The sequence below is a fragment of the Melanaphis sacchari genome, unplaced genomic scaffold (assembly GCF_002803265.2).
Source record: "Melanaphis sacchari strain LSU unplaced genomic scaffold, SCAv2.0 Contig0_pilon_pilon, whole genome shotgun sequence".
Taxonomy (NCBI): domain Eukaryota; kingdom Metazoa; phylum Arthropoda; class Insecta; order Hemiptera; family Aphididae; genus Melanaphis; species Melanaphis sacchari.
The window spans coordinates 11,622,200-11,766,378 of record NW_020270366.1 but is presented as its reverse complement, the minus strand read 5'-3'; the positions used below and the strand labels follow the sequence as shown (position 1 = coordinate 11,766,378).

At 29.4% G+C, this 144,179-nt stretch overlaps 2 protein-coding genes across 4 annotated transcripts in view; one reads left to right on the top strand and one right to left on the bottom strand.

Moving 5' to 3' along the window:
- Positions 1–17,884, top strand: part of LOC112593102 (lysyl oxidase homolog 2) — a 26,219-nt gene extending 8,335 nt beyond the window's left edge. The window contains exons 5-8 of the mRNA XM_025337381.1: positions 4,908–5,153; positions 10,751–11,009; positions 16,065–16,317; positions 17,346–17,884. Coding sequence (XP_025193166.1) covers positions 4,908–5,153; positions 10,751–11,009; positions 16,065–16,317; positions 17,346–17,468 — 881 coding nt within the window. The 3' untranslated portion in view covers positions 17,469–17,884. The remainder of the gene's footprint in view (positions 1–4,907; positions 5,154–10,750; positions 11,010–16,064; positions 16,318–17,345) is intronic.
- Positions 17,885–23,707: 5,823 nt separating this feature from the next.
- Positions 23,708–130,891, bottom strand: LOC112593414 (complexin). 3 transcript variants are annotated; one of them, XM_025337806.1, is made up of 4 exons: positions 130,792–130,891; positions 50,641–50,804; positions 27,453–27,585; positions 23,708–23,884 (listed from the first exon to the last, which is right to left on the bottom strand). In XM_025337806.1, exons 1-4 carry the CDS (start codon positions 130,844–130,846, stop codon positions 23,811–23,813), a joined length of 426 nt encoding a protein of 141 aa, XP_025193591.1. In that variant the 5' UTR covers positions 130,847–130,891; the 3' UTR covers positions 23,708–23,810. The 3 variants fall into 3 exon arrangements, with proteins under 3 accessions (XP_025193591.1, XP_025193598.1, XP_025193605.1); XM_025337813.1 differs by lacking the exon at positions 130,792–130,891 and adding an exon at positions 77,377–77,487; XM_025337820.1 differs by lacking the exon at positions 130,792–130,891 and adding an exon at positions 64,254–64,336.
- Between the last annotated feature and the right edge of the window lie 13,288 nt (positions 130,892–144,179).

Genomic DNA, 144,179 nt, shown 5'->3' with positions numbered 1-144,179 from the left:
TATTTATTTGTACAGATCACTTGAATTGATTATTTGATTATTTCTTTTGACACAATCGTTTTTTTATTAGCTTATTCGTATAAAAATCGGACTATTTAACGTACAGACACTATTCTCTTTAATTTTATCTTTAGTAAAGAAATCATAAAATATAAAGTAACTATAAGGTGAAAGTTTTTTTAAATGTATTTTTTACGATGCGTATAAACAATACATTTTTAAAATATCTACATTGTTTTCGACAAATACATCAAATATTCAATGCAATTAAAAAAACCATTAATTTTAAAGTGATATCATAAAATTATCTTTTTTTTTTTTTATTAACAAAATAACATTTACAATCTGTACATAATAAAATACAATAAGCAAATAAGTTAACATTATAATAGTGACTTTGAAAACTTGTGAAGGGAAGCTATCCAGTGATAGGACCCTTTCGAGTTGTGACAGTTAGGACAGGGAGTGGTGTTTCAGTTTAATAGATCGCAACACCAACGTCTTTTGAGGCGACGAGGGGGGTTATCTGGAATTAAGGCTGAGTGTTGGTTTGCAATCAGAGGATTTGAATGATGAAGTAATTTGGAATGAAACTTTTTTAGTAGGTTTTAACTAAGTTTTCAACTGATTCAATGTTTAAGTCTTTGTGAAGGGTGTGGTTAGAAACATACTAAGGAGTTGACGTTATTGTGTGGAGGGTAATGGACTGAAATGCTTCAATTGTTTTAATTTGGGTTGGTTTTGCACAACTCCATATTTGGGCTCCACAAGACCAGATTGGTTTTAACATTGATTTGTAAATAATTATTTTATTATGGATTGGGAGTTTAGATTTCAACATAGGACGTAGTAAATAGGATCTTGAATTAAGAGAAAATTATCTTATTTGACTATCGTGATACATTAAGTATAAATTATTTTGCTAGTTTCAGTATAAATTAGTATACCTTATTGATAACTTATATTGTTTTATCAAAAATCAATAAACATTGCCATCGAGTTTTGAAGATAAAACAATTTCAAAATTACGTTTTTTATTCAATTGAAGTTGAATCTATGAAATTGTATATTGACTGTGAGTTAATTGTATGGAACGCAAAAAAAAATATTATGAAAATAAATCTCAATGGGGTGGTATGAAACAAAAATAAAAGCATCATAACGTTGAAAATTATTTGAAAATAAAGTAGGTAGCTGTTTTAAACACTGGAACAATTAAAAAGCGTTAAGCCTCTGCAACGTGGATATTAGTTAATTAAAAATGAATGTCTATTAAATTCGTTTTGTTTAGCCATAAGCCTAATTATTATCAACAAATGCAATTTGTTCCCTCTCACGACGCTGATTAAGTATTCTTGTCGAACTTCAAGCGTTAACTTAATGAATATAGTAACGTTACAGTGTATAACTATTTATTAAGGCGATACTGTCTCCCAATCTGCTTTCTTCAGTGAACAAATTTACAATACATCGATCATTGTACGGTGGCTTATAAATCTACTGAATTCCGCCTAAATTATCATTACCATAACAAATATCTTAAACGTTTAGCAAATTTTTTGAAAAATTTTATCTACACGTTTGAGATTTAAAAAAATATACTATACTCAACGGAATACGTTAAAATTATACGGAAAATTATATACCTAATAATGAAAATTAAAAGAAAAAAAAAACAAAATTAAATTAAATTAAACAATTAGCTAATAAAAACAATATCAAGTTATAATGTTGATGTTTAAATTCATGCGGAAAACGTTTATTTTGAAATATGTTAGTACGTTATATAATGAATATAATATCACTAAATCAATAATAATGTATTAGTTAATAGGATAAATTAATCATTTGGTCGTAGATGGACATTGAAATTACCACTATACAATGAAACACAATGCAGTAAGGGAATTGCATAATTTAGACTTGCACTGATTTTGTCTAACACGATAATGTTTTCATCATATCAAGTAAACGTGGTTATCCTTTTGCCCCAGCACAGACACTTAGACACAACAAAATTTTTATACAATAATAATAATAATAATAACAATAAATAATAATATACTACTGTGATACATTTAGCCAAAAATTAGGGCTGCATCATATTACAATAATAACAATAATAAATAAAAAGTTTTACCCTGTCACTAAATACCAATCGCTAATGATTTATAATTTAATAATGCACGTACTTCCAATGTTGAACATTTTGATTTACATACGTTCCGTTATTTTTTTTTCTAAAAATGCTACTGGTAGACTTATAAACGCGTATTATATATAATATTCTAGTTTTTACTACACTTAGAACCGATACTTTGGTTATTGATTTTGATTTTAGAAAAATTACTTAATTTATAAGAGTGCTAAAATAAACAACAATTTTGTCGAGTAATTACTTTGGTCGGTGGTGTAAATTTAATATTTTAATAATTTTCTACAATATTTTTTTCTAAAATGTTTAGTACATTTTTATCGAACTCGTGAATATTTATGAGAATAATATGTCATAATTTTTTTTTTTTTTATGAAAAAATAGTTTAAGAAATAAGGTATAAAAAATAAAATAAATCATCAATTTGTATACGTTTATTTAAAACTCCAATTTTTTGGTAGATACACATTAAGTCATTAACTTGAACTGAAATCTGTATTTTTGCAAAAATGTCGAATTCATAATAAGGTTTTGAAATAAATGAAAATATTAAAAAATATATAGTATTTTTTTTTGGTAATAACTATGACTAGTGTACTGCCAACCTTTTTCAAAGCCATAAAAATATGTCAATGTAAAAAACAATCGAAGAAAAAACCAATTTCCAAAAAAAAAAAATACGACTTGGACGTTAAATTTTATTTACAGTCATCTGTGGTGAATGTCTTTGATGTATGATGTTAGGTACCAAAAGTCCGATTTAAAGTAAGATCAATCGATAAACTATAATAAAGCATTGCATTATTGTTTTCCGGGCTCGGTGGATAGCATTTATTTGGTTCCAAATAAATATTATAAACTACAGTTAATTACCTATATTTCTATGAAAAAAATCCCCCCACTTCTTAGTTTCGTAGATAATTGCGAGATAAGTTTAAATACACGAGAAACTGCAAATTAACATTGTTCTCCTCTAATTAAATCACAATATTCATATAGACGGTATTACCGTTGTTATTTAACGCTTGTAATAGTATGATTTTTATTTTACTATACAGCCATAAGTATATTATTTAACAATCCGTGTGCCAAATAAAAATCTGTATTTGACGTGAATCATTTAAAAGTGCTAAGGGCACGGAGACATCAAAATTTATAAATTCAATAATAATATTTATCGAATATGTGTCATGTTGATGGCGGATCCGATGCGTATAATATATCGCTGACTTTTTTATGACTTTGATGATATTATAGATATATGTTGATATACTCACACACGGGTGAGTGGCGGTGTTTCTTGATTGAGTTTTATTTATACTTCGGAACACGCGGCGTCACCATACAAATACTCTTACCGTCATGAGTTTCACAGCTATACATACAGCATATTATACTTTCTCAAAGTTTTCGTTCAATTTGTTCAGGAGAAAAATATCGAAAAAGTACATCGAGTAAACATTATACGCGAGACAAACAAAAGAAATTTGTCAATTGATTTGTACGTAAGTACGTTTAGCTTTACGCTCATATTATATTTGTACGTCTTCTATCGATGATGTTTGATCCAGTCGGTGATAAAAAAATATAGTAAAATATAGTAAAATAAATATATGTATATATATATACAACAAAATATAATATTGTGATATTATAGTGTTATAACAAACGTGGAAAGTTTCATTTCGACGAAAAATACGACGGCAGAGACCGAGTTATCTTAAAAGAGAGAAGGAAAAAAAGTAAAAGAAAAGCTCGGGAAGAGCGCAGGCGGGAATCAGGTTTTTCTCGCGCGAGTTGCGTTGATGGTTTCGGGGCGGTGATGGTGAAGAAAGGAGTCTGTGGGAAAACAATGAGAACATGGAGCGGTGTGTATGTGTGTGCGTATATATTATAGTAGTAAATTCTAAAATGTTTTTCGAGTGTTTGGTCGGGCATGGGCTGAGAGAGGGTCGTTTTTGTTCTTATCGATTTAAAAAAAAAAAAAAAAAAACTTCTAGTTCTATATTTTTACAAAGAGACCACCGCTATACATATATATATTATTGAAATATTAGAATGATAGAATATAGTAAATTATTATATAGGTGTGGGTGTTTTTATACGTATATTTTACATACAGAGTGATTTATTTTACATCTAATACTCACAACTTATGTTGTTTGATTTTTTTTAGTTTTGTCTTCAAAAAACGGTATATTTGAAAATAACTCAATTGACGTTAAAAAAATTAACTGTAGAAAAATAAAATAAATGTTTTGTGGTTTTTTTTTTTATTTAATAATTATTTATAATTCTTACGTATTTCACTATCTGATACAGAACACGTTTATAGTATTTGTAATAAATGTATAAAATGTATTGATATTTAATATCAAATAATATAAATCAAGTTTTTTTCTTTTACATAAATATTTAAAGTTTAAATTAGAGTAATATAATAATTAGTAATGCCCTTTGAAATGTACACTAATTTTATTATCATTAAATTATTTATAATAAGTTGTACATAAATAATTGTTAAATATTCCATATTTTTTGTTCATTGATAATCTTGTAAAAGTATTTTTCTCGATGATTGATATCATGAAAATAACTAACTGTGTTCAAAATTAAAAAATAGATATTGTGTAGTTAAGACTTAAACTTTGATGTTTTGTTCGATGGAAAATCATATATTTTACTAATTGTTTTACTTGATCTTTGATTTAAGCTATAAAAATTGTGTTTTTTAATGTTCACATCACTATAGGTTGGGGCGTGATATGTGGCGACGGGTTCGGAGTGCTGGAAGCGTTGATCGTGTGTCGTTCTATAGGACTTGGGTATGCAGCAGCCGCCTTCCAGACAGACCAGTTCGGTGGGCTGGATCTTCCAGTCGTGTTGTCGGCAGTCGAATGTGCCGGAAATGAGTCGTCGCTTGCTGGCTGCTATCACCAGCATAAGGCCACGTGCTCAACCAAGAAAGAGACGGTAGCCGCAGTCGCGTGTGTACGAGGTGAGTGATTTTCATCATTCATACAAATCGTTTCACCTCAAAAATGTTTTATTGGCAATGATTATAAATTATAAAACATTGTTAAAATACACTCATAGAACATAAAGTGCTGATTATAATATTGAATGATCATCAAGAGTAACGTCAAAATATTACACTTTGCTAGTTTGATGGTGTATATGGTAGGCGGGATTGCATGGAAACAACGTGAACCATTTTTCTATAGGTATATATACCATTTTTGACGATATTATGAAAAACAGGTCGCTTAGGTGATGTATTTTTGACGAGTTCAACTTTACCTTCAGGACGTATTTTAGGTAAAGTTATTTTCCATTCGATGACATTTTTCATTAAAATATTAATAATATTTTATGATATAATAAACAAGAAATTAATATATTTTAGAACATTTTTAAAATTGTTTATTGTTATTCATGATATGAATGCATAACTTTATTGTCTATTAAAGGATCCTATATTAAAATTGCATACTTAAAAAAAAAAAAAAACTGCTATAAAGCATCTTTATTAAATGTATACGTCAAGGAAAAAACAAATAAAATCATAATAAAACGATTGTATATATTATATTATATATTATTATTTATATTAATATAAAATAATATAATATAATATAATATTGTTTATTATTTTTATTTTTATTTATATTATTAATATATTTATTATATATATTGTATATGTCGATTTATACTGTACCCATAATATAGTCATATATTGTTTTAGTCATTAAGTAGTCAGAGGTGATTGCAAGAAATGTATTAAAAATATTATAAACTGTGTTGTATAAATAAAAAGTAGCATCGGACGTATTGTTGAATATTCGAGCGTTGATGATGAACATTTAGAGATAGAGAATTTGTGTTATATAAAATAATCATTTTTGAAAAATTGAAAACATAGTTGTCATGACCTATATTTGTGAAATTAACCTATGGAAATGGTTTTTATAATTTTAGATATTCAGAGTGTACTTTATTTTAATTTAGTTAAAAAATAAATGAATAAATAGATGAATACTTAACATAACCTGTGGTTAGGTACTCGTCAAATTTTAAATTTTATTTTATAACAAAACAATTCACACAAGTATATTTTTAATTATAAAAAAACATATTACTAAAGAAAAAAAATCCAACATGTCGTAAACAACTCTTCATTAAGTGTCATTGAAATAATGCTAAAATTCATTATACATGTATACATACGTGTACAAATATAAATACTCACTATCCCTATATTCTGTGTAATTATAATTGAAATATTTATATATAATTTATTTAATATTTATTAACGTTTTGTTACCAAGAATGGGTAGAAATAATTTATTTGCACTGAAATAAATTGTGTTGTTGTATTTTTTTTTTTTTTTATTGCTTCTCGTCAGAATGCGCAAACTAGTGTGTTTCATAGAATATAAATTTTCAGTAGATTTAAATGTCTCTACCAAAAGTGAAATGATGGGTTATTTTATTTTTTTGAATTGAACATCACTTTTCATGATGTGTGCTGAACGATATTTAGTGTTAAAAACTGTCATTATCCCCGACAGCTAGCTCCCCCTTCCCCATGGGTATTTTTGTTTTTTTTACAATATATTTACGAGCAATTGGATCTGATAATAATTTATATTTCATTTCAACGAAAATATTTAACGTGAAACCTTACAACGTACCAACTAGTAAAACGCGTTTTATTGCGTACTTACTAAGTCAACGACAGAATATACACGTTATTTCTGTTTAAATTTACATTTACAAAATTGTTTCACAGAAATGGTTAAATGTGTACCATATATAGGTCTTACTAAGTATACATTAATGGTCTGTTTAACAAAGTACACGTATTATTACAAAACTATAATATTTTCAAAAATCTAATTTTTATAATTTTATAACATTTAATATTTTTTTAATTTTTAAAAATCATGAATTTTTAATTGCTCACTGTATAGTAAAACTTTTTTAGAGTACTTCGATGTATAAAAATCGAATTTTAGACAAGTCGTTTATGTTTTAGTTTCTAAGTTATAAGTATTTAAAGTTTTAATGTATGGTTAATATTTAAAATCTTGTTTTACTACTATGCTCATCTAAATTTAAAATTTTAAAATTTAATAAACTATTTAACCGAAATTAGATTTATATAATTCAAAATACTCTGTTTTGAAATATGTAACTAAATATTATGTATGTAGTTTAAAAAAAAAAATATTAGTTTTGTAATAATTTAAAATCATAAAAAAATATATTTTAAAAAACGTTAGTGTTTTATTAAAAAATAAATTGTATTTTTAAGTTAAATTGTTAATCCAGTATTAAAGGTTTTTTCAAAGTACTGATAAACCTATTATATTATTATGCTGTAAAACGATATTATATCAGGTAGTTTGTCCAACAATTCAGCAACGGAGTAAGATTATAAATGATATTATGGTAATGTACCTACACATTGAACCATTAATGCGTTTAATTTAATATTTTTATGAGGCGTATATTTTTATAATATAAAAAATGTACTATTATAGTAAATTTAGGTACAACCACTATATAATATTTGTTAACTGTATATATTATACTCTTAATTCCATTAAGTACGAATTTATATCTTCATGTACAATAAAAACATTATAATTTAATATATAATTTGAATAATTATTATAAATATAATTTTTGAGTAGTACGCATGTACTAAACAACAATACAATTCTAGGCATAAAATAATAAATTTGATAACACATTTTAGTGAGATAACGCATATAGTAATGTCATAAAATGTGGTAAGCCATTACATTAAGATCTTGGCTTTTAGCTTTAAATGTTCAAATTAAAAACGGAATTATTAAACATTTCGTATTTTGTGTAATTCTTTTATCAAACAACCCTAATTATTTTGAATCTATTAATGTTTTAAAAAGATTTTTTTTAATATCAATTTCAGTCGAATAAAACGACACTTTTCTTAAAGTTTTTATATTTTATAGTACTTTTAACATTATAATTTCTTAAGTGTTTACTGTTTTTAACGATGAATATATTTTAAATTTTAAATTTGGAAATAGAATATTGTTTGGAGTATTTTGATACATAAAAATCGAAATTTAGACAAGTAATTTATGAGTTATAAGTATAATAGTATATAAATATTTAAAGTTTTGGAAAGCGGAGTAGTGAATCAATAGTCTGTGTGGTATCTCATTACTACACTGCTTAGTTAATCTAAAATTATTTTAACTCAAAAAAAAAAATGACTCGTTACGAATTTAAACTTCTATGTATCGAATACTTTGAAAAATATTTTGCTGTACAATATTAAATTAAAAAAATATGTGGCTATTCAAAAAAGTGAAATAGCTTGAAAAAATATAACAATAAGAATATTAAAAAAAAATAATTTTTTTTATAAAAATGTTGTTTTATTTCCACTGGAAATTATGAAAAAAAAAAACTTTTATAAATATTAATGTTTCAAAATAATTAGTGTTGTTTAAATAAGAAATTCGCTGAGTGTGTGTGTATATGTGTGTTTTTTTTTAAATAGTAGGTTTTAAATAATAATTATTTTTAGTTTTTGGTTTATTATGCTTAATATCTAAATATTTATTTTATAATAATAGCTGTTTCTTAATTTTCAGTAAGTTTGACCGAAAGTCATTAGATTATTCATAAATGGTGTATAATTCTAAATATTTGGAAATATGGTCTTTAAGAAAGAATTAACCATGTATATACTTTAAATGTTTCATTTTATGGGTTTTCAAAACGATGACAGATCGTTGTCGTTTGGATTTTTTATTTATCAAGTACATGGTATCAATTATATTTTATTAACAGCTGTCATTCCGCAAAAAAAAAAATGTATTTCGCGTAATATTCTGATGTAATAATCATATGATTTATCGACGAGACAATGCCGATACGACAAACTTTTGGTGGAGAGGTAGCGATCTGCAGTGGTGGTTTGGCGTTTCGATAAATACGTTATACTGCCGTGACTGACGGACAGTGTATTAAATATGAACGAAATTGGCGACATTAGGGCGGGCCTCATAGTTTTTAAATCAATTATTGACTATCCCCCTAATTTGAAACACCCATAAGTGGCCTATCGGTCAGAATTAAATTTCTTCAAACTCGTTTTTTTTTTATTTTTACGTCAATATAATATATATATATATATATACTCCATATAAGTCATCGACCGAAGTGGTGATGTTTTTGTCGACAAACTTTGTAAAAGAAAGGAGTTTGAAATATTTGACAAATCGCAGCTAAAATCACCCGACCACGCAGCTCATGAACTTGTTAAGTTGATTGCTTTGAACGAGTATCCTTTTTTCTTTTCACCGAAAACATCCCTGAATTGAAAAAGAGTAAACGCTTATCTATATGGGTGACTTAGATAGGTATTCGAGTAGGTTATATCGAGTAGGTATATTATACATAACGAGATAAATTGAAAGTTTTGTCGTCGGAAAAATATTTTGCACAGAAACCCTTTTTTCCCCAAACTTATTTTATAACGAATAGGTATTTTCATGTATACTTGTACTTTGACGCGTTTTTAATATTGGTTTTTTTCTATAAGATTACTGATATTACTATCTCTAGAAATGTTTTTACATCATTTTATTGAGTTTGTCATTATTATCATTAATAAAACAACAAATGTACAATAAATATATATATATATATATATATATGTGTGTGTGTGTGTGTTTAAAATTTAAAAAATGAATATTTTGGTATCAAAACTGAATTAAACTTGTAGAAATTAGTGAGAAAAAATTCAATTCATCATCATCAATTTATTATGTGTGATTATCGTTGAACAATTTTAACAATGATCGAATTATCGGGTACCTATACGTGTTCTCTTTTATTATGTATATAGCTCGAAAAACACATAATACTTAAGTGATTACATTTTTTTTGTGAATATATTTTTAACTATCTTTAAGGTATTTTTTATTTTATTAAGCCATAGGTATAAGGTGTAATTTTAAGTCTGCTTTTTTTTTTTTAAGTGGGAAATGTCTTTATTATGGTATCATTGTATTTTGTTTAAGTGTACAGAAGTGCTTCATAAAATTAATGAAAGTGTTCGAACGATTGGCAAAGGTTGCTAATGATATTTAAAAGCTTTTTACTGGCTCGTTGTTTTCAAAGATCGTCAGCAACAAGAATTTTGTGAAGAAACCAACGTTTTTAATTAAAAACTTTTATGTTGGAATTACCGAAAACGCTTTTATACTAAATTTCAGGATTATTTGTCTACAGGCTACACCTGGTATACTGTGACATCGAATTATATTAGTTTAGGGAATCAATCCATTAATTAATTGTCGATTGTCAAGACAAATTAAAGTTTTGTCTAAGGAAAGGAATAAGTGTCGGAGTAATTATTATTTTAATATGATTTTTCCTCGAGTACTGCATATTATAATAATTATTTAATGTACAGAAAAATCGATATTTTGCAATACGCTTTTCTTTGTCACTGTATAATATTTAAATAATACATGCTTTGGACAGGAAAAAAATAAAAATAAATACGATTGTTTTTGTCTGTCTCAGATATGGCGGATTTGGCGGTGAATGTCGAAGAACTGATCAGATCAGCGTACCTGGAGGACAGGCAGATGTATTTCTTGCAGTGTGCCATGGAGGAGAATTGCCTGGCATCGTCCGCGTACCAGATCCGCCGGGACGAGATCGATTGGCACCTGATTACCCGACGGCTGTTGCGGTTCACAGCAAAAATCACAAACGTCGGCACCGCTCCGTTCCGGCCGGTCGTGCCCAAACATCTGTGGCAGTTTCATCAGTGTCACATGTACGTGTTAGACAGGCCATGAATAAACATGATGAGCAAATTATAATAATATACAATATTATAGTTATTAAAACATGTAAATATTTTAAGTCGACGAAACCGTGTTTTGAGTGTTGTACAGACCGATGTCGAGAACACGCTTGCCTAGTTATAGACATTAAATTATGCGTCTGATTGTTGATTTTTTTTGAATTTTCAAGCAGGCGTCTGTAAATTCGATGACCATACTCTTAAGTGCTCACTGTTATAGATTTTGTACGACGTTTAATAACTGTCCTGTTACGTATTTCGCATTACAAATATATTTTTTCAAACGATTTAAATAAACGGAAACTCGGAAGAATGAAATGTTTAAGAGATAATAATATCGAATCATCATTATTTTATTCACTGTTTTTTTCTCATTATTTCGAGAGTAAGGTCGTGGATATTTGATTCGAGCCTCGAAAAGCATAATCTACACTTAAATCTGGCGTTATTGCTCGAAAAAAATTCACTTTTAAGTTTTTTCATGAGTAATCTATAAACGTAATTCATTTTTTTTTTTTTTTTTGGATTGATTTACTTGTTTGTTACGTGATTGTAGAGTTTTGATTTAAATTTAGTGACTGGTGCTCATTTTAGTATACTTTCTGAAGCGAGAAAATTGTCGTTAAAATAAAACAAAATTATGTGATTAACTGTTTTAAACTAGGCCATTGTTTGGTAGTGGTCGAGAACGAATTCGATTGGTGAAAAATAACGTTCAATCTGTTACAATCTAGACAAATAGCCAGTAGTACTCGTATAGTCGATGAGAAAAATCTGATTTGATACAAATTTGTTTTGCGATGTCAGAATTTAAAATTTAAACATTTTAGTGTAGATTATCACAAATATTTTTAAAATGATTTATTTACTTTCTAGTGATAATATGTAATATATATTATTTTTTTTCACTTAGAAAATATTACTACTACTTAAACTTTTAAATTTTATTTTTTACATAAATAATTTATAACATTTATACATTGCTTATTATCGTTTGATTAAAACTATCATCGATTGACTATACACTAAAGACATGCAATATTTTTTCAAAACGTGCTGTTTACATGTAATTGATTTTTGATTCTGAAGGACAGTAATCTGTCGTTGTGCAAATGTTATGCTGTAGTAGCATAGTTTTCATATTGAGATTTATTCAAAATTCTGATATACGATATTAAATTTGTTGAGCTTTCAAACAGAAATATAGTCTATAGTCCTTTTCCCAAACAGCAATATCATTAAAAATCGAAAAAGATTAATAGGTCACAATGGAAATATTATACTTCTACGTTCTTACTTATCGATGAGTTACGCGTGACCTAGTTTTTAGTTATTATAGTTATTAAAAAAGAGTATAATTTTTTTGGAAATTACAGATATGTATCTGCAGATATTTATGTTAATGTTTTTCACGAAATTTCCATAAATTAAGTATGCATATACAAGTTATTTAATTTATTTTTATATTCTTACTACTTTTAATTTTTGTCTTTGTGATTGTTTCGTTTGATTTAAAATTTTGGTTGATCAAAGACTGTGATACGAACAGATTTACATTACAAACGTTTTTCTTTATTTTTTGATATTTCTTTTATTTTCTCTGATATCATTAAATATTTACCCATTTTATATATAGTAGTTATTTTTTTTTATCTTGAATTAAATATTCCTTTAAGAAAATTATTTTAGTATAAATAAAAATATATTATAACTATTTTATGATATTTTATAAGTTTTGAAAATTTGATATGATGCAAGGAAGTATATTTGACGTATAGGTACATTGTTTATTTAAAATAGACAATTAATATAAAATATGTTAAATTAAAGTATTTATTACACACATTAATTGTTATTGATAATTTTTTATAAAGACATAGTAACAAAATAACATTTGATCAATAAATTGAGAAACAAGAAATTTTATAAGAACATAAAAAATATAGCCAAGTTTAGTACAAGAGGGAGGTAAAATTAATGAGCTACTCGTATATAAGAAAAAAAAACTATACTTATTGTAAAAGCTAAAACGTCAATAAAAATTTAAGTTAAATTAATGACTATAATACAGAGAATCTTAAATAATGATAGTCTTAATCACATTATATTATTATATAAGAAAAATATATTAGTCTCAGCAGAGAATAATTGGATTACTTAAAAACTTTCTGAATATAATTAATAGATGTTTTTAATTGAAAAAACCAGTAAATTCGTAAAATTCATAATTCCATTTTCACCCAATATTATTTAATATCATATTAATTCAAATGAAAAAAAGTTTTAATTGAAAAACATGTTAGTGCTTCCATTAGAATTGTTTTAATAGTATAACATAAAAGTTGTAGTTTTTACAACTACACAATAAAACGATTAATTAAAAAATAAATAAAAATATGTTGTATTAACAGTTATTGTTTCCGAGAAAATTAAATTTTAAAACAATAAAAACTAAACAAATTAGTTCACAGAATTTTAGTCATAGGTCATAGTAATAATTATTTGTGTGTACAAATCACTTTATGCTCATTTACATTCAGTGACGGTATTCAATAAATTTAAAGAAATATATATAGGAATATATTTGAGGGCAATTGAGTAAATTCTAGTAGATCTAAAACGAATGGCAGTCATAAACGTTATTGATTTTCGGTGGTAAACTATATTGGATAAATGAAAAACGAAGAACATAAATATAAAATACAATATTGTTTACGACTCGTCTTCTCTGTGATAAATTACCTACAGCTAAATTACACGTTTTGATGCGTTCATTCCTAGATCAAAATATAATTTGAAACCCTTTTGACGAGTAGTTATGACTTAGGTATGAAGAGGTAGAATGTTGGGCTATCTATTTTCGTATGCGCAGTGGGAGACCAAGACAACAGCTAAAACAAAGGAACGCAGATGTATTGTAATACGAAGAAATGGCGATTGCGTGTGGAATATGGATAAGAAACTCTTGTTCGACGGTTCGTTGCAGGGGAAAAAATGTGATAATATCATCTTAATATTATATAGGAAGCATTATACGCGAGCTCGTTATGTTTTATGATAATACCGATAACAATGATAAAAAAAAAGCCAAATAAAATTCTGTCACGTCCAGGTAATAATAATAATACCATATAATATAATACTCACCTTATATAAATTATTACTATGTTTGAGTGCCGTCCGCTTTTAGTCACAGTTTACAATTTATTTAAATACGGAACGCAAAATAAAGTACTAACCGTGTAAAATATTTTGTCTTGATAAATATAAAAAATGATTTTTTTTTTAATACAAATATTATAACATAATCAAAATAACTCAAAAATAACTTATTAATATCGATTAGAACAAAGATGTAATTCTTAGTTGGTTGATAATATTTGTAAGTTTTTTCTATTATTTCTAGATTTTACGACTCACAGGGTACATGCGTTTCGATCACAATAATTATTATATATATATATTATATAATATAATGACAACACTAATAATTTGTTATGTTTATTATTCTTGTATTTTTCTATCAAAACAACGCGATCGATGGGGTTATCGCAGTGCTTCGTATTTTTTTAGTGTAGCCAACAAGACATTAGTCTATATAGTAGTACAGAAAAAACCATTTTTTTTTTTTTTTTTTTAAGAGAATCCTACTTTAAAATCACGACACAAATAGTTTTAAATATCCAATTTTATGAATTGATACAATATATTGTACAGAAATTGACACGAAAACGCTAAAAATTACCCTAAAAAATCATAATGTGTCATTCAAAATATGTAATTTTGATGAGGACTTACAACACCATGTTTTATATAATTCTCTCGACAAGACTGCGTGCTAAATCAAATTGTACTAACACTAACTATACTATTGGTCGGGGAAAGACACAAAAGTATACTTGTATACTAAATTATTATAGTTCTGTACAAATGGCCAGAGTTTTTTTTTTTAGTCCGAAATATAATATGATTTTTTGAGGATTCTACGTGACTAATACCAGCAAGATTTTTTTTAGTTATATATTTCCCAACCTCCGGGCTCTGACACGGCATACGTAATAATCTACTCTAAGAATATCGAATTAAGAAAACGTAAAATATTTTAATATTACAAGAATTTTTTTGTCATGCCGTTACATATTATAATATCATACAATAGTTATATTAACAATGTGCATGCGTTTTTATTGTTTTGTTTTTGAACACAAATATGTTACAAATATAGAATATGAAATACTATATGAATGCAAACAATGGTTTGAAAGAATATAATATAATATAGGTTAATTTATAATATTATATATAGTAGAAACAGTGCCGGATCTAGGACATTTAATGCCCAGGGCTAATAAAAATGCAGTACCCTCACATGGATAGAGCAACGCGGTGTGCCGAGTGTTAGCATAAGACAAAATGTTAAAACACAAAATAAAAAATATTTATTTTATATAATCTATTAAATCGTACTTTAATTTAAAATTAAAATAATATACGATTCGTCGGGATTGAGTTTTTTCCAAATACAAATACTTATTTAATTATATATAATAATATATGTCAACATGGTACAAAAATTGTTTAATAATAAATACTAATATATTATATTTTTAAGTAACTTATGTGTAATATTATTTATATTTCTTAATGAAAGTTTGGAAATATGTTATAATTTATACATGTTTTTTATATACTCTCTATGTTCATGGATTTTAATTATTTTTCATAAGCTTGAGAGTGCACTTATAGAGCATCTGGGGCAAAGATAATTACTTACTTCCCTCCTAGATTTGGTACTGGGTAGAAATCCTTTATTACCACAATGATTGAAGTTACAATATTTTTAAATAGAAATTTTTTTTTTGAATTTAAAATTCATGTATAAATTAATCTGTGATTAATTTGTAATATATTTCATGACGTTAGAAGATAAGATGAAAATAAATATTTCCTAATTATTCATTTAGAAAAAAAATCTATATCTATAGTACTTATCTGAATAGTCACTATATTTATTTGTTTTTGCAGGCATTATCATAGCATGGAAGTGTTTGCTACTTTTGACGTGCTAGACGAGAATGGGATGAAGGTTGCCGAGGGACACAAGGCGTCGTTTTGTCTGGAAGACAATCAGTGCACAGACGGAGCTAGGCCGTCATTTGCGTGCGCTGATTTCGGTGACCAGGGTATATCAGTCAACTGTTCGGACATTTACCGACACAACATCGACTGTCAGTGGGTGGACGTGACTGACTTGAATCCAGGGCTGTACACACTCAAGGTGAGAATGCGGATAACTATGAATCAGATGGTCGGTTACTAGATCGGTTACAGATGTTTATTAATTTGGTTGTAAAATCGCTGAGTTAACTCGAATTGATATGGTTTTAAAAACACTGATTTTTTTCACGACGTGAATACCCAAAATAAAAAAAAATAATAATAGATTTCCTATGAAATGATGTTGTTATTATTACTTAAATATTTCGATTGTTTTCGAAATTAAAACACTTGAATTTTTATACATTAAATAACTGTTTTATATAGTATTATTAAAAATACTGAAAAGTTAACACCTATAAAATAGTTGTATACGTTTCAAAAATTATTCTCCCTGATAACGTTTTATTTGTTCTCTTTAAAAGCCGATTAATCGATCTCACTGTTATCATAATACGTATTATGCCATGCAGTAACTATAACTGTAAGAAATGGTGTGGCAAGGTAAAATATTATATAGGGAATACTACGATAACTGTTCAGTCATCGACCAACAGTGTAATAAGTATTGTAGACGTGCGACTGAAAATAGTCAAATAATAATTCATTTGTATAGCTTATATTATATATTTCGATAAGTACACACAGATTATCGATTCCGGGAATTTCCCCACCATGTCACTATTTATATTATATCATCAGAATGCTTTCGTCACGATTATCATTATAATTATAGGAGTAGGATGATTTATTAATCGATATTTCTATGAATAAATTATATATATTTCAATAAAGTACACGTCAATATACTTATGTACATTTCTGTTTTCGCCAAACATTCGTAAACGAAAATGTTCACTACTATTGCAAATTTATATAGTAATAATACACTGTCATCGAGAAACAATTTTATTTTCACAAAGCACTTACCTATTCACTGTCTTTCACACTCGTTTGCGGAGTACATATAATTATTATTATTAAATAGTTTCCTGCCTGTGACAACGCAATCCAATTGAATCAAACAAATCCAATCCAATGGCATGTTATACGTTATAACATCATGACACAATGTTTTTGTCGTTACAGGTGTCTGTCAACCCAGAACACAAAATCCCAGAAATGACGTACGCCAACAACGCCGCGGTGTGCTCCATGTTCTATTCCGAGACGTTCGTGAAGATACATAATTGCGTCCTACAAAATCCGTAACGGACAGAAGTTTCATAAACATTACCGTTCACATCAGCTAAGCGTTTATATTATAAATCCTTATCGATGTTCATTCGAGTAAAAAATATATTTACATAATATTATTAACGAATATTACGGTACACCGTATCACGCAAATAATGCCCAATATATAATTCAATAACTGTTAATGGCTCCGTCACAGTCAATAATTTTTTAATTTCGAATTATCCATAATCGCTTATAAGTTTGCACATCTAGTCGTTTGTATAGTATATGTGCGCTAATTTTACATAATTTATATATTATCACGATTTGATGTTTTTTAACAAACTTTATCTGTTAACGAAAACAAATGATTGCATATAGCATAAATAGTCCAATTAATTTTTTTTTAGTTGATTTTTGATATTATCTCAACTATGAGATTATTACAAACGTGCACTTTTTAATGTTATAGACTATAGTTACTCATATCATAGTAGTATTATTGTAAGTTTTAAATTTAATAAAGTTAATTAAAAAAAAAAAAAATTGATTTCAAAGTTTTTACTTTATGTTGACATTAACTAAAAATTATATTGAAATAAAAACTTCTTTTTCCTTTTGTAAATCATGATTAGCTGATGTTTTTGAACTTTTTGTCATTAGGTTAGAATTAATATATTTACCATTTCAATTTCAACAGATTTATCACATTTTTTATTTCATGAAATAAGTAATAAAGTTATTAGAGTTACTAATATTAAAATTTATAGGTGATAAACTTGTTATATAATACAGAAAATGATAATATTTTTATCCATAAAATTAAAAAATAACTTAAAAACAATTATCATTGAAAAAAAAAAATTATAAATCTGATTATTTTATAATAATATATTTATATACTTAGGGTTGTAAGCTTATAATTAATAATAATATGTATACTAATATTTTAAATTCAATGAATTATACATGGAATAATATGAACAAATGCTAAACACTTTTGTATTACATGTCATTGTTTGTAAATAGCTTTTACATTTAATATGTCTCAGATTAACTAAATATTAATTATAGAAAGGAAAAATTTACAACCTTGTAAGTTGTAATGTTTAGTTTTGTGTTAGTTATTATTATGTGTTCTCATTTTTATTAACTGAAATAGTTTATTGATGATGAGAGTGAGAATTCATAAATTTTTCGTAGTATCACTAACAATAAAATTACTATTATTTAATTTTTGTCTTTTGTATAATTTAATGAAATTTCATTTAAAATTTAAAAAGATTAAACAATTAAACATACGTGAAAAGTAGATATAGTAAAAATAACTTACCTTATTATTAAATACCATTATATAAATTAATAACTGTAATAATATATACGCCGTTAAGTCTAACAGGAGAAATAATATAGTGATACATAATGGTAGATACTAAAACAGACAGTTTTCTATGTGAAATATAACTCAAAAGCATAATATAACTTACTTTTTGTTAGCTATGTCACGGGTAGAAGTATCTAGTAGTATAATAAAACCTACACTTTTACAAATTGTTCGGCAAGTCAAACGTAATACATTTTTATTTTTATTACCTTAAACTGACTTCAGACTTATACACTGTATTACGCATAGCACATTAGACCACCTTAAACCTTCCCATTGATTTTGGCTGAGATACAGACTTCCAAAATCAGTTTTTGTCATGTCACTAATAACATTATATTATGTAATAATGACATCTTATTGAAAATTAGTATACGGCAGTAATTATGTAGCTAAATTGCCTATCTAAATCGCCGTGTTACCATGACAATAAAATTCATTACTTAAATATATTTGAAAAATAATACGATATTCTAGTGAATAATTTTTCGGTCGTTGGAGATTTAAATGTTTTGTTGTATGAAATGAGATAATAATATTGAACTTAGCAGTGATCGTTCTGTAAATAAAATACCAATAAAAATAACTTATAATATTATGTAAAAAAATTAGACATCAACATTTTTGAGAAAAAAAAAAACACTAACTGGGTTTTTGTATTTTCTGAGTCGTTGAATAAGTATTATTTGATTTTAATTAGAAGTATATAATAAAGTGCTTTGACTGTTTTCAAACTTAGATCCTTTTACTACACCTCAGGTGATGGATAATTTATATTCCTAGAGATCGTATTTGTGCTTGTGAGTACTGAGTTATGACATTCTTTTAGTAGGTTATTATCATACCAATATGTACATAAAATCAAATAAATAAAATATTACCAAAGATTATAAACAGTGGCGAATCCATAAACTCAATAAAATACAAATACTCTAAATAATATTATTTCAAAGATAAAAAAATTATCATTAACAACTAGGTTACAGTCACTTTGCTGATCACCATTTTTTGTGAATAATTATATTCAGTAAAATTAGTAGAACCTAGGATACCTTAATTGCTTTAGACGTCACATAAAATAGATAATTTGATCGTGTAAGATAATATTATTAATTATATGAATAATTAGTCAAAAAAGAGTAGTCTTATAGCATAGTGATGTAAAAAAAAATTGACCCTGTGTTATGCAAGTGTCAATATGGTCGTTTGTTGATCGAACGGAGTTTGATCAGTAAGACTTTTGAAGATAAAACTTTATTTTTATTTATGAAGTTTTTTGTTTATATATGGCATTGTTCGTTTTTGTAGCACGCATTTGAGAGCTTTTAATCGCATTTAAATTCCGAATTATGGTTTAAGACCAATTGAAACTATTATTATATGTATAATGTATAGGTTATTAAAGACAAATATATTTTTGGTTCCACGTGTGCTTGACGAACCAGACTTCGGCTGGAAAGCTAAGACCGATTTTTGACCTTTCACAAATGGTTAATTTGGTGAATTCAAATTCAACAAATATTAATCGACAGGCGCCCGTTCTGTACATGGTGATAAACACGCATCCTGATATACAATGCAGCGTTTGTATTTATGATCGCCGAAAAGATGCGTTGCGATCTCCTTAGTAAGAAATGTTTGAGTTTTCGGGATGCAGGTTAAGGATAGGTGGCATTAATCGTAAATTTCCTCTGCCTGTCGTATTTTTGGGCTTCAATTAAGCCAAACGAGACTTTGGTACATTAATAAAATATAATGACCACCGAGAAACGGAGGTGTTGTTAGAAATTGTGAATGCTGGCGCCGAGCGCAGTTAAAACAAATTGAAAGTATTTCCGAACGAAATTTGACGTCGATGACGGTTGTCGAACATGGCGGAAGCAGAGGTGTACGAAATATCCACTTTTGGACAGAAAGTGTGATCAAGGGATGGCCAGGCGTTCTTTTTATCACATTAATTCCACTGATGATCGGAGCTAATTTAAAATTATTTTTAACTGAAATAAATTGGTCCGTATATTATTATAATATTATTTTGTACGCACAGTATAATATTATAATAGTGTCTCTTCTTCTGCACCTAGACTTAACGACCCATAAATCTTCGCCGTCGAGTCGGAATTATTTTTATCATCCGTCTCCCAAATGAAAACGTTATATCGTTTATAATAAAAATAATAATATGTAATTTTTTATTCTCTCTCTACCCTTTTGTTTACGTCCTTGTTATTTCAATGAATTCGATGGCACCGTGAAACGTCAGTTTCCGGGACTATGAACTATCTGTACGTATTATTATGATTAAACGTAGTGACTTTTGACTTTTGTGTATTTTTTTTTATAGGTTTTTTTTTTTTTAATCATCATGACCGAAATTCAACAAGTTACAACGGTATACCAAAGATGCTCGTGGTTTTTTTTTCTACGTACGTATATATATTTATATTAGAATCTGTTGAGGATAGTGTGAATGGGAAGATGAAACGTAAAACTCAACAATGGGTTTTTGAACAATCGTATTTTACTGGTTCACATCCATCGAAGTTCTAAAAAAATAAACAACAAATAAATAAAATTACTAACTAAGAATTCGAATCCATTAACACAGACGGAAATCATTGATTCGTACATACGAATATTATATTAAACATCTATAGAATACATTTTATATATAATTTTAATTTAAAGTAATAGAAGTTTTTTTTGTTTTCTAAAATTTCTTACATTGTCTATTCTTTATAAATAAGTTTTTTTTTATTATTATTATTAAATAACACGTGTCTACATATAAAATCCCAATAAATATTTAAAATTGTATAATATATATATATATATATATATTTATATAATACGACTCTAAATAAAAACAATAATAATAATAATAATAAAAAAAAATAACAACTAATATTTTAACACAAAACCGCTATTTACACATTGTATGACTATGGTATATTTTACACTAAAATAAAATTATATAATTTCGCATGTTTGTTATTTAATATTATTGTGGATCGTGCTGACCGGAGTCGTTCGACTGGTACAAACAAAATTTATTTTAGGTTTGTCGTTAAAATTTTATATAAATGTTTAATTTTTATCAATATTACACCTATATAATTCAATATACAATCAGTACAAATAATTTAATCAATATTTTTTTCTAATATTAATTTAGATAATTTTGAGCAGTCTATGAAATTACTTTTTACACATTCGTCGATTGAATGCTGCAAAACAATAAAAACAAAGTTAGATGGCAAATAGCTTATTCGTTTGAGAATATTCACAGCCTGGTTTTTTTTAAACAAATATATATATTATATTTTTTTTTCCAAATTTAAATTTTTGCAACAGAATGAGAGATAGAGAGAGAAAGAATGAGAGACAGTGAGTAACAGTATATACTTTAGTAGAACAGTCTAAGACGGCATATGTTTGAAGTTCGAAACGGTGTCTTAATTTTTAATTGTTTTTTTTTTTTTTTTTTTGTTTTAAAACGTCCACAATAAACAAAGAACCCGTAAAACAAGCGAAACGTAAAAGCTTGGGTCCAGCTGAAATACACAACGCGTAGTGTAATCTAAAAAGTAGAATCTAAAAAAAGTATGTAAATAATATAAGAGATTTAAAACTGTGACGTATAACCAAAAAAATAATAAGTAAGATAAGATATAAAAGTATATCATAACATTATAATAATATCATAACATGTATACTCGTAATTATAATAATAGTAATAATAATAATTTAACGGTATAATAATGCATGTAACGATGACAATTTATTGTGCAGCTGGGAGAACGAAACGAAACGATGAGAAACAGAACGCATTAAACATAATTGACAAAAACGTTGGTCTTTTAACAAAAACCAAACTAAGCTAAAGTAATACAAAAATAATTGTTTACCGAAATAAAATATAATTATAATATTATTTTGTAAACGTTAAATAATTGTTCAGAATGATGGGATACCGTGTTTCAGAGAACGGCTAATAACGAGGCATAAATATTGTGTTTATTTTTATGTTATTTATTTATTTTTATGTTATTTATTTATTTTTATTATTATTGTCGTCCCTCGAAAAAAAAAAATTATAATAAATTCTACAAAGAAAATGATGAAACATTTGATCTCCAAGGTAAAAAAAAAAACATACTAACATAATATTATATAAATGTTTTGTCGAACTATTATTTTTAATTTTTTTTTATTTTTTAGTTTGTTTAAGATGAGTGAAATTACGAAAAACCACGGTTACATCTATTTTACATCATAACCCGTATTTATTATATTAAGACCGTATATGAGTACTCGCTATACCTCAAACTACTATTATACACATCTATATAATATTATATTGTTATATTGAACGAGTGAAAGTCAATAACTTTAAATAAAAATACGTTAGAACGTGAATGTGTAAAATATATATCATATACATGACGTGTCGCGTATGCACGTAAACACGTATATCGAATGTATGTAAATGATAATATATTGTTACGTATTAATATATTTTATAATAATATTATTATTATATAGTAAAGATTCAAAAGACGTGTGCTAATACTTCGATTGCTCTATAAATTTTTAATTTCAAAAAAATTAACAATATATATTTTACTTCGATTTCATTTTAAAAACTGCTGAAATTCTAACTCGACATTTATAAATGTTATACAATAACAACAACAACAATAATTATAATATTTTAAATTCTAATATTTATAATATATATAAATACACGTGCACGTGTCACGTACGCACATATATTTTTGTATCATAATATAATAATGTTCTATAATAATAGTAATATATTATTTTAAATGGGTTTGAATCACAATATTTTTTCTTTTTTTTTTTTTTTTTTTGAAAATTTACGCTGTTTTAGGTTTCTTATAGTTTTTAAATTTTAAATTTGTATTTATTTATTTATTTTTTTTTATTCATTGGGTTATTATTTGTTCCACATCGTTTTTGAACACATCTTATTGAAGACTGCACTTGCTCTCGATTTGAGATTTGAGTTCGTTTACTTGTGTTTCTATGGTATTCTTCAACTCTGTAAACAAAAATAAATATAAATCCAAACAACGGTGGTATATTTATTAGAATAATAATGCGATAAAAAAAAATAAATAAATAAAAAACGCCCATTCATTTTCGGGTGAGTAGTATTATATTAAATTTAGATATAATTATAGTAATAATTATTATGATTTAATCCTCTGGTTGTTGTGTATGATGGCCAAAAGTTTTCGGTACATAGTTATTATCATACCAGAAAATAATATGCGCTTGCGAGCTTCCAATCCGAAACTTGCTTATCTCTCTTATCAGTTTTACACTGCTCTTTGCAGTGTTTTCATTAAAGTGTCATTAATATATTATACTCCTCGAAAATCGTATTATTATTATGATTATTCGTTTACTTTCAGTAATAATATAATAATATACATTATAAGTTGGGGCGAGTGGGAATTATTTTTCATTTGCATATGGCATATATAATATCGCGCTCTGGTGTTTCCCGAATTCGGAAAAAATATAGATATCATTTTAACGCAATACTTCTCAGTGGTGTAGCCCAAATCTGTAATTTAATCTTAAAAAGTTGAATTTTTTTGTACGGTAAGTTTATTTTGGAAACTCTAAGTGTTATTTCACGCAATAGCCTGGAATAAATGTATTGACTTCACCCTATTTCGACATCGATTGAATTTATTTTTTTTTCATTAAATTCGAGCTGATATTATCGCAGTAAAATATTATGTTGTACTGTATTAGAAAAACCACAATTATGTACACTGTCACTGAATATTTCAATGTGGTTAATAAACATATTTGTCAACTTTCACGGCTATTTTCGACGAAACATCTGACCTACTAATGTAGGCGTACACAAAGGTTGTGTCAATAAGCTATTGTCATCCTATAACTATTATTATTACTTATTTTTTATTTTAGTTATTACAACAATACAATATAGCAATGTGTACTCGTACACGAATTTAAATTTCGCAGAGTCGTTGTTTTCGTTTATGCGCAAGCCCAACGGTGGCTCTTTAAAAATCACGAGTACGAATTTATTTTACGATTCGAGTCTGCTCTGATACTGTCTATCCGTCGTAGAAGTTTTAGCATATTAATTCATTATTTCGACTGATGCACTTCATACACGCTGCAACCACATTAAATAGAGTTTATGTTGTATGAACTACGTTTGATAAATTTAATGTAAATGAAGACGAGCCGACCGAGGAAAAAATTAATCAACTACCGCGTTTAGACAAGGCAATTATCACTGTTTGCCAGCGAATGAGCCGTATATAAATTATTATTTCTGAGTTGGACGAAACGAGATTGATTTTGTTTGAAAGGGTTAAAAAACTACCCAGCGTTCGTTTCGGGCATTTAATTCGCGTTCTCAAATCTAATTGGAAATATTAATCAGTTGATCCGATTTGTGAACGCCTCAATAGATCAACGTTAATTTATTTCGTTTGGCGTATAAACAGAAATTCATCGAGTGTAATATGTTTATTAAACTAATCGTTTCAATTTTAATACATATATTTCGCTTAAAATATCTGCTTTAAAGTTTCGGTTTACTTCATGGAACGGATAATACGATCTATTAAATATCGCTGTAAGATACAAGCGCGTTGTTTTTTGAATAACATTTTCGAATTTGTTATTATTTAAAGTACAAAGAACGCAATGTGGATATTATAACTCCTAAAATATATCTTATGATTATCTATAATAAATAATAAATGGATCCATGATCTTAAAAATATTAAAGAACATAATGTTTTTATTATATTAAAATTGTCTTAAAACGACGAAAGAAAATTAAAAACTACCCTAATAATTGTCTCTAGATTTACACTGTGGTTATGTCATCGTAAGTTGCAGATTTTTGTTCCCGTTGAATATTATTAAAGATAAGCTCGTATTATACTCCACAAATATTCTAAGATTATATTATGATATGTAAACGAAAACAGTACTGTGATAGAAAGGTAGTGTTCAGCAACATCATACCCTTAAAATTATTATAACATAAATAATTTTGACCTTATGATACGCTGAAGTTGATATTATTATAAAATACCAGTATAAAATTAAATGTGAAATTATAAGTAGTTTTCGTACCTATATTAAACTAGTATTGGTGTAGGAAAATTGTACGAGGAAATCCGTACGCGTGATATATAAATGGTGGAAATTTGTGCGTAAGAGATTAAATGAAACGATGTAATACCTGCTAAGTAGTAAAGCAGGTCCTCCAAGGTACTGCTTGTATTGTATTATAAATAATACGATTTCAGATAAATCGTAAAACCCAAATGATCAAATTAGATGAGTGGCGAAATATTATACGAAAATGGCATTTTCGAATTTTAATTCTGTTAAATGGGAGAGACCGTTTAATAAAAGGCTTTTTTATGACGTGGAATTTCTAGAGCTCGGACGACGTGTACACGCTAGCAATAATAATAATAATAATAATAAATTAAATCATTTCGAAATGCGAAAAATCATCGTTGCGGTGTTGTATAAGCACCTCAATAATGTTTTATTTATATATATTCTAAAATTAGGTGGTGACAAAGTGCACAAAAATTATCATTGCTATTTGACGAAAGTGTTCTAAATGTCTGTTTAATACTGATGAGGAGACTATAATATACTACTGTTTATCCTGTAAGGTCTAAAGGCGGACGGAAAAGCGATTTTTTTCTCGGACGACTGAACGATAAATAGTGTTCTTTTAAACATTACGGACACCTAACTGTATAATAAATAAATATATGTGTGTGTATGTGTGTGTTTATTTATATTGTAAAGCTAACACTGGACTACGATGAATAAAACAAAAGTAGCAATAAACTTCAACTGTATAAATCACTTTAAAGTGTGTATGTGTGTGTGGTGGGAGGAGAGAAAAGAAATGTTGTCAACTATTACTTCCTGTCTAAAGGAAAAAAAAAAATTCTATATTGGAGAAAAGAATTGCGGACTTTTCAAATTTACGACACTAGAATTTTTTTTTTCATTTCATCTTCTATTTTCTATATTTGTAATCTGTACCTATAAGTTAAAATAAAAAAAAAAAAAATAAATAATGATTTAAAATTGATTCTAACGATTTCACAATAACATTTGTTGTTGTCATTTTTTTTTTTCGATATTTTGTTTGTAAAGCTTATAAAATAAAATTTGTGCCTCTTTATTCTTTATTTGGAGAATAAACAAAACCAACGGTTCCAAAGTGGCCATGGCTCCAACATTTGGTGTAATATATTTTTTTCTTTCGTTGATTGCATCTCGAATATATATATTTATAATACGAGTATGTATACATACAATATATTACAAACGTTAGTTTTACTTAACGGCCGTCGTCCGTAATAAATGTATTTCGGTGTAGTCATGGATGAGCAAATTCGGTGGTGAGACTCGGGTTACAAATAAAATAACCGGAGGACGTTTTAGTACGCTTCGGGTTTCTCGATTCGAGTATATAATATTATAATGCATATATCCACCCACACGCGTATATTTATTGTGCGTTTATTATTTGTGTCCAACAGTGAATAGAAATATATAAGTATTTATCTTACTCGTAAATTCGTCCTCTTCTTCCATTTCTGCCTCTTTGGCCAACTCTTCGGGTGTTTTCTTTTTGCGCATCAACGGATTGGCGGGCTCTTCTTGTACCGGTTCGGGTAATTCTTCTTTCTTCTTAATGTTATACTGCGTCCGAGAAAAACAAACAAAACAAAATACAATTATTATGTTATAATTTTACGACTAACACATCATGTGTATTTTATCGATTTCAACAGTTAAGTAAAAATAAATTATTGTACATAAAAATATATAATGGGTTGAAATCTTATTTCTCCGCAAAGTACAGTCTTAAATATTATTTATCTATATATCATAGGCACAGACAATATATTTAAAACGAATACTTCGAAAATAACAAAATTGTTTATAATACACACACCCGCAGTCAACATTTTTATATCTTTGCGTAGGTACTGTTAATGGCTCATTATTTAAACAGTTAAAAACACACAGGAATATAAATAAAGAATAATAATTAGATTTAGTAATTGACGTTCTTGCAGTTTAATTTAACTTGTAATGGATATAATTGCGTTTCCCTGGCTTAAATTATTATCTCAAATATATACTAGTCGGAGATTACTAAATTTTTTACTTGATCGATTTGGTGAACATTTTTTTTATTATTATTTATTTGTACAATATTTTATTTTATTATTATTATTATTTTTTTTTTTTTTATGTACGCTTAATTAATGATTAATTGCTCGTTTTAGAGGCATGCTGGATTGTGCGGACGGTAGACCGTCGAGCAACTCGGTATTTTATTTTTATTTTTTCGCCGTCCAAATAGTTCTTAATGGGAAAACTAATTACGGACATCATCATCCATTCGTTTGTTAATCATTAAAAGAAGAAAAACAGACTATACACATTGCAGTAGGCTCTCGGACTGGTGCCGTGATGGTGGTGGATGAAGGGATCGCCCTGGCGCGTCTTTCTTTCTCGCAGCCGTTTTTGGTCCGACGCGTTATTTTTACATAATTCTTCCATTCATTACGCACGCGCTACCGTTCCTCAGCTGTTTTCCCATCCGTTCATCACCCACAAAAAAATCAACATAATCCCTAACGCCCCTGCAGACGCCTTCCACGGTACAAAAGTAAATCCTTGTCGATTCGTTCGTTTCAAATCTCAGCTCTTTTGTTTTCTCCCGCCTATTATAATAATCATCTGAATTTCTATATACTTATTAACGCAGCAGTGTTCTCTAGAGAATGATTTTTTTTTAGAACAATACAGTTATTTTTGTGGTAAATTTACTCATTTGAAAAAAGCAAATAATGAAAAAAATTATGCCGATATAAATGTATTATTCAATATTAAAATACTGTCCCATAATTACTAAAATTAATGTGAAAATAAAATATTTAATATTATATATATAATATATATATATATTAAATATGTTTTAATAAGGCATACATTGACTGAGGAAATCAGTACCAGTCACGAAGATTTAACCGAAACGAACGTGATCGGAAATGGGGTTTTTGGTAGGTCGTTGAAGGAGGAGCGATTTAAGCAGTGGGCCTACCGTAAAAGTATTTTTGCGATGCAGGAAATCCGAGAAATGCGCAATGCATAAAGACCACACGGTTCGCAAGATTTATTGTTACACACAAGCTGTAGGTAAATGCTTTTCTACCGAAATCGAACCTAATATATGACCAAAACTATAAATATATATATATATATTATCGTATCACAGCCGGCCGTATGGAACACGCAATAATAATAAATAATATTACACGCAAGTGTCGAGGTAAGCTAGTCTCGTGGAAAAAGGCAAATCTATTATAACAAGACATAAAATAAAATAATATAATATAGTGAATGGTTTGTATAATACTGAGAAAGCAATAGAATATATTATATAGGATGAAATAGGAAATCTTCTTAAATTGTAAATCGGTTTATATTCTTAAGTGCAATGTGACAATAATCGTAACGTAATTTCGATGGTTAGTTTGTATGTAATAAAAATATCTACACAACATGGAAAAAAAATGTAAAAATTATTCAAATTTTGTTCATTACTTTGATGCGTTTGTTGGTTCTTATATATATACGAGTACATTACTTTCCGCGTGATTACTATTCGACCTATTGCTGTTTTTATATACATAGATACCGTGCACATATACATACGAATATACTCCATACTTTATTGTGGAAGAGAATTCAAAATTGTGGTTGTCGTGTATTTTATACACATATGACCCCTATATTATATTTATTAGATATATGGTTTGAAAAGTGCATCAATATTATTCAACTGGGAGATTTTTTCGCTGTGAATGATGGCACAAGTGGTTAACAAAAATTTGACATGTACTCCTCCTATCCGATGTTATCGAGACAATAAATCAACATAGCTTGTCTCTCTGGGCGTATACACTGGCGTCTGGTCTTGATGTGTTCCCGTTTCACGATTAACTTCCCATTCGTGACTTTTGCCCTACCCATTCGACCTAGAACTTTGAAACTTGACCGGCACATAAACCATACAGCAAAAACATTCTGTTCGGTATACTATTATTATTTCACGAACACACACACACATGTATTGAACATATATACACATTTTTGTAACAGTGTTAACGCACAAAAGTTTTGTTAACTTGAGGCAGTTCCCTTCGGAAATTACTATCATTTAGCAATCAATGCTCGCGCGCGGTTTCATTGAAAATTAAAGTATAGGTATATTATATAGTATGGTAGGTATATCTTGAATTTCCCGAAACTTTTTTTTTCTGTATTATCAATTTCTATCTGATATCGGCAAACGTCGATCTTAAGTTTGAAAATCATATTTATTTTTCATATCATTCGCGTTATCCGTAATCAATAGACACGGCACTGTTTTGTTTGAAGTTCGTATACCTATCTAAATGATGTAAAGTCATAGCTAGAATTCGCGAAAAACTTTTTACTTTATATTATCACTCGCTATTCAGTACCGGCAAACGTCAATCTGAATGTTAAAATTGTATTTATTTTGCATCCCGTTCGTGTCATTCAAAACTCTCTCGGCATGATATTGAATTCAATATTTCAATGAGTTGAAAGATTAAAATTTGTTTGTTCAATTCTTTGATTTATGTCAAGAGAAAAAATAAATTTAATATAAAACTATGACGCGTACAACGTAAGTACGTTTCTAGTTAATTCATATAATTTATGCATAAATTCTAAGAATCACATTCATGTATTTATTACGATGACTGATGAGTATAATACTACGGTACATTATATAATATCATAATATATTTATAAAGATAGTACATAGATATACACATTTTGTAATAGTTGAAATAATATTAACTATACTAAAATTATAAAGTATGTGGTAATTCAATTTGGTACATCGTACCGTATGCTGAACATTCCCGAAACCATATTAGTATATTATAGCATAATTTACCTGAGGGAAGATTTTAACAAAGTTTACAACTATGTGCTTTTAAAACATATACATTTATATAAATGTATAATGAAAGATCGAGTGAAACTATTGAAATTTATGAATTGTACAGTCTAAAACATTATTTATACCGTATCAAAATAATTGATAGGAAATGTAGAATATCTATTTTAATTCAAACGAAAAGTAAAAAAGTATCTACACCATTACTTAACACATTATTACTCGGCTAACGATTTTTTTTTTTTACGTGCAATTAAAATATTTAAACCGATAGAGTTTAATTATTATAGCCATTATAAGTATCTATGTGTCAATAACCGATAAGATATTTTTTAAACGTGTAGCAGATGTTATATATTATTACTTTGAAATTTAAAGTGATACACATTTTTCAGACGTGTTTTTAAATAGGTAAACAGAGACGTGAACACCAAAACTACATACATTAATAATTAATACTGAACTGTTTTAAAAAAAAAAAAATTTAACGTTAAGAGTTAACAGCACAAAGGATTTCGTAGAGGAACATTGGATAAAACAAACACGAAAAATTATTCATTTTGTTCACATAAATAGATATTTGTAGAACTGTAATAAAATATCAAAACATTTTTTTCTAAGGTGTTTTTGTGTGTATAGTTATTATTCTTATGTGTTTATGTCCATTATTACTGTATAACTTTATGTTTTAAAATAACAAACAAAATCAATATGTGTAGTAATTTTCATTAGTATTTTTATTTGCAAGTTATGGAGAACAAAATTCTAAAAATAATATATTTTTTTTTGTAAAAAAGCAAAACATTAATACAGTAAATCGCGTTTTAATCCGGATCGTCACTATTCATTTTACATAATTTCAGTGTTTATCAATACGGGTAAGATAGTATGGCGTATAGGAAAAATAAGTTAATATCACTGTGTTGAGCATCAAAAACAGCGCGTATTTTAGTTTTGGATATTACCTAACAGCTTTTTCTACGAATATAAGTAAAATATTGTGACCAAAAAAGAAAAAAAATATGAAACTTAAACGATATATCTAAATTTACATATTTTCATCTATGATGACAATTTTATTATGAAACACTAAACTTAGCATGACAGCACAGTATTATAATGTAATACCATATTACTTATACGTGTTCGGTTTATAAACGACCGTCAGCTTGATGCTACGAATATTACGATTAACACAACATCAGTTTTTTCAGGTTTATATATTATCATGTTAAAAAATAAATATTAATGTACGATGAATATTATTAAAATATTATTTTTATTTTCTTGACGAGGTACCGTATATTATCAATATTTCTCACCTCACACCCATGTAAAATCACACGAGGACAACTTCAGTCGCCCTATACCCCGGCTTATTGCTTATTGCGCTACATGCTGTATAGGTTGGTTAATTCTCTGAATTAAAAAAAAAAAAAAAATTGTTATTTTAAAGATTACGGCACGCACTAATACTTATAACGCTTGGAGTAATGCTCGCGATGTCGTTATACAATACTACGGACTTATAAAACACTTTTCAGGCGTTCATGTCGCAGGAACAACCACGCGCGTCAAAGCAATAATGATATTATATTGGACGAGTAATTATTAATAGACGTTTCGGGACGAGTTTTATTTGCATATATTATAGTATATACGTATATACACGCCGTATAGTTGGCGGAGCGCGTCGAAGAAAACGTCCGTGCCAATCAGCGCAGAAGTTTTGCGCCTCGTGACGGGGGTCGGATTCGGGCGGACGGCGACACTGTGAAATAATATCGTTACGCTACACCGAGACAACAGACGTGCGAATCGCTCAAATTATTAATTTGCATGAACTAAATATACGTATAATGTTATATGTATATAATGCGAGTACGGATCCGGACGATTCGCGTTTAAATAATTCACGCGTGCCGATCGAACGAGCGGGCCGACTACTAATTTGACAGTCGACTGCCGCCGCGCCGAGACTTCAACCGTTTAATGATTCAGAGCGCCGCAGCCGACTCAGATTTCAAGTCGTAAAATTATTAATGCCGAGTCCCGGAAAACCGATTGCGCGACTAGGTAAACTGCAGCTAATTAGTGGCATGCGTAATTGTATAAAAGTCGACGACGAATAGTGGTCGATGGGTGGCGGTGGTGGTTGTGGGGGAAAGACGTTACGTGCTCGGCCCGATGGTAATTTTTTTTATTAAATTTTTTTTTTTCCCGTTAACTCGGTTGCCCGTAATGAATACGTGTAATCGGGTGATCTACCGTTGTATGACGGTCATTATACTATTATCGTAAGCCGGACACAAGTCGCAATTAATAGTTGTGTTCTGTATACTGTATTACCGATATTCATTGAATCAATCATTTTGATAATTACGATTCATATTATTATGGTAATATATTATATTAAATCGAAAAATAAACAATACAATTGTATCGAAAAAACGCACAATAAACTTTTGTTTGTTTGAATGATATTTGTTTTTATGTCAACCAAAACAATTATAAATTATATAAAAGACGATTAGATAAAAAGATGTGTACCATATTATTACATAGGTGTTATGTCGTATTTAGATAATATTTTTGTTTATATTTATGTATATTGATTAAAATACTACATATAGTAATTTATTTACAGTGAATTAAATCTAAATACGTTATAATACAAATACATATTGTCGTAACGCAGAATGACACACAAAAACAAAATGAGTATAATAATAAGTATTATTAATACAATAATACGAGCACCACAATCGAGTTGCGTTCAACGCAGTTATAAAATCAACCGAAAACTGTCGGAAAAAAAAACTTACAATTTATATATATGCTATAAAAATTATTAATAATAATAATAATTGTATTTTATCGTCTCGTCCTGCACTGCGTAGGCACGGTACAGAAACGAAACAAAATCGACGACGGCTGCAGACGACGTGACGATGACTTTCGACGATGATGGCTGCAGCGTTTCAATCTGACCCCATTAGGGAGTCACATTAAATATAAGGACTCCCTACTAGAGTCAATTTGAACCACATAAGCACTACTCAGGACTTGACGACGTGATGGAGATGACGATGATGGACGCCCTCTTGCAGTTAACTGAACGTTGTGTATCGCGTGAACGCACCTCTATAGTCCCTCGTTGATTGTCTCTGCAATGGACTGGTACGGTAGGTAGATGATTCGCGTCCCAATAAATACGAGTATGAGCGCACAAAATATTATTATAATAATAACATATTTTCAATCGATACACATGATTTTCTATTAAACTTTACACATGATATCTTGGTTCGCCTGTGCACTTCGACTTCCGAGTATGGAACGTCCAAAGTCAGTTTAAAGGATATTATCGATCTCGGATCGGATATTTATTGTAAACACATAAATTCACATACCTAAATTATACTTATATACACTAAAACAGGAAATGGCGGGTCAGGTACGGTAGTAGAGTAGAACACTCGGTCGAGCATTCCGTGTATCGTAAATCATTTTTTAGAGTAGACTATAAAAATGTCAAATAGCCCTTGCCCGGGGACCGAATCCAAAAAGTAAACTTGCCGAACAAACGATTCTTCCCCGCCATTACATACGTATATAACTCCGCTCAATTTCCCATCGGCATTGCGCTATTCTACCTCTACTCCGGCATCCCTTGAAAACCACCTACTCCTCGGACGTCAAGGCCCAGCGTTTTTTATTTCCGCTTGTGCCCTAAAGCACAGTCTTTTTTTTTTCCGAATCTCCCTTCGCCAGACAGTATGTTCTTTCCTTGAACACGTCCCTCTTTTCTAAGACCGTCATCATATCAATTTCATCGTCGTACTGCTAAATATATATATATGTATATATAATATACTACATAAGCAACGTAAGTCTGATGTACAATTTATGCCAACGTCTTATGATTTTCTGGTTTCGCGTATAAAATATGCATAACATATAATAACATAACGACATGTGCACAAAAAATAAAATAAAATAGCTCATTATTTATATTTGTGAAATGAAAAAACATTATATATCTTTACCCTCGAGTAAGGTTTTTTTCTATATAATTTGTTTTGTTTTCAATATGAAAGCGATTCGTTTCCTAAGCACAGTTTGCCGTTATGCCAACAACATACCGTAATTTAAATTCTTATTTATAGGTTCGTGCACGTCTTTATTATTAATATTTTCTTTATTGTGCTTCAATATTATCTCTGAAGATTTCGTTTCAGCTTTTTTATTTTAGAATGAAATAAAAAGTATAAATGAAAATTAAACAATATTGATATCTAATTTAAAAGCAAAAAAATTTTCGATTCCCTCACACACGCATACTATGTATAATATAATAACACACAAATTAAAGAGAAATACGTTTTTAACGGTATAATATTCGAACTAATCGATTTAAAAGGCAAATATAATAGCTTCGACCATTTTACTGTTATTGTCATTATTTATTCGGATCATTTTATTGTTGTAAATACATTGTGACCCCATAATAATAATACTATATGATGAAACGTTGTTAATCAAAAAAAATAAATATTTTCACCGACGTTAGTGTAAACAATGATCCGATGTTGCAGTTGTCAGTTAAAAGAATTTATAGATCAATGTATTATTACCGAAATTATCGGTACCCAGGGTCACATTAAATTTCTGGTAAAAGTATTTGTAAAAAACACCGCTGACGACGACAGCGTAAAAAAAAACGAATAGCGAAGTACACGCGCGCGCGTAATATTTTATACATGGATATGCCGGGTAAAACATCCCAAGAGAAATAAACTGTATTATAATAATATAATACAGGTCGTATATATTGTACAATACGATGCGAGAAGTTTTCACGTTTGAAATATTTTCGTCTTCGTTGAAATTTTCATCGTTTCGCTTTTGGCGATCATAACTATAATAATAATAATAATAATAATAGTAATAGAATACTACGTCTATAATAGCATAGTGCCTCGTAAAACTTTAGAATATTATTATTAAACGATACCTACAATTTGTACACGTTTTCTAATTTTGTGTGGTATTTTATTTTTCGTGACGATAATATTATAAATACCGCTTATTATGAAGAGATAAAACGATTATGTGTTCGCGCATTTATATAGATATTGTACATATAATCTTGTACGTTTTATTACACCCACAACAACTTACTTTTTCCTACGAATTCATAATACAACAACTCGACGGAGAGTATAACTCGATAAATACGTATAGAATGTTCATTATAGTAGAATATATGATAATAATATTTATAATTTATATACATATTGGCATAAGCCTAACATAGGTATCATATTATTATCGTATAGGTAGGATGAATGGATCGGAGCTTGTTGAAAAGACATATTAAGTTCTAAAACAATATAAAGAAACAATATACACATTATCACTACGAATATATAATACACGATATTTTAATGTCGTATCCATTACGCGTTTAACGAGCTGAACACTTTGCTTGCGCGTGTATCGTGTCGTCATCGGTACGACAAACTTATTACAACGGTGCGTGTGCATAATACATTATACATGGTAATAATAATAATAATAATAATAATAATAATCACTATCAAACGCACTATGTAATATACCTATTATTATATACCTACCTGATATATAATATTATGTCAATGGTAATACTCGTAGTATGTACATTTCGGTACTTAGTCGTCGACGATTTAGATTTAAATTATTTTTGTATTGTTTTCTTTCTTTTTTTTTTTCACTAAACAACTACCTTAACGTCACGTTAGAAACGTGATTTTGGAGCCAATATAACAGGGGTTTTTTGGACTTTGAACTTTTTGAAACTTTATTTTAGAGATTGGGTTTTTTTGGTCGGTTTTAATCGTTTAGCTCACGATAATATATCTTTTTTTTATTCAAAAAACTACTATCTAACTCGGTGTTGTTAAAAATTAATTTGAAAAAAAAACAAACTATAAAACTAATTAACAACGTCAAGTCGATAATTGTGGCTTTTTTATACACGACTTTTCCTGTATAGCGCATAGCAACGATATGACATACGGGTGATAGATTTCCCACAGAGGTGTCGAAATAATAGATTATCAAAATGTATGTCTGTCTTATTGACTCAGCTGTGGTTCGATTCATCATAATACATTCGTAATATTATTCTATTAAGATATATATGCATCACAATACTACATGGATTAGCGACTATAAAAAAAATTGACTTAATTTTATTCCTCGTATTCTATTGGACCGTAAAATCGACTATGCACAGCTGGCTCGATAGAACATAATATTAAACATGCACGTATTATGCAGAAGTTGTCGCGGTGAACGATCGATATACGTGTAATATATTAATGCATACATGGCGGTCGGCTCATTTTGGATTCCTATGACGCCCGTGTGTAAACAGTACATATAATATAAACACAGTGTAATATTGCATCTCTTGATTTAAGGCGCGTGTACATTTCAACTATAAATCTTCTGTAAAATATTATTAATATAATTATCAACATAACTGAGGAAAATCAGACGCGATGCTGACTATACTCAAGACGACGATACTAATTATTAACAGTATCATATGTACGCCTACAAAAACAGGATTGCTGTAACAGCTGTAGTTTTCCAGGTTCCACTTGAAAAAGTTTCGAGAATTATCACTTTTTTATTCGACTAAAAATAAATGTAATCTACGCCCCATTTCGAAATAAGTTAACAAAAGTCGCGTTCGATCAGGTCCCTAATATAGAAAGGGAGACGAGGGAATTTGACTTAGACAACCCTGACAGGACTGGACAACCTCAAAATCAATTTTTTTTCTTTACTTGAGTATGCTGTGGGTTTTAGATATCCTCTGCGAATCACAACACCAATGAACATTAGTTACTAATGATTGTTACGAAAAATTATAATATTATTATAATTCTTGAACGTCATTAAAATAAAATGTTTATACATTTGATAGGGAAGATATAATTGTATACATTAAAAGTATAATTTGTTTGAATACAAAACTGAATAAGAATTTTTACAGTTACTTTTAAAATAACTCCTAAAACCACTGGTTAATAATAATAATGAAGTTAAAATATATATAATTATTCGAATAAATTAAATTTCTAACGCTTTACATTCAGACTCTTTACCATTTGACCATTTAATAATAAGACTTTGTTGTACGTTTATATTTCGTATATGTGTTATGTTCTGCAGTCCATTTCATGTATATTGGTTGATCGGGTCAATTGTTTGATTTTGTCATACGAAATAAGTACGGAGAGTACTTCATTATCGATGTAAACATTATTATTATCATTTCGATTGAATTTGCACATATATTATAAATATCATACAATTTATTATAGTTTGACGAATATTATATTATACGATATGATATAGAGAGGTATATGCGTTTTAAACGGTCCAATTTCCGGTGAAAACACAAAACCACTCCAACAGCGATTCATATATATATATATACATGAAAATAGTGATGCCGCCAAAGACACTCGTACGAGGGAAAACCTTTATTTTTTTTCTACCCTCTTGTGTATCATCATTGCTACCGTACCACCTGTCATAGCGCGAACAGATACGGCACACCGAGTATTTATTTTTGCTTTTTTCTTTTCCCTCTTTTTTTTCTATCCGTTTTTGTTGATTGCGAATTTAATCTATTGCAAGGACTGAGGCGTGTAGAAACGGGAAATTGCGGTATACTGCCAAATCGAATTGTGAACCCAACGAACCGCACCGGCGACGACGGTAGCGGTGGTGGCGGTGAAAGAGATTGCTACCAAGCGCTGACTGACGCACGTCATGCATTGTACCGCTGCTACCTCTGCAGTACCCCATCGTCGACAAAATCTCATCGTTTTACCTTTCATGCATAATAATATATTTAATTTTGAAATTTTTTTCAAAGTGATGATAATTACCTAGGTTAAAAAAAAATATATTAGCTCATGAGCTACAATACGACGTTGTATGTAATAATATGCAGAAGGTTAGAATAGTATTTCAAGATGCAATTGTATTATAATATCTGCCTCTCGCGTAAATGTGGCAGAGCGATGAAAAATTGTCGAAGGTAATTCGATCCGGAAAGCGTCAGAAAAAACGCGTCCTGGTCTTAATTGGTATTATAACTTTTCATCTCGGAAATACGATATGCTAATATGGAAAAGTCATTTGGAAAAGTGATCTCTAAAAGACCTCCAGGCGTGATGTGTTAATTCGCGTGAGTAGAGCAGAATATTGATTTAACATAATTAGTTGCTAGTAATCTAGAGAGAGTTTCGTCCGACTAGGGTCACGCTTCCGTATGGTGTTCAAATGCATAAGTACGATTTGATAGAAGGATTAGATTAGGAATTCTTCAATTCAAGGGTTTTTTCTTGGAATTTCATTCAGAGTAACTTTTGCCTTCCAGAAAGTGTGTGATATAGAACGTACATTTTTGCTGCAGTTCAAAACAGTGAAGACGATAATGTGGAGTAAATAACGAAAATCTTCTAGGACACGATGTCGGTCGGTCGAGTATAATACTACGTTTCTCGTCTACCGAAGAAAAGTAAAACGGAAAACCTTTTAGGTAAATTAATCTGTCGGAATTGGGCTAGTGCATGAGTAGGGGACGGTCCCGGAGGAGATATCGACATCGGTGGCGTTTTATCCAGCCGCTAAAAGCCCGAAATAGCGTGATAAATGGCACTGATAAATATAAAACGCTTTGTGGAAAGATCGACGGTAACTATACACATACACACACACACCCACACACGTACTCTCTATCCTCACGGTCTCCGAAACACGATTATAGTTCTTGCAAGTATTACACACACACACACACACACACACATACACATATATATTATACATGTTTGATGCTTTTTTTCTCGCTGTGTTATACGTTTATATAAATTGACTCCGGTAACAGACCACTAGCGTAATCCGATATTTTTCTCGTTCACTTTGGCAACTTGGCACTGACGGTGTAGACGGATCGGCTATCGATAAACATTATACATGTAGAGAGTGAAACATCATCGGAGTTTTTATACAGTAGAATATACCTATTATACCTATATATAATAGTATTTTACGAGGACGAAGTGACGAATAACCACCGTCGCCGGTTGATCTGTCGATTGTGATTTTATTATTATTATTATTTTTATTTTATATGTGATACCACAGAGAAAGAAAACATAATTTAAACGAATTGTACAAATCCAACTCATGTACTCGTTTGCTTTGAGATTATCTGACAATTCTATTATTGTAATCGAATGACAACCGTTTCTTTATCTCACTCATATCGTTCTATCTTTATAAAAATGCATTATTGTCGTATTATATGCTCTGTGTAGAAAGAAGCCACACAAAAAACTTCAATAAAACATCATAACTTTACAATACAATACAATACAATTGAGAAAACGCGTAGAAATTACTAAAATAAAAAATAATAAACCTTCATTGTTCATTCCACAGCAGTGGATAATATGCCGGATAAGTTTTTACAAACTGTAACAATAATAAATATTGTGTATAAAAATGAGACAATCGTTTATTTCTATTAAAACCATAACACAAACAGTCTTTTTTACTATTTGGAAAAATAAAAATACAATTTTGAATTATTAAAACTATATAACATGTTTATAGCTTTAAAATTACTTTGGAGAAAAAAATAGAAAATAGGTAAGTGCATCGAAGATATATACGATGTATTTATTTTCCGTATTTTTATTTTAAAGGTTCCAATAGAATGTATATAATAGTTCAAGCATGCGATATATAAGATACGCAGGTATAAACGACTGAGATACATTTTTAATTTTAGAAAAACTTTTTTTTTTTTTTGCAATACTTTTAATAGAAAACAAAAAATATTGGATAAAAAATAAAGGAAAGAAAAAAAAACAAACGTAATTTTTTGGCATCGGATCTGGCTTGGAAATTGCTTTGAGTTACAAAAAACCTTCCACTCGTCGCAACCTATAACTATATCGTAGAAGTTATCTGGACTGAAAAATATGTAGGCTATCCTTGTATATTATATGCGCATATCATTTAAGACGACTGTATAGTATATACCATGGCGTAAACTACGGTGTAAACAATACAACAATCGGCCTAAGACGCCGTGGTCAGTGCCACGGGCACCGAGATTATGATAACACACCCCTGTGTGTCCCTACCCAGGACCACGGGTGTAATAATAATCGGATGGGGAGGTGGTTATTTGACCGACACAAACTTGCTTTACGGCTAAACGGGAATTATCATTTGTCACCCTCTCGCTCTTTGTATCTTTGGTTCAAAATTAAGTTATATTCATATTAAGCGTGTTTGCAAAGTTTAATTTCAATATCATTAAATATTAACTGTGGTTATCCGATTCCTAGCGGCCATAAAGTAGCAACTGTGTATGTTGGACTGCGTCAGTGAACCGACATGTGCGTTATAAATAATATCATAAATCATTATATTATTATAATTTACAATTAGCGTGAAAAACAAGTTTCGCCTAAATAATTTGATGAAATAATACGTACATACTTAATATTTGTGATAGCCGTTTTTCGAAATTGCATAGATTGTTATTAACGTGCGTTAAAATATCCCTCAAAAATATCATTACCGCAGTCCATGTTCATGACCATGTCGTATTTATTTCTATTTGATCACATCCAAACACATATGAACAATAAATAATAAAGAATTGAACACTTTGAAACTCTTTTGAGTCCGCGAGTCGACTCTTTCCATACGATATATAATATAAATATTTATATATATTTCATAACAGCGTAGCAATGTGTAAAAACTTTTTTTATTTGGAAACCTAGATCAATATAGCCGTCGACATTTTAGTTGCCGGATGAACAGTCGCCGAAGAATAAAGTTTTCGTGGGGTTAAACCATATGATATCATCTGCACCACTACAGACGTTCGATGTCTAAGTGAACCAATATCATCGTCGGGCGTAACGGGCAAATGGGTGACTATAGCGGTTTGGGCTGTGGCGAGCGCAATTAAATACCCTTGTTTGTAAATAATGGGATCACGTAATTGGATTTATGCCCGCGGTTATTATACGTCCCAAGACGTGTATTTAGGACTGGATATTTTGAAACGGCCAGATTTTATCTATTTTTATTTTTACGTATTGATATATTGTCTGAAAATCAGCTCCGTCGGTTTTGGTCCCTAAAACAACGTTCTGCCCATTCGTTTTAAACTTCAATTGTTTTCGATTTATAATAACCTAACTTAACTTGTATGTTGTATATTACACCGGCAGTCGGCCGTCAAACGCCTTTGTGCGCGTATTGGGAATTCTCTATGTGTATATCATATAATAAAGGAAAATTTTTTCATCCTTTTAGCGTCGGTGTGACAGCCTAGTACGTGTGTAGTAGTGATTTTTACACTACACGTGCGCAAAATACAAGTACGTCTTAGCCGGCCGATCTACAGAAACGGGACGTCACAAGTCTCGGAGGACATCTCCGTGGCCGTCATTGGATTCCCAACGCGTCGCGTTAAATCTCCAATGGCAAGTCTACCACATATTATATTATTGTATACGCTTCGTATCACATTGGAAGAAGATTTCCATCTTTCAATGTACGTATATCACGATCCGTATAATACTATAATATGTTTGTATTTGTACTCACATTGAATTATTTTTTTTCTCCAACTGTCGCTAAGAAATATTGTTGCAATTCGATAGATAAATAAATTGAGTAGAAGAGAATATTAGACAACACTGATGATACAATCTTTTTGAAGTATAGTACGTCGTCACCGTTGATTACGAAATTCGGGTCAACGAATTATAATACACTGTTATCGCATCTACGTAATCTTGTACCCAAATGGAATTTCCCGTGTAGCACGATCGAGTTTCGGGACAAGAACAGCAAATTTATGACGATTCCCACTCCGAACAAAATCGTATTATCATAATCGGACTAAAACATAAAGAATTTATAGTACCATATTGATATACGTAAAATTATCATAAGTATGTTGAAATTATTATTATAAATGTAGTGATTTATTGTTAGGTGTATAAAATTAACATCGCAACAGATATTTCATGTGAAAATATTTATACAAAAAAAAATCTTAACATTAATAGTGTATTCTTGCAATGCAAATATTCGTTTTATATAGTTGTAATGATATACATAAATATATCGTTCAAAAAATTAAGCAAACTACAACGCAATGTCTATGTATGTAATGATGTAACTAAAATAATTGTAAGTTTATAGCTTATGGTTTTAAAATATTAATGCGAGAAAGAAATTTAAAAGACTCTTTAAATGAGTACATATACGACTGAAAAATGTAAATTTATGATATTTTTAGTATAGAAAAAAGCAACAAGGCTTATAAGTATTCTAAGGTAGGTATAATGACAAAATCATTTATTTTTATGTTCGTGGAAAAGTATGTTTGAAACTAAAATTCATAATTTAACAGTATTAAATGAAATGGAAAGAACGGATACTCTCATTAAATTAAATACATGTACATTTATATAGGTGTATATATTTGAAACGTTCAAAGTTTTAATTTAAAATATAAAAACTTTATTTCGCTCGGGAAACGCATGAACTATGGACGTACAGAATTGTTTATGCAAATTTACATTAAACAATTACTTTGAGAACGGATACGAAGTAATTTGTTTAATTATCCGAGTCGATAGTCGATTAGGTGTACATTTTTCATTTTAGGTTGGTTAAACTCTTATGAAAAAACGATTTTGTAGTGCTATGCGTGTTTTCCCTCAAAAGTGTATAAATTTAAAACAAAAATAAAACTATGAGAGAATTGCAGTAAAGATAACAATAACAAATCTATACATCACTATTGTGCTTTCTAAATCGAAATTCTGTAAGTATAATAATACTTATATATTTAATTTCATTATATATATATATATGTGAATGTATAAACAGAGGATTTTGTCGTTATATTATTTCAAGTTGCTCGCCAAAAGTAGACTGGCGTTTTTGCGTGCATTGGCATCTGGCCATATTGCTATAGACGCGTGTATCCAATGCGGTGCCCCGACTATTCCGAATCCTGACATGATATCATAATGAACATCAGATTTGGGAGGGGGTTCCCTAAATGTTATGGATGGTTTTTAGTGGTTTCTATGGGCTTTGTCGGCTGGCGGTAAAATATTGTATTTGTTATCATGAGTATAATACAGCAGAAGTTTATTTGTATTATAATACATACGTACTATACACGATCTATATCGACGCCGAAATAATCTAATTATCGTACTCAAAGTTCAAAAGACAAACTTTTAAAACACAGCTGTCATATATTTAGCCTACGTGTCACTAAACACATGGTTTTTTTTTTTTCGTGGACCGGAATAGTAATATCTCATACAAATAGACCTGTTCGGCGAGTGGGTCATGTCGGTGGGTCGGCACAACATTGGCGTACTTTAAGAGCGGTCGATTTTATGAATTTATAAATTTTATCTTTAGGTACATAATGATAAAGCTGTGATATTTATTTAGAATAAAATATGATGTTTCAGTTGTAAATATTAATAACATTTAAACAGTATTAATCACTGTTAAGAAAAATAAAAATAAAATGGTTGATGAATGTGGTTTGTAGTTATATAAAGAGAAATTTTCGTACTAAGATAAGTAATTAAAAAAAAAAAAAAATTAACATCTGCCATACCAGCCTACATGAATCAAGCTTCAGAGCGCCACTGAGTTGGGCGATGTGCACAACATCGTTATAAATCTATATGAGACAATGAACACACACGTGCCTGTTATTTGTCGCCTACATGGCTCAGTAAATACGCACATATTGCAATATTATGCAGCCAATGTATATATATAGGTACAATCATGTGTATGGCAACATATTATTATAATATGTGTATATCATCATATAATGCACAGTATAATAATATATTATAACGCTGGAACTCCCAAAATATACATAGCTTTGCAAATTTCGAAAGCCGACGACGAGGAAATGCGCGTGCGTGCATCATCAAGATGTGTTTGTTGTGGGTGTGTGTGTGTGTGTGTGTGTTTATAATATGTGGTGTTTGTTTGTGTACATAGAACGGTACAATTTAGCTCACCAAAAGTTGTTATCTCGTTTACGTATCCCGCGAGGCTGTACACGAGCTGACCCTCGTTTGTTATAACTTATAACTATTTATTATTATTATTATTATTATGACTATTATTGTGATTACTGTATGTATAATACGTAATATTATTGGACTTCGTACTGACGCGTTTAAACAGATTGCGACTACCTCGGCGGGGTGCACAACGGTCCTCTCGAAAGCAATTACTTTCGAGCGTGCACGTAGTCTGTATATATAAATGACATCTCATGTATATAATATAAAGGTAGTCATAAGTCAAACAACACTTGTCAAAATCAAATTTGACAAATAATAATTTATCACCGTCATTGCGTTACTCTGTAAATAGTACATTCAATACTTAGAAACAATATTTTTATTTTATTAACGTATTGATTTTTTAATTTTTTTTTTTTTTCAAATAAATCTATGTTTAAAAATAAAATGCTTTTAAAATATAATAGCATGTTACGATGCAACACAACAAAGTATAGTGAAAACAGTTCTTTTCAGAACCATTAATCAAGCCAATCAGAACAAAGTAGACCCACAGAAGCAAAGCGCAGTCACGTCAAGTGTGCAGGCAAACACGATGCATGCACATGCACAATGTTTGTATGAACAGACTTAACGGGTTATTTAACAATCACCCGTACGTTTGATAAACAAACACATGAGCAAAACTTCCAGAAATCAGAGGCTCCGAGTAAAAAGGTAAAACCACAGCCAACCTCACAGCATACCTAATAATCGGGATATAGAAGAAACATAAAACGCAAGCCTAACGAGTGTGTTACGTTCACTAGTATAGATACGAAACACTATATAAAACAACCAATGCAATTTTACCGAAAAAACATAATTGCGACATAAGTTCTCAAACCTTCAATGGTTCAATCAATACGGCAATACTACAACTGAAAAATCTAAAGATTTAGTTTCCAATACAGACACCCAGACCGCGATCATCGTAAAAGCCACCGGTACGAAGCCGCTCACGAGTGTTAAGCAGCAAAGACTGACAAGCTCATCCTCGTCGACCAATCAAATGCTCCGAATCGGTTAGTCGGTTGACCTGTGTTTTCAGACAACGACAAATATACGAAGAGTAGCGGGGAAGACTGCAACAACGCATTCGAAACGAGTTGCGGTACCAGCTAGAACTTTTCAGTTGACGTAATGACATAGTGCGTTGACCATGTCCGCGACCGCCGTCTTATATTAAATCTTTCCCTATCTTTCCGGAAATATAACGGCTTTCATAAATCACACGCTGGTGGGATGGCGGTTGGCTCCGTCCAATCTTGTGTAGTTAGCGAAACTATTCCAATCAATGTAACGATAGGACCATACGCTTACACCTGGTTGTGTCCAAACACCACCGCCTGTGTTGGCCCGTCTCTTTAAGTCTAGGTGATACAGTATTAATGCTTTACGAAATTTGAGTATAATACAGAATCAGACGTAATACTGAAAATCATTATTCTAGTATTTCAATTACTAAAATTCAAACGTTCGACCAAGGACATACCGTCTCAAGCCAAGTAATTATAGGACGATAAACGTTTATCGACATGTAAAATATTATAAATTGACAGTGTAACGTAATCACATATGATTTTTGTTTATATACATAATGACTGAACTCTATACATAATACATAGTGTGATTGCAACTAGCGTCAGGGAATGAATTTATATAATTAGTGACAGTTGTTAATTTTTTAGGTTTCCTGTTCTGCGAATGCAACAGTCTTTATGAATCTTTGATATTAACTAATAATTGACTATTGTAATAACGTATACGGTTTTTTAGTTTGATTTTTTTTAAATATAAAACTCAAAGTAAAAATAAAATCAAATAATATAATGTATATAGAGTAAATATAACTATGTAATAATATAATAATAGCTCAGCTGATATTTATTTAGACAAGAAGTTTTTATTTTAAGCAGTCTCAACAATGATCGATTATACATATATTTTATTATATAATATTATGGATAATTTATTTAATATTAAGAAATGTTTTATAATATTATATTTTCTTTAAGCAAGATATTAAATATTAAAAATAAAGAACACTGGATCATAACGGTAAGGAACCTGTTAGTTTAGAATAAAACTTTTTACATGATAGTAATATCAAGCAACCTGATATTTTCTTTGGTAACCTTAATCAAATTTTAAGTGTTAGTATTAACTTCACATAAAAATAATAATAAACTAATAACATCATGGTGGGAAAAATAAATTTGAAATTATAAATAACGTATAATAATAAAAAAAAAATAAAAAAAAGATATTCAGTGGTAATTTGCCATGATGAAGTTTAACTTTAAAACAAATTACAATAAATTAGTATAACGATTTGTGTTATTTGTATTGTATATACATAAAAAAAAAAACTTAATCCACCTTAAGTAAAAATAATACTATTAAAAATATTGCATTAATTAATTTCAGTTTTAATTATATTTATCGAATCGAAAAAAAGGAGAAAAATTAATTAAAAAAATATAGTTTAGCTAAAATCAATTAAGTGCAAAAATAAAAATAAAAATAAAATGTCATTTACATTTAATGACAAAATAAAAATGTATTTAATAACGTATTTTTCGTAAAACTTTAGCAAAATAATTTATATTTTACAAAGAAATTTTTTAAAATTTCAAATTACTCTGATGTCTGTAAGAGTTAATTTAAATGAAAACAGATATAAATCATAAATCATTCGGTTGTATGATTATGCATTTAGCCCATTTTTATTGAATTTTCGTTCAAATAATTATAAAAGTTTAAAAAGCAGTATACTTTACAGTTTTAACTCATAATAAAAAGTTAAAAGAAAAAAGTAGAAAAGTAAAATTATATAAACCTACTTTTTAAAGTGCATAAGTTTGTCTCCCCCAAATATTCGATGTGTACAATTTTGGGACAAGACCAGAAAGGAATAATTGCGGAAAGAACGTCTGCGAAAATTGTAGTGAATAATACAGCATCATAATATTTTATGAGAACGAGAATGGCCGACGCAGTTTTATATAACTTTAGGAAAAACGCCAGGGGAGAAAAAGTTTCCTTTTGCACCGCATGCACCTATTGTAGTTATGGACAATAATATCGATGGTTAGCGGGCTGCAAAATAAACTGCGTCATTATATATTAAACGCACAATACAATAATCTAAAGAGCTATAAACAAGTAATGTGACAATTTCGCACAACCAAGACACTCGTTTTTGAGACGAAATATTATCATTCCTATCATTATAATTACCTATTATAACGTTTAATTCTTAAAGCCACTAAGAGATATTATTACAATGAACTTCAGATACCATATTACATTGTTAACGTTACATTGCTTCAGAGCCGGAGGTAGGAAAAGACCATATCGCAAAATTGAACTCCTGAATAGTTGAAACCAAAGTGTGTTAGGCAAAAAATTAAAAATGGTTATACGAATTGGATATTGTCAAGTTATATTATTGTTTAATTATTATGTGCCCAGGATTTATATGAAAGTATTATTTTTGTATACATATTTTATTTGGTATAATTCAAATAAAATAGCTATATATTACCTACATAATGTTGATTTGCTACATAACAAGTAAAAAACATGTTCATCGCATATTTCTGCATAAGAGTTGCATATTTAATACAAGCATTTTTTATAAACATTTTATAAATACATTAAGGACTTTTGCGGAATGTTATAATACTTTGCTCAATTACAACCACAGACTTTTAAATTTGAAAATGTAGATACCCATTATATAAAATCGTATTCGTTGGGTATTAATTTAGAAGTTAGAATAATTGTATTTGTTTTAATATTGTTAAAGCATAGATAGTGAATTATATAATATAAAATTATACTGAATACTTAATAGTTCACATACTTAAACCTTATTGTGAATTAAATGATGTTTTAATAATGATCTTACAGATATAATTGTAAAATAATCAATTTTTCATAACTTATAATGAATCAATTTCTTAAAAATAATACAAGCGTATGATAGAAATTATTTTTGATTTCTACATTTGTATTTTATATTGAATTTTTTTAAGTATCTATTTATTATCGAAATAATATATTTCTGCATTTTTGCAATGTTTTTTGCGTTAATTTCATGTATTTTATGCATAAATATGTGTATATAGCTTGTAATGTTTTTAGCATACGATTTCTGGCCTTAATTATAACAATAGTTGTATTATGTGTAACATAGATATTATGTAATTAAATGTATACTAGTAATGGTGACGGTTGTAAAAATCTCAAAATGTGATGCGACAATCAGTGAACTCTAGTGCACGACAAACTCAATTAAAACTTTGGAGAGTAATAGTTTCGTCGTATATTATTGTATAACGTACAATACACACACACATACACACACACACACACAAACATATAATATATAATATAAAAGTATAAGTATAACGTAATTGGTGCGTTGGGGTGGTATAGAGATAAAACCAAGTTATTCAAATTGTTGGGACAATAAAAGCTCGCTGTGGATTATAATTAGTTTTTTTCCCTCTCCCTTAACCCAAACCTCTAAATCACGAAACGATAAAAAAAAGTTTAAATATATTATATTTATATATAAGGACTCCGAGACGTGAAGTCTGTTTTTGTTTTCAGAGATAAATTCGCACAAAAAATGAACGGCTTAAAAAACGAGTATGTAGAGCGAGTGCGTTTTTTTCGACCCAATGAAAGTTTATTAGGTGTGACACAAATAAAAAAAAATGTTCGTTGAACTTGACGTTTGAGATAAAATCATTTATAATTATTATTTAGATTTTAACAATCGTGATAATCTCATGACGGGATTAGTGGATGAGATTTTATTTTATGTGAGAATGTGTATAATGCAAAAAAATATAACGACCGTCAAATTATAATGTAAACAGAATAATATTGTAAAACGTGTTTATAAGTGTAAACGAATATCTTTAGCGTTTTTTTTAGTTATGTTGCATAAGTTTTGTGAAAAATAATTTATCAAGAATTAAAGATTAAGACGTAAATTGAACGACACTCTTTCAATGAGGCTGTTAAGCTAAATTTGTCATTATCATATCTTATATAAAGTGTGCAGTGCAATATTAAAATAAACAAATTCGCAGTTAATGTATTTTATTTATATTTATATACGTTCTTCACGTTTTCCGAGAAAATTGTATGTGAGTAATCCACATGCGCTTTGATTATCTTAACTCTGTCATAGGGTATTATTTCGGTTATTGTCATCATTGTTGCTGTAGTTGTTATTATTATTATTATATTATTATCTGAATGATACGATGGATAAAATAAAAAAGGAAAAAAAAACTACCTACTGCTGTCAAACCTTCCAAGTTTCATACACCCGCCATAGCGGCGATGGTAGCTCTACAACCAAGCCGCCGTAGGTCAGAGGATAATTTTATTGCAGTATCACTCTCTGGCACCCCACGACCAACCAAACTTAAATATAAATGTATATATATATATATATATATATATACATATATAGATGGTTTAACGTCATTATTTTACCTTATCTCGGATTTCTTGTCTCATTTTCTCCCGTTCTTCTTCCATCTTGCGGTGTTTCTCTTTGCGTCTTTCCTCGGCCTCCCGGATCGCCTCCAACCGTTCCCTCTCTGCTTCTGCGTTTTTCTCTTTGTCCTCGGCTGATTCACCGCCATCGCCCACTGCCCCTACAAAACGAAAAAAAAAAAGAAAAAAATATAAATAGGGTTTTTCGTGATTCCTGGATGTTCACTACAAAAATAAATATACAATAACAATGTTATTACCATACCACGCGATCGGCGACGTCACGGAATATAATAAGACGTGCAATACATTTTATTATACACGATTATACCTATGTTTTTTTTTTTTTGTCCATCTAACGAAAATATAATCAAGTTAACCTTAGCGAATCATTCAATACATTATATACTACGTGATTCCAAATCCTGCTGCGTAGCCACAAATAATGTTGCCAGCTTATTCACAAATCCTTTAATTGCTGACGGTGACTATTGTTTCAAACTATCGTTACGGATATATTGTTAATGAATATAAGTTTATGGGAGCGACTAATAATCAATTTATTTTTATTTTTTTTAATTACTTTATACGAAACATAATACTTTAAGCCTTCGATTCCGGTTTATCGTAGGCGTATATATAAAATGCATAATGAAACAAACGAACCAGAGGAATTTGATTAATTTACTATAATGTTTTGAAAAAGTTTTATGCCGGCGACGTGTACAATATTTTAATTAGTAACTTCGATTCAGAGGCTAAACTCTATTTTATTTTTATTTAAATATAAAAAGCACTTTTAATTTATTTTAAATATACATAAACAATCAAGTGTACATGATATTTTATCATATTATATTATGCTACAAAATATACAGAAAAAATTTACAATGTTTGTTATGGAATCACTCAGATCTCTTACATCATAAACAACTTTTTTGGGTCCAAAAAAAAAGTGGTATTTTGTTTAAGCAGTAAAAAAACTTAATTTAGAATTTTAATATTTGTACAATTCATTACAACATGAAAAAAAGCATGATCACAAAAACCAACAATCTATTTTATCGTCATTTATAATCAAACACTTAATTCCAAGACAATAACATATTTAGGCACACTCAATGCACGTTCTTCATAAATAAGATATATATGTTTGATAAATTTTGGTAGTTAATTAATAATAAAGTGATATGACGTTTAATATTGATAATTTTGTTACACCATTGACTTATAAGCGTTTTCCCTTTATATAATTTACAATCGTAATTAAGTAAGCACTTACATTGTTAGGTACGTTAAAAATTCACATCAATAACTACATGCCAATATTACAACTGAGAGAAGAAAGTTTATTGCAATAATGCTTAGTGGATGTTATAGTTTACAATAACATAACAAATGAATTCAATTTAACCATTCTGCCTCAACTTACGCATGTCGGTATATTTGATCGAACGAATTCTGTACGACAGAACCTAGGTACAATATTTATATACAATTAAATCGGTTAAACGCCTAGGCGGGTTAAATGCCACCGCAGTACTCGCTGTTCAGACGTTTTCTACAAATGTACACTTAAAGTTTATTATTTGATTGATATCAAGAAACGACTACGTCAGCATGTTTCTGTATTTACGGAATTCAATTTACGGTTACGTAATTCGCAGAACCGCTTTAGTGTGTGAACGGTGGTAGTATTGTTGTCATGGAGTGCGCCGCATGTGTATATACGTATTATATAAAAATTAGCGCTCATATCCTAAAACCATAATAATTCATGATTGGTTTCGAGCTTCTGGGATTTATAATAATGATTTTGTATTACGTTTCCGACCAGGATTAAATTTAATACACGTGGTTGCGTACAAGTATGTAACTCGTTTAATATATTATTATGTATACAAAAGTAAGAAAATACGACGTTCTCGAATAGAAATTTGTAAGGCATAAATATATTTTTTTTAAATTTTACCGCAAACTGGTATTTGCTTGACGGTTGAATAAGAAATATAGAAGAAGAAACCAACTGAACCTTAATCGTTACCGAAACAAAAATGACATTGTATGGATGGTTTTATTCGATGTCACTAGTTTTATCATATACATAGTGTGCGTGTCTTACCACGAGACGACTGATTAAATCTCGTATTGTTACGATTTCCGACGTAAATTCTTATTATTTTAATAAATTTGAATATATTTCGATATATTGTGATATTATGGATTATAGAGACATTCGCAAATTATAAAAATTGTGTACATACCACGTATACGCTGATACGCCAAGTATTTTCGAAAAACATAAATCTCAATTTAATTGGGATGTCTCAATCTTACAGCCGTTCACATATATTCTTCGTACATGGGTCGTAGAGATAAGTTGTGTAAATATTAATCCTCGTAAACTTTAGGAGTGTTTACAAAACAAAAATCCAATCATACGAGTATAATTACCAACACAAGACTTAAATGCACTCTGAGAACATTATGAATTACTGAAAATTTCCAAGAAATCACTGGTATTTAGTTTTATTGTTTATTCAGGGAGTCTGCTTTTAAATTTCTCCGTACCAAATTTCCCTGATTAAGTACACATGCGGTGAAAATTAATAACTTTACTAGCTTGCTGTTAATGCTTTGGTGCATATTTTTATTTGAAACTTAACGCTTCTGTGGATAAAATTATTCATTTAATCAGATCATCTATCGTCAAAATGATGTTTAATTCTATCAACGATTGTACGTTGAAAAAAAATACACGCAGCGACAATATTTAAATGTTTACTGAGTATTTTATCGGATTAAAAATGTGTAGGCCGACAACAAAATATTGGTTGTAGAAACATAAACCTATGAATAAAAAATAGCATCGGTCCACTTAATGTAGTAACATGCTAAAGTGGTCTCGGAAAATTTTAATATAATGGTCGACTTGGTTCATGAGGATTGATCACATAGTAATTTGTGTAAGAATTTCACATCACTAATCTCCATTTTCTACGCTATGTATTTAAGGTTTTTATTTGTATTAGTGAACGCTATAGCTGTTGTTGTAGTTACAAATCTCACTCGGTGCAGGCATGTACAAATCAGAGTCGGAAATATTTCGAGTTGGTTTGAAGTTACTTCCGGTGCTTGGCAACGAGGTAATTTATCTCAGGCTTATGTTTATATTACTCAACAGCGATATTGGGTCTGTTACTCAACTTTGCAATTATTTACTTTTCACGGACGACCTTATAAATTATACACAGAAATTTAAGTTATATATAATACTACATAATGATGTTTTAATTTAATTCAATCCGCTTTACATACGCTTTGAAGTAAACAATTCTCAGTACTTAATATATATAGATTTCGAATAATTAATGTAAACATTTTTTTTTAATTGTAATAGATCTGTACGTGATAGTTTTAATTTTAATTGTATTCAAAATGTTTTTTTTTTTTTTTATCACTTAAATTTAAATAATTATAGTAATTCAAAATACAGTCAAAAAATAAAATTAATTTTGGAAATTATAACTGATTAAGTACAAAATGAATGTTAAAAGTTTCGTCAGTTTACTATTTATAAGTAGTTAAATTTATTTGTATCAGTACAATATTTTAAGTAGAATAACTATTTGATTAATTGTAAACAGAATACACGAAGTATAAATTATTGAGAACCACTGATGTACATCTACTAACACAAAGTATTATATTAAATTTATAACTGTTACATAACGAGTTTGTTACATTATTACTAATCGTACTTGAATATGTTAGGTTTTAAATTATTAAGTTTATTCTTAAATCGGTAAAGTCCTATCACATTAAAATATATATAATGATAAAAAAAAAATTGTTTAATGAAAATTAAAATATAAATTTGTCCCTGTCTTCCGTAATATTGGGGCATTGCGAAAATAATCTACATGCAATTTTTCATAAAATGATGAGATTTTTACGTAATTTAGTTTTATTTAGTACAACAAAACTACAATCATATTTATAAAAATACGAAATTCCTTGTATTACAAAATATTTTATGAATCATTTTGTAAATGAGCATGCTCTTTTCTGGTCCGATTCTTTAGAATAATTAATACCTTTTTAAGTAAACTGAACGATTTTTTAATTTAAATTATCTATAAATATATCAAAAAGAATATAAATCAAATTTAAGTGATTGGGGAAAATGTTTTGAAAAAACACATGGATAGTGAGAGAATAACATTTAAATTTATGTTAGTTAATATAATAAAACAATTTTAAAACATGAGACTATCTAAAACTTAAACATTAAAACAACTGTTAAAAAAAAATATTATTTAAAAATATATTAAGTAAGATTGGTTGATGTATTTAAAGATATTATAGTCCTGATCGACCTTTAGACACGCCGCTAGTGCTTCTTTGTCGTATTCATTTAATCACGTCATGTCCTTTTGATAGATAAAAACAATTATAATAATGAGATGAAAAATCGACAAGACTAGTTGGATATAAAAAGTCACGTCTGTACGTGATTATAAAAACTTCGCCGTTGGCTTGGCAATAGGTGTTGTACGATGACGACATTGAAACACTATTTTCAGGACTGACAATGAAATTTAAAAAAAACCGAACGAAGAGAAGGCGTTAAAAAAAACACTATAAATGTATATGACCGTACGAGTAAAAACATCATTAACAACAACAAAGTTTCTCTGATATGGTTTATGTATACTGCGTCGTAGAGAAGGTCGAAAAAATAACTGATCGTTTTGAGGTTTTGTCCAAAATTTTAATGAAGCTAAGGGGTTCGAACACATTCATTATCGAGGTTTGTGATAGGGGTGGGATAGGATTTAGCAAGAATGGGTGGGTATTGAGTGGTTGAAGGACTTTGTTATTTGCACAAATCGAATGAGTAATCTGAACGATATATTTTGCGTAATACCGATCCACATTTTTGCTGGGTTGGCGAAGTATGGTGATGGTGACAGTGGCGGGGGGAGGAGGGTGCTGCTGCTGTCAAATTAAAAACCGTACGGTAAAGCTAAATGTCCATACATCCGTTCACGTCACCATCGAGTCTCGGGCAAAATGCCACTGTTGTCGGATTTGAATGTTTGTTTGCGAATTATTTTTCCATCGCTTTGGCCCTGAGTTTGATTATTTGTGAACACGAATATTACACACATTATTATATCAATATGACCTTTTCAAAACAGCTGTTAAATTATATTAGTGTGCGATGAACGAGAGGTAAAACTATAATTATAAAGTTATTATTTTGTAGCATACAAAAACCATTTCCGAAACGACTTTAAGACATACTCTGCTAATAATAGTTTACTCAAAAAAAAAAAAAAAACAACTCAATATTTTGCATTTTTTCCGCACATTTAGAGTAAATACAGAATCATTCAATCATTAGCAATAAGGGAGAGCGATTATTCGAATATATATTATAATACCTTAATATAAAACGACCTAATCTAACCTAATGATTTATCCTATTTCTATTTTAAACGAATATGATTTTCAGAAATGATTAATAGAAAATGGGTTTTCTTGATCAGTGAGTGTGGTGTTCAAACGACAATATTCCATTTTATAGAACGGAAATGAATTTATTAATAGACTGAAAAGAGGAGATGATGGCTTAGGTAGTTATATATATGATGTATAGTTGAAACGCGTCGTTTCCGCCAACGGCTATACTGATTTTCATACGTCGACCACTGAGAGCCGATCAAAGAGATTTTTTTCTTTTTGTAGTTTTTGCCCAGACTTGATTCCAATTAATATATTATATTATAAATATATGAAATATTTATCATAATAATATTAAATTTGAATAAATATGAATAATTCAAATAAAATAAAACTAATAAATACTTTCCAAAAGCGTTCGGCGTCGAACGATTTATAACGGTCAAAAATCATCTACAATTTTAAATAACGCGTCAATGTAAAATTCTGTATATATTTTGTAGATCACCGTTTTAATATTTTAATTCGTTTAAGGTAAGTTAATGACTAACTCGAAGATCCATTTACAGCACTTTAATTTTTTTTTTTGTATATTTTCATTAGCAGACAACTCGATACGAATAATTGCCAACTCATTTGAGTAAATATTTCCAAAAGAACATTAAATAGGCGAAATTACGTTTTTACGTCTTTCATTTCCTTGGCATTGTGAAATACGAGCAAATAATACGCATTTGTCAATTCTAAAATTGTGAGTTCCAAGCCACCGCACGCCATAGTTTTCGGAGCCATAAAATAAAATCCGTTATTTTCCGTATTTTCTGCAAGGATGTAATAGGCACTGTAGCGCAATTTAATCTTATTTATAGCAATACTTTTTCGTCCCACTAAAACGGCGATGACGTAAAACCAGATCTAAATACTATTAGATTAAATGTGCGATATAAAATAAAATATGTGGGTGCCGATCGAGGAACAAAAATCGTGTCTATTTAAAATAAAATTCTAAAATAAATAGTCTAAATGTATTCCGATATCGTTGAGTACTTTTGTATCGCTGTAAACACCAATATGCATAACCACCAGAATTTGTTATAATACACATAGTCTAGCGTAGTTGCTAAGTTGTTGCATACGAAATATATAACGATACCCGAATATTATGAATAGATATGATCATTCGACGCCTGGTTGATGCTAGAAATAATCACTTCGTTTAATTTATATAATACGAGTGTGTACAATGATGTTATCGAAACGTAACATTCCACCCGATCAGATATTTCAGAGATGGTTTTCGATCGCCAGAAGTATAATTTCGATTTGGAAAACGAGACCAAAACAAAATGTATATGCCCTAAAGCCATTTTCGATTTTTTTTTTCAGACACTAAGCCAATAACGTCCAGATGTTTTCCGTGCCCGTTTAAGTAGCTATATCGAATGTAACGGCTGTTGTTCAGCGGGGCCAACTGTAATATGGGTGTTATAATATACGATGGACGTTAATTTTCCAGCCGTATCAATATTTGGGCGTAAAACTCTGGGCACGTAGAATGACTAAGAGAAAAAAAAACCAAATATAAAGCACCAAAAACATAATATAGACGGGTCGTCCAAATCGTTTTCAACGAAATTGGTTTATAATGTTAATAACATCACACCCATTCACCCACACATACATACACATAATCATATATATGTATAATAGAAACCATTTAATGACAAACAGTTTAGCGACACCCGGTTCAGCTTTCATATTAAAACGACCAATGGCTGTTTGTGTACAGGTTGATTCATTAAAATGTGGGCTGCACAATTAAAAGTCTGCAATATACATTTTTAAAAAATTTAAATTTATTCAAAGTTTTGATTAACCATATACCAACATTGTATAAAAAATGATGTGCATCTCGATTCATAGTGAAAACCATGTTGTATATAAAATACCATAGATTGTATTTAAACACAATACTGATAATCAAAAACCAAAATACTCCAACGAGTTCGTTTTGTGGTGATTTGTTCGGCCGTAAACATAATAATATACAATATATACATTATTATCGATAGGGCATATCCTTTAGCCACAACATTCAACATGATAACAAATCTTCGTCAGTCAGCGTAGACGACGAGGCGTATCAGACACGGATCATTTTCTACAAAACTTTGTTCATTAGATAATATTATAAGGGAATTAGTAACATACACAGCTTTCTCTCACCAACACAACCCACAAGGTAATTATCGGTCTTATTGTACCATATTTATTCACATACAAGCACACACACATGCATAGCGTTTAAACATATTGTAATCATGCTCCAGTGTGCAGTCGAAGTATTTTCAGCAACGCGTTCACAAAAGACGGACTTTTAGCCAAGTTTTCAAAACAATCACTGTCGTAGGTTTAAAGCGCAGTTAATGGCACGCGATCATTGTGAGGTTGGAGTTCAGAGTGTGGGGAGATATGGTTGAGTTGAGTGTAATACATCCGATATGCGCAATATAACGCAATAACAATAATAATAATACGCTTACGATGTTATTTTATTGCGATAACTACCGAAATAAAAATAACACCGACACCCGTTTAACTGCAGCGGTGCAAGAGTGCCGGAAATCGCGTGAAAATGTAGGTACACACCGTCGTCATAGGCTTGTTTTTTTCCGGTGTCTCGTAGAAACGCGTTACTTATATTGTTATTGTTAATGCATTTTTGTGATAGTACTGTAATAGTACGATAAAATCATAGTAACACGGCGTGTTGAATAGGCAATTTAGTTACACCTCTATGGCAATAGGTAAACAACGTGTATCACTCCACATCATTAAATTACGATACGAACGAATGAGCACAAGTAATGTGAAGACGGTATATCAATATTTTACCACATCTGAAATAATGTTTGACTGCTATTTTTTTAATTTTTTTTTTTTTCAGTTAAATATTATAGATATTATTGATTATATTATTATTGTAAGTTATTATAGATATATTTTTATAACTATTCCATTCCATTTAATTAACCAACATGGAACGATTTAATCATAGTATTTAATAAATATTTGAAGTTAATCTAAGAAAAGTTCAATAACCGATTATACCATAAATTGCATATTGTATACCATATCGATTTGATTCTTTAAAACTTTAAATATCTATAATAGTTTACATTAACAGTAAGTGCTTCAAATTATATATATATATAAAAAAAATAAAACTCGAAAACCTACTTAAAAAACAATAGTGTTCCTGGGATAAAAAAAAAAATCACCTCGTTGAAGGATTATTATCATCGTATCGAAAATAAAGACGGTAGTGGTCTTTATCACAATAAGTTGTCATACATAATAATAAAGACGGAGACGACGAAAGATCAGGCGTGAACATAGACATTTTCAGGTGGTCGGATAAGGTTAGAGAATCACAGGTTTTTCGATCGGATCTAGGAAAAACACAACCAAGGACTTAGAGACGTCAGCAAAATTCAAGTAGGTATCTATTGTCGTTGTAAGAGGAGGCTGTGGAAATTTGTATAACGCTCTCGCGTGCATACAGAGAAATATTAATCCCGTATCGCATTATAATATTGTAATACGACGTGTCCTTATATCGATATTGATTGAAAAACAAATAATTACGGTTGAATAACAGTTTGGCTTCAATTATAAATACATTATTATTCGTACATGTCCGTAAACGTTTGATTTGATGATAATAACATTTGTATCCCGGGTGGTGACGAAAGAGGGCGTGCCCAAATTCGATTGTTACTCGAGTTTGTGTCTTAAATGTTTAATAATATTTGAAATATTTTTTTTTCCTTATGAAGAGCGAATTAAAAGTAGGTACATTGGAATTTTGGAGAAGACTGAAAATCCTCGAAGCAGTCGTCATCCTACTGTAAAATTGATCTCGTTTATCACAGCGTTAAGTATGGTTAAAATCATATACTGCTGACAGGAGCGTGAGAAATTCATAAAAAACCATCATATTAATAATGGTAACAACAATAATGCGCAATGTCTCATATATCATAATATTATATAATAATATTATAATTTATAGTGTTGTGTTGTGTATACAAACAGTGGTTCAACGTGGTATGTACGGCAATAATGCACCGGATGCATTTTCCGGAAATGTTTGGTCGTGCTTATTATTATTATTATTATTATTATTATAATCATCATCATCATCGTCGCATTCCGACGCATATAACTGCAAACGCGAACGGCGAATAAAATACTTGCACGAACAATTTATGCGGTGAACTACTGTGGCTGCGGTAGAGCATAAATATATACATGTACAATGTCGTCTGAATAAAATACGTATATACCACCACAGCCTCGAACGACAAACTCGAGCGAGATCTCGCCCAACATGTTCCATACTACACTCGAAGAATTCCGTTAGTCTTTTTTCCCACTCGATGTATATTAAATTTTCCATGTCAAACTCGATAAAATTCTCGTAGAATGGGTGATTCGCATAATTTAATGATGACGATGCTGATGCAAATAATAATAATAATAATTATTATTATTATTTTTATTATTATTAATATTATTCCTCGCTTCTCCGAACCACGCAACACACTTCACGTCAGACACAGATGTGCCCAAGACCTTTTCAAACAATTATTACGGGAACGTGGAGATAATGATTATATGCCTATAATAGGTAACGGACAATACAACTAAAATTTAATTAAAACCGACCGCCGAGTCTTCACAAACATTTTGAGGCAAATCTCAAAGCACATTTGAGCCAGGAACGTTTGTTAATAGAGCCTGAAAATAAAATGAGATGAACAATACTGATCTGGGCAGTAAAAAAAAAATATTTTTTTGCATTAAAAATTCCTGTACAAAAATTTTCCGTTTTTTAAATAACGGTTTCAATCTTTTTTTTTACGAGTTATTTTGTCTTCCTAATAAGAGAGGGAAGGTAACCTGAGGTATATTTTTTATAACGATACTATAATGACAACACTTTACAATAATATGATGTAATACTATCACTTTATAGTATGTATCGTTTCCAGTTATTAACGATATTGTGAAAATATTTTCCGTGATTTGTTAACACACAAAGAAAATAAACATATATTTGAGTGCGTGCGAATAAATTGATCCAGCGAATGTTCACCGTAGATTTTGTGGTTATGCATAACTCGTAATCAAGTGTCGTTCGTTACTATAATATGTATATATATTTATACAATAATATTATGTATAGAACTTGAAAGGAAAAATAAAACTATTCGACGTTGCAATATAATATATTATATGCGTATACATGAACAGCAATACTTTATTGCGCTATATTCATACGCTTTAGCTATTACTTGTGTTGTCGTTGCAGAACGTAAAATTTTTTTTATGATTTTTGATTAGCCCACACACCACCAGCTGTTTATTATTATAGATACACTTATACCCAAAAAGATATAGAATACCACAAGGTGGAAGTTCCCTGTGCTAAAATATATTTCGTGCGTATGGTATAATATATGTACTTTGCAGGGACTTTATGTTTCCGAAGATATCACGTATTTGTTCACGATATTTCAAGTTTTACGATAAAAACTCAACGCGCACGATTTCAAATTTTGTGATATTATTTGTCTTTACAGACTTTCTCTGACAAGCATTTGCCCATTACGCACGCTCGAACGGTTTTTCCAAATCCTCATTATGTGTCCAATGAACAATCACGTAGTAGAAGCAACCATAAGAGCCCAGCATAATAATAATAATAATAATAATAATGGCGTGCTCGGTCGGCTGTGAATTTTCGACGACGAATTAATTTCGCGACACGCTCGTATACGGCCCGCAAATTAATCCACAGAAAAGTATTTGCGAAAGAGCTTTGGCGACAAGTTCCGTTTATTCAATTTCGCGATTCCTCCGGCAAAGGCGGCAGTGGCGGTAGATCCATTTCGATTAGTGAATTCAAAACACTCTCGAGCTCATTGTCATCATCAATTTATTTTAAACAATTTCCCGGTTTTAGTTTGTACTCTCACGATTCGTTACCAGTTTGGAATATTATAGATATTATATACTCGTCAACATTACTACCCTTGCAAAAGCAAAAAGATTATCCAAATACATATTTCGGTATTATATTATTATATTCTAAAGAATCGACTTAACAATATTTTGGTATAACAAAATGATTATATTTGACACGGCATTATTAAATTATTTTAAGATTTTCTAAAAATACAATTTTTTAGCGAATTATATTTATTGCTGAGTATAATCAAATTTAACTTCCGTTATAGTTTAACTGCAAAAAGTTTTTTAATTATCAGCAGCAAGGCGTGAAATACGGTGAAAATGAAAAACGTCCACTTCTGTTCGCGATTTTGACGATCGAACTTATCTAAAGGAATTAAATGATTTTCAGTGCGACAAAATTCAGTATACATGACATTATTATAATATGGTTTACTCATAGATATATACTTATAGAAGGTAGAAATATTTGGTGATATTAAAGTTTATAAATTACGTCAAGACTCATGTAGGCAAAACGGGCTGTCGGAAGACGATATAGACGTTTATTATTATAATAGTATAACCCATAAATGACGTCATCGTCGATAAAACATACGCATTCCGGCTGATTTTTGAAAAATGTATAAAATTTATCATATTATTATAACGGTCCATCGTCATTGTTGTTGTTGTGATTTTTACACGTGTAGAAAAAATGTAACTTCCAGAAATGACAGTATTGTTGATCAGGTTGAAGATAACACAGTACGTTTTAGTTTGTTGAACCCCACGTGTTTGCGCACAAAAATATAAAACCGTAGAGTAGAAATATCTGTGTTGTATAATAATCGAGATGCATATGAGAGCAAAACATTATATAGTGACTTTTTTGTTAACAGTTGCGTAGTGTGTGTGTGTGTGTGTGTGTGATATTTCTATGTGGTATACAATTCTTTATATATGTGACAGTATGTTGAAACTTTTTGCTAAGCCTCTCCTGTTTGAAATGTGCTACCCATTTAGCGACTGTGTATAGTAATAATAATAATAATAATATAGTGTGAAGTGTTTTACATGCGTCACATATATAACCACCGGTATTTATAATAACAAAAGAGAGTTTTTAATGTTGGCGTCGAAACTGTTCACGAAGTCTAGAGTAAAGTAACTGAAAAAATACGTATTGCAGAGAGAAACGAACGAAAAAAAAATAGTGTATAACTTTACGATAAAACCATTACGTTTAACTGCCGCACGTTTCACAAGTGTAAAGAACAAAACAAAAAAAATTAAAAAAAAAACTCTTTTTTCCTCCCTATTACAACCCATCCTCTACCCATACATACTTCATACATATAATACCAGTTAGCAAGGATGAAAATAAAAAAATAAAATAACACAGACTCCCGAGGTAATACTCGCGTTACACGTGCGCATAAGTCGTACATATTATAATATATTATATGTATACGTGTGTGTGTGAGAATAGAGTGTCGGTATGCGTGTGTATGTGTTATAGGCAATAGCACATGTGAACAGTGTAAAACGGAAGTGTACAGTCTCGTAAAACAATGTAATGTTATACCTGGTGCTATTAATATTAATACTCGCACCGGCTACGCCGCACGTTATACTATACAGTACCTATAGAACAGTTGCATTAAAAGTTTAAGCGAGCTGTAGTGTGCGTATATATTATTATTAAACAAGAACGTTTTGCCTGCATTGCGCGTGGTATGTGATATAATGAATAGGTAGGCGTTTCGGCCGCACTATTACATAGCCAGAATATATAATACTATCAGTCACCTATTAGAATTAATAACATTTAGTTGCTGTGTAAGAAATAAGTGGTAGGCGTTAGAAAGCGCACAAAAGTTGTATCGAACACAAAAGCGAAACTATACGTGATTATGTCGATCGTCGAATAAATGTGACGTGAAATATACATTAGGAATAGATCAATCAAAATCTTTATGCACTTATAAGTAATATTACGGTTGAGTATCATATGATCTAACTTGTTGGATTTAATACAAGCGGCTATAGGCATTTTATTCTTAAAGTAACATGAACAAAATGCAAAATATATAAATATGATAATATTATGATAAACTAACCAGAATTGACGACAGCTATAATGAAGAGGACGGCTGTAGAATCGGCGGTAGTGCGCGGTCGGTGCCCAGAGAAAATTAAAAGACTACTCGATGGCCGAACAAACGTGCACTGTGACGGTCGTAGCGGTCGTACTGGAACTTATATACCATTCGAGCCACCCCCACTCACCCCTAACGCACCCCTATCAAGAGGTGGATCAGCTGTCTCCTATTCCGCCCTGTTTCTCGATCGCACGGATGCGCATTCAAGTCTTATGTTTGTCTCATTTTCACTCTCTCGCCCATGAACTACCATTTGTCGCATTCCAATCAGACGACGTTCAAGAATTTTTTCAGATAAAACCGCAAAAACTCGTAAAATTTTCTCCCTCGCCCACGTCTATTGCAGCAATCAAGCGCTAAAGCATTTTGTACATCGAAATCGTTTTTCGAAAATATTATTCACTATTCGTCGTGCAAAAGTACTCACGTACATATATATAATTGTGAATTTTTCGAGCCAGCACGCACGCACGTTGTATTATTATATTGTGCTTATTGAACACGGTCGCGTCCGTCATGTGCCTTAACGCGTTCTTACGCTAGTAACGATGAATAAAAGAAGAGCAATCGAACGGCCGTGTAGAAGTGAAAAAAAAACCATCAAAAGAAACGCATTCCAGCAAGAGTAAAAAAAAAATCGTGTAAAAAAAACGGTTCATTACTTTCCTTTTTTTTTTTTTTTTGCTAAGCTACCACATAGTATTAACAATATCCACTATCATTTTCAATTTTATGATACTTTTGTTTACCGCGTTCCGAAAAGATCATTCACGTAAAGAATGTTTTCTTAAGAATGGCACAAAGGTCATACGTATTATTGCAAAGCGTTAAAAATAAAATATTATTATATTATTATTCGCAGCCGTTGAAGAATTAACAAAAAAAAAAAACACGAAAATTTGTAATTCATCATTGTAAGTACATAATTCTAACGATGTATACGATGATAAAAATAAACTGTTAAGTATACCATTCAAAAATTTGGAACTATTAGATTATTATTATAATATTATACATTTAATAATAAATTAACTATAGATTTTAGCTTCGAAAAGAAATGTAATCATCGATTGTTTTGCGGAAAATTTTTACTAAGGATACGCGAATATATAATATATGCGTTTGCTTATATGGAATGAGTGTTGAAAATTGTGTATCAGAACTGTGGGCGGTGGCGAGAACGGCCGTCAAGTTAATTTCACGTTATTAATAATAGCGTTTTGTGGACCAGTCAAAATCTGGCCAAATGTTCCGGACTGATTCGACGTTATAAATTATCAAAACTTATTAGACTATAATATATTACATATACGTATATCGCGAGTGTGTATATGCTGACACTGGCGGCAGGCATGTAAAATTATTAATATTCAATTATCTCCTCCTTCTACCAGCTGCCTCTCTAAAATACCTGATTACAATTTTTGTCATGCGTTCATACGTATATTTTCATTTTTAATATCTAATATTATTATGTAACATATCTTAAGCGCAGCGCGTCATAAAACACCGGATGTTTTTTACCTCTTACCAAATTCGGTATTTTATTTCACTGCCATCATTAAAAAAAAAAAAAAAAAAAAATGAAACAATTACTGCAGAACACTAGAAAGTTCACAAGTTCACAAGTACTTACGGTAGATTTACACTCATACACACACATCCTTATAAAATTGTATTTCAGTAATATTCTGTTTTTTCTCCATTCTTTCGCTAGTTCACTTATCGAATTTGCTGGTCAACAAAACCATAGGCCGTAATTTATACTGTGGGCATCCTTAGTTGACCTCTAATCGTATTTATCCTAATTGGTAGATTAGAATACATTATTTCTATTTTCAAATCTGAATTTTTTCCCCTCGTCTCACCACCGTGGTTAACGCTTTTACGGAATCTACGTAACATGATCCCTAAAGCGTGTTGTATGGATATTGAAATGTCGTTCGTCCGGTGCTGGATCTCTGTTCTCTTCTTATTTAAATACTTAACCAACGATAAAAAAAAAAACCTTTAATTTACCTAATTTTTACGTAAACTTAGTATAATAGTGACGTATCCATGATATTATAATTATTATTTACACTTCCATTATGATACCGACGCGTTACATTTTTAATGATACACAGTATTGGTACACTTTCACACAAAACTATTCGATCACGTCCAGAAACGATAAATCATGATAAAAAGAAAAAGAAATGCACCATACGAATAGAAGTAATATAAAACGATTATATATGCACGAATAGAACGTTTTATTTTCAGGCGATTTAGCTTTATTGACGTTATTACATCGGCTCAAGGGAGGATTACAAGAAAAATATAAAGTATATATATATATATAGAAATGTTTTATCTACTGTGTGAACAACATAACTATAATATAGTTATATTATATTAATATATATATAACCCGCTCGTATACAGCTATTGGGTGCAATAGTGAATAAATTTAAAAGGGAAACGGCAACAAAAACGATATTATAATACGAATTACAAAGTATATGGATAGTTCTGAATCTGTAAACAGATCCTTCGAACAATTTCATTGAAATACTATAAAACATGTTATGAGAAAATGGCACCATTCCTGATCTTTAAGACTCTAATATAGTCCTACGTTGGTTCATTATAATACGTCGAACATGTCACATCCAGTCGAATTCATAAATATTGTAAAATAAGTAGAACATAATATTAAACATTGCAAGTGTTTCCAATATAATATTAAAAATAAAATAAAAGCAGGTAGTAATACTAAGTAGGTCAGTTAACAAAATTACCTGTGACCCATATCACGACACTCCACTTAATGTAAATAATATTTGACGTACACACAAACAAATACGTCTTGTAGTGGTGACTATAGTGACGAAAAAAATCGATAGAAAAAAACTCTGATAAAAAAAATCACTTGCAAAATTATTGACAAAACGAATTTTATGAAAGACATAATGTTGTATAAATAAATATCATTTTCATACTCATTATGTTTTAATAAAAGTATTTATTAGGTACGAAAAAAAAATAATGTTTATCATTAGGTTTTATTAACATGTCTGGATTAATAATTTAGACTCGTACATAAATTTATATCATAAAATCTGAAAAAAGCAGAAGTCACCTAATAGCTATACTAAAGAATCGATTTTAATATTTTGATTTTTAGTTGATTTATTTATTTTTGTTTAATCTTGGGAAGGGTATATTTATTAGCTACCCGATATAGTCTACGTATGTGTTATAAGTTATACATGAGTAACACTTTTTTTTTTTATTTAGAATTAGAACTGAGAAAATTGAATTCATAACGATTTTAATAGGTTTTATTACGTTCAATTATCATACAAAATATTATCTTTAGTGAAGTTATTCATAAGGCTTTCAGGTTGAACTCTAATAAAAGGGAAGTACAAGATTTGTTAAAAATGTAAAATTTTTTAATGTTTTACAAGAACACGGTCGAATATAAAGGAACACGTCAAGTGGCTATCTAAGCAACTAGGACTTAATGATGCTTAACAATAAATAAATAGTATTAATTGAAGACGTTTGTGAGAGGGCTATTTACATAAGTAGGGGTTTCTAATTTTTCCCATGCTTCCACTAAGCCGGCTTTTTAAATTTCCGAAATCGAAATAAAACTTCGGAACACATTCCATTCCAGTAAAATTTAACAAATACCAATAATTTCAAACTTAATTTTAACTGGCGTTAAATTCCATTCATCGGGATTCAGATTATACGAATATAATTCGTATAATACATCGGCTATGTGTAATACACTTGGTATATAATATTATATATATATATATATATGTACTTATTATATAATGGATATGACCTATGCGTTGGACTATTATATCGTTAATATAGTCTCGAACGTTTGTATAGTAATATTAATTGTATTCATCAGACCAGAGATATTGGCATCAGAATAGGTACTAAATACGTAATATATACCTGTAAATACCACAATATGTATACACATAGTATTATAACGTTAATATGCTCGTGGAGTGTGTCGACAGTGTATGTGTGTACGACACAGTCAGTTGTCGGTAAATGGTTTCAGTTCGTCGTCCGTTAAGCCAAATCGATAAGTTGGATAACGTCCAAAAGGGTCCGTCAGCATACACACACATAAAGCTACGCGTTCACTGCCGTTTCTCGTCGATATAAGTATTATAACACAATAATAACTGTTATCCTTTTGGATTATATGTGGATGCGCGGAGTTCAGCCGAGTCATATTTTGTTAGCTTATATAATTCACGTTTAGTCAGTGTACTTAAAAGTATAGTTAAACGCTAGTAGTAAACGTAGAAGTCCACTACTGTCAAAACACATTAAAATCACATAAAACAATGTATAAGTTTTGTGGGGATAAGATGGACTGGTAAAATTCGAATAATAAATGCCGGCACGAAGGAAGAATGGCGTGCATAGTATTATATTATGATGTGATTATTTTCATTTGTATTTTTAAATGTTTTATATTGTTTGTTGTTTCATTTATTTTTTATTTATGTATATAGTTGTAATCGTTGAGATATATCAATTTAGATACTGAAAGTTATCAAAAAAAATAATATAATAATATGTACATTGCATATTAGTTACGATAAATTCCTGAATGATTAAAAAACCTCTTCGATGATAAATACAAAAAATAAATGTATGTAGTATGTACTATTATATTATTATTCATAAATCATCGATAGTAATCCTCTAAACTAAATTTTAAAGATGTCTCGCAGCTTTGTTTTTTATAATGTGCCTTGCGTAAGTGGGTAGATATTTTTTTTCTATGGTTTTAATACGATATATATATTCACAAAGATGAGTAAACGCTTTTACTGATATTATATAAAAGTAACCATAAACCTAACCGCATCTATTTAGACCGCAAGGAAAATAGGAAGAAGACTATGGGCAAAGATGTTCGATTGATATAGTTTGTATGTGAACTGCTGCAAATGACCTGCATGTGAAAAACTCGAGAGATTTGAATTCGACAGGCGCGGACGTCAAAAAGCTTTTCCCGATAAAGTTCATCTGACCGCCGTTGCGGCAAGCCGGAATAAAGATACCTAGAAAACGATAAAATATACGTACATATATGCGCGAACTGCAGAAACTTTATTGTTTGGAGTTGACCTAAAGGTTTAGCCCGTATGCATGCATTTAGCGGAAGAAAATCTTTGGAGTGGAAGACCTCGCAAGTAGTCTACGGTGAAAAACCCCGTCCGGGGAAATGCGTCTTATTTCATCCGGACAAACATCGGCAGATGTCAAATCCTTATCGGGGCTGCCATATATTTTCCCAGAGACGTTCTATATAACCGGGCGTTGTCGTCATCCCATATAAATATATATATATATGTGTATACATACACTTTGTTCTACAAGATAGAAACCACAGCCACGGCGGCGCATCAGATGAAAAATATCATTTCACCGCTGTCGGGGTAATGGTAATTCAACGCGACCGAAATGCCACGCCGTTTGTGTCAGTACAAGCAAATCCGCACGATAGTTTTTATTATTTTACGTTTATTTATTTATTTATTTTATTTTATTTTTAGCATAAGGCAGTCACAAATAACAACGAAATAGCAGCCTTTTCAGACTTTTTTTTTTTTATCGCGTATAATTCTTACATTAAGCCTTGAGATTTGAGAGTCCGCGCTTCCACCTCAGCAAATACAGTAATATAACGAGTGATCTCTTCAACATAACAAACTCATTATTTCAAAACCTGTTATTCAAAACATTTGTATATAATTTTATAAATGGTTTAAAAAACAACATTTAAAAAATATATTAACTATTTTAATTAATTATTTATTGATTTTAATGAAAAACGTATTTTTCATATTTTATTCTAAATCAGAATACTTTTTGAGTATTTATTTTAAAAATTTTAAAAAAATAGTAGAAAGCATAATTTTTTTCTAAAAATTTTGTTTTTTTAATGACTTAAAGTTAGGTAAATATAAATATTTTCTAAAACGATAGTTTCTTCTAATACAACAATATTATCTTACGTTAAATGAATCACTCCATATTAAATAGTATAATATTTTTTAGTACTCTGTTAACATTCAATAACGGTAGTGATGTTCAATGGCGCTGAACACTTATATTATTATAATATGTATGTACAATATATATCAAGGTCGGATCAAGACCAAGACGCTTTTTATATTCCTCAAAAGAACTTTGGCGCCACTGATTTTATTACTCGTGATGAAAGGACGTTTAATGTAAAACATCACGTTATCAATATGACAGTTATAACATTTGACAATTTATTTATCTTGTGTTGCGTATTTATTTAATAAAAAATTAAAAATGACAGCAATATACTCGTACTTAATAACTGTGCGGTTTTAAACAATATTCAAACGACTAGATGAGATGAATAATGGCTAATAACGCGTTTAGTGCTACAAATTATTATTATAAAATATTATTTATTACGTAATATTATGATAACGATTTAACACCCAGAGATCCCGAATTCATCCCAATCGTAATGCGCTCTATATAATATGTCTTTGGGCTACAAACAGTACAAACCAACAGACTGTCTCTCGAATTGATAGACATATATAAATATGTATATGTATATGAGTATATTTCATATATCGTCGTTATTATTGTAATAACAGCGACATTAGTGACTGCTACAGGAAAACTATGTCGTTTTTGAGACTATTATATTATTATTTGAAATTATATTATTAAACTTGCGACGTAAATGTCGTAATATATTGATATATGTAGTTAGCTGATTTATGTTTTTTTAGTTTTAACAGTGCACGCAAGAATGACTATTAAAATAATCGTCAATGTTAGCTATAATTTATTATGCTTAATATTTGTATTGAGTTATAATACATTCATTGGAACTTATATACATGATTGTTATGTAATTTTGTTTTGTATATTTTTTAATTTTTTTTGATGATCAAGTTTATACAACGTCATTCATAAATTATGCTACCGATTTAACTTATACGAACATATAAAAACAATATTATTGTTATGCATTGGCCTGTTAATATTAATTAAAAATATTTCAGGTACACAATTTAAAGTACATCATTTAAAAAAAAAAAGGTGCCTTTAAACAAATTTAATATTTGTATGAGCTGTAGTGAAAAGGTTTGAAAATGAAAAACGTGCATATTATGTTTGGTTTATTGTTTTAGATGAAAATATGTGTTAAAACAATCCACTGGATTAATTAAAACAAAATAAACTAACACTGACGGTCGTTTTATAAAATTGTTGTTTATTAAAATCATGTCTTCAGTGTTGTTTTATTATAAATAAATGGATATTATAGCTTTTGAGGGTTAAATATAATTATTTCTATAAACTTATAGATTCTTATAAACATATAAAGCTGTATACACAGCTTTGACAAGAATATATATTTAAACAGGCAACATAATCTTGATAAAGAAAATTCTTTATTTTAATAATTATTTTGCAGCGCGTTAAGTATTAAAATATACACATTATATTAATTTAAAGTTTAATACATGGATTTTTTTGATTAAAAAATAGAATGCCATATCCAAAAAAATAATTAATTTTATAAGACGCGCGTGACCAATTCTTTATCAACAATGTCATTATTTTATTTCTACGTCATCTTTTATTAAATATATAATAAAAGGTTTGCTATTATATCTTTTTTTTTTTAAATTGTATTATCATATGGAGTATACTTAACTATCATTTGTCGAAGTAATGTCGAAAAAAATTAGAACTAGTGTCAGTAAATTAATCACGCACTTTCTCACAATAAAACATTATGAAAAATAATTTTTAAGAGAAACGATATTTTTGCATAATTATTTATTGTTTTAATACAACCCCTAAACAATTTTATGTAATACTAAAAATATATAGCTTTAAATTTATAAATGTCCTATCACCATAAGAAGTTTATATTAAAAATAATATCATTGTACAAGAGTATAACTTGTTTATTATTAAAATGTTGATGAAGTACTATAGTTTATTTATTTTGCATGAGTGAATATTTAAGAAAATGTTTATAATTCACTTATAAAATTAAGATATTGTAAAAAACTAACGATATAACGTGTAGAATTTTTACTTTAAAAGTTTTTTTTCATAGGTCACTTTACTTTAAAACTGAAGCTAACTACATATAATTGGAACTGTAAAACATATATTTTTTTTTTATGTATTAGTAAGAGGAAGACAGCACTTACAGGTACAATGTTCATCTTAAAATAATAAATATGTGCACTGCCAAAATACTAAGTCCACAGAGTTAACTGGCTTACTTTTTATATCAACTTAGGTATATATTTCTCGCCGTTCGGGTATTGAAAAATTAGACACACCAATCTCACTCAAATATTATAATTAATCAAATAAGTTGAATAATATGCTGCGGCAGCTCATTCGATAAAACTACATTTGCATATGAAATCAAAACCCAGGGATCAAAAAAACACCCAACTTAATATAAACGGCTTTTTTAAAACCATCGGTATCAATACCAAAATATAATATTTAAATATCAGATGCAATTAAAAATGAAAATTATGTATATAAATATTAAAATATTACCAAAAAATTCTAATAAGTTAAATAAAGGTTTTTATAATTAAAGTAAATGTTGACTAAAGACCTAGTTGTAAGAACTTAATTTAACTCTGAATAAAAAAATTTAAAAAAACAAACGATGTCAATAAAGTTGGAAAAACAAAATTAAAGGTATACCATTGGGTAGCATATTGTTCTTAATTGTACGGTTACGGATGACGACGTCATCATATTTGTAGAGTTATTGATCTCTACGAAAAAATTAATGTGCGTTGATATGGTAACTATTAATATACGGTGAAACGTTTATAATCACATATTTTATAAACGATTTCATGCAAAACTCTAAACGGAAATTCGATACCACCCAGATGTGACTTGAATACAATTTAAAAAGTGTGGTCTCAATTTTAAACGAACATATTTTATCGAATTTACTGCACGCACATATTATAATATTCGTTTGTAGTAATTATAAAAATAATAATTGTTTATTTTTATACCATAATTGGGAAAACGTCACGAATCATAATATTATAAAGTATGTACTGTAATACATAATAATACACTGTATTAAAAAAAAAATATATAAAAACAGTATAATAGTGTAATAGTTTAATATTTTTATTATTCATTTCTAGATATTTAGATTAAATAAAAATTCTAAAACGAAAAATAATTTGTAAACATGCCGACTAAATGAAACAAACCACATTAAACTAGAAAACTATAACATAAATGTACATAAATATTAAGTGCTTAAGAGTTATAAATATATATTAACATAGTAAACTATAATTATCGTTACAGATTATTTTTAGAATAAAAGGAAAATCAATCTATTTGTTTCAGGATAATTTAATAAAAAAGCATTTCAATTCATACGTATTTTACATATATATTCAAGTATATAGGTATCTATATTTATTATAGAATGATTGAAGAAAAGAAAAAATACATAATTAAAAACTATGTGATGATACCATAATAAAAGTTGTTACTATTTTATAATCGTTAACACACATAAAATTTATCACGACAAACCTTCCTCGGAGTTTTGATATAATGTATATAGGAATAATGATCTTCAATTTTTTTTTTTTTTTTTATGGGTATTCTATTTATTTGTAAGTATAGTATGATCAAAAATCTTTCCCAAAAGTTATACCTGATGTATTAATAGTATAATAAATATTGTATCCAAAGAACATTAGGTATAAAGAAAGTGTTAAAAGTGGGTGAAAAATCACATTCTGTATGAGAATTTATTTAAAGTATTACTTTTCATAAAACACAAGTGTACAAGCTTAAAAACATTACTTTTCGAATGTGAAAAAAAAAAACTTATTTTCATGTACTAGTATACAAAAGCGTAATATTTTATAATGTTTTTTACTAACTTTCATGGCCGTTCGCCCGAACACCCAACATAATATAGATTAGTTCTGAACACAAACACAATGACAACAGTTCTACAAATACGAATCGTGGTTATTTGTTAATATTTTATAAAGCGCCTACAAGAAAATATTTTAATATGAATAGCTAAAAGGGACCAATATTCATCGGAATTAATAAAAATAAAACCTGCAATGACGGAGAAATCTGTGGGCGGACGGTCGTTAACGATTACATTAAAAAATTCCAAAAACGTCTGCAGATCGGCTACAAAATATTGTTTATCGGCAAAACGTGTGACACGCAGTCGAAAAAGTCCTATCTCCGCCACAAGGGTGTTGCGTGAATATTATTTATAAACATATATTCTAATTTTAAAACAATGATATTATTATGTATATTATGCTGTTCATCGATGGGAATATATATAAATTAGGGTGTGAACCGATAATATGACTTTGTTACCTAAGCTGCGGCGTTTTTGGCGCGGAGATCGCGTTAAAGGAGTTAAGGTATATGATGTAATAACATTAAGTTTTCCCAACCGCAATGAGGTGTGGGAAACTATTGCGGTTAGGGTGTCTGCGCCACAAAACTCTTTGTGCCAACCCATAAAAAACAACGAAAAAACCTCATAATATATATGAATATATCCGTTTAAACTCTTTCTCACGTTTTCGAGATTATTATACAAAACGATAAACCTAAAGCTGAAATGTGACGGTGTGTGATGCAGGTTAATACACGGGATTGGCGCTACTTCGGACTGATGGTCCTGCGAGTGGGGGCTCAGGTAAAGCAACCATATTTCGTAAAAGGATACGCGACGGTGAACCGTGTTTTATCTCATACTCACTTGAAAATTTTTACACGGGTATGTGTACCAAGTCGGCCTAATAAAATGCACTCATAACACGTAATTAATTTCCACACCACACCACCTGACCGGTCATGATATCACCCCTCATCAAGTCTATCCTTTGACAAGGTATACTACGTGCACAAGAAAGTGATATATTTCCACTTAAAAATTAAAACTTCCGATATATAACCAGTATTGTAATGTACATTGACTACTCACGGTTTTTACAACGATAATTTATTATAAAAATACTTTGGCACATATAGTATTTAAGTACATACTATTAAAATGTATATAGTTGTTAATATTATATATATTGTTATTAACATAATTCTTTATTTAGTAATCTTTTATAATACGAACTATGAGCTTAATTAATAAAATAATGTACAGTAATGGTATAACAGATCGAAAAGACCCCCAATTAGATACCTATACTTTTACCTATTAGAACCTATACTTTGTCAACAGATTCATAATATATATTAAAATATAGTTGTATTATACATGCCTTACATACTATAATATTATATTTATAATCATAATAATAATAACTTGGAAAACAATATACCGTGTTATTTACGGTTAAAACGCTCGTGTGTAGCTATAATAAAATTACTTTGCTAAAGCTGAAGCCTATAATAATATAGTAACTGTACATGCGGTAGATATTGTAATATACGTCATCGAATAAAAGTTGTTATATTTATAGGTTCATATTGTATTTTACCTGTTTTCCGTCTGCTGTGTATTCTTTTAGCTGTTTATCGTTAAATATTCAAAAATATAATTTCCGTTATTGTTGATAATCCATTATTTTATTCTCAATTCGATTAAAAGTTTGAAATTCAATGAAAATTAAATAAAATACAACAAGGGAAACTTTAGATTGTTTATTTTTGAAAGCAACGCCAGCAACACCAATGTATTTTATTTTCTTAAATAAAATAAACAGCTCAGATTGCAGTTTCTAATATTTTGTTCTTTTAAATTCAATTACATCATTGTACAATTTATTATTTTAATGTTTATCTTTGGATTACACCATACACGATATATGGTACATATATTTTATAATTATTTATCTTATTGCATTTAACTTTTACAAGATGGCGTTTTAAACCGAATAATTTTAGTTTATTTTCTGGAATTAAATTTAAAACATATTTTTAGATTTTGAATGGAGTGATGAATGTATTGATTTTACAATGATATGATTTTTTTTTTAGTATATTAAGATTTTTATTTATAAACGTTATTGTAAATAAAAAAAAAAAAAAAACAAATGCGTATATACTTAAATAATATTTACCTATAATTGGTATATGCTTTACAACTAATAATAGAGTATAACATTATAATGTAGTATGATTATTAATTAACAGTTCATTTTATGTTGTCATTAATTCACATTTCGTTAATAACTCCAACCAACGTGTAACTTATTAAATATATATATAATATATATATAAATAAATTGTATTATTAGATATGTAGTGTATATTATTAAAGTTTAAATTATATATATAGAATTCTTGAATCATTTATTTACATTAAAATTGTAGATTCGATTCTTTGGATAAAGTAGTTATGAAGAATTATAACTGCACTTTTATTTTTAAAACAAAATTATCTAATAATAAGTCATGTACTCGTAACTAGTATAAACAATAAACATCATACTATATGATTAGGTATTAGAAATAAAAAGAATTCAACTAACTAAAAAAAATACAGATTTTTCCATTAACCAAAGTGTGAAAAATATTTGCTAAATCTTCTAATACACGCGACCTAACCGTCAATCTGGCTGTAGTTTTATAATTTTATCTCATAATCCACGTGACCAACATTATTCACTTAATTTTACCGTAACGTAATATTTTGTGGTGACATATTTACGCGTGTACTTACGCGGGGGAATAAATTATTTGTCGTTTACTTAATACCAAATCGGCTTACCGTCAAATAATCATGTCGTAAACAGGGAAGAGGTGTAAAAAATTGTAATGCTTCTAAATAAGCGTTTGTTAGGTTATCACGAAAAAAAAAGTAATAATTATAAAAATGAACATAAATTCGAAGATTTATTATAAATATCAACGACAATAACTGTAGTTATAAGAGAGTTAAAAAAATATGTATATAGCCAACGAAAATATATATATATATATATATATAATAAAACAGTATTAGGTATTAAATGTATCATATTAGGCTCACCTCATGGCGGAGTTGTGTATTGTATCTAATTATAGTTTTAATTGAAATAATCACGATCCTGGTAAACAGATGATACTGACTGCAATCCCGGTTGTAATTCTCTCGTAGTACGTGTTTTTTGTTTTAGATGTTATGATGAGGTTCGTAGGTCAATTCGAACTGATGTACGAAAACCAAAGCCTGTGTATAATATTCTTTTACTTGGCTCGAGCGCATACACTACACGTTGCTAAGGAAACAGTGGTTTTTTTCTTTTTTTTTTTTTCCATTCGAGCGGTTTTGTTATCGCAGTCTGATACATCGAGTCCACGTATTAAGCCAATCAGGAACGCACACAGATGCATCTGCATCAGTGCATTTTTGAATTAACATGCACACAGTACATATTATTTTAAACGTGGCAAGCGGTGCCAGCAATAATTATCATAATAACGATCCGACGACCTCAAGAGATATGGAAACCCATTTATTTTATAAGCATTCTATTAAGCTACGGATAGCTTTTATGGATTAGTAACGTTCATACACAAGTATACCTCCCACCTACATTTACGTACCAATTATATGGCATCCCGTTTTGGAATTCAAAGTTTGCAAAATATTCATAGTTCGTTATTCACTGTGCGAATATTTATAGTCCGTACATTAATATCACGACTATTATATCACATCATGTGACCCTACGACTTTTAAATGTTAAGCGTTATATGGGTTAATACTATACATAAATGCACAATATAACGTCTTTGACAAATATTTATGGGTCGTACATGACATTTAACCGCGGCGACTGCGCGATGTATTATCAACTTTATTATTATATTAATTATCTTACCTACACGTACGAAGCATTGTTATTATGAAATAAATACCTACGCGAACAATCTCTCCTCGGAATAACGTGTTTGCCGGAAGTCTATGCATATAATGTTATAATCCTTTGACGTTTATCATCCGGCTAAATCGGATGATACAACGTCGGCGTAGCGATACTCGCACATGATTTAACTTACCAAATAATATGCGAGATAAAATGGTTGTGGTGCCGTGCCAAAATAATAAAGTTAAAATATTACTAGCTACACTTTTATCAGTATTTATATATACGATGGTTTTAAAAAATCGATACACCTTTTCTACCGGTCATCAGTGACTACGTGTCCGCAATGAGGGAAAGGAAGGCGTCACGTAGTAACCGCCTCTGATAGGGGCATCGAGGACTCTTAAGATATCACGGGAGTAGGTGAATTGTGAACACGATCATCGAAAACTATTTTATTTGTGAGGGTGAATCGCAGGAAAACGATAATAAGTGCGTCGTTTTCAAGTGTCGACGATATTATGTTAGTTAATTTTGCTTGATTCACCAGATCGGTGTCCAAGACTTGCTATATAAAAAACTGTTGTGGAGTGTCGTACGAATTGCTGTGGTTCGGTTCAAATTTGGGATAAGTCTTTTGACAATATGGTTTCACTGCACAGATGATAATATTAAGAATATAAAGTGACACTATTTTATGCGTGACGTAGAAAAAAAGTTAAATTCAGAACTTAAGTTTGGGTTTTAGATCGAAGTTACTTTTTTTTGAAGTCACATAACAATTTTTTTTACGTTTTGTATGAACCAACAAAATTGGCATTCAGGATAGTGTACCCAGCCATTTTTTTCTAATTTTTTTTCTTTTTTTACTTGTCCACGGAGTTTGTTCAAAACAAACAAAAAATAGCAACAGCACATAAGTATATAGGTACTGTATAAATAAATTTATCAATTATATCGCTTATAATGCCAGAATATTGTGTATTTTTACATTAAAATATCTTTTTGGATAAAATTGAGAAAATTCACCACAGGTATTTACTACACGTCAAATTTGCGTCAAGTTTCACACAAATAAATGAATTACCACCAGCAAGAAAATTATATTATTATGAAACACAATTACTCAAAAATATGTTTTTTTTTTTTTTTTTATCAGACTGTTAAAAAATAGGAACCGTTGTAAAGGATTTTTTTTTTTCCAGAGCCTTTTCATAGCACTGACACAACAAGATACATATTTTGTTATTTTTCTACTGCTGTAATTGGTTGTTTTTTTATACACCATATATTTTCAAAACTTTTCTACCGTCTATTAATATTTTTCAACAGTTGGTAATACAATTTCTATTTCACAAAGTGTATGATATTTATACATAGTAATATAGTATTCACAACAATTCCAGGTTTATATCTGTATGGAAAGTTTCAAGCACAGATGATTTCAATAGCCGTTTTCTCAGATATATTTAAAATAACATGTATGTTTGTATAGAGATTTTAGGTTATAAAAAGTTTAAATTTTTAAATATGTACTCCAGAGACCAATTTCAGAATGAACCATTTCAAAGCGACTAGCAGTACTTATATATAGGAACGTACGATTTTATTCAAATATTTGTACTTAAAATACTGCGAAAAAGCGAAAATAATGTTTATCAAATGCATATATTGGGCACAGTTTTAACGAAAAATTGGTATTATTGGATTAAATAATAAAAATAGAAATGTTATTTTATTCAAGCGAGTAGTATATTATAAATAATAATAACAAAGGAATTTAAAACTTTTTCCTATTTGCCCAAGTATAAAATAATAAACCTTTGACTACATAATATTATATAAATGTGTTATTCGATAATAATGTATATGAATTGAAAAAAACGGTCATGTTTTCGTTGTAAGAATTTTGTGGAATAAAATAAAATGGTTAACACCGTTAAGAAGTTTGTTGTTTATAAAGTGTGGCACAAGTTAATGTCAATAGCTTAATAAGATTTTCTAACGCTTAACCAAGCACAAAATATTGACTTTTGAGTTACTGTATTATTTTCCTTCCACCTAAAATAATAAGTTCAAGCTTCTTTATCGATGATTTAACAAAATTTTGTTTTGTTTTATATCAGACTATGGTAAATTTATTGCTGATGCATATTTTACATAACTGTATGTAAATCGAAACTTTCATACATGGAATTGTACTTAATACTAAAAATTAACTACATTAATCTTAAAAATTCAAGAAAATAGTCTAAAACACTTGCAATAATTTATAATAACAATAATTTAGTAGGTAATTCAAATGTATGAACCTAATTCGTAATTCGTAAATTGGACTTTATTATCAATATAATTGATGGTATCAATCGATAATATTAAATCGCATACTTTCAAATATATTTACAAGAAATTCGATTTTTAAATCACATATATTAATATTAGTATTAAATAAAACAGCCAAAGTATAATTTCATATTTTATGATATTGTTACGTATGAGAAATCTGTTTGATTTTTTTTTTTTTTTTTTTAATTTCCGCAGTAAATTCAGATCACACGATTTGTATATTGTATACACATATGTTTTTCTTGTTAGTAAAAAATACATTTATTACGCATAACATAATATTAATATACGACGTTTGGTTTTTTTGATGTCGTTGTCGAGTAGAGCCGTCAATCCAACGTTGTGATACATTATTATAAAAACGAGAATATTATTATGATATAATATGAAAAAAACACATTTTTCCAGTCACACATACACTATTACGCGCACACATACGCAAATGCATACAAATATATATAAATACGAACACAAATACTAACGTATACATAGAAATGAATAAATCGTCGAACATTAATTATCGACATTGTACCGGCGCCAATTTTTTATACCGCGATATTTTAGAGGACAATTTGTATTGTCCCCTCATCCGCTACCCGGCTGGCAATTCCTATCCCATCATAGAAGAGCCGAACCGATATATTTTTTTTTTTTTTGTGATACGTAATGCGACGTGGCACACGCCAAGAGTAATGTCAAACCTTCGCCGCACTGCAGACGCTCTGCGGACAAATAACTATAGCCGCACGGCCGCACTCTCCATACGCACACCCGCGCTCGTTGACCCCTACACGTCCACCGCAGCGTTCGGTCGACGGGAGCTTACGGTGCACCCCCGATCCTTTTTCATCCCCACTTCACAGTCTTCTCCCCACTGCAGCCGTTCTGGGGATCTTTCAATTTATCTCGTCTCATATAAAGGTATTTTACACCCGTCGCACATTTTTTTTTTTAAATATATATATATGATATATCCAGACTGAAACGTCCGTCCCAATACGTGACTATTTGCCGATATAACGCTTTTAACCGAAACCCGAGCCTGCACTGGTGTAATTGCTCGCGGCAGCCGCCACCGCCACCGGAATCGACGAACGGAAATACTCCCTCCACACACCATACACGTATCTGTTTGGAAGTTGCAATTACTGTATTTTATACGTATACATAACACACCGATTCTAACTAGACAGCCGGATAGATAGATAGATCTCTGACATTCCGAGTTGTATTTTACTACCCACCGTTATCCTCTCTTAGCCCCGCGTCGTATATGCAACCTATAAAATAACATACCGAGTGCAAGCACGCCGCTGAACTGTTTTTATCTGACGGTTTGATCCATGTACATAACACCGACGCGTCTAACCGGAAGCATATAATCAGCTCGTCCGTCACGTGTATAAAATAATATATATATAGTATATACGCAAGAGTGAGGATAAAGGGGGGGGAGAGACGGAAAACCAACTTTTAAACCTCCTGCGCGGGCTTAACTCGTCCCAACGGTTTTCGTATAAAACGACCCGTCACAATCTATTACTGAGTGATTTTATTTTGTTACGGTGGCACAGAGTATGAGTGTTTTAGCAGGTTAATCATTACCGCGATACGTCTAACCCGGTTATACGAATTATATCGCTTTATAAATTAAGTATGTTTATTTTTGGATATCTGTATAACAACGTACCTATCATTCGTTTTCGACCTCGCAGTCAAGTTATTTCATAGTATACGTTTAAAATAATGACAATAATAATTTATCGTCGTTGCCGAATATAAGACTGAAACCACCGTATAAACGTATAAGCATATCACATATTTTCAGTACAATTGAGTATTATTTAAAATAATATCACGGTCTCGTACATGCGATATTGACGTCATTATTTGACATGTATCTATAGCCTATACATGCACATATCTATAATGGACTACAAACATTTATTATCGTCGATGTACACGGATATGTCAAGAATCGCGCATCCCCGCATAGGGTAGGGAAAATTTTCATCAGTTAGAGGATAGTGCAGAGCACATACAATCTATATAATATACTGCCGCAGCATTCACAATATTATTATTGTTGTAAAATCATCTACACGTCGATCGACCCGCGGGGACGATATTTGAGTGTAGGGTACAGCAGGGATGGGCTATTACACATATACATACATATCACACATAAATGTATGCAATAACGAACCAAACATTTATATTATGTATACGAGCGTTTGACGTATGGGCTAAACGTCGCAATTCCAGGCGGAAACGTGTGCGAGTCCGATTGGTAAACAATTCACCAGGCATAATATAAGCGTTAGTGTACAGGGTGTCTTTCCCGATCGATAAAACAATATTTTGCAAAACGTTAATGTGTAAACTGTAAAGTGTAACATTAATTACGATTTGATCACACAATTTCGGTTTGCTCGTAGTCGAAATAGAAGAAAAACAAAACGTTAATTTCGGATTGCCGATTCGCTGAGCAAAATTCATGAAACATCGACGCGTAATCGATTTCGACCGGCTATTCAAGTATAATATATTATCATACAATAATATTAAAGCCGTATACGGGTTGAATTTAAGTGTGCTACGGTAAATACGGATTATAGTCCGGGCTGAATTATTACTCTTGAGCGAATTTCACACTTTATGGTCGAAGACGTCATCTTAAAAGAAAAACAAGCCCCGAAAAGACGACGAAGCGCCATCTAGGAAGGTTAACAAGGCGCCATTGATGCGTACTCTATCGTATTATGAATGTGTATAGATGATTTCGTACAATTCCCTCGTCATTATTGCATGACAAATGATGCAACCGAGACGGAAGTAATACTATCGCGAATACTGCATCAATAGTTAACAACGTGCAGCTAGCACTCGGCGGAATGTATTACGCGGTATGCCGTACGCGAGGTCGTCGGGCGACGTACCACGGCACTCCGTGTACAAACGCAATAACACACACAATCACAAACGTGCATAGTAAAATACATATACGTCTCGGAATGTATTAATATAGCACGAATACTTTTCAGAGAGCGTGCGCGTGTCCGCAGTCGACGTGTACACGTCGAATATCAGCGATGTTATTCCAACGTTCACGCGCCGCACTTCACGAGCGGCGTTTCGCGTGCGTGATTTTACCCACCGACCGTGCGCCGCCCTTTCGCTGCACAGTATCGTCGGGGGGGGGGCGTACGGGTTGTACGCGAGTTATACGTATATAAAAGAGTATTTCGTATACAATACATGTATAATGTGTGTACGCATTGTCGTGGGCTTAGGGGGTGGCGGTCTTGGCGTGCCGGCCGACAATAACCGACGGATATTCCAATTAAAAACGGAATTCCGCGCGAGCGTCTGCGACGTCACTCGTTTATCATGGCACGCTAAGGGCCGCGCCGGCGAAATACACGAGCGATATCGCATTATTTATTGAATAATTCATGTCTTTAATGACCGATGTGATGTATTATTTTCTACTCGACTTTATAAACCACCATCCGCGAAAACGTCAGCGCCTCGCACCACCACCGTCGCGCGTCGTCACTACATTGACTTTTTACAACTAATACAACCGCGGTGTTCGCTAAATAATACATCTATATAAAATATATTTGTACATAAACACAAATACATGTGTATAACATATTATACACATATCGATATTGATCCCTCCCTACAACCATGTTTTATTTCAAAAAGAATCCGTTCGACGTTTGACTACTTCCATTGACAACGTTATAATACAATAAGCATAGTAGAAATTCTATGACTCCAACCTATACAAAACGAAAATTTCAATGACTCGAAAAAATATGGCGTTCCATTTGAATTGGCCTATTCTTGTTCAATGTGTTGTACCTACAATATCTTGTATAGATATTTTCGAATTGTTTACGATGAAAATAACTCTTCTTGATCGGTATAAAAATATTTTCTTATCAAATATTATTTCATAACTGTGTTAAAAATAGAATATACCATGTAAACATAATCTATTATCATATTCTACACAAAGTGAGCTATTTATAAATATGTAGTCTACAATCATTTTTCGAAAAATAAGGTACTTATCTTACAATATTTTATTGTTGTAAGTTATATCATTTTTTAATTAAAAACGTACTTTTTAATTTAAACCGATTTTTTTTTTTTTTTTTTTGAATAATTTAAAAGATACATAAAAATAAAATTAAATAAAAATATAATTATATATGAGTCACTTACGCAATGTTATAGTTACTAAATAGTGCAATTATCTGACAATTAAGAGTTAAATAAGTTTATTTATATGTATATTATTATTTCAATTACAAATAAAATTATTTTTATTTTAATACCTAACTATCAGTATTTGTTTGAAACTTAATTTTTATCGATCTAAGTACTTCAAAAAATATTATATCAATATTTTTATAATTTTATATTATACATTATAATTTATTTTAATATATGTTAGCTGTAGAAAATTAAAGATTTTAATATAGTTTTATTTTCAGAATTAAATTTTGAAGTTCGTAAAAAGTTTTAAAATTGACTTCAACTTTTAATAAATTAAATTTCAATGTTTCAATTTAATAAGCCCCTTATGGCTGTTAAATAGTAATGATTCAGCATTTTGACTTTAGAATCAATATATCTTCATTGTTAATTATTTATGGTGATTAAATTTTCAATCGATTTAATTGATTATTAATAATAATTACATAAGGACGATTTGGTAACATCGATAATATAAATCAGATAATTTATTGAAATATTCTGGCCAGTGAAGTGTCATCAAAAAACCTGTCTCTGTTGGGTGTCAATTTCAGAGTGTAAATACCAATTGTAAATGAAAGGAAAAATCAGTTAATAATGATGAATTCTAGCAGATTGACAAGTTTCATTGACAATGTCAACCTGAATAAAAAAAAAATAATGCATAAGTGTTTATATAAAAAATAAAAAGTAAATATACTAAAAAAATAAATAAATAAATAAAATCAACTCAAGTAAAACCAAATTACTAATAGAACTAACATTTTTCAACTTCAAAGTGTCATCTAATTAATAACAATTATATTTTTTTTAAATTTTTATCTATTTTTAGTAAAATAATTATTAAATCTGTCCATTCATTTTTCAATATAAAAAAAAAAAAAAATTGCTGTAAAACAAAATTATACCAGAGATATTTTTTCTTTCGTGTTTTCCTAAAGTAAATAATAATTTAAGTAAATTTACAATAAAACCATTATCGTTCAGTATATTTATTAATTAAGAAAAAAAATAAAATATAAACAATTAACTAATGTATTAAATAGTTGTTGTCAGACAATATTTGTAAAAAAATCCATTTTTTAATTAAATTGTAAATTAATATGAGATAAAAACAAGTCTAGTTGCATTAATATTGAAATATTAACATCGTTATCCAAACGAAATTTCGAAAGAAACCATTCAATATTTTTAATCACTTAAACTATGAATTTTAATATGGTTGATTTGAAAGAAGTTTCAACTATTATGTTTAAAGGATAAAAATAAATATGCTCTAATCGAAGTCTAATATGATACTTATTTAAATATTCTACGCAATGAATGTCAAACATTTTTTTAAAATTATTATCGAATGAAAAATAGGCAAGAAAAAAAATAATAATAATAAAAGAAGTTTAGAGCTTCGATAACAGATGAACTGAGTTCCATTAATATTTACTACGCGTGACTATTTCATATGGAGAGTTATATACAGAGTTGTTGAAGTGTTACACCGAACAAAATTTTGAAAAATTTAAGCTATACGAATTACCCAATTTTTATATCGTGAATATTTGTGTAACAAATCTATATAATATCTCTTATATTATCTTTGATCAGAAAGCGCACGTTTCCCCGATATTAATCTTAACGAATAATTTCCTGTATTTATTTTATAATGTTTTTAGCAATCATATTTCGTACAAAAAAGTAATTTCATGGACAACTCCGTAGAGGTTTTTTACTATTATTTTAACTGTTTACATCATGCATAACAAACATTTTCCATTCAGATTTGTATTTAATGACATAAAAAACATACAATCACGAGTTTTGTACATTTAACGACCACCGAAAAAACCACTACAGTCGTTAAAACATAAATATTATATTATATAAACCAATGAACTGCTTGAAATATAATATAATACGTGTATATTTTATGTATACAATGCTCTATAGATTCGAGTACGAGATAAAAAATCGTGAATATCATTTCTCACAAAACCATTTGGGTCGATCACAGGTCCATTCGAGTGGAAAATAGGTTGAGACCCCCTCAATCGTCGTTGATGGAGGAGAAAAATTGTTGATTTGAAAAAAAATAATAATATAAAATAGCGATTTGCATCGTCAAACGGTTTGCCATACAGCGCATGTCCTATCCGGTCGGAAATAAATCAACCGGATGATGAATAACCATCAATAATATTATTGCAATTTTTAAGTGTATCGGACGTGTGTCCTGAACACGTCGTTTAATGGATACGTCGCGTCGTTCGAAGGAAAAGCATCCGTCAACTCAAATGTCAAATACACCAGGCAGCGGTGGCAGAGATTGTGGTGACGGCAACAAACAATGAAAAGGTCAAAAGAATAATAAACAGTGTATGTTTTATACGAACAACAGCGAACTTAAAATAATGTTTATATCTTTATTATTATTATTGTATGCAAATATAATGATTTTTATTTATTTACATTAATTATTAGTTTTTAAATTAATCTGTCAATACGTAAGCGCAGATGTATATACGTATGTACAAGTGTGTGTGTGTGTGTGTGTGGTGTATGGTTTATATTTAAATGAGAGATTCAACATCTATTTCGAGTAGAATTTGCATTCGTTTGAAGTCATTTATTATTCTTGATAATTAAATATCTCCTACAGTGACTACGAAATACCTTTCTTTTCGTTGTTATACGTATATATTGTATGAATTATATAGAAAATATACACAAAAAAGCCGAAAACTTTTCGATCTAACTACTTTTCTGTTTATGCATTTAGATGAATCCCTTTTTTCTTTTTAATCAAATACGTACAGAATGGATAAATGTTTATGCATTTCCGCTGGTATTGGAGCATATTAAAATATTTTAAAGGGTTTCGAGTTTTTTTTTTTTTTATTATTATTTATTATCAACATTCGTCCGTCTAGTATAAAAAAAAAAAAAACTAAACAAAACATTATCCTAAAAAAATATATTATACTACACAGTAAAACAGATTTGATTTACGATGCTTGGCAGTTGGTTGATAAAAAGAAACTAGTGAAATTATAGAGGAAGGGAACTGCAATATCAATAGAATTTGATGAACAGAGAGATTAGACGTTAAAAAATAAAACCTAAATTTAATCCCAAGCATAATTTGTATTTTTCCAAAGGCAATCATTAGACGTCATAGTGGCAGGTGCCTTAAATGGAAAACAGGCGTATCACTTGCGTATCTGAAGTTTTATACTTTACAATAATGGATAGATATGGATACGATACAATATTAAATTACAAAGTTAGTGGTTTGACGTCAAAGTTACACCGACGTTATTCTTTCTAGTAATGAGTTTATTAAATTTATTACAAGAAGAAAAGGAGGGAAATAAAGAAATTAGCTGAAAATGCACATGTGAGAATTAAACGAACAGTTATTCAATATGCAGCGACTTAAGAAAGCCAATGTATTTTTATACTTTTTATCTAAAAAGTCAGTTTCTTAGGAGATTATAATAAGTCCCCTTAAGTTCATCACGATTAGGTGTGTTTAGTTTCAAGACCCTTGGAATAAAACAATATCGAGTTTTGTTCAAGAATATGCGATTCTACACACGCTAACCAAATAAAGTTATTCAGCTTGTATGTTTGACAAAAACCAAGTTAATTTTGTATACAATATTTATTTATTTAATAATTAAACATTTTATATTTTTAATGGTCACCGAAATAATAAAGTACAATAATTACACCTATATAATATACCTTAACGTAACATTTTTGTGAACAACTTCTATTTAAATAATATAAAATATGGTGCTAGTTTTTTTCCCTCATAATTGTGAACACGTGTAATCAGTAATTATTGTTTTTAAGCGTTTTGGGTTTTGGGGTGTATATTATATAACATTCATTAAACTAGAATAGTGCGATGTCGTTTCTATTCATTCATGTTTAATTATATTACCAGGATCTTTTCAAGTCTCGGCCGTGTAATTGGTTCAACAAAGTAGGGTATAGAGAGACGAATAATGCACTTAGTGAATTTTTAACCTTTTAAAAAGGTACTTTTCTGACCCTTTGAAGATTGATTTTCGAACGAAAGTAATTTCTTGGGACATGCACATAATATAATAAAGCGTGGCTATTGACTAGTATATATGTACAAATACTCATACACACACGCACACATTGTATAAAAATGTACTATATATATGTAAAAATACTTTTATATTATGAACGTCACTCGAGTACAACGTGCAACGATTTGTACGTACGAATACCTATAAATGTAATCATTTAATTATATAAACGAGCGTAATAGTATTTTGTGATTTTCAGAAGTTACCAAACATGTATTATCTATAGTATATTATATTCGCATTAATTTAAAGTGCATGCGTGCATCCATCACATAAACGTTAAATATATGTACATTTATATAAATATACGTATGAGCGTAGGTACGTTATATTATACGTGATAGTGACTATAACAATCTGGCATGTCGGATAACATAAAACCCGTAGTTTACCGGACTAAATGTCAAGGACACAAAAGGTCACGGAGTGATAGATAAATGTATTATATTACTTATGGCGGTAATGTTGACACGGTTTCATACAGAAAAAGTTACAATATATAGAACGCCAGCAGGAGGTACACAATATGAGTATATTATGCGACAACTATTTGCAAATACACGATTTTTTACCGGTTATGTACAGATTTGCGTTTTGTGTGTCTGGGTTTGTGTCCATGATAACCACAGTGATTGTTCTGAGTGTTTGTTGGAATTAAACAAAAAATTGTAATTATGACAAAGATAATGACAGTGATGATAGCTTTAACGTATTTACATGAATATTGTTTACAAAAACCGTGCAAGTGTTTCGTTAGCGATTGTATCTATTATCTATTTATTTGTAATATAATATATATATATTTATATAAACAAATACAGTATGCGATTCCAGAAGGTTAGCGTAAATTTGAACACACTGAATAGCAAAAGAGAAAAAATAGGGAAGAATTCTGATTGCGACGGTGCGTCTATTAAACAATATATATATATATATATATATATATACGTATAAATTATAAATATACATGAGAAATGAACGTCAAACAAAGTTCTAACTAAAGTTTCCGTTGACAATTTTAAATACGGGACTGAGACAAATTAAAGAAAAGTTCGATTCTACTGTTGACATTGTCACCTTGGAAATATTAACTCAATCGTTTTGATGTGAATTATTAATAAGCTCACTTCTCAACCACAGCAGTCGTAGGCCAATGCATTTTGGCATAAGACGGTATAGAAACAGATTTTGATTATCATTCAGGTTATCATATATGTATATTTAAAACAACTTATCGACATGCTTTTTACAGATTTTACAAAAATATGCTTACACATACATATAATATTGCACCGAAAGCCGTAATCCGAGTTCGCTGTTCTGTGGCGATCAAAATTGATCCAAAAATGACCCAGTTCATATATCTGTCAATAATAGTATGTAGGCTTATGTTTACATATAGAAGTGTATGGTGTATCTCTTAAACCGGAATAAGCAAACGCAATGGTATGGAGTGAAAACGCATTTTTTCCGTATTACAATAATATATTATATTATGCGGTATACGTGCACAACCACCTTAGTATTTGAACCCTTTTTATTATGTTGATTTATTTCTATGCGATCTTGGGAAATCATGTTTATTGACGCAGTCCGATTTGGGAATCATATTAAACCCTATTTTTTTTTTTTATCAGTATCACCTACCTTAATACTTAACTCAAGTCACAGTATGTAATATGTTACTATTTCAATATTAATAAGAAACATCATATTATCATCGTACTAAAAATGATCAATAATGCAAATAAAATAAAATTGTATTTGCAAGTGCTTACAGATTCATGGTTGTAGAATTAAAAATATTGTCTTTGTGTGGTTATCATTTAATGGTTTTATCGGATTTTACATTAACTGCGCGTACATACAGACTGTTATATAAAGCATGTATGCCCAAATTATGACTAAGTACCTTATTATGTACCCACGCATTACTCGAATAAGGAAACTTTTTTTTATTACGTTTTTCTCCGGGTTGAATTTAAAAATGGTAGTAATTCTTTTTTATACTTCTTTGTACTTAGTAAATATTGAGTTTTTTTTTTTTTTTTGTACATTTCCACTAATTCAAACATGATCAATAATTTATGTTGCTTTCTTATACTTTGTAAAAATATTTCAATAATTTTATTTATATATAAATAAATAATTATCAATACATTATTTATATTATATAAATAACTTTTTTGAATTTAATATTATAATTTTATAAATAATGTCAAGATTGAATCAATAACTAATGTAAACAATATTTTGAAAGTATAAGAATTTGAGTTAAATGATATTATACTAGTTATGATTTACCAATTTTAGGTCATAACATAACATTTTAGTTCTGATTTATTCACATTTCTATTTACTTTTCTAATTACGAAGTTTACTTTAATAAAAAATAATATTAAAAGTTCTGCAGGAATGTATGACTTCTATACATATTTATAAAACTTAAAAAGCATTATTTTAAATGTTTTATAAAACTAACAAATTAATATTCAAAACTGGACATTTCATAAACATTTATTTTATTGTTAAATAAATATTTCTGAGAAATATTACATCCACTTTATATTGGTCAATATATCTATAATAAACTTGAAATATAGAACTCATTTTGGGTGTAATTTAATTATGTTTGCTAAATATTATAGGCATTTATATATTTATAGGTTTTCATACAAATCTAAAATATTTCTAATCTACATTTTCCAATCACACATGTTTTTGTAATCGATTAAAATATGAATCGTACATTGTATAATATCAATAGTAGTACAAAAAAGGGAGATTCTACAATCTATTAATATTTATAATAATAACAATACAAATAATTGTTTATAGATACAAAATATTTTCCTAATTAAAATATGATACTCATGAGGTGGTATTCAAATAAATGTATTGTATATTGGTTAAAAATTAACGATTTATTCAGAAATATTTAAAACGTAATTTAATTCTGATGATGTATTACAGTTAAGATACACCTGTCTATTGAACTACATATGTCTTGCGAATTATATCTTTTCAACTCCAGAACAAGGGAACTATTCGGTACTCTACACGCTCCGAAGACTTTCAAAAAGCATAAAGTTTGGCAATACGTCCACTATAATTCACACAATCAAAAACTTTCTGGAAGCTCATAAATAAACTGTAAACAATAGAGTACAATACTGCTGAAAAACTAAGAACATAATTTCAAAACCTCGTGACGTTTTAAAATAAAATTACAGGTATTAAATTAAAAAAATTAACGGAATTGTCATTTTTTATACAAATGCAATCATTCAACTTAACATGTTACGAAATAAGTTAATATAACGAAAAAAAAACGTATAAAAGTTGATATAAACGATACAACAAATGGAAAAGATTAAAAATAAATTATGTATTTTTTTCTTTTTTGAACATATTTTATCCCAACATCGTTCCCGTTTAATGATGTGTATTGAATATAATATCATTTGATGTTTGCTACGTTTATTTTTTATATTGATTGTTAAAAAAAAAAAAAAGTTGTTGATTAAAAAAGAATTAAAAATTATTTATTTCCATATTTCTCATACGTATATATTAAATGTATAATACAATAATAATAACTGTATGGTAAAATATTTGGTAAACAAATTATAATATGTATGTACAAAAAAAAAAAAAAATAGTGGGAAACAAAATATGAGATGGGTATTCATATATTATGATATACGATGTTGATATCGATGTAAATTTAAATATTATAACGTATTATTACTGTGAAATAGACCTTATCAAACTATTTTTCAAAACCTTTAAAGCAGTAAATGATTTTATAAATAATAATTAATTTTCCTGAATCAATGAACGCATAATGAAAAAACTCAGTTATAAAAATAATTGTAATTAATTTTCTAAAAAAAAAAATACGTCGACGACAAAATCAAATTCTCGGCAGGTCATTATGTGTAGCGCCGGTGTTGTTTCCGGTCAAAAAACGAATTATGGGTGTGTCGTATCTATACAGCGAATAAACCACACACACGCATATATATATATATATATTATATTGTGTACACCGGTCTCGAGCGCACTTTTCGTGATTTTATTCCATTAGCGACGTTTGCAACTACAACGTAGCCGAGCAAACAAGTTTTCGTCAACATGCAAAAACGATTTGTGCCAGGGACATTTCCTATATAAACTGCCGTCAGAATTGTCCTTAAACACGTTTTTAGTCTGATTTAAAAATGCCACTTACCGAAGAATATACGTGAATGATGTATAGATGCGTGGTGTTTAAAGCGAAATTGCACATGAAATACGTACATAATGTGTCATATTATGTTATCAATATACTACCCTGCCCCGAATCTTATTCTAATTCGACGATTTTTAAAATAGACTTGAACAATAACACAAGTGTGCAATAATTTTGATATTTATGATTGGTATTTTTTTACATTACTGCTATATTATAATAATGCATTGTCATACTGCGCGTTACACAATTGTTCAAATCTATTCTAATTATAATATAATGTTTAAGTATAACAAATTCTAATCTCCGAATAACAGTTACATGTATCTTCGGATTTCTATACAAAGGATGTGATGCAGGTCATCCCCATGATAGCCATTGCCTATCACGAAATCTTTGAGAAACAGGCGATAATACATGTTCGTGGGACCCGATTTAATCAAAACTCATTTGCTACTGCAAATTCTATATCTGCTGTACCACTCAAGAAAACTATTATAACGATTGTTTCATAACACTGACGGACGGAGAGTAATATAATTTGGTTTAGTATATAATATGTCCTAGTTCTATAATATTAAAACACTATGTCACAACAATATTATACAAGAATTACTTGGTAGCTGAATTTATGCGAAAATAAATATCCATACACTTGATAAGTCTTAATGAAAATTAGATGAGTAGGTAAATTGTAGCATTGTCTCGTTAACAAACCTACCCGAGAAACGGACAGTGAATGTAGGATCGTTTGTTGTTGAAAGTGATAGTAATCGAATGGGAGCGGTATACGCGAGTATCTCTTGAATGGAGTAAATATATGCCCTTTTTAGACTATAGTGTAGACGCACATAGAGACTAAAATATATATATATATACGTTAGGTCACTCGAGACCCACCCGGCTTATCACGATGTTTGTGAGCATAAAAGCGGCGGCGCGGTATCTCTGGTTATAAACGCCAACAACCATTGTTCCCGACGACGCATAGTCCCGAAGAGACGGACAAAGACAACCGCATTTGGCCGGCCGAGATAGCGCTTGTTTCCACAGCAATAGGTCCACGTTATTATATTAAATTTGTGGTCTCCATCCATCCCGAATGTGTTTATTCATAAATAAATAGTTGTATGTGTCAGATCCTATACCTCTACCGTACTTCTATGATAATCATTATTAGTATTATTATTAAATGACTATATACGTTCTCGTGCAGCAGCAGGGCTTAACATTTATTCGCAATGAGTGTGTCGCTGATAAAACTGAATAGGTATAGGTTATAATACTATAATGACAGACCAAGTACGACGATCTGGGTGAAAATAACAACTGCAGCCTACTCATTGCAAATTTTTCCGGGATAAAAAATGCAAAGATTACGGCCGGTTTACAACTAACGATTAGATTTTCGTAAGACCGTCATCATTGTTTAGTTCTGGAAATTAACTATAAAAAAAAAAAATCATGTGTAAATAATTACGTGTGTGTAAGAAAAAATAATTCAAAAATAAAAGAGTGGCGGCAGTGTTCTTCTGTCTGTGACGTTTTCTCTTGTTCTACCGACAAAAAGCCGGTCACACACACACTCTCACAGCGCTTATATTTGATTAAATGCTGACGACTCTCGTACGCACGCACTCCCACTGCAGTTGAAGCCACGCTACTTTATCGTCGAGGGTTTTGTGATGATGCCAAAAAACGTGTATATATGTATATACTATATATATTAAACGGCTCTTGACTGTTTCGCTTAACCAAGACGAACGATATATATAATATATATATAAATGTGTGTGTGTGTGTTTATTTGCGTTTATGTGTACGCGTGTTAGTGTATGACTCACGATGGAGGAGGGAATAAAACCAGTTGGCTGACACAAAAGGATTGTGGCGTCAGTAGACTAAAAACATGGCCAAGAAATTCGTAATAAATCTTTTAAAATCGTGTAGGGGAGAGGATGGAAAAATATTTTTCTCCGGACTGGAGAATAACGTCTACCGCTGCAGTAAAATGTTTTCTAAGCTTTATGACCAAGTCTTTTTCGACATAAAGTTAATAATAACCATCCCAAAACGTTTTTCATGTCATAAAAATAATTGAACATTTAAATTTTTTTTTTTCTGATTATATTAATAAATAATATGTTTGATGTAGGTACTTCGATAAATATCAGCTATATAGCTGTTTAACAACACAAATTAGTATTCAAACTATAGATTCGCTAATATAAATGCGTGTATACGAGTATCACAAAACAAATCGTAACGTTGTAAACATCAAAGTTATCTAAAAAATAATTGGCAACTCAGATGACAGTTTTTTTTCTTTTCTTTTTTACTTAATTTCTACTTTTATAAATTGCTCGAGAAAACCTTAACACGCTGCGAAAAAGTACAAAATATATATACTTATACCGGGAAAACAACTTAAAAATGCAGATGATAATATAAAAACTATATTATTATATTAATACACGCTTGTAGTATGTGTAACACATTTTACATAAATTTGAATTTTATTTAAACGTAAAGGTGGCTCGCTTAACACGAATAATACGTAAACGTTAAAAAAAACACATTTTCAACAACACTTGAATAATATTGGAGCGGTATGCTGTTATAACATTACCTATATAAAGTTTTTGAAATGTGTGTGATGTGTGTGAACGAAAATATCTGCGCTGTGTATACACTTCCGTGACAATATACGATAAACCAACAGTCGATTAGAATTTAACGGATCACAAAAACACTGTAATACAAATAATTTATGTTTACGCCTAATTAAGTATAATATTGTTCTATAATACGTTTTACTAACTATACTTTGGTGGAGGGAACTACAATACTTGAATTTCTATAGAAACATAATATATGAATTGTAGATTACAGTTTTAGATTTACGATTTTTTTTGTTTTTATAATTCGATTACGTAATTTATTTAATTGTTGGGATGTTAGTAAACTTTACAATAAGAAATACGAATATAATTGAAATTTCCAAGCTATTACACTTATTTGGCTTTGGTTCAACGTTTATTATCTTTCGTATTACGCTGTGTAATGGATTTCATTTCTTGCGATTGTCCTATCTCTGGTTGGTCGTTTAATTATACATCAGATCACGACAAAAACAATAAACGTCGTCTCCGTTGAATTACGATCTCGTGGCATCTCAAATGGTAGTGAGAATAGTAAGGGTAACTCATTAGGAACGAAAATCGAAAGACGTTTTCTCTCTCTCATTCTCTTTCCGACTCTCACTCTCTCCTCACGCTTTTCCACCTCTTATCCTCCTCGCCCGGTTTCTTGTCCCATTTATAATAGGCATTTTTCCCCGTCTAAACGTCGTGTATACAGTATAGTGCATAAATAGGATTACTGAACTAAATTCAACAAGCCATAAGGCAAACATGAAACGGTTTCGTGCAAACTGGATTATTATTGCAATTTAATTATTCCCTTCAGCTACCACGTGTATCATTCTGTTTCACATATATCTTTAATATATCTGAGCTCTTCACATCAACATACACGTGAAAAGTAAATAATGGTCATTATCCAGCATTTTGTAGTTCCGAACGAAATTCATTATATTTTTATTTGATTATTAATACGCTACAATAACCAAATCATATAATTTGATTTTGCTACAATAATCTGTATTTGGTAATAAATGAAATTCAAAACTAATTCGATTGTAATTTAATTTATGTTTTTCACTTGATATAAACAAGTAGATCTAATAACCATGTACTTACTGTGAACTTCTGATTTGTTATTTTCAAGCTAAAAATCAATGTCTCAAAGATAAAATGTTGTTATTTGATTTTGCTACTTAACTAATAAATTCAAGTTGAAAAATTCTTCTTATTGCGATAATTAAATAATATACAAATATTTATAGCCGTTCTCAACAAAGCAACACAAACAAATTATCTCTATAATTTCTTAAATAATTTATTAGCTTACTGTCATTACAAATTAACTTAAAACAGCATGACTACTCTAATAACAATCATTTACTAAAACTTCTCTGGTAAGTTGTTCTACAAAAGATATTAATAATGTGACAAAAATAATTATCATCTACCTCGCATACAATTGAAATGCGTATATTTATCGTTAAAATAGGCATAATTAGTGTTATTCCTCTTAATTTAATCTTAAGATCAACAGAAAAAAAGTTTAAAATAGTTGTCAAAAAAAAAAAAAAACAATGAATAGAAGTCATTTTTAAATTTACAGTTGCATAATATAAAAATAAAAATACACAAAATAAGCAGTCATAGCAAGATTTGATATTTAAACTGTTCGGCGAACCGTTATAACGATAAAATGAGAGATAGTACATAGAAATTAAGAGGGTGAGAATTTTGAAACTATTATTCACATCATATAATCTTTACGGGATTGTAAACATTGAAAACATCGGACGACTCGATGAAATTTTGAGAGATACGGTTTTATATTGGTATAATAATACGGATTGACGATTAAACGTGCCGTCAGATGCATTATTATTAAGTAATATAATAATTATTTAACCACGGTGGTTCGAAATTTTTATTTGATTGAACACCTAAGAACACTTTATCACCGGAATAATCGATTTGACCAACAGCGGTGACTGGCGTTACAAATCACGACGATTTGCATAACATTCTCATTCACCATCCCTGTCCATACTCGTTTACTCATCACCTTAGTCTTAAACGTAAACAACTTCGTATCGTGACTCCGAGAGGCGCATGGAATAATAATTACACCATTAAGAAATACTGTTTTCACACATTTATAATATGTATACATTATACGTATGCAATTAATATAATAAGCTCCAGAATTATAGCACGACGAAGAACGTTCCACACAATATGCGTATTTGTACGAGATTTATCGGCGTGGTTCCATTATGGCTGTCGTTATACAGCACGAATGCCTCATATTATACATTTTTAGCGTACTAGCGAGAGAGTGAATGAGTGGGTGTGTGTGTAATATGCAAACACGCGACACCGCACGTCTCGCGAGATTCGTTGCGAGGCATACGCCGCCAAAAGGAGAGTTTTCGACAGCAAACTGTTACTGTAGTGTTGTATAATAATAATAATATTATCATATCCCGTTGTTTATAGGCGAATGACTCCGACGGAGAATGAAAATTTATATCTACGCACGCACAATAACCATTATCGTCATTTCCGTTTCGTTTGTTATTTTTATCTGGATACAGCCTCAGAACAGAAATTTCCGTGCGTGTAGGTGTGTGTATAAGATATTATGATGACGATGCCGTCGTTAAGATGTAGCCCATAAAGTATCATAATCAAACTGATCGTCAAAAAACTTGAAATTGCAATTTAAAGCAGTTTGTTCGCATATAGTATGCATTACACGTTATAATGGTATAATTATGTATATTACAATGCTAGAACGCAAATCTAATCTCGAGACATTTTTTGATTATTATTACAAGGACTCAGATTTTAAAAATAAATCCTTGAAAAAGTATTTTAAGTAACCAAAAAAATTATTTATTAAATTTAATTCGAAAAAAACAAATTTAAATTACACATAAAATTAAATAATAAAAAAGGGATATGTGTATACGATCATATGTTTGGTCAAGTTACATTCATTAAAACTCATCCTATTCGGTACTAATTACGATTATAGAGAAATTATTTAGAACGCTATATCTCACTGATTGATTTTTACTGGTCAACTAAAATATTAGACCGTGCTATAAAAATACACAGATTTAATTTCAATAATTTTAAAACAATACAATTTCGACACAATAAAAACAGTTATTTTATCAGTCATCCATTTATTACTGTTTTTTTTTTACCGGTTTTAAAATTCCTGGCAACAATAATATAGTATTTTTAATCAATGTATAATATACATAGAAATAAATTAAATTTTCATGAAAAATATGTAAAAATTAAGAAAAAAGAACCAAATAGGGTAAAAAGCAATAATAAGCAAGTTTTATGGAAGAAAGCAAAAAAAAATTACTTCATTGAAATCAGAATGATTCAAAATGTATTTATATATAAGACTTATCTTTCTATAACATTCCCCTCAAAAGAAACATATGCTACAAAATCTGAGCCTTAGTTATTACACAACATTTATTTACACGCCGGAAATATTGTAGTCCAGGGACGAGCTATTAGCTGTTATAGTGTTACCGAAAAGAAATTGGACAGAATTATATTATATTCACGCGTAGTATGCACGACCTGAACGTTTCAATAAATTCTATTGATAATTCGCTTGTAATTTTTACGCTCTGTTATCTTATAATATTGTTCTTGACACGTTCTTATTGGTTGAGAATTAATTTTATTTTTATATCCACGACGTCCACAGAAACGACGCATGTCACGTCAAATATATTACTTTATTATAATTTATTATGTAGTTTTCTTCAATAAACCCATTTGATTTTACAGACCTGTAGATCAAATAATATTGTGTACAATAATTTAATGTAGACCGTATAGCAATTATGACAAAGTATTTAGGCAATCATATTATATGGTAGTGAGTTTAAGGCATGTACCCAATTAACAGACGTTTTAAATGAATCATGTCTATAAACAGTAAACGGACGAGAGTGAAAAACATTCGATTTCTCAGACGACTGAAGAACGGATAGAAAACAGAAAATATTTAACGAGAGGCTTTTAAAACAATGTTGAAATAATGAATGGATTACTTTTGGTAGTAAATATATGAGCGCTTGAGTTTAATCCTCTTCGTCGTTCGCTGTAAGTTTTCTCTCAGCGTCTTAATAAAATATTATATTTTATTGTAGCTCAAGTATTTATCGTCGTTGGTTAGTTCATTTTTTTTTTTTACAGCGGAGCAAAAAATTAATGACGTTCACTATTAAGACGTCTATAATAAAATGATAAATTTTTTTGTGATTCTTATTAATGGTAATCCCTTATACGACAACGAAGACGCGCATCGTGGTTCGGACGCAGAGATAACTAATTTGCAAAATCGTTGGCCGATAATTATAATTCGACCCCATTGTATTCTCAGCCAAGCCAATTATAGCTATACATATTACATATACATAATAAGAACATTTCGATCAACGCAAACGTAATGTACAATAATTAACCAACCCGAGTATTGATTGTAGTAATATATATATTATATTAAATATTATCATCTATTGATTGAGGATGACATTTTATACTGAGCTTCTATATTAATGATTAATGGTTTTCATATTTTTATTATCTATGAAACAAATATTGTAATCTAGCCAAATCCCGCACAACATATACGTGCACTAAGTTTTACAATTTAAAAATATTTAATTTTAATTTCTATTTTTAATTATTTGGATAATGAATACAAAATTTATCCTCGACAAATGAATAGTAACATATTGCATGTATATATTTGCTAGGTTATTTAAAAGTACCTTAAATAGTATTTAAAATATATTTATTATATATTACCATATAAATAACTCACTGAAAATAAAAAGTGAATCAATCATTATTTTCTAAAATTTAAACGCCACACAAGTAAAACATATTAAATAATTTAATTAAATACATGTACTATTGTAATATACTTTAAATCAACAGAAAGAATAAGACATCATTTCATAGCGATTCGTTTTGGTGTACATAAAGATATCCTTTATTATGTTTGTATGTTTGAAAATGTTCGTAAATATTATTATTATACTATGTTTAATTAATTTGTTTTAAAATACAGTGTAGTTTTGGATGAGAAAATGTTGCGTCTTTTTAAAAGAAAAAACCTTTAATTATTTTAAGTAGATAATTTTAGAATTGTATATAAACGCGTTTAACGAATCAGTCTCGAAATCTCGTATTTTAATAAATCAGTGTGTAGTCTTTAATTATTAACATAAACTATTATAAAAATTAATAACGATAATATTAAAATATAAAAAACCGTAAAATTGTGAAAAAAAGTAATATCGATTCGCTTATGTTTTTGGTCAATGTATATTTAGGTCGAAATATATAACTTTGATACTAAAACATTTATATGCAGCACTCGTGACAAAGAAGGGTTTTTATTTGGTATAAAATATTAATACCAAATTTCTCAACATGAAATATTTTTCATAAAACGTTTATTGTGCACAATCTATATATATATATATATATATATATATATATAAGCATAACATAACATCGTTATAGAAATATATCACATACATAGCAATAACAATATAATGCACTAAAGCCATGTAAAATCCCAAACACGAATGAGATGATTAAAAAATGAAAGCATAGAGTTACGATCGTTTGTATAATACTTTTATAAACACACTATCTATACATTCATGCAGTTTTCGATACGATGAGTATCAAACGTTCGTTTTACAGTAAAATGCTATCATCATTGTGCACACGACCACACGGACTTGGACGCATTGTTATTATACGTTTTGCTGTAAAAAAAAAAAATGATTTGCAAACAGTTATCGACTCGGTTTTTTTTTTTTTTTTTTTATGCTGGCATCCGTACACGATTACAATTTGCAAAACAATTAAATCCCCTTTTGTAATGTTTGCGGATATAATATATACGTAAATGATACACAGCTATTGTCATAACGATCGAACGTTTCGAGTACCGACGTCCCACAACACCGCTTGCCTACTCATGAGTCTCGGTATACAATTTTCGACGCTCCACGCACAACGTATGCATAATAATAAACGATTATAAATTTACTATATTATAATAGATATTAGAACATAATATAGTACAATTAAAACACGCACAATAGAGCGCAAAACATTTACCCGAATCCTTCTCCGTTCGCTTATTTATCTATTTAACTGAGAATATAAAAAATTACTGAAAGATTTAAAACGTTACTGTAGCAGCTGTATTGTATTGTTGCCGTTATATTATTATTATTATTATTATTATTATTTTATGATTGGCAGGCGCCGGTCGAATGCAATCGAGGTAAAGATCTATTAATAATTTACCATTTTATTATATGTGTATTATTGGCGTGTTTATTATATTTAAGGGTCTATTTCATTTTTGTATTGGACGGCACTTTTTTCAGCGAGAGGGTAGTGGGTTTTTTCTTTTCTATATTCCTGTTTTTATACTTTTGTTGATTCATCGAGTATGTTTTCTACAAAATGAATTTGGTGAAATCGTCGAGGGACGACATAAAAATATACCACAATATATATGATACACTCCTACGTATAGCAGGTATGTATTAGAGAGAATGCGCACACCGGCTGCATGTATATACGATGTTAAGACTGGATACACACATTGAACCGTTCGTCCCTCCCCAGTAGGGCCTGACACTCCCCGAGGGGTATCTTTGGAACGAAACCAAACGATTTCTGTGGCGGATATTCGTGAAATATGAGCGCATAAAAGGGCACTCGGTATACATGTACGTACTGGAACGTTTTGTCGGTGATAGAAAGAGAAAGTAGAAGAAACAGAAAGACAAACACAGAGCCAGAAAGATAGAGAAACAGTGACAGAGAGAGAGAGAGAGAGAGAGAAAGCGTATAAGTCTGTGTGTACATATATACATAGTATAACCTATGCGTCGGCGGCGCTATAATGCTCGCGGGACTCCATAAACATTTTGGCAAACTGCGCGAGTATCCGCCGAGCTCAACGTTCGTATATTATGTAAGTATGTATGTAGGACGTAGGTAGTATGTGCAGTATGAGCGGTGTGAGCGTGGAATATTGGTGCGGTTTTTTGTTCAGTCGGTGAAAAATAAATAAAAACAACCATAAGAAAATAATATTTAAGACTTTCTCACAATCGGGTGATATAGTATAACTCTTAGTTTGATACCAATCATAGATAACAGTGTAAAAGATACAATATTACAGCATTATTATTACTTTCGACATCGAACGTCGATCGGCGATACTTTATTGAATCATTAATGCACCGAAAAGTGAACACATGATTACTGCAATAGTTGCACGAGCATAAATAGCGATTAACAGAAAATTTGGTTCCAAATTGGATGACCGATATAAATAAAGGGCAAAGTCTTGAAAAATGAAGTCGAAATAATAATCTCAGTAAAATAGTAAAAAATGATTTTATTTTTAATTCCTTTCATTTTCTGCTATCCAGTTTGTTTCTTTTCAACTTTAAGAAACGACATTTGGGATAATAGCTTATCAACGTTATATATGAACAAAATAAAACCTCTTGCAGAGTTGATCTGCCGAGTGGTCTTATTGCAAAAACAATATATATATATATATATATATTTATATAAAGGAAATAAAATAAAATCCTATTATGTGCCGTCCGTCAGTTCATCGCTAACAGACTCGCCTTTTATACCCTTCCATCATTTACACAAACGATTTCTCGGCATCGTCATTATTCTATACTTTATTTCCTCGGCTCAGAACCCAATTTGTCGACGATTACTTGGCGGCAACTACTTTCGAAACGACAACGGAATGTTGAAATTATCGGTTTTTCCCAAATCTCCTAGACGACGACTGTACGAAATGAAATGAAATAAAACTGCCTCTTCCTCCTAAATTCTTTACTTTTGTCGAATCATCGGATTCAGTCGATGACTATAACCCTATATTAGGTCACAATGAGGTCGATTATTGTCTTGCAACCTACTATCGTGGTTCTACGTGGCAATGCCATGTGAGATAACGCACTCACAATAAATGTATCACATTCGCAATCTATATCAGTTAGCTGAATTGAAATAAAAATTTCAAGATTCTTGTTCAAATAAAAAGCTTTAAATTTTAAAACTGAAATTCCTTCATTTCGCTGATCGAAATTTACATCACGCCAGAAAATAGCGAGGTCGACTTTTTGACCTCACTCGAATTAGAATGTTTATGTTATACGAATATGTCGACCGTATATTATAAAAGTATTATAAATAACGTTAAAAGTTCCTTGCCAACGACATCGAAATCGGTTTCAATCCTTTTTAAACTTTTTCAAATAATTATGTATATAGTTTTTTTTTTTTTTTTTAAGTGAACTTAAGCCCGGAAACTAGAGCCATTAGCTGTTTGTAGGGGTTATGAACTATGGTAAGGGGTAAGGTAGGTACGATTGTTACAGTTGATAGCAAACACGTGTATGTGTGGCAAGGTTTTTAACCATTATGATCCCGAGTGGTCACCCATCCGGGAGCTAGTAGCTGTGGCTGTTACTTACTCTTAGTCGCATTCCGCGACTGGTAGCAGCCAACGCGCCACGCCAAGCCACCGTATATAGTTTCTAAACGATACCCTTCGAATATTAATAATTTACTAAAGCTATGCTGAGTCTTATTAATTATCGTACACAATGTTTTATGTTTTTAACGTTTCAAACAAACGTTCAAATTCGTTATTGAACATTGAATAATAAAAAAAACTAGGAAATATTATACATAAAACTCGTTTATTTCTGTGTTTATTTGCTCTGTTACAAAACTTCCTTCGAATTAATATATTAACATGAAAAAAAAAACCTATAATATATGCAGTTCAAGAATTGTAAAAATAAGTTCAAATTTATAACTGACCTTTATTAGTTTTTCTGCTCGTAAATAAAAATATGTTATCATATTACTTTTTTTACGTCTAAAATATTTATAATATTTTGTCGAAAAAGACATACCGCTGTATTTGGGTATATGAGTACTTACTATATTATGTAAGCTTTTCATACACGCATAGGGTGCGTTTTGTGTGTACGTTTCAATTTCAACCAATCCCTAACATGATGGTTTACTATCAATGTGTATTTGTGATTATACAAACAAAATACTTGCGTTCATACTTAATATAATATAAAGTATATTTAGGTTGGTGACTAAGGTCCGTAACAATTTGACCTCGGAAAGATTTCAGATGGAATGTGAAGTTCGATTTTAAATAGAAAAATTGTATTCAAATAAATGCCATGATTATTTAAATGAGTGTAAACAATTATTAAGTGAGACACAACGCGCCATGCCGATTTAGTCTATACATTTTATATACCCACATACAATGTAATATAACACATATATACAGTCGAACGTGAACTCAAAATTCGACCCATCGAAACGCATGGGATATAAAAGGTATCATTTGGCTAAGGGTTGTTTTGTTTATGTATATATATATTATTATACCTAACCACCATCAGATAATATTATACCTATACGGACTCGCAACGTTACTCTCGATAGTACTTATATGGTTGCTTTATTTCACTACTTCACAGACTCGAGATAAACACACAACATCCGCAGAATACAAATTGTAACGCGCCGATCGATATTTCTAATAATGGTCGAGGATCTTTTGTGATTGTATTTTTTTTTTCTTTCCCAGCAGCGTATATAACATATTTTCACTATTGCAATATACTGTATACACTATGCAGTGTTATATAAACATAAAATATACATATACTCGCATATATAACAAATTCGCATACAACTATGGCTAAACTATCGCATATATATATATATATATATATATATATATATATATATATATAAATACACATACTGGTGATGTGTGTATATAATAGTAATCCAAAATACCGCATTCGTGTCTTATGAACTGGATAAGACTTCGATCGGTATTCAAAACATTTTCTAGTCATTTACAAAAAAAGACTGGGTATATCCGACATCGTACTTGCGGTATTTCAATTACAATACGGTATCTCTGCCTTAATATTGAACACTGTAATATATTATTATAATATCATAGTTTTAGATAGTATAATTTTACGGATTTTCTTTTCCGTACGGTGCTAAAAGTCTTAATCAGACATTCTCAAGTGTCATATATTTGGCGGGAGAAACGTACTCTAACTTTTATCAAAACGAATTTCATCCAGAACTCTTTAGAATTCGTTTGTTTTTGTTTTTTTTTTTTTTTTTGTAGAATGTCATTTTAGAAATCTTATATTGTAATCGTCAAATAATAATTAAAATAGAAAAAAAATATATTGTTTGGCTGCATCTATAAAGCAATAAAGTGCATAATATTAAAATGTTTTTTTGAGTAATTTTATTGCCAGTTTTTACATCAAACTCATTACCACGAGCACATATCCGGTGAATTGCAACCCATCTACACTCGCGATTTATTTCAACACAAAACTGACGCATTGTTGAATATTTGTTTGTCGCATAGTTAATGTGTACACAGTACATGACAACATAATATTAAATTGACTTTTGTGAGTAATAGGGCACAAATGAAAGGATACTTCAAATTACTATCGTAAAAAAAATACTAAGTTTACGACCTATAGTTCTAAATCGTCAATTTGATACACTGATTATTCGCGCCACATAGTCCATATCTTTTGGAAACTAGATTTAAGTGAACCTCATTTCGTGTGTAGGACAAAGTTGACCAATTGTGAGTGTTTAGTGAAAATTGTCATGAGGTGTAAATCGGTTTTTGTATGCGTTGTTACCTCTGATTACTTGGCACTCTAATGCATGTTAGAAAACAATGAAAACGACATGTAAATTCAAGCGTATTCCATTCCATTAACCCTAACTTCTCTCACTACGTTCCATAATTTGTTGTCGGTCCTTCTTGTTGTGGATCATCTGTGCACAAAATCGTTAACTTTAATGAATGTATGCGTGTTTAACAAATCTCTAACATGTCCCGTCGTACAATTAATACAATACCAACAATCTTTTGTCTCGCTGTTTCGGTCATAACAAACCATGAAAAATTTGCTTCTTTTACAGAAAAAAAAAAACGCCATACACCAGAGAAAACAAAATATTTACGATAATCTCACTAGACATCAGCTATTGATGTAAGCTGTACACACATTGTGAAAAAATTTTGAAAGACATTTGCATGGTTTTATTGTCATGTTAATTTATTAGAAGAAATCAGGAATTTCAAACAGTTATTCTTGTATCGTTTTATATGGTTGAAATAGAAGATAGAAATGATTTACAGCCAACGTGTAACGCTCTAATTTAAGCCGCGTACGTTTATCAACAATTAAGTTTACAATTTTACTAACAGCTTTTACAGTACGCCTATATAATATAATATAATTTTTCCAGCAAGTATTCCATCGGTGGTTATGAGTGCAAGCGTAAACTATATGCAACAAAACTGATCTCGTATATAAGATAATATATTATATTGGATCCGTAGACTACTGTATATAGCATAGGTATGGATTAATGTTTATCGTCATGTTTCACGCGATGGTTCGCGAGACGGGGTCGACGTTTTGAAACAACTATAGAAACAGAAAATACGATAATGAGAAATTTAATTACATATTATAGTAAGGTGATAATCTTATAATAATATTTATCAGCCAAATAGCAACAATGCAAAATTTTACGCATCGAAAGTAATCGTAAACGTATTGCTTTGGAATAAAGCCTGATAAAAATTATTAACTAACACAAAATGATTCACATAGAATGTGGAACTGGTGCGTATGTGTGTCATATGGTCATGTGGTACATAATAAAATACATTGCCATTGTTACTTAAGTCTTTGATACTATGAATCCTTGACAAAACATCGTTCGTATTCAATCATCTAAAAATAATATGTTTTACTGTCAATTTCGAACTTTGAACTTCAAATACACATCAATCTTCTAATGCGGTTTTGAAACGATAACGTCATCTTACAATGTATTTCAGAAAATACTACCATGAAAAATTATTAAATTATACAAGTCTAAACACAAAGCTTTATGATTAAGGTTAAAAAATATTTTAATACAATATTAAAATAAATAAATTTTGAAAAACCAAAATTGCATTATCAACCTTACACACTAAACCCTCAAAGAACTGAAATTATTTCAAGTCATTAAAAAACTAATTCTGAATATACTTTACAGTTATGCTTGACTACCATAATATTTAACAGCAGCTTTTAATAGTTTACACATTGTATGATAATATTATATATAAAATACTATTTAATTAATTACATTAACAAATTAATAATTTTTGAAATAGCATTCCAATACACTTCATTAAAAGCTTAAGGCATTTTCTACTTAACTATTCAATATCCAAATGAAATAAGCATCTACGGTATTTTTTAAATATTATCATATTTTTATACATCCCTATCGCGGAAAAAATATTCAATTTTCTCGTAAACCGCAGCAAAGAAATAAAAAATAATTTGTAAAGAATCGTAGTTACAGTAAGAAGAAAAAACATACGACTATCGTGCCTTTGACATATTACCAAATAGTTTAAAATAAAAGCTATTTGCATGTAACGCTTTAATTTAAACATTCCAGTGGGGTACCATCTGACATTCTATTGGAGAGAAGATATTTTATTTTTTCTTTGAAAATTTGATACAAAGGTTTTTGGCAGAAAAAAAAGGAGTATGAAATAAATAAATTACATTTAGTTAGGTTTTCGAATAAAGTCAGGCAATAGATCATATTTCTGTAAAACACAGCGAGACCAGCAGGTAAAACTTTAAAGCCAAGATTCTTGACTGGTACTACGTGATTCGAATTTGATACTAAGATACTAAGACGAGAAAAAATAAAGGCAAAAGAAAAAAATCAAGCGGCGGCTATTATTGTACGCGCGCCGTATCCTGCAACCCTCCGGACATGTGTAATACTGTGGCGAAACCGTATTTGAAAAATGATTTCGTACATTAGATCGTACCTGTCCAGTGTGCCCATAGTAAATTTATATATATATATATTATACGCCTTTGCGACGAGCCTGACCTCGCATCGGATAAAATATTGCTTGTGTCCGTCTGCCGCGCGTACCGTGCCCGTTAGTTATGGTCACTGCGTCTTTTCGCGGTCGGAAGCGAACGACAAAAACGCTCATCAATTGCACCTCATCCTCCGCTAGAAACCACCCAAACAGCGGTGACCGCTATGTAATACGTTTTGCCAGAGAGCAATATTCAAATGAATACCACCATCGTCGCAGCTAGACCGTATATTACATTATAATATGAATACGACTCGATAATAACAATAACAATGTTATTTCTTAGTGTCCCAGGTGGAACGCTAAATTATTGTTAATATTATTTTATCATTGCACCAACATACGATTTTGCCAGTGATTGTTATGAACACGACCTTAATAATATAGTTAAACAATAGAATAATTTATTATTATGCAGAAATGGTTTATTTATTTTTTACGTAGACTTTTTTTTTTTTTTTTTTTGCCACACAATACGCGCCTATAACAATATACGATTTCAGTCCAATAACCATATGCGTGTTTAGAACTTATAATATTTTACATAAATGATTATGCTGGGTGATACTGCTGCGTAACTTTCCACTCTATAATTAGTTATTTTAAACTATTATAAAAATTACTGATAATACAAATTTTAATATATAAAATATATTAATTACACTTTTTAATAAAAAAAAAAAAAAAAAACACATACCTATAGGCTACATGAATACATATAGGCTCACCCCAATTACATGCAAAATGATTTTTGTTTACTAAACTCATTCGGCTTTGCAAGAATATTGACGTTTATGATATTTTTATATAGTACGTTATGGTTTAAACATTAATTATATTACTAGGTACTCACTACATTATATAACTTTTAAATCATTCGTGTTTTTACCTGAAACAAAAAAATTAAATAAGGTTAATCACTGGTTGGTGAAATTAATTAATTATTACAGTGGTCACATAATATATGGTTAAAATAAAGTCATCTATTAAAAAAAAAAAAAAAAAAAAAAAACATAATTTTATGCATCATGACTGTCGCATGGTGATAACTGAAAACTTTTTATTTTATATTTAATCGCGTTGATTACGAATAATACACCCCCTTATGTTTCGACAAAGATTTCAAGCTGTAATATCATTGATCGTCCTTAATGCTACTGCAAACAAAATAATCAACCAATCGTCAGCTGTAACGACAATGTATATAAATATACCACGCATAAGTCCCGAACAAATAATTACGACCACTGGTTAGGTTACAATACTCAACGACAACAAAACAAAAAAGACTTTTTATGTTTATTGCTTAAAAACATTTCAAATCGAATCCACTTAATTTAAATGCGAATACATAATATAATCATTTACTTTATTATTATTATTTAGTACAATACTAAATTTACAGTAAATGTAGTTTTCAAAACTAAGTCTAATATACAAATAGTTAATAATTTATAATATTTTGTACTAAAAAGTTAATTTAGTATATTTTATTTTCAACAAAATAAAATTTATATGATATATTAACAAAATATTATATGAAAACATTTAGGTAACAATATGACATGTAGCATTTTGTGCGAGAGACTCATAACTATGATAAAATACGATGCGTTAAACATTTAGATTACTCGTAGTTTCATATAATTTAAATACCAATGGCATTTGACTCCGTATATTATTATTGTTATTATTATTATTATTATTATTATTATTATTATTATTATGCACGCTGGTAATGTAACGCAATACTTTACGCTACAAAATCGTATTTTAAGGAAATTTAATACTTTTGGACAAATAGGGAAGAAGGATGATAATATGATACGTTTTTTAGTTTCTAAAATTGTTTATTTATACAACACGTTCATATAATACTAGAATACAAATTCATGATGAAAGGTGGGTTTTTACAATATCCTATACACAACATTTATCACATAGCTACATATATATAATCCGTTAAGTGTTCATTTTGTTTAAATACATTACTATATTGAATTTTCTATGCAAATGGTTAAACAAAGATAACAACGATGATGCATAATAAAACTTAACGAATTTAGATTAGCTGTAAAGTGCCAATCAATATAAATCAAAAGTTAAGAATAAAAATGTAAAAATAAAAAAAACTCAAACATTTTTGTCATTGTTATAAAGTTTTATATCGTGTTTTATCAGACAACGTTTTCGAAAATATAACTCACTTTTCGAAAGCTCTTTTCGGACACCGTGAGATAATAAATAAAACAGTTCATCCGAATGAACCCGACCTTACACGCAATAGAATATTTGAATAATGCATTTTATCGAATATATTTTTACTTGAATAATATATATATCATATAGATACATACAATAGACACAACACCTATATGGTCACGCTTGCACACGTCACAGATATAACATTATTTTCGTCCAAAGAGGACAAACATGTAAAATATTATAATATTCCGTTTGAACGTCACTAAGAAAACATAGTTTTTAGGAGTCACGTTATTTCTTAGCTGGCAAACGGTTCGATTATGACTTTAGTACGTATAATTTTAAATAATAATATATACGTCACTATAGACTTTTAGTATTGTGTGCAGCGCGACCATAACTACAATTCGAGAGACGGATGATATTTAGATTTATGAACAGTCCTTAACCTTAACCTAAGCAATACTGTTCGCTATTGATTTCGTCACAGACCTATATCTCTAAATTAACGGCAATTAAGACCAAATATATGCTTCAAATGTTATATCGTACGATACACTTTAAAAAAAAAAAAAAAAAAATACTAGAAATATGAATATTTGATAACAGTCCAGCACGACGCGTTTTTTGGCATCACACGTGTTCGATTTGTCCACAAAATCTGCATAATCAATAACATTCGGCTCAGTAAGCCTCACCATCCCTATACTTTATAGCATGTAGAAATACTATATCAAGGGAAGCAGTAGAGGGGATCAAAAATAAAAACGATAAACACGTGAATTTTGGAGTATCAATATACTGTATAGCGTGTTTCTAAAACGAATTTCACCAACAGGATAAACATGTTCAGTGAAATGGCTCATAACGACATTTTCAAAATAACTTAATAGTATTAAGTATTATAGCTTTGTCAAACAAGCCGTCGATCCAATTTTTTATATTGGTTATTACCAATCCGATTCTTTAATCTAATCATCGATTACCGCAATGCTTGAGTCTTGAATAGGTTAGGCATTAGTTAGTATCTATTAAACGGTGATACAATGAATCATATAATTTTTTTTCTAACTTTAGCTCTGAATTTCAATTATTATAAAGTAAAATAAGGTTGAATTGATAAAACAAATAATTTCGTGGACAGACTATGCAGAATATACTATGAAATATTTATTTTTAAATTTAAGTTGCGTTTTATCAAGAATATAATATGTTTTTTGAATAGTAAAATAATTTTTTAAACTTTCAGTTTCGACCATTTTACGGAATATGTTTATCCTGATGGTAACATTTTTCGTAGAATAACACTCTTGATAACATATTTGCATACATTGGTATTTAAACTGGTAATTTTTGGTATACGATATTATAACGAATGACAAATAACAATAATAGATAATGTTTATGAAATAATAACTCGTTTAAAGATACAAAACGATAAGTGCGTGTTTAACGTGTGTATATACATATGTATTTAATGTGTAACATCCGGTTGAGATTTTCAATTTACACGAGATGACTGAAAAATAATAGGGCACATAGTTTCAAAGATTTATGGATGACGAAAATTATAACAATTATTGTCAATGTAACAATAATTAAAAAATGAAGCAGAGAGTTATTAAAACTATTCACTTCAAAGCGTAGCTATAGTATGTATGTGTTTATAATACGGTAGAAAAGTAACAGGAACAAAAAAGTTTTTTAAAGAAAACGTTCTCATTGGCCTCAGCTCATTCTCAAAACTCTTATAATATAAGATAAGTTTGTCGATTTGTTTCCTTTTCTCTTTAATTGAACTTTTTTCGGGATTTGGTTAGAAGGGAAAAAATAAGGGGGCTGTAAAATATTAGAAGTCATTAATATACACCACAGCCAACACCGTAGTTATTCGAAACACGTCGACTTGTTTCTACAGAAAAGTATGAGAAGCGGGTGATTTTTTTGTATTTCTCTCAAACACTCTATATCCTTCCCGCGCATCATTTCTTTCTAATAATTACGAAGAAGTTCGAGAAATAAGTGATATCGATAATTATTATGGTGCTAGTATATGAAGAGTGGATGATGAGGCATTATTAAAAACGGCAATTGCGTTCATCAACAATTGGAATTTGAGGCACTTTCATATATTATATAATATACATGATGTATTCGTATTATTAAACCACATATTTTCATCATTCGTTCAAGTATGAACATTTTCACGCCAATATACCACCTCATTCTTTACCCCCGGTAAAAGTCGGGTATTTCGGTTTTCCGTCTGTCACGGCTATGTACAATAGGTATTATATACCAGATCCAAGTCTCGGGGAAATGGCATCGTGCAGCATTCAATTAAGGATCTAAATGGTAGGTGAAATATTTTCATGGTAAGAATTCCGTTATCATCTGAAGAATTCCGGATGTCGGCTTCAATGAGATGACGACGAATATACGGAGTGAAATATTTGGTGGCCCGAATATATATACCATCCATATAAAACTCGTATATTGTATTACACCTCAGTGGTAATATACTCGTAATAAAGGCATTTTCCCAGTTATTATTCAAAGATGACAATAGCAACGATGGAGATCGGTTCGGAATTTTTAATCTAATTGAACAAAATAAGAATAAAAAATACCAAATTTAAAAAAAATTGAATTCAAATTCTGGCATCATCGAAGATAATAAAATTATTTCTGGTATTACACACCACTGTGTTGGTATAATATTTTATAGATACGAGTATCTACTTACGATTCAAAGGCGACGCACGTACAAACACTAAATTTTGTACTGCAGTAAAATACGCATTGATCAATCGTATAACAAAATTCACACCATACTGAGTAAATATAATTATTATAATATAATCATATCATTAACGACAACGCATGTATTGCTGTAAGGTCGTCATGAAACAACTAACAAGCCTCATCGTTCTTAAAAGTATGAAATTGGCATATTTTTGTTGTTTTCGTGCATTAATATTTACAAAAGACAAATTCAAAATAACTTTCTTTTCAAAATAGTACATTTATTTAAAATAATATACCTATTGCCTACGTTTATATTTCCTTCTTTTTTTTTTTTTTTTTTTTTGGTAATTTAAAATATAGTTTTTATAAGCACTGATATGGTTGGATCATCGATGTTCAATAAATACGGGAAAAAAGAAAACACGTGTTTATAATGGATCAATCGTGTGAATAACAAGTATAAATTTCACGAATACAAAAAAATCGAATGGAGTTGTTATAATATCTAAAGCAAAAATAAAACGAAATTTATTTAGAACAACATTCGACTGAATTCATTCATCAGAGTTTCCGTATTACTTAAATATTGTAGTAGATATAATAATACATATTATCATCTATTTGGAAAATGCATAATTAAATTTAAATACTATTTTGATTATAGTCGGAAACACGTTTTAAGAATTGAATACCTATTAAATTGTATACATATAAATTTAGTTTAGAGGTTTGCATAAATGACATAACACCAATATCAACGTTTTAAATACCAAAGTAATTATTTCACTCAATAATTATCCTGAATTTTAGTAACGGTATACGTACGGTAATTTCGTTAAACTATTCATTTTCTTGTTTGCTTGAGAGTAGTATAGTTGTCTTACAACTAATTCGATACTAAAATATTAATTTATTCCAGTGAGCTATTTAAGATAATATTTAGTATGTAGCCATAAAATTGGAACTCGCGGTGAATATATGGCTTAATTTATTTCACTTTAAAGGAGTATATTATATTACGTTTACAAAGATACGCATTATTAGCGTGTGCAAATTAACTTTTAACAAGCGCCCATAATATAACGGTACGAGTAAAACAGATTTAGGTTCATCTAATATATTTGATACTAACTTTCAATTTCAAAAATTTTGGTTTTTCTAAATGTATATAGGTAGGTTCATAGTAATAAAACGTCTCATTTTACATTTAATCTAATGGGTGACCTTAAAATGCCTTTGATAAAACAACTTCAAATAACATATCTGTCAGTGACTCCGGAAATTTCCATGGAACATAAAGCCACAAAGCTTAGAATTTTGTTGAGAACCATTTAATTAATGTACATCTATGAGTTTAACGACATTCAACGAATTCCATTAGGTTATTCAAATAGTTATTTAACTTTATTTTAATTCATTTGTAACTTCTCGAGTATTTTTAGTTTTTATTTCGTTTTAATATTACATAACTTAAATGTTATATTATTAATATTCTAATTAACCATGATTTACATTTTAAAAGACAAACATTTTAATGAGATACAAAAACAAAGAAATTCTAAAGAAAAATATATTTAAGTATATTTTTTTGAGATGCTTTTACAATTTCGAGTTTTTTTATTGTGTACATACTTGAGGAATATATATTTTCGTCAGAAAAGTGTACGCATTTTTTATAGCCAGATTTATTAGATTTTAAAATAAAAATGATTGAAAAACAAATTATACGACAAATTAATCAGTATTAAAATGACAACTTATGTATTCGACACATAGACGATTGTAGAATAAAACATAAATCTTTAATATATATATATACTACTATTGTTGAAATTTACATAAAAAACTTCATGTTATGTTGAACATATTATATAATTATTTAGTTTTTACGTTTTTATTGAGTCATTAGAGAAAACTGTTAGAATATCTAATTTATATTTGAAATTCCTGATTATATTTAGCGGTAGAAATTTAATTATTTTTATGTAGCAGAATTCATAAGTATTCGAGTTGAAATTATATTTTCTAAAAATAATGAAGTACCATATCTAATTATCAAACTTTATTGCGTATTACATATTTTAGTTGTATTTTACGATTTTAATATACTTAAATTTCTTCAGAGTTCAATAAAAATAAATAAAATATACAGAGGACGAGAAAATTTAAATTATTAAAATACAGCATGTATTAAATTATATTATACATTAAATTTTATAATCTATACAATATTTCAAACCCACATTTATAACATTATATAATAAAACTGGAGATAAATCAACATGTTTATAAGCATGACTGAATAATTATTGTATATATGCATTTCGTTGTTTGTTCCACGATATATGTGAACTGTAAAATATTATCGGTTCGGATTAACGTTCAAAAAGTGAATCCTTAATCTTCCAACAGTAATAAATTATAACATTCACACACACACACATACGCACGCGAAAATAATTTACTATAATAAAGACGATAATAATGTACAAACGACAAAAGTGACTTTAAAACGTCATCGCAATAATCAAAACATGTTGCTGGCGATAACGTTGCCAACTCAGGGGCGTGAATCTGAGAGACATGCCGTTTAGAAGTATGTCTTCTACGCTTATTACACGCCATGTATACACGTGTTTTCCGGGAGTAAGTATAATAATTAAAGTATAATGATATATATTTAGAAAAAAACGACCAGGTCTCAGTACTTAACTTCAACCTCGTTCGAATGCGGATCGTAAAACTCCGACTATATACACGGTGGAAAGAATTGAGCATCTTTAGTTTTTTTTTTTTTATCTTCCAATTTGACGTCATTATATTTTGAACATGTGATTCGTGAAATAGAAGAAAGGAAATTTTTAACTATCCAAAACCTGCAAACTCGAAAAAGTCCTCTGAACAAAAATCTCTCCGCTCCTATTGTACAACCTTCCACCATCGCCCACCCACTACCACACCACCACCTTCACCACCATCATTCAACAAGGGTGGCTTTAAATTAGTTTGAGACCAACGCCGAAATACCATCGCTATACGATACATACTCGTACATTGGTCGACGTGGATGAGAGGTACGGACACAGCGGCGTCGCGCGCGCGTTCCGCGTGAACCGTTTGACTGCTTTTAACCGTGCCCCGCGGGACACATAAAAACTGAAATATCACGAGCTCTCGAATAACGAAGCCCTTGCTGAAACGGAGGCAACACACACGCATGCATGATATCAATGATATACGGACTCGCATCACGCACACGCACAAGACTGCGCATACGAAATATCGTTATGCATATATTCGCGTATACTGTAACGGTACCATCACTCGAATACCAATATAATATGTATATAAATACGTATGAGAGTAGTATAAAACGCGTGTATGTGTGAGGGTGGTGGTGGGCAGAGGGGTGCGACCGATTTGAAAGGTGCATAAGTCAATAACTACCACGCTCTGCAGTCGATAAATAAAATAAAATATTTTGTTAACCGAAAACGGTGACGACGAACGACCGACCGCCGACCGACCGACTGGATCGCCCCACGACGATCGTTATGCGAGTTAAATTTGGATTTTTTATTACTTCCGCACTGTCGCACGTGCATCTCCGCCTATCTGATACACCTCCCCTTAAACATAGGGAAAGTGCATGTCGAGAAATACCAAACTTTTGTACTTTATAATTATTATTACGATTAAGCGTAGGACTTAAGTACCATACACAACGCACACCAGACAATTATAAAACCACATTTTACTTATGTATACAACGCATGTTTAATATATGACATCATAAAACGGTTTATTATAAGTAGAAGATTTTTTTTTTTACTCTCTTTACAATTGTTATTGAATATGACTGGATATCATTAATATAAATTTCAATATTATAATCTTGCATCTGTATTAATTTTATTGACAATTGATGTTTACAGAAATATCAACAAAAATTAGACCATCATCCGTATAACTTATTTAAATTGTTATATCATTACTTTTTATTATCTCTTTATTATAATCTTTCCATTTATATACTAACATTTAATGTTAATATTATATTTAAATTTATTCAACTTTGGACCTTAAACTGAACATTAAGTAAATAATAATAACGAATAATTTACTTAAGTAAAAGTAGCCTAAAACCATTATCGTGGAAGCCTTAACAGCTAATTAAAAAAAAATAATTCACTGACCGTAATAATGATTATATTATTGTATCTTATACAAGTCGAGCTGAATTAATTTTAATGAATCATTCACTATACATACATAAAAATAGATAAATTTTGAATATTAGCGACAATATTTAGTACGACCTTTAGAGTTTATCCACTTGGACGTATTCCAAATAGCTACAGTCGTTAGTTGTGCTGTTTAATCTTTTTTCCGCTAAAATCGAAAAATTGGATTAAGTTAATCATACTAAACATTAATCCAGTAAATACATTATTCAACTTAAAGTTTTATTCCTTTGTTATTTTCTTGTTTTTTTTTTTTATATTTTTTTATAAATCTGCAGTATTTTTAGGTACTTCTTACATAAAGTAGTATCAGTATAATATAACAGCTAAACGATAATACAAAGTTTTAGTGTTAATTAGCGAATCAACCAAAAAAAAAAAAAAAAAAGAATATGTGTTATTCACATTGGTTCACTCGATTCGGTACAGAATATAATGTGGTATCGAAATACTAAATGTGAAATCAATGGTATAAAAAGATGAAAAAAAAATTTATCATAAGGAAAAGTTAGTAAAAACAGAAAACAACGTTGTAAATTACTTTTAATGCAATTACCAATTATTTATTTTTAAAATCTTGAAAAAAATACTTTAACACATACGTATCTCGAAGTAAATTAAAAAACTGTTTCGTGTACACTATCTAGACTTCATTTCAATTATACCAGCTAACAAAAAAAATGAAGTCATGTTAAAAATAAAAATATTCGTTGTAACAATGGTGCTCTAATAAGTACACCTAAGAAATCTAAGAAATCTAAAACGATAACAATTTTCATTTTTCATAAAAGTTAAAAAATAAAATAAAAAAAAAGTTGAAATAACCTCGTATTTATATGATATCATATAAGTCATTCAAACGCAGGCACGTGGCTAAATATTGTAATATATTACGTTTTAGTAACATATTTAATACGTTTTTATAGTCGTTGGTAGAACATTATTTTATACTATACCTGTTATTGCAGTGGGTTGTATTATACGACCTTTTTCCACAAAGTATGTCGAAATATGAACTTTAGGAGTAGTTATTGTTAAGCGTTACAAAGGATGTTTAAAATATATGGTGGGAAAAATTCTCACGTGATCCCCACCAATTGTGTCACACAAAAATTTAGAAAACCCGTAAAATGAAGCGCGTATGTTACATCAAATATTGTGCATATTTCAGTGAGCGAAATTCTGACACGTTTACTGCACATATTACAACATACACGTATAAAATAATTCAAGTGTCCTGTTGTGGTCTAAACGGACGGTTTATTAAATTATACAATATTGGTTACGTAAATAATGCAATAATGGAATCCTATTGAAATTGGTTTTAAGCTCGTGTGATTTAAAGTATTTCGAATAATGAATACTGCAATATTGATAGGTATGATGTTTTATAGTACCGTAATAATACGAAAATAAAGTAGTTTTTAAAACTATCATAAACTATGAAAGTCATCATTGAAATGAAAAAAATTAGTTAAATGCGTTGACGAGTGAAAAAAAAAATATGAGCGTCAAAAACGTATTTTATACCTACAGCAGATCATTAAAAACAGAATAGATAAAGTATTTTTTAAAACCAATCTTTTTTGATTTTAAATTGACTTCACGAGGTTTTTCTATTTTAAACACAAACTAAGTTTTATTATAATGGAATTACCTATATGGTTATATACTTGGAAGTATAATATTATCTATATCGTTTTAAAGTGATTTTGAAATTATCATGATGTTTATATTAAAATACGTTTAACTATAGTTAAATTTAATTATAAAAGTTGCAATACTATTTTGAGGCATATGGCTACAAAGTAGTAACGTCGACATCGTTACACCAACAAAATACAATATATATATAATAAATTTATACATGGGACGCAGTGGTTTAAAAATTTATCCGTGACAAATAACAAACATATCTATATATTAATAGTGTGCAATACTGTTTCACGCAATATAAATTAATTAAGTAAAGAGTTGCCCAGCTATCACTGCAGACTGATGCAAAGTGATGGATTATCATATTTAAATTTTGTTTTTATCTGTTAAATGTTAGCATGAAAATATCATCCATTCAACCATTTAAATGTTCATATCAAATGACCAAAAATGGCAAAGATAAAACGAATACGTAATAACAGCGCGTTGTATAGCTGCTTCACAAATACATTTGAAATCGTATTACCAGTTACCGTCTTCGTAGATATATAATTATATACAATTATAACTATCACGAAACGAATTTTCGACAAAAATCAGAACATTTATGTTTACAAGTATGGTATAATATCCTCCGAGAAATATCTACAGAGAGTACATCTGATTATGCACTAACGAAAACATGAGGGAGCTCTGAACTTTCACAGGCGCGTGTAGCATACCCATACGATATGAGTATTTGTGCGTTTTAAAGTATGGGTATAAATGTTATTACAAAAGTTTTTTGGCCACTCGTAAATCACGATTAAGTAGAAATATATTCATTTATTTTAGATTTTGCTGACGCGTGGATTTACACGGAGGAATGTGTATATTATAATATGCAGTTATATGTACGAGAAAAACTTTGGTCATAATTTAATGGAGAAAATCGTTTTTCTCGGCACAATAATAATATTACGATCAAATACTATTGTGGGTATAACGCATAATACAATTATCGTTTTTCTTGACTAAATGCATTCGCAATTATATTGTTCTTGTTATAGTTATTAAATAATTAGAAGTAGTTTTAACTACAAGTTATTTTATTATAAATTACAAATTAGAAACACATATGCGCACAAAATTAACATACTTAATGTAATTTTTCATTCATTCGGAAAATTTATGCTCACAATATGTTCTAGAGAAGTTATAACATTACCCAGATCCCTTTATTACTCAAAACGTATGTTAATTATTTCCAAAAAGCATGCAGAAATATTTCGATTTAATAAGCAGATATATTATAGGTATATGTATATACTATATATACCTATATAATTAAAAACTTTGGTAAATTATGGCCAGGCAAATAGAGTAATACACTACTATATTTGTTTATAGATTAGTTTTATAGTTCAATAATTCTGTTTAGGTAAATCTAACCAGAGCATGATTATAATATATTATATAATACATTAATACCTATATATACTGGTATCGCTGGCTATCAATTAAACTCACTGATGTATGCAATACAAATATAAATGAAAAAAAAATATATCACTGTAAAAAATATATACCTAATATTAAATTATACGCGTACCACCAACATGCATTTAAGGATTCCAATGAATTAAATATATATATATATATATAATGTACGTCTATTATGTAACTGAGAAATAAAAGGTAATGTATGAGTATATAATTTAATAAATTATAGTTATTATTTTATCTCTTCTGCAACACAGAGCTGACTAATATATAAAACATACTATTCAGAATATTTGAGTAAAAATGTGAGACATTATGTATAGAGCAATTACATCATTTAACAGCAGCGTATCGTAGTTAATCTACGGTAGAATACGGTTAAATAAGTTAATAATTAACTTGTGTTTGTTTATATTTTACTACAATCTAATTTATGTAACGGATGTTTATTTAAATCGAAAATTGTATGAGGTCTAAAATGTATATAATGAATAGTTATAAAAGTTTAATTTCATCGAATTTCATTTATTTCCTAGCATCATATAACCAGTGTTTTTATACAAAACTTTTATTTATAGCCTTTTGAAACTATTTTGCAAAGATTTCGAGTAAATTGAAATTGTAAAATTATATAAAATAATAAGTTTTTATTTATCTTATACATTTTCGAAAAAACCGTATATGACATCCTTTTATACCGGAACAGCGAGTGATAATTGTGAATTTTATACTCGATCATCTATTTTTAATATTCAATTATTTTTTATTGTAATATTTTATTTATCTTTTGTTCACCAATACTATAACACATAAGTAAAAAAAAATTATCATCTTCTTTGAAAACTTACAATTTCACTTAAAATAGAAACTAAATACATGACTGCGTATATAATAAATTATACAAATTAAACAAGTCTTTTGTTTTACTTTAAATGTTCAACTACTGTTGTTTGCTTTATATACATGCAAATGCCGATAAAATATAATGCGTGCCAAAAAAACTTCTCAACAAGATAAAAAAAAAACAATACGGTTCCAAAAAAACAAAGAGGACTCTGAACGTCAGCCAAATAATTCGGTCTATCCACAAATTATGCATCACAATATATACGCACGTAAGTACTTATTATAAAAACTATAAACCGAGTCGATGTTAAACGATTTATAATGTAATTTATCAAATAATTAACGTGGCAATAATAATATTAAAAATAAACCGATATGGATAATCACGGCTAAAATCTGAATAACTTATTAAAAAAACATAATATAACCGTTTTACACCATCTACAACCTTTATCCGCTTTAATTATTATTTCACTGTAAGATACTTTTGTCAACACTCAGTATCACTATTACTCGTATTTTGGAAAGGTAAGAATTGTATCAGAACACAGTTTTCGGAAGAGTTAATTTCATCAATACCTTTATTTTTAGTTTTAGAAAGGGCCAAGAAAATCTTAAAATATTCAAATATACCTATTAACAATTTTATTTTTTACTTGAAAAACAATATTTTATATATATCCGCAAAAACTGGTCTAAAAAAAATCGATTATATACCTATCTGTAAAAACATTTACGTAGTTAGCTTCCTATAGTTTCGCAATTGGTGCAACTGTAAACTATATGAGTTATTAAAAACGATATAATATTGTTATATTAACTTAAATATAAAATTCTAAAGGTTAATTGTTTTTTTTTTTTTAATCAACATAGTATATACCTACCTATATATTATTGTCCTAAAAGGTAGGTATCAGTGTATTTATTAAATCCTCGGGGCAAACTGTTCATATAATATTCGATGAAACGAACGATCTTAATTTTTATGAAATAAATTATATTAAACGTTTTACAGACAGCATACTTTCCAATTTATAATTTAATAACTATATCAACAGTAATATATAAATAATTAAATAAAAAACAAATGATATTCCATCAGATTATATTATTTCTATAATATGTATAACTTTTAGATAATAACTATTATTTTCATGTGAATATATTTAAAATTTCCATTTAACCATATATATTATAATTATATAATATTTAAAATCTTATTAAAAATTGTATTATTTATTTCATATTACAAAAATATTAAATTATAATTGCATGAACAAAAATCATATATTCCAATTTTTACGTAAGTATGGTTCGAGAAATCTACGAACTTTTGTCAATTGCATTGACAGGACCCTAATCGGGTGTATGTCATACATGTATTATTACGTTGTATTGAGTTTTGGAGAGTATTTACACGACTATCATATTCTACGACTTTTTGTTCCATTATGAACCTATAATTGAAATAATTTCCACTCCAATGCATACGCCTTGAGTATATTATATATTCCTTATAAAATGCTTTGCTTTTGAGACAGCTTTAACAATCGCCTATGACAGTGCTCAATTGTGCGTCGCGTATAGATAGGATCAGCCGTCAGATCGGTATAAATATATACACGTCGTTAGATGTGGCAGAATATAAGGAGAATAATACGACTATATAGCCATCGGCGTTGTACCACGCTTAAACAGTGTTCGGTTTGAAACATTTTTGCAAAATATATTTAATTATTTTTACCCGGTTGAGCGACGGTGTGTGACGTATCGTCGAATACTCTTCAGCGATGAACATAACAGAAAGTCGACAGCCCGCGAGAGCTCTACCTAGTGTACAAATAGGATTGATGAGGTAAATTGAAAACAACCAATAGAGATTTATGGCGCAAGATGACACACATGTACATAAAAAAAAAAATCATTTTGATTTTACTGAATTTTTGAAACAATATTATGCTAACTTCGACCAGCCGTGAAAATGGTAGGCAATATTATAATATGAACGTTAAAACGCGACGACAATAAAATCCTCCAATTTTATTCTTCGCTTTAGGACCTGTGTGCAATTTATTGTTGCGACGTCATGAAATCTCGTTCCATCGTTATTTCTTATTATAAATTTTTCAATCTCATTGTCAATCGTCATATATACTAATTGTATGTATATTTTTTAAATTTCTTTTAAAATCGTTTACATTTAATTGAATCTTATGTTACTTTTATTACTTATAAATACATAAAATATAATCTTAATTTCATTACATTTCTCGTGAAATCATAATATTTTGAAAATGGATTATTCGATTTAACTTTGAAGTAAACTAAATATTTTTATTTTTGTTTAAGACGGATTATTTATTTATTTTTTAATTTTAACATATAAATAATAATACATTTCATGAAAATCTTTGAAAAAATATGATTTTTTTTTTTGTTTTTTATCGAGTAATTGTTTTTGTTATTAAAACAATTTTTCATGAAACAAAGAAAAAATTAAACAAAACTTTACTTATTATTATATATACATACATTTATTTTCAGTTTTTCTTACAGTTTATGAGCAACTAAATAAAAAAAAATTAGAATTTTTTATATTTAGTACTCTTAAAAGTTTTATGCCAAAAATAAAGTACTTAAATTTAAAAGTTCATAAAGTTTATTTTTAAATTTAGAAAGTTTTCCAAAGTTTTGTATAAAATATGAAATAATTAAAAATATTAGTACTTAATATGTAGATTTAATAGAATTACAAATGTCTCTATGCTTAAATAATAGTTTTTAGTTAAATGTTTAAACCTTCAAAAACGTTTTTAATTTCATTATATTTTCGATATGTTTTATTCGAATAATTAATAATGATTTTATATTAGTATATAAATATGATTAAGCCAATAAACTGATAAAATTTTTAATCGTTATTTAGGTCAAATAGAAATAATATTTGTATATATTATTATAAAAATAATATTACAACAAATATTATTTATTCTAGTAGCACAGCAACTACAGTGACAGTAATATTTATTTTACTTTATTGCAAATAGTCTTCAGTCGTTAAAATGCCACGTATTATGATGGTATAAAATATTAATATCTTTATTAGGTAACCAATGAAATGCATATAATATATATTTTTTTTATCGTATAATTTGCTCATAATAGGATAGAATATAGGATGGTAATATACTTATACATCACACCAAAATTAAAATGTGTACCGTATGACAAGTCTTTATTTCGCTATAGCTGCAATATAATACCCTATAAACACACATTGTAGTCATTTGAAACAGCTGGAAATTAACTTTGAGTCTTTTTATTCCTTTCTAAACGATATTAAATTTACTATACATCCACCTCGGCCAGTAAACAAATAATATATCTACCACATGCACAGGCACAGCAATAATCCGAAATCGAACCCACTGTCTCTATCTAACGCACACATACACCCACTCCATCCATCTTATCCTTTATAGTTTTACGACATGATCGTTAAAATACAGTCATCGTACGACTACCGTTCAAAGTTCAATACGCACATGCAATGACGACGGATAAATAAGATATACACATTACATAATACATGTCATATATATATATATCATAATATTTTATACGCAACTCATCCAAAAGCGCATAAAATAAACATTTATTCGCATCTCGTATATAAAGGAAAAAACATGAAATATCAGTAACTTTTGCGTAAAATTACTAAAAAAACACATATTATATTATATGTATATATAGTTATAAAGAGGCAAAAAGAACAGACAGTCAAAAAAAATAAAATATCATATTATTACGACGTAACGCTGCATAATTCAATGCGATGTGTATATGTATTTTATATAAATTAAAATTATACCAAGAAATAACGTCTTTTTGGCTATGTAACTGAGTGCTATTTTTCATTGAAACATTATTTTATAGTTATAAAATAAAGTCTGTATTTAACATTTTATATACATGATATATTTCTGTTAAAAATATTTAATTGATAAACATTAAGTAAAATCAATGACGGTGGTAGGAAAAATGGTATTAAGTATTATGCTCAGCTTCACTTGTCTATCGGGCATCGAATCTACAAAAATCAATGCTGCCATATTATGAGTTAAACTCAATAAGTGTCTATTAAAGTATAGAATAAAAAAAAGCTATTGTAATAGTAAAATTATAAAACAATTTTTTTTTTCAATTTGATTGAACAAAAATAAACATTTTCTAATTATCTTTATCGGGAGATTTATAATTATTTCACGACTGGTCTAAATAACTTTATTAAAATTGTCTATATAATCATACATAATTAATAAAAATTATATTTAATATAATAGATGTTTGATAAATATAATATAATAAGTTTATCGGGTTTAAATATTATTTTATACTTCCGTAGGAATGCAAAGTGTAAGAAATATTCAGATTATTGACTCAGATATATTAAACGTTAATTTATCATTGATTCGTAATAGTTAAAATACTATGTGAACAACTATAAACAATTATATTCATAAATAATCCACCTTGATTTTTATTATATTTTTTCAATATCAACATAAAACTACTTAGCTTATTCAATTCGTAAGAAAATTTTAAAAATAGTATATAGAACTCATGACAAAAAATTACTGTAACTTAATTACGATACGGAAAATTAAAAAAATAAAACGTATAAATAAAGTACCTCTAGAAAGAGAAATTTACAATTTATTGAGACAAAATCTACAATACTTATTAGCAAAATGCATGCTGCATATATTAAATACGTGGTAAGGATCAATCAATTCACAAGCTTTAATTTCAATGGAAAAGTTGAACTCTTTCTTTGTCTCTCAGAATTTTATTTTTTATATAATACGATTAATACGCCATCATCATGATGAAAAAAAAAAAGTTGATTTAAATCTTTTTAAGTATTGATTTTCAGCACTACTAGAGTATATTGTACATAAATATTAAACCTACAGAAAGATATTGTACTGCTAGTAATGTTATATTATATACATATATACTGTGCGCCACTGGTATATAATTATTATTCGCGTACTTATACTAAGGGTTAGCGTTTAATCATGCAAAATTCTCGCAAAGTGTATACTGGTTGTACGCGAGATATTAATTGGCGAGTTCTTTAGTAAAATTGCACCTTCGTGTCAAAATATTCACAGTATACATACCTAAATCATACTCGCACACAGGGTTGAAATATATTAAACTAATAAATAATAGTGTATACCGTATGTGTGCGTGTATGTGTGTGTTTTCGATGTAGAAGGAGGGAGTAGTTAGGCGTCAGGTTGGCGTACAGGAGAAGTGGCAAAAAAAAAAAATCCCATAAAACGGCTTCAGGAAATAATTCATAAAAACGTCGACTCGACCTAATTTCGGGAAGCAGAAAAATGATTGTTATAATAACCCAAAGAGTTTTTACGACGAGGGGCCAAGTGCAAATCGCGATTTCACGCGGAAAACACGATCGACGTGAAAACGCTCTGTTCGTGCTCGAAAGTAACTGCGAATAATAGCCATGTCGAATAACAATAAGAGGTCGAGACGGTCGGTAATTAAAAAAATGACGTTAAACTATTATTATTATCGTAATATCGCGTATATTACGACGTAACAGCGGCGACGGTATACTATATATTTTTAAGTTTTTAATCGTCTCAACGTTCGCGATAAACAACCCGTTATTCACAGCAGTGGTGGAAAAATTATTATTTTTCAACCTCGCTCACATTGTTGCAAAGAACTATTAAATCTTCACGGAGCTCACGCACAGCAACGTATGATATTTATAAATATCATTTATGTATATATATATATATATAAATATATTTGAGTGTGTGTGTGTTGAAGATGCTACTATAGGTGTATCGTCCTTGATATAATGTCGACCACAATGGTATAAATTACTCGTATATGTACAATAAAGGCGGCGCAAGGGTGAGGTCGTATTTTTATTTTATTGGGTGATTTGAGAAAATAGGAGATTTCAACACGCGTGCTATGAAGGAAAAAGTAAAGAAATATATGGTGGCCATGTATGCGTAAAATTGAATTTCATGAAAATAATAATAATTGTATGAAGAAAAAGAAGAACGAGTAGAAACTGGCATTTAGATGGATATAAACATTATTATTATAATGGGGCATAGAGCGAAACACTCGCACATAACGTAAGAGGGAAAACAAACAAATTATTACTCATATACACGCGCGTATATGTGTATTTATTTATTTTTTCAGTACCACCACCCAAATAAGACGGTTTTTATTTGGCCCGGCTATGTCTTCGGATTTTCGGCTTTTTGTCGACGCCAACGCGACGAGATGTGTGTTTTTAAAACGAACAATAGCCGTTTTCATCAGCCATGGCGCCTAGCTAATTTGACAACCATTATCTTGCTTTCGATCAATAACAGTCCATTATTATAAACCACAGTCGCGTGTGAGTGTGTGTGTGTGTGTGTGTGTATTTAGAGAATACAATTTTCCCATCCGAGCCGCCACTTTCGTCCCCCACGCCTGCTCCGCCACAATACAAAATCGTGTCTGTCATCGGAAGCGACAATTGCTGATGGATTTCGAAACAACAATTGAAATCTACTTTATTCGACTATTAGCAGATATGATATAGGGACCTTTTATAAAAAATACAATTGTATACTACAGGTACGTCATAATTTGTTAAATTAATTTGTTGTCGGTATTTCGGGTTAACTTTATTGGGATAATTGATATCCTAATAGAGTGGATCTTTTCCCACTAAACTGTGAAAAATTTTATGATTTTGAGATCAATACTTTTCCATAATTTAAATACAATGCAACATGAACTGTATTTACATTTAAACTCAAATATATTATAATTTATAAATAATTTAATGATAATAATAAACCGTTTCAAATTACATTAAATATACATGCTTGTTTTATTGTTTACATTTTTCACAAGTGAAAAAATGAAACTTTTGAAAAATAGGAAAATATTAGAATTGATTAAACCTCCTTCCCCTTAATTTACCTATCATCGCCGATGATAGAATAACGATTTTCAATTATTTATAGTTTATGAAAATCAATATCATCCTTAATATTTCTGACGATTATACAATGGTGAATAGACATAATAATGTTCATATTTTAAGAATCCTAATATTAAACAGACCGAAATGTTATCATGATGTGGCATATTATGAGCAAACGTTTGAATATCAAGTAAAAATCCTGCTACTTGAAATCTTATAGATTTATAGGTACGTATATCTTATAACTATTTTACTATTATTTAATTACTATCTTCCATGATCAATGGGTTATTATGTTAACACATCAAATAAACAAATATACAAATATTCTTTATAAATTAATACCGGTTAAATATTTAATCAGGTTTTAAAAATAATAATGATTTTATAATTAACCTACAATTGCTCAAAAAATATGTGATTATATCGTAAATTATTTTATTTATTACAACCAACTTTAGTATGTATTTGTAATTTTTATTGAGAGTGAATAAAATACAATTTGTTTTTCTTTTAATGATTAACATCCAAGATTTAAATCGTAATAACACATAAATTTTGTAAATAACAATTTAAATAAAATAACAAAATGTTGTTTATATATATTATACATCAACGCTTTTTAGTGGTACATATGATATTAAAATTAGCAAATTAAAAATTAAATCGTATTTTTTTCTAAGTAAGATTTATGTATTATTTGACGATGTTATTTAACAATATGAAATAAAATCAAAATATATTCTTCAATTTACAGTGAATAACTATTTATTATTAAAATGATAAAATTCATACTTTAAACCACATTACATCATTGTGATTTAGGCAACAAAAAAAACTAAAATATGATATGAAATTACTTGTAATGCTATTAATACTACTATACTATAATACTATGAAAACTATCATTAAAAAAAAAGTATGTATTCGACTTGTTTGGAGAAAACGTGATATTTTTATTTAGAGAATATCTTCTTTTTTTTTTTGTGGATCAAGTAAAAAAGTCTTTCAAACAAATGCAACTTTTAGAGAAATAAAAATGCGACGGTGTTTTTTTTATTGTATTAAATTGCTTGAAAGCCATATTTTTTAAGTTGTATTTGTTTTGTTTTTTTTTTAGGATTTTACTCTGAAAAAATAATAATATGTAAAGAAGCTCGGGTCTCCTAGGAATTTTGGGTGCCTCTGCATTTGTTTCACAATGGTGACAGCGTTGTCTCGAGGCCAACAAAAGTTAATAGTATTTTAAATTCAGTAACTTTTCGAAAATTCTCTAGAGTATAATATCTAACCATTTTGATTACCAACTATTCACTCTTTGTTTGCAGCGTTTACAATCCTACCTAGTACCTACCTATCGAAACTTATATATTATACTTATAGCCTAACACCACAAAAACAATCTAGTAGAATTTATCTCACGGGTATCCTTTCGAATATTGATGTTTAATATCAGCATTGTAGCTGTATTATTGATGTATTAAAGTATTTTTCGCCTGAACGCACAATAATATAGTTACAATTATTTTTAAAAAGGGTTCATTGTACCAAAAAAAAAAAGTAAATGAATTATGCTACGTTTCGAATTATGTCAAAAGAGGCAAGTCTTATAAAATAATATTATAAGTTATAACATAAATGCGTACCTTTTACGGCGTTTAATTTGTTTCCGACCACTTGCTTTGCCACAAAAGCCGCCATTATGCTTCAATGCTTCTGTAACAAAAGATAAAATAATCTGTTGAGTACATAGAAAAAATTATAACAAATTCGATTTCACACTGTTGCGATCATTGTAGGTTATTTTGTTCATTCGGTGAATGCAAAATGTTGATCGTTATTCTCTTATAATAATTCAACATGAAATAAGTCAAATTACGGTAGTAAAATGAACAAATGAATTTTAAAATAAATAAAATAAATACATTTTTTTTTTCAAGAAAAGCAAAATTTAATAAGTCTAAAATGAATGTCTATATCTTAAAGGATTAATTTTATGATGTAGTATACTTATATTAAATATGAAATAATATAAAAATCCACAAACTATTGTAAAATTTAAATAAACAATCAATGTTTTTTATTTCACATAGAATACGGACATAAAATAATTCAAAATTAATTTTATCTCAAAGATAATAATAATAAGTTGCTCCCTTTCTCATATCTTCATGGATATATTTATTTTTGTTCACTATTTACCTAATTAACTAAGTGTGTTATAATTAGTACAGTTCAAAAATAATATTTTAAATAAAAAAATTTAATGAATTATGTTGAAAATAATCGATAAAAATATTAATTACGTCTTAGTTATAGTGATATGTATATATATATGTGTTGTTTGTGTGCGTGTTGTTTGAGTTTTTGAAAATATAAATGTCAAATGATGTTATTGACAACTATAAAATAATATTTATGTATGTATATATATATAGACATCATTATTTTAATCATTACAATAAGACATGCCTGCATAGATTTAACAAAACCGAAACGTTTAAGATTTATTAAAGCGTAGTTTATAAGACTACAGACGGTATAATATAGAATTTAATTAGTTCTTAAATACACTCTATTAAGACGGTTGATATTCGATATGTCTGTTCAAATGGATCGTTTCATTTTGTCTTTGATTAAATAAGGTATTCGATAAACTTATTAAATATGATTTTTGATATTTATATAAGTATACAAATAATATTATAGATCCAACAAAATGAGACATTTAATTCATTGTAATATATTATACGTTCAATTTTTAATAATGGTGTACCATATTTCCTGTTTTTCACTAGAAGGTTATTATTATATTATATTGTAATAACATATTCCATCTAAAAAAAAAAAAAAAATCATAATGTAGAGAATAATTATGAAAATATTTTGCTGCTTTGGACGATTGCCACTTATAAAATTCATGTTACATACATACGTAACAACATCGATATTGATAATATATTAAATGTATTTCATTTAGATAATGCATATATATATATATATACGTATATATATTAAATAACAGGCTTTTTTTAAAAACACATATTTATGTATATTAAAGCGCTTACCATAGTTTAATACTATATTTTACTGTAGCCATTTTGCGTTTTAACTCAACCATAAATATTAAAACTCACGCACATAAACAACATTACATTTGATTTGATTCTTTTTTTTCTCTAGAAAGATTTTGTACGTGAAGAAGGATAATATACACGAGATATTTTCATCATTAAGTTGCAAGGTGGGTTTAACCCTCGATTTTCAAGAACGAACGACGACGGTTGAAACATTCATTCCTGAGATTCTATACCACACATTTATTATATATATAAAAAATATATATCGTAATGTAACTGGAATGACATTAAACGTGTACGCCATACGAACAAAAATAATTATTAAGGGATTTAAGACGTTAGATGGGAGACAGCATAGCGACCGTCTAAAAGTAGAGCGAAGTTGTAGTCGTCGGACTGACTGACGTATAAGCGTGTAAACAAGGTTTGCAAAGGGTCGGTCAGTGTTTATACTTTCTCGAAATAGTGTCTCTCTCTCTCTATCTATCTCTCTCTTTCTCTCACTCTATCATTCTCCGCAGCCTCCACCTTGTCAGTCTATCCAGCACGTGTCAAAAACGTTGACGGCTGTCTCTCTCGGCCGACCATGCGCGCTCACGCACACACACACACATATCATATATATATTTATATATGATATGTACGTATTATTCACCCGCGTGTGCACATATTATTTAGGTGAGAGTGGAAAGATAAGCCAAACGGGATTATCTGTACAACGGATGAGTACGGGACAAGTGTCGAGAGCATAGGGGTAGGTGGAATAAAATACGTTTGCAAAGTTTCACCGTGAAATATGGTCCACACACTTTAATGTCCGCCGGTAGTTACTATATAATATATATTATATTATATACGCCCACACACACGCGTGTGAGCACGCGGTCGGTATATTGTATACTATTACATAGTCTGTGTACGAATAGAGTTGGTCGGGAGTGTATTATTATAATATTTCATAATATACATACATAACTCGTACGTTATATTACACGAAACTCGCATTGTGTGTACATGCACCGCACGCAAAAAGCTGCCCCGAACGGCGAACTAGACGATATTAACATTTCCGCCGCGACGACAATATTATATAGTATAATATTATACTATAATACGAAAACGTAACGTGTGCATTATATTATTACAACTGTGCAGTGCGAATACATGTACGTATATAAAGCACAACGCGAAGGTTGACGGTTTTACATTGGAAATCGCATATATGAAAGTGTCAAAATAATATATATTTCATGACATAATAATAAAATTACGATTGGTGGCGGCGATTTTCACGCGACAGAAATATAATACCGTTTGGCGCCGTCAACGAATAATATATCGCACAATAATAAGTAAAATACAGTCATAACGATTGGATTCACACGACTATTTTTCGAATCGGGTTCAGCCGATACTGTATAAATATAATCGTCAATCTATCATATCAGTTTTATCGTTTAAATAATTCTATAACGAATTACTGGATTAAAATGATAAAATATACTTAAGAATAACGATATAAAAATATATACTTTTTCTAATAACAAAGAAGTTATAGCACATAACGTTTACTTATACGCTATATCTTTAGATGTCTTATAATATCATTGTAACGTCTTTGTCAAAAAACTTAATATTGGCCCCAGAGACCATGATGATCTCAATTTTGCATAGAGGAATTTAGCTGTATTGTCAGTTAGACAGACACGTTCTCTGAATCATTCAAAAATTATTCAAATAATATACAAACCCACCGTCAGTAACCACATACATACGCGCACATTAAAATACACCCATGACAACGACCACCACCACTAATAATATCAAACTTCAGTGGAGTTCTAAGCCGACACTTTTCCGCCACAACCAACGTCATTATGTGCACATTATACCATCGTTTTCTACTCGTCAAATGTCATAAATTTTCATTTTCATTTCTCGAAACCTCATACTATAATAAACGCTCGTACATCATTATTATTTAATTTGCACTGTCCGTCCCGCGTGTGATGCATGATCTTGACTTAAAGTTTAATACACGTCACGTTCCCTACGGCGATGTTACGTATTTAGACGAACGGAAATAGGATTATAATAATATTTTACACGATTAGTATGATGGTGTGTATTAATTATACTGACAAAAGAATAAAACTTAAAAAAAAAAAAAACCATCCCTATGTAGTACTCTCAATCATTGTTTTTATAAACAAATAGTATATTTCAAATTCTTTATTACAGACCTTGAAATCATACCTATCAAAATCTATATGAAACGATACAAGGATTAGGTACTAAAAGATTTCCACGGTAACAACCCATATATAAACTTATAAGTTCAGGTATAATTTAATGTTCTGAAACTTCACTAACCAATTTATAAGACATGGTGTGATGACCAAACAAACTAATAACTTAATACTTTTGTAATTAAATTAAATCAAATAACAAAATAAGAATAAATGATTAATACTTTAATTCAAAATAAATTATAGATATAAATTAATATACTTTTAGTATAATATAATTAATATACACTTATTTTAAAAATATTTGATCGTTGAAAAGTAATATGAGTATTTATTAAACGATCTACGTCTAGTTAGCCGAGGACGTATAGTGACGGCATGTATAATATATCTACTATACCATGACATCCGAAACAATATAAATGTACATAATTTGTCCCATTTACTTCTTGGTACTCTAACCGAAGTTGTAAGTTTGAAATTTGAAGTCATTGAAAGTTTCTATATCCCCCACCCATCAGTAATAAAGGTTTCCACTGTTACTACATAATATACTTAACAATCGGAACGAATACGGAGACTTGTACAAAACATAATATGTACGTCACGATTACAGTCAGTTTAATCATATTAAATAATACATTTCAAAACTATTATGAAGCGTAATTAAAGTTTCAGTTTTTATTGATCTTTACATTTTAATATTTTAATGAATAAAAAAAAAAGATGAAATGCGTGTACATTCAACACTGACTTGATTAATAAAACTATTAATTTATTTATTTAATGTAGATTTATATTTGCTGATCGGTACATCTACAATATCGGAAAAAATGTAGTTTAACGCATAAATCGATCAAAATATAATAGTTATAAAATGTAAAGACCATTTACTTATATAACAACATACAATTTTTACATTTTTAAGAGATTTAATATTTTTAACATTTAAAATATTTACGATTTATATTTTATTACAGTCAAAATTACATCGAAGATAAACTCGTCAAATATACTTCATATGTCAATATTATGATATTATGTTATTATAATACAATTATTTAATGATTTTATTTTTAAATTTTATCGTTCAAGAAAACTTTTTAAATGACTAATAACCCCGTTGTATTTTATTTGAATTACTAACTAACGAAAAAGAATTTGTTTATTTGTGTATTGTGTCATTAGCATTCAATTCAATTTCATAAGTTTATAAAGCTTTAAGTTCTAAAAAAAAATAGTTTAAGTTCTAAATCAACAATTTTATAATGAAAGTAAATTATGTGTTGTTAAAAAAAAAAAAAAACGATAATCAATCAATATTAACGCATTGTTTAAAATATTTTATTTATTTTCACATATTCTCATTTTTTTTTTATAATCTACAATTGTATTTTTATTATGGCTACTGTATCGTAAAATAATTAATGCATGTCTCAAAAAATATCACACTATTAGTCAGTTTAAACAATGAGAACACAATTACGATTACAAAATCAATTACAATTTATGAAGTAAATTAATCAAAACTATATTATTTTTAAATTATAAAAGTAAGTTTATTAAAATGATAATAATGTCAATGTGACTTAAGATGACAGCTAAAATGTCTAAATGTGTCATGAATAATATTTTATTTAATGTTTTTGCTTGATTAAAAATATTATGAATTATTGTGCAACCGACTAAAATACGTAATCATCATTGAATATAAAGTAAAATAAATAAAGTATGGTCTTTTAAAAACTTTGTAAAACAAGTTTGCCTAATGATAGTATCCAAAACTCTCGAGGAGCAAATTTCAAATACAATACAACATGAATGGATAATAATTATTAACTTGTCAAACGAAATTAATAATTAATGTAAATTCGGAATACTTTTTCTATTCTTTAAGTTGGGCTTAATATATTGAAGAATTTCAAATTTCAAAAATTAAAATTATTGTTGTGAAATTATATAACTAAAATTAATTTTATCTGTATAGTAAACAAAACAATTATAATATTATGTTTGTAATTATTAAATATATTGACGTTAGCGCATTTAAACGTTTTAAGCAATTACATGCACGCAATATTATGTCAAAAAATAATCACGAACATATTAAGTAAAACAATAAATAACATTTTATATCCTTAACAAAATATTTTTTTTCGATTTTTAATTGAATTGAAATTCGATACAACATATTTAATGTAATGCAATTTTAATACACCTACCTGACAGCTGATATGATTTGAATGCAATATTTCAAACAAGCTGACATAAACTTAAATAAGAGCTGAAATGAAAAATAACTATTCGATGATGGCTAATGATATATATATATATATATATAGTTTATGATAATATAATATATTTCAATGGTTTAACTTTACGGGTTGTGTCATATAAAAACATAAAAACGCACACGTAAATCAAAATCGTTAAATTCGTATAGCCTCGTAATATATTATATATATTATTTAACAGCAGCTATATATCTCAACGCCAGAAATAATCGAGAAAATTTCTAAAGTAAGAATGACATATTATTATCTAGCATTAGATCTATGATACTATCGACTAAATACCCAAAATAATTTAAAGTAGACATAAAAACCGATTAAAGGCGGTAAACCTCAGTAACAATATTATAATAATACAGTAATCATATAATATAATGTTTGTAGGAAACTAGATTATACTTAACTCAATAAACTTAGAAAAACTTATTTTTTACCTTGATATTATACAATCTATCATTTTTTAAAGTGACACGTATTTTGTAGAAATATTTTTAAAATACAAGATTCTGCAACAACTGACTTGGACTTATACGTGACATTTCATTTTATTTTTGAACCAGTGTTTTTCTGTACAGCATTTGAAACCATTTTCTCGACATTTCATTACCACGTTTTAGGTATGTGTATCTGTGAATCTATTACTCGCCTTATATTATTTTTTATGTATAAAGTAATCACCACAATATTCTGATAACCAATTTATAAAATATATGTATCATTTTGAATTTTTTAAGTCTTATAAATTAGTGAAACTGTGTTAAGTTTACCCTCTATTTAATTTCTTTTAAATTTATCTTGGAAATAATTTGTAAATGCAAAATTCAAAATAAATAAATAATTTTCAAATAAATATTAGTCTCAGAAGGGAGTTCAACTTCAAGCACATTTATGTATTTGTTCAATACAAAATTCAAAAATATGATCACACAGTACCATGCAATGGCTTATTTATTATAGACAATATTATTTATTGGGTAATATTCACATATCTAAGTTTTTTATTTATTGAAAACTCTTATTCTAGTTTTAAAACAGAAATATAAAATATAATTTTAGGTATCGCATAAAACCGTATAAGAGACTGATTGTATACCCAATAATATATAATAATGAATAACCGCAGATCAGTTATGTTTATAATATTAGGTATATTTGGTATAGATATTTTTGCTTATAAACCGTAAATACAATACACTTAAATATATATGTATATATATGTGTGTATGTGTGTGAGTGTGTTTATTAGTTTTTAATACCGTTGTACTTAATAACAAAATAGTTTACCTATTATAATGTATATGATATGCGTCATGTTGCCATTGTTTTTTTTTTTTTTTTTTTAATTATATTTACGGTGAGATTTTTAATGAGGCAAGAACCTTATAATATTTATAGATTACATAGTTTTACGATCAGCAACAGTGTAATGATATAAAATATAATATCATATTATATTATTATGGAGCTACAGTCCAATAGGTTATTTGTAGCAAGATAAAGCATCGTAGCACAAAAGAAATGTGTGTAGTTTTCATGTTGCCATCGATATTGCACACCGTTGTGGTATATATATATATATATATATATAGTATCCTCTACATGAACGCGTGCTGTAGAAATACATTGTGAATAATAGAAGATCTATATAATGATATCAATGCCAACATTTATTTTGTCGAATATTGTGCCACGATACTGTAACATTCTTTACATACTATATATATATATATATATATATATTAATATATTATACAATAAACACACTAGTATAATTGGCCAACACAAAATATACACACTTAACATTTTTGACACGTCAAAGTTATTATTAATATACTAAAACGATACACGGCAGTTAGTACGATATTAACCATCAACATAAGTGAATTTAACAATACAATTATTAACAGTCATCTTCCATAGAGTGATGTAATGTTTTAAATATAATTTTAAACCAAAGTATCTTATTATTGATAAATTCCCCAAATACAGAGCTCTAACCTCCAGCTGCAGAAAACTTATCGATAAGGAATAGAAAACCTTCTCTGTATAACTAATATCATAACAAAGTTCCCCGACCACGTTACAGTATTATGCATGATATGTGTATCGTAAAAATGTCTATGGTATGTAATTATGTTCACTTAGCAACACTTCAACGTTAGCTTAGTGTTTTATCAAACTAGTTGTTTTGATCAAACATTTCTAAAACCACAAATATTAATATAATAATATTACATGATCGTATTATATGTTGTTTAAATAATAACCTATTTATATCAAAAATTATATTAAATACTAATAAAAATGCATACTGTAAATGTGTTGTAGCATTCAATTTACTACAACGATTTTAATTCGAGTAAAAAAACCACGTTATTTTAATAATATTTTTGACACAAAATGAACCTACGTGATAAAATATTATTACACTGATTAGTGGATTATTATTAAGTCATTTATATATTTTATGTATTTTGGTACGATAATTTCTTATTAGGTAGGTATAAATGTATAAAACAAATAAATTATATTATAAAAAAAAATAGATCATTGTTTTTAATGATAATACTAAAAACATACATTGAGACCTGTTAATGATTTTAAAATGGTCGACAAAAATTTTGAAAATTATAATAAAAAACTTAGTGACTTGGTATATATGCGTATGCTTTCTACCTGTAGAGCAGCAAAATCAATCAAAAAATGTAAGAAGTCGTTTTAGTTAGGTGCATTTGACAATATTGAATAAGAAATATAAAAAATAAAGCTTTACATTTCATGTGTTTATATATTTATAATATAGGCCTACTCAAATATAAACTCAATGTGTCATATAAATAAGGATCTCGATGTAGGAGTTAAATAGTGGTTTGAACATACGCACATACTGCAATATAATAACGCGTCCTTTATTGTCAGTGAAAATATTACTGAACAAAATTATATGAAATATACGACTTTAACGGCAATGACACGTGAAGGATAGTGGTTGTGTAAAGGGTCGACGAGCATGGAGTGCCTCACCACATGAAGCTGTGTGGTTATCCAGTGTAACGGACACGAATAGGCACTCGGTCGAAAATTGGAGGCTCGAAATTATTTAAATAACCCAATAGCCCATGGATTACTCTACGAATAAATACATAGGAAATTTACTCCGAACTACGGCGAGATGAAAAAAGCGCGTAACGGTGGTCGGGTAACTTATACGTGTCACATTATTATTGATATTACTGTAACGAGTCTATACGTTATTATGTATACGTTCATTATACGTATATTTTCAGAAAACCGTGACCGGCAATGACATGAATCAGCACTTACGTTAACGGGTAGATGACGTGAAAATTTACATAATTTTGAATGTCCGCCGCTATGGCCCTACGCGCGACGGTTTGAAACTATATTCCGTACAATGGATATCCTGCGACCATTTAATATTATATACTATTAAAAACGAAAAAACTCACACTGTCACAGCTGCATCGTATCATTTGTATAATATATTATATATTTAGGACTGTACCATGTACATTTCATGGGCCAAAGTGTAAATGAACCAATTCGATCGGGTGATGGAGACTTATAGTAGTTTGAAGCATTCTGTTTACTTGATTTCCTTTTTTATGTTAGGACCACACACATTCAAAACTACGTAGTCAGGCCCAGCCGTCATATTGTCAAACATTTGTCAAGAGCCACTTTTGACTATTTGCAATTATTCTAACTGAGCGTGTGTGTCATTTATTTAATGTGTTGCGGCAATTCGATGGGGAAAACTGACAATTGAATAAAGGGACGAATGGTGTTCGGACGTTATTCTCGAAACGCCGGAATAAAGTAAATCACATTACGGACGAGGAAAATTATACGGCGATTAATTTTTCGGTATCTAAGGAGCTTTCACGTTGACCGAAAACGGATTTTCTAAAGGCGACTCTCGCCGACCGAAGATCCGATTTTTCGATTTCGTTGTATTCGTTTACGAATAAACGCATATTATAGCACGATGTTTTCGAAACCATGTTTGTTATTACGGTGATACTCTGCCGTTTATTATTTACGATACTATCTAGTGGCTGAGTAATGCGTACATTAATACGGGTACCACTGTTGAAAATCGTGTGTGACGATTACATGAGTTTTATGACATTATATTTCATTTTAATGGCGAATATAACGATATTTATAATAAACTATTTATGAGACACAAGAAGTAATTAAAATCGCAAAAGCTTGATAATAAAATTAAAAAAACTCTTTTTCCATTCATCAAAATTATTATTTATTTCACCTATAGGCTATATAACATATTGCCTGTTAAATATACGCGCATATCTTTTATATAATAGCGAGATTGAAAATATAAATATATTATTTGATATACACATACATGAATGATATGAGACTGACGGTATTTAAAATAATCGACAGTAAACTCGAAATCTGCCGAGTGGACACAATTCGATTTCTGTTGGTCTGTAGACGGTATGACGTGACGATCAACTATATAATGTTAGATATACATTATACATAAATACAGTAGAAGCCGCTTATTAGAAACACGGATAATTGATACAATCGTGTTATTGAAACAAAATGTCTCGGGACAAATCGGCCGTATATTAGAACATTGAAAATAAATCGGATTATTGAAACATCACATCGGTTATTTGAAACAATTGGGAGAAGGTCAGTTGACATATACACCGATTATCTAGCGATAACCAATGTACTTCAATTTTATCTTTGCTGTCGTTACGTTTATTTTTACTGTAATTTATCGCGAGAATGCTCTTTCTGTACGTACTGGTCGTACCGTTTGTAGTTTAGCTTCAGCGTGCGTATGTAAAGATTATTAGTGTTTCCTTTTTCTAAAAATCTAAAAATGTCTAAACGCTAAGATTTTAGCCAATTTTCATGCGACCATTCGTGGTTTGAAACTCATTTGACCGATTTGCTAGCCCAATACACACGCTCTGATATTTTCAATGCGGACGAGACTGGGCTTTATTTTGGAGCTCTACCTGAACACACATACGCACTCAAAATAAGTGACAAAGCTAAAGGGGCAATATTACTCGTATGAAAATATGGTCATGGAGTTACTCGACGTAAAAAAACAAATTACGAATGATAAATATTTTACATAATATCGTAAAATATACACAATTGTGCATACTTTTTTAAATTATACAATATAGGTACATACATACATGCATATTTTTTTCGCGTACCTATTATTCATTTTTTTTTTTTCAATCGCTTATTAGAAACAATCGGTTAATTGACACAATTCACCTTGGTCCCAAAGTGTTTCTAATAAGCGGCTTTTACTGTACATAATATCTATTGACACTGATAAGCATTGTATTTGCGATCGATAAAGCCAAATCGCATTGTATATTATACAGTTTATACGCGACTGATGTGTCACGTAGTCGAGAGAGTTGTGAAGTCATTCATAATTACCAGTTGTGTGTTGTTTACCAATAATTTTCTCTGATAAAGGTAACTATGTTGAGTTATTCGTGAAAAGCTATCGTACTGAAATCATCACAGAAATAATATCATAACGCAAAAGTAAGTACATTAAAACTATTGTGCGATGGAAGGGATAAGGAAGAAGAAAATAAGGCTTCTTTTATACGCCGCTAAAATGCAGGCAGGTTGGCGGTCGTCGGTCGTTCGGTTTATACGATGAATTTAATGTCTATAAACGCCGTGAGTGTATTACACGATCTCCAAAGAAAATGGAATGATAGTCTTGCTATAATGACATTAAAGGTTTATGGCTTTAGCGATGGGTTGTAATTCTGAAACGTAGTAATATCAACATGGGGGAGTGCTTGGAAATTATACATCTCGATGTATTTTTAGTATTTAATGTTCATGTAATATTGCACAATTTATCGTTGTTCCTAGTACCTAAATGACGTAATATAAATGTGTATATTTATATTTGGTACCATAATTACACTGTTATTACTCCGATGACCGAAGTCCAAAAATCGTCTTGGACTTTAAATACCCGTGAAAAACATTATTTCATTTCTACACAAATGAAGACGAGTCTATAACAATATCAATGTTCGTGCGTATGTTATTAGCCTAGCTTCCGCAAACCTTTTTTTATTCCCATAGCCTTGTCAGTTTTTTTCTTTGCAGGCCACCTATATACATTATACACGTAATAAAATAGTATTATATACTATTCATATCTCACTCACTCCATTCCGTGTTATTGCCACAGCCATCCATGTAACTCCGTTTTATGTACGGAAGAGACATTGCAACCACTATTAACACGAGAATACGTTTCGAGCACGCTATTATAGGATATATCACGTATTTTATTTTTTCAAGAAGTAAAAACAGGGAGAGGGTAAGAGAGAGAAAAAAAGTGAATGAAAGTTTTAAAAAAGAAGGAAAAGCATTTGTATACAGGAGCGCAAATTCTCGGCTATATTTGGGTTACCACGCGCAGGTATATATTCGTGAAATTACAACATTTTATTATTAAATTGCCCTCGAGACCTATATTATTAAACTACAGGATTACGTATTCTTAAACCACCCATAATACGAAGATTTTCGACCAACGGGTATACATCCACGAACGATAGTTAATAAAAAAACACGGCCTTATGCCCATTCGTCGCCGATGTAATAGAACCGCCTCAAGTATTTACATTTTTCGTCTTTCTGCTGTCTAGATCATTATTTTATATCATTATATCGTATAGAAGAATTTTATTGATTAGATGAGTAAGTAAACGTTAGCATAATATCTCAAGTGTTTTCAGAGTATAATGTTTTCACGAGTATGGTAGTGGCAATCTCTAATAATTATTATATTCTCAAGGCAAAAATAAATATTAAATGTGTAAGCGTCATTATTCATATATCATACATAATAATATATTATGTCAAATCTGAGGGCAACTAAAATATATCGTGATAAAACATACATGTTAGGTATTCAGTTTTATCTTTTGTCAAAACAAAAGAAAATCATACACATATCCTATATTTTTTACATTATACGTGTAACTATTTGTTAAAAGGTGTAAGGTAACAATAAGTGTCGTTCAACATTGCGACAAATTGTTTTAAAATGTATTCATAACACATATTATAACGATAATATACGTGTATATATATATAATATGGTGGTCTCCTGAGTCTCTTTGAACGTAGTTTTTACGTGATGATTATAAAATCAAAAGATATTATATTTTTGAATTGGTTTATATCCTTTACCCTGTGTTTTTGGGTTTAAAAATAAAAGAGATACTACTATCACTCATTTGTTATTTATACATTTTTTTTGACACATAAACGAAAGCTTAGCTTTTACATAATAGGTCCTTTTTTTATAAAAACAATGCCACCGCGATAACAAAGAATTGGC

Coding starts and splice junctions, on each gene's coding strand:
- LOC112593414 (XM_025337806.1), bottom strand. CDS start 130,846: ATGGCGGCTTTTGTGGCAAAGCAAGTGGTCGGAAACAAATTAAACGCC. Junction 50,805..130,791: donor CAAATTAAACGCCGTAAAAG/GTACGCATTTAT, acceptor TTCGTTTTGTAG/GGGCAGTGGGCGATGGCGGT. Junction 23,885..27,452: donor AGAAGAGGACGAATTTACGA/GTAAGATAAATA, acceptor TTTTGTTTACAG/AGTTGAAGAATACCATAGAA.